The sequence below is a fragment of the Anolis sagrei genome, chromosome 8 (assembly GCF_037176765.1).
Source record: "Anolis sagrei isolate rAnoSag1 chromosome 8, rAnoSag1.mat, whole genome shotgun sequence".
Taxonomy (NCBI): Eukaryota; Metazoa; Chordata; class Lepidosauria; order Squamata; family Dactyloidae; genus Anolis; species Anolis sagrei.
In genome coordinates, this window is record NC_090028.1 from 5977449 (window position 1) to 6119598 (window position 142150).

Genomic DNA, 142150 nt, shown 5'->3' on the forward strand with positions numbered 1-142150 from the left:
TGTTTTGACTGATCTCTTCTCGTCTATTTCTGGCTTTGTTATTATTTTCTGTCGAAGCCTGGCAGAGTGCCTAAGCCATTGCTCAGCTCTCCTGCTTTGACTGACCTCTTCTTGTCTATCTCTTGACTCGTTATCTACTTGCTCATTAAGTTTTGCAGCTAGGCCAGGTGCCGAGCTATTTTCATGTTCTCTCTCATGAGTACTCTCTGGTAACAATTCAGAAAGTACACCACCAACCCCACACCCCTTATGGGAAACTACAGGGATCTCCTGGCCATTCTCTGCAGCGATATCATTGACCATCTTTGAAACTCATCTTGAACCTCATTAACATCATTCCCCACATCCAAAGCACCCTGATCCTGAAACACAATCACAGGCTGAACTTCAACAGCAGTATAACAACTATTTTGAAAGTAAGCATCGCACAAGCAAACAGGAAATAACACTTTCAAACCAGGAATGGAATAGTTTTGTCACATAGTGTAACAACAACAACAAATAAATTCTTGTTTTGATGCAACTGTGGTTATCTTTCATTTTGATAGACCTCAAACCTGAGATGCTAGGTTTGCAATGGCTGAAGGGCACTGGTTGGGTGTACTCAGTGTCCTTAAGAACAGAGAAGCATCCCGAGCTCTGAGGATGACCTAGGAAGGGATCCCACTGGAGCATTGCAGCGCACCCAAATACCTGGGAGTCACTCTGGACCGTGTTCTGACCTACAAGAAGCACTGCCTGAACATCAAGCAAAAAGTGGGTGCCAGAAACAATATCATACAAAAGCTGACTGGCACAACCTGGCGATCACAACCAGATACAGTGAAGACATCTGCCCTTGAGCTGTGCTACTCTGCTGCTGAGTATGCATTCCCAGTGTGGAACACATCTCACCACACTAAAACAGTGGATGTGGCTCTTAATGAGACATGCCGCATTATCACGGGGTGTCTGCGCCCCACACCACTGGAGAAATTACACTGTCTAGCTGGTATTGCACCACCTGACATCTGCCGGGAAGTAGCAGCCAATAGTGAAAGGACCAAGGCAGAGACATCTCCAGCCCATCCCCTGTTTGGGTATCAGCCAGTGCGTCAACGACTTAAATCAAGACATAGTTTTCTAAGATCTACAGGGACACTCGCTGGAACACCTCAGCAAGCGAGAGTCCAAAAGTGGCAGGCTCAAACCCAGAACCTCAACCAATGGCTGATACCAAATGAGAGACTCCCTCCTGGGCACACAGAAGACTGGGCGACTTGGAAGGCGCTGAACAGACTCCGCTCTGGCATCACGAGATGCAGAGCCAACCTTCAGAAATGGGTCTACAAAGTGGAATCCTCGACATGCGAGTGTGGAGAAGAGCAAACCACTGACCACCTCCTGCAATGCAACCTGAGCTCTGCTACATGCACAATGGAGGATCTTCTTGCGACAACACCGGAAGCACTCCAAGTGGCCAGATACTAGTCAAAGGACATTTAACCAACTACCAAACTCACAAGTTTTGTATTTGTCTGTTTGTTTGCTTTGTTCTGTTAGAAATGTACTATAATGGACTGGTTGCTCTGACACGACAAATAAATAAATAGTGTCCCATCATCCCCAAAGGTCATCAGGCTCACATAAAATAAAACTGAGCATACCATTGCCTACTAAATGATAGCTAGCAGGTATCTTTCCATAGGAGACTCACCGTATGGACTGGATCCCTCGACAGTGAATGAGTTCTTCTGCCAGCTTCTCAGCTCCATTAGCCGTGATACAATTATTTTCCAGACTTTTTTTGTGCAGGGTGAAAAAACAGAAGGAATTAACAGCATGGAGAAAAACCCACACTTTTTATCAGGTTGGTTCTAAATGCCATGACCAAAGCACTGCCGTCTGGACAAATAACAATTCATTATACATACTGCTTTGATAGTATTAGCAACTTGCAAAACTCCATACTACAGAAGATTTATAGTTCAGTGAGGTCCTTAAAGTGTTCTTCTTTCATGCCCATTCCTTGAAAATCTGCACTAGAACTTCCTAGGGGAAAAAATCCCCACGAAAACAGAAGAACGGCCTGCCTCTGGGGAGGGTGCTTGCTCCATCCATGTTTAACTTTTACACAAATGATCAACTACTGCTAGAAGGGACAGAGAGTTTCATCTATGCCGATGATCGTGCCATCACCGCTGAAGCAGTGAGCTTTGAAATGGTTGAACAGAAGCTCTCTGAAGCTTAGGAGCTCTTACTGCCTATTACAGGGAAAACCAGCTGATTCCTAATCCATCTAAAACACAGACATGTGCCTTTCACCTTAAGAACAGACAAGCATCCCGAACTCTGAGGATGACCTGGGAAGGAATCCCACTGGAGCATTGCAGCACACCCAAATACCTGGGAGTCACTCTGGACCGTGCTCTGACTTACAAGATACTCTGCCTGAATATCAAGCAAAAAGTGGGTGCTAGAAATAATATCATCAAGAGCTGACTGGCACAACCTGGGGATCACAACCAGACACAGTGAAGTCACCTGCCCTTGCACTTTGCTACTTTGCTGCTGAGTCAGGTGGTGCAATACAGTATAATTTCCCCAGTGCTGTAGGGCGTAGACATCATTAAGAGCCACATCCACTGTTCCAACATTATTGTTCTTTGCAACACATTAGACAACTGTAAAGGGTTAACCAACTATTAGTAATTCTATTATTCCAATATTATCCATTTTCCCTCCATACCTATTCCCCCAGGGTGAAATTATTTTATTTTGTATTTAGAAATCTATATATATAAATTTGTTAGGGGCATCCAACGAGGAAACAAAACTCAAAAACCCCCCAACGAAACTTAACCAAAATTCCCATGCCCATAACACAACCCACAAGGTACAAACATATCTACTCAAAATGAAAAACAACACAGCAACACACTCATAAAACGGCAAAACAACAAAACTCAAAAATCCCCCAACGAAACTTAACCAAAATCCCCGTACCCATAACACAACCAACAAGGTATAAACATATCTACTCAAAATGAAAAACAACACAACAACACACTCACAAAACGGAAAAACAACAAAACTCAAAAATCCCCCAACGAAACTTAACCAAAATTCCCGTGCCCATAACACAACCCACAAGGTACAAACATACCTACTCAAAATGAAAAACAACACAACAACACACTCACAAAATGGCAAAACAACAAAACTCAAAAATCCCCCAACGAAACTTAACTAAAATCCCCGTGCCCATAACACAACCCACAAGGTACAAACATATCTACTCAAAATGAAAAACAACACAACAACACACTCACAAAACGGCAAAACAACAAAACTCAAAAATCCCCCAACAAAACTTAACTAAAATCCCCGTGCCCATAACACAACCCACAAGGTACAAACATATCTACTCAAAATGAAAAACAACACAACAACACACTCACAAAACGGCAAAACAACAAAACTCAAAAATCCCCCAACGAAACTTAACTAAAATCCCCGTGCCCATAACACAACCCACAAGGTACAAACATATCTACTCAAAATGAAAAACAACACAACAACACACTCACAAAACGGCAAAACAACAAAACTCAAAAATCCCCCAACGAAACTTAACTAAAATCCCCATGCCCATAACACAACCCACAAGGTACAAACATATCTACTCAAAATGAAAAACAACACAACACACTCACAAAACGGCAAAACAACTGAGCATGCACATTGGCGCCCAGCCGCAAGTTCCATCGCGCGCGCACATGGCCTTCCGGCCAACGTTCCCTCTGCGGAAACCATGCCCACTCCAAGCCCCGCTGCGCCGCTTCCTGCACACACACACACCCTGCCGCACACACACACGCAACCCCATGCTCCATCACTCCCCCGCCGCCGCACACACACACGCAACCCCACTCCTCCCGCCGCCGCACACACACACGCAACCCCAGGCTCCATCACTCCCCCCGCCGCCGCACACACACACGCAACCCCACGCTCCATCACTCCCCTGCCCCAATCTTACCTCCTTTTACTTCAGGCCACCTCCAAACCCCACCCCGCCCCTTCCCGCCCTGTCAAAATCTAGGAAAGACAGGAAGGAAGGAAAGAAGGAAGAAAGAGAAAGGGAGGTAAAGAAAAAGGGGGAAGGAAGGAAAGTTAGAGGAAGAAGAAAAGGAAAGAAAAGGAAAGATGGAAGGAAAGAAAAGAGAGACAGCAGAAGAGAAAGAAAAAGGGGGAAGGAAGGAAAGAGATAGAGAAGGAAGAGGAGAAGGAAAGATGGGAGGGAAGGAAGGAAGGAAGGAAGGAAGGAAGGAAGGAAGGAAGGAAGGAAGGAGGGAAAGAAGGAGAGAAAGAGGGAAGGTTGGCCACAGCAACACGTGGCGGGTAAAGGTTGTTATTTCTATTATTATTATGATGCTATTGTTCCTCTGAGACCCTTTTAGGGGGAATGGGAGAGGTGTCAGGTCCCAGAGGCAATGCATTGCATTATTATTGTTATTGTTATGATGGTGGTGAAATAAAAGGAAATAAAAAGAGAAAGAAGGAAGCAAACAGGGAGGGAAGAAAGGCAAAGGAAGGAAGGGGGAGGGAATGAAGGAAAGAGAGAAGGATGAAACCAAGTAGTGAAAGAAGGAAAGAAAGAAAGAGGTAGAGAAGAAAGAAAATAGAGAAAGGGGGAGGAAAAGGGGGAAGGAATAGGTAGGGACCTCTCTTTCATAATAGTCCAGATATCTACCTCAACTTTGATAAGTTTTACTATAGGCCACAGCAACGCGTGGCAGGGCACAGCTAGTGCTTAATAAAAATATTAATCAGGAAGAAACATGGATTTTATGGTCCCAATGCCTCTTGTTTCTCCAAAAATATCTCCAAAAAAGAACATGGCTCAGCTCTCTTTGTTATAGGGTATAATGCAGTACTCACTCCAAAATTCGCAGCCGTGCCATCTTTGGCAGGACCTTTGCCAGATCTGCTGCACTTTCATCTCCAAGTTTGTTCCAAGACAAGCTAAAGGGAACAAGAATAGCTGGGCATGAGTTAAAACACACATTTCCCCATGTCAGAAGAACCAGTTTATTGCGGGATGGGTTTGTGAAATAATTTATAGTTTCCAAATCATGACTACCCTGAACCATTGCAAGCTGGATAGCAAGTGTCTTGGAAGCAATCTTAACCATTGCAATGTATACAAATGTACAATCAGAATATGCAAACCCACTTCCAGGATTGTTGTTACAAACAATCAGATCCTCAGAGAGTCACATACAGAATAGACAGTATGGGGGACGATGCCTGGCTCGAGAGCAGTACGTGTGAAAAAGATCTTGGAGTCCTCGTGGACAACAAGTTAAACATGAGCCAGGAATGTGATGCGGCGGCAAAAAAAGCCAATGGGATTTTGGCCTGCATCAATAAGAGCATAGTGTCTAGATCTAGAGAAGTCATGCTCCCCATGCTCTATTCCACTTTGGTTAGACCACACCTGGAATATTGTGTCCAATTCTGGGCACCACAATTCAAGAGAGATATTGACAAGCTGGAATATGTCCAGAGGAGGGCGACTAAAATGATCAAGGGTCTGGAGAACAAGCCCTATGAGGAGCGGCTTAAGGAGCTGGGCATATTTAGCCTGAAGAAGAGAAGGCTGAGAGGAGATATGATAGCCATGTATAAATACGTGAGAGGAAGCCACAGGGAGGAGGGAGCAAGCTTGTTTACTGCTTCCATGGAGACTACGACAAGGAACAATGGCTTCAAACTACAAGGAAGGAGATTCTACCTGAACATGAGGAAGAACTTCCTGACTGTGAGAGCCGTTCAGCAGTGGAACTCTCTGCCCCGGAGTGTGGTGGAGGCTCCTTCTTTGGAAGCTTTGAAACAGAGGCTGGATGGCCATCTGTCAGGGGTGATTTGAATGCAATATTCCTGCTTCTTGGCAGAATGGGGTTGGACTGGATGGCCCAGGAGGTCTCTTCCAACTCTAGGATTCTATGATTCTATGATTCTTACACTGAGTCACGCAGGAGAGAGGAAGATGGATTATTTCCTCCTTCTTATATAGTCACCCATTGATAGGTCATCAGTAAGGGACACTGGATGGCGCAATCCCTTTGCTTTAGCCCTCACATGGGTATGACTCAGCCATTACCGTGCTCCGTTAGGTGTTGCATCATAACATTCAGTCATTTCCCAGGTACTATCAATATTCCATATGTTCTTCAAATAGTATGTCTCTTTGGCTAGAAATGCGGTACCATTTCTACCTAACACACTGAAGCCATGGAGTTGACAGCCAGTGTGGCATATTGGTTTGTAGGGCTGGGCGGTTTCGTTCGTTAATTTCGTAATTCGTTATTAATTCGTATTTAAATTAGCTTACTATCCGATATTGAGCCATTTTGGAATAGTGTGAGGAATAATTAAGAATCGAAACAATTTTTCCAATTTTCGTAATTATTTCGTAATTATTTTTGTAAAATAATATAATAATATATAATATATAATACAATATATTATAATAATATAATATACAATAATATAATATAATAATATAATATAATAATATATAATATAATATATATTATAATATTATAATATTATAATAATATAATATTATATTATAATATTATAATAATATAATATAATAATATATAATATAATATATATAATATAATATATAATAATATATAATATTATAATATTATAGTATTATAATAATATAATATAATATAATATAATATAATATAATATAATATAATATAATATAATATAATATAGTTGTTGTTTGTTTTATCACACCAGCAGTCAACAACAGAGGGAGAGGGAAGCTTCAGAAGTTCCCCCTCTCCCATTTGGAGTTTTTTTTTAGCATATTGCGCAATCGCGTCCGCCATTAATGAATCAATTAGAAATTTACGAAATTTCATAAATTTCGAAATTTTTTAAAGAAAAAAATCGGAATTCTTTAAAAAAAACAAAACGCAATGGACCCCTAAAAACGAAACAAGTTTAGAAACAAGTTTTGAAGTTTAGTGTTTTGAGCATTGGACAATGACTCTGGAGGCCAGAGTTGGAGTTCCCTTCTTGGTTATAGAAACCCATTGGGCAACCTAAGCAAATCACACTCTCTCAGCCCCAGAAAACCTGCGATAGGATCACCTGAAAGTTGCCATTAATCCGAAATGACTTGAAGACCCACAACAACAATCAGAAGACTTGAGCGATATGTGCAAAACAGTCCCAGTGCTTTGCACATAACCTTCAAAGTTCAGACTAAAACCCAGAGTGGATTCAGCCTTCACAGTTATGAGAAGTTATGGGCATAGATTTCAGCCCCTTTAACCATGTCATCCCTGATTGTTCCAATAACTCTATGTAACATGATTTTTGTTCTTGGATTATCAATGTCATTTCCTAATTGGTTCTATCATAAAAGCATGGGAAAAGTTTATTAAAGTGCCAAAACTTTTAGGACATTTTTCTTTTAATTATTACACGTAGCCCGTAATTTTAATTATTACACGTAGTGTTGGTTTCTAATATATGTAATGTCTTTCTGCTTGTGAGTAAACAGTACTTCTTGCTGTTTCTTTGCCAGTGTTGATGTGGAGATTATCTGGTTTGTCTACTCTGGAATATGCAACATATAACTGTCCTTCTTTAGGGGTCCCTTTCAAATCTTTGATACTGCATCTGTCATATACATATATGTGTGTTTGTGAATGGCTGGTTGGCCCTTTGTCAGGAGGGCTTTGATTATGTTTTCTTGCCCTGGTGAAAGGAGTTGGACTGGATGGCCTTAAGGCAGCATTTCACAACCTGGGAAGTCAAGACCCGAGGGGGGGGGGGTCTCCAGGGTCACCAAAGACCACCAGAAACACAGTATTTTCTGTTGGTCATGACGGTTCTGTGTGGGAAGTTTGCCCTGATTCTGTCGTTGGTGGGGTTCCGAATGCTCTTTGATTGTAGGTGAACTGTGAATCCCATTGACTACAAATGTCAAGGTCTATTTCCCCCAAACCCCATCTGTGTTTATATTTGGGCACATTGAGTGCTTGTGCCAATTTTGATCCAGTTCCTCATTGTTTGAGTCCATAGTGCTCTCTGGATGTACCTGAACTACAACTCCCAAACTCAAGGTCATTGCCCACCAAACCCTTCCAGTATTTTCTGTTGGTCATGGGAGTTCTTTTTGCCAAGTGTTGTTCAATTCCATCGTTGATAGATTTCAAAATGCTCTGATTGTAGGTTAACTATAAATCCCAGCAGCTACAACTCCCAAATGACAAAATCATAATTTTTTGAGTGATGGTCACTTCTTGTGTTATGAGATGTTTTGTTGCCCAAATATGATGTGATTTCGTTCATTGGTTCTTTTGTTTTTAAGGTACTCATTATGCACAGAGCATTTATATATATTGTCGAAGGCTTTCATAGCTGGAATCACTAGGTTCTTGTGGGTTTTTTCGGGCTATAGAGCCATGTTCTAGAGGCATTTCTCCTGACGTTTCGCCTGCATCTATGGCAAGCATCCTCAGGTTGTGAGGTCTGTTGGAAGTAGGAAAAATGGGTTTATATATCTGTGGAATGGCTGGGGTGGGGCAAGGAGCTCTTCCCTGCTGCAGTTAGGTGTGAATGTTTAGCTGATCACCTTCATTAGCATTTGAAGGCCTGCCTGAGCCAGGGAAAATCTGTTGCTGGGAGGTGTTAATCTGTGCCTGGTTTTTTCCTCTCTGTTGTTTACCTGTTATAATTTTAGAGTTTTTTTAATACTGGTAGCCAGATTTTGTTCATTTTCATGGTCTCTTCCTTTCTGTTGAAATGTCCACATGCTTGTGGATTTCAATGGCTTCTCTGTGTAGTCTGACATGGTGGTTGTTGGTGTGGTCTCAAATAATATGCTGTGTCCAGGCTGGTTCATCAGGTGCTCTGCTATGGCTGACTTCTCTGGTTGGAGTAGTCTGCAGTGCCTTTCATGTTCCTTGATGCGTGTCTGGGCAATGCTGCGTTTGGTGGTCCCTCTGTAGACTTGTCCACAGCTGCATGGTATACGGTAGACTCCTGCAGAAGTGAGAGGATCCCTCTTGTCCTTTGCTGAACGTAGCATTGGTTGGATTTTCTTGGTGGGTTTGTAGATTGTTTGTATGTTGTGTTTCCTCATCAGCTTCCCTCTGCGGTCAGTGGTTCCCTTGATGTACAGCACAAACACTTTTCCTCTGGGTGGATCTTCATCTTGACACATTTATATATATATATATATATATATATATATATATATATATATGTATGTATTCACATGTTTTATGTAATTATGATTTTATTGTTTATTGTTTGCATTTTCGTTTTTACTCTGTTGTAATTTGTTGTTTGGGCTTGGCCTCATGTAAGCCACTCCGAGTCCCCATCAGGGAGATGGTGGCGGGGTATAAATAAAGATTATTATTATTATTATTATTATTATTATTATTACGATTATTATCCTGCTATAGCATATGTTGCTGTAATTTTTCATTGTATATCTCCCATGACCAACAGAAAATACTGTGTTTCTGGTGGTCTTTGGTGACCCTGGTGACACCCCCCCCCCCCCCGGGTCTTGACTTCCCAGGTTGAGAAATGCTGCCTTAAGGCCATCCAGTTCAACTCCCTTTACCAGGGCAAGAAAACATAATCAAAGCCCTCCTGACATAGGGCCATCCAGCCATTCACAAACACACATATATGCATATGACAGATGCAGTATCAAAGATTTGAAAGGGACCCCTAAAGAAGGACAATGATATGTTGCACATTCCAGAGTAGGAATTCAACTAATTCAACCAAGTTTGTGGCAGCCACAAAAACGAAGTTTCTGGAGTATAACAACTACATTCCAAATATGTACCACACAATTAAATACGAATTGCCCTTTCAAATCAGGAACAGGAAAGAAATTCAAATGTGGTTATGCAGTGTTTTAATTCTCTGTAAAGTGATGTATATGCCACTTTCCCTTCTCCAAACACAGGGTGCAAAGGCAGCTGATCCACCAACCGAACTTGGCAGATCTAGAGATAACTTGTATGCAGAACACATCATGCGAGGATGTGCGGGGCTTGAGGAATGCAAAGCTGGGGTGAAAATGGCTGGAAGAAACATTAACAACCTCAGATATGCAGACGACACCACTCTGATGGCCGAAAGCGAGGAGGAGCTGAGGAGCCTTCTAATCAAGGTGAAAGAAGAAAGCGCAAAAGCCGGGTTGCAGCTAAATGTCAAAACAACCGAGATTATGGCAACAAGAATGATTGACAACTGGGAAATAAAGGGAGAAAATGTGGAGGCCTTGACAGGGTTTGTATTTCTAGGTGCAAAGATGACTGCAGATGTAGACTGTGGCCATGAAATCAGAAGACGCTTCCTTCTTGGGAGGAGAGCAATGTCCAATCTCGATAAAATCGTAAAGAGTAGAGACATCAGACTGGCAACAAAGATCCATTGCCTAGTCCAAGCCATGGTCTTCCCTGTAGTCACCTACAGATGTGAGAGATGGACCTTAGGGAAGGCTGAGCGAAGGAAGATCGATGCTTTTGAGCTGTGGTGTTGGAGGAAAGTTCTGAGAGTGCCTTGGACTGCGAGAAGATCCAACCAGTCCATCCTCCAGGAAATAAAGCCCAACTGCTCACTGGAGGGAAGGAGACTAGAGACAAAGTTGAAGTCCTTTGGCCACATCATGAGGAGACAGCAAAGCCTAGAGAAGACAATGATGCTGGGGAAGGTGGAAGGCAAAAGGAAGAGGGGCCGACCAAGGGCAAGATGGATGGATGGCATCCTTGAAGTGACTGGACTGACCTTGAAGGAGCTGGGGGTGGTGACGGCCGACAGGGAGCTCTGGCGTAGGCTGGTCCATGAGGTCACAAAGAGTCGGAGACGACTGAACGAATGAACAACAAGAGATCAAGAAGTCTTCTCCAACCTGGACCTTCCAGATATGCCTGACCACAATTCCCATCATCCCCAACCTGCATGACTTATGATCATTAGGCAAAGCTGGAGGTCTCCTGCTTTCCGTTCAAACTCACATTATCTCTTCAATCAAAGGACAACGGATGACGCAAAAGGCTAGCATCTTGAAGGCACCGTCGCTGATGTTGCAGACCTTTAATCTAAAACAAAGACATTGCAAAACCTAAATTTCTTCCATTCCATCTTAACCATTGCAATAATCCACCCACATTTTGGGAAGAGGAAATTGGGGGCTACCAGGACCATGCAAACCCAAGCATAATCCCAAAAATGTCCAACACTTCATTAGATTTGGGATCAACCAAAAAAGCAGTAAGTAAGTAAGTAAAACTTTATTTCTATCTCCCCATGGGGACTCACTCGATCTTCTTGAGTTGTGAACATTGCGGCAACCGCTCTATAAGGATCATCGCACCTTTGCATCCAATGCTGTTTTCAGATAAGCTGGAAAGAGAAACAACAACCCAATTAAAGTACTGCAATTTTAAAAAATAATCAATAAAAATACATATCAGAGAGTACAATGTACACAAAGGACTCCATGTATTAAAGGATCCATCCAACTATAGAAGTGATGCAAGGGATGAATGGATGCCTTATATCAGGTATGGGGAAACCCAGGCCCCTTGGGCTCTTTTCTCAGGCCCTCCTCTCCTTCACCATCCCATCCTTTCCTCCTTCTCTCTTTCCTTCCTTCAATCCCTCTTTCTACCTGAACTCCTTCTTTCCTTCCCACTTACCTACCTCCTTCCCTCTCTCCTTCCTTCCTTCCTTCCTTCCTTCCTTCCTTCCTTCCTTCCTTCCCACTTACCTACCTCCTTCCTTCTCTCCCTCTTTCTCCTTCCTTCCTTCCTTCCTTCCCACTTACCTACCTCCTTCCTTCTCTCCCTCTTTCTCCTTCCTTCCTTCCTTCCTTCCTTCCTTCCTTCCTTCCTTCATTCCTTCATTCCCTCCCTCCCTCCCTCCCTCCCTCCCTCCCTCCCTTTTGTATTTCCTTCTTTCTCTCTATATTCCCTTCTTTCCCTCCATTCCCTTCTACCCTTTTCATCCTTCCTTTCCTCTTACCCACCTCCTTCCCTCTCTCCCTCTTTCTCCTTCCTTCCTTCCTTCCTACCTTCCTTCCTTTCCTTTTGTTTTTCCTTCCTTCTCTTTTTCCTCCCTCCCTTCCCTCTCTCTTTCTCCCCCATTCCTTTCCACCCTTTCATCCTTCCTTGCCTCTCTCCCTTTCTCCTCTCTTCCCTTTTGTCTTTCCTTCCTTCTCTCTTTCCTCCCTTCTCTCTCTCTTTTTCTTCATTCCCTTCCACCCTTTCATCCTTCCTTCCCTCTCACCTACCTCCCGTTTCTCTTTTTCTCCCTCCTTCCTTCCTTCCTTCCTTCCTTCCTTCCTTCCTTCCCTTTTGTCTTTCCTTCCTTCTCTCTCTACTCCCTTCTTTCACTCCATTCCCTTCCACCCTTTCATCCTTCCTTCATTCACTTTCCTTCCTTCTCTTTTTTCTTTCTCCTTCCCTCCCTCCTTCCCTTCCTCCCTTCCTTCCATCACTTCCACCCTTTTGTGCTTCATTGCTTCTTTCTTTTTTCTTTTTCCTTAGTTCTCTCTTTCCTTCCCCCTTCCCTCTCACCCTCCCTTACTCACCTTTCTCTTTCTTTTTCTATCCTTCCCTTCCTCCCTTTGTCCTTTCTTCCTTCTCTCTTTCCTTCCCCTCCTTATCTCCCTCTTTCTCTTTCCATCCTTTCCTTCCTGCCTTTTGTCATTCTTTACTTCTCCCTTTTCTTCCTTCCTTCTTCCTTCTCTCTTTCCCTTTCTCACCTCCCTCTTTCATCCTCAACTCCTTCCCTCCCACTCTTTCATCCTTCCTTACTTCCCTCTTACCTCCCTCCTTCCCCCTATCTCCTTCCTTTCGTCCTTCCTTCCCTTTCGCCCTTCCTTCCTTCCCTCCCTCCCTTTTGTCTTTTCTTCCTTCTCTCTGTACTCCCTTCTTTCCCTCCATTCCCTTCCGCACTTTCATCCTTCCTTCTTTCTCTCTTTCCTCCTTTCTCTTTTTTCCTTCCCCCCTTCCCTCCCTTCCTTCCATCCTTCACTTTCACCCTTTTGTTCTTTCCTTCCTTCCCTTTTTCCTTTCCTTCCTCCTCTCTTCCATCTCTCCCTCTTTCTCCTTCCATCCCTCGCTTCCTCCCTTTCGTCCTTCCTTCTCTCTTTCCTTCCTCCTTCCCTTCCTTCCTTCCATCACTGGGCAGCCAGTCCTCCTAGCAGGGAGTGCTAGCATGCAGACCCCAAGTTAGAAAGTTTGCCTATGCTTGCCTTATCTGATGTTCCAAAATCTCAATTACTCCAAAATCTAAAATGTTGAGTTGTGATAGTGAGGCTTTTGCTTTCTGGTGGTTCACAAACTTGGTTTCATCTACAAACGTATTAAGGATATTGCATATCTGTAAAGAAGACCACCAATTTGTAACAATGCCACCAATTTGTAAAAGTTTGTAAAGGAGCCACCACTTTGTAAGGACTTATTAAATTGATAACACAACTAATAGCTTGTAATATTGATTTGTTCTTTCTTCAATATGTAGCGTGGCTTAACTTGAAAGTATTTGTAACAGGGACTTGGCTTTAGAAGAAACTGTAACAAGTTTATTGAAGTACAGAAGAAGCTTGATGGTTTCAATGTTTCTTAACTCTTAGAGGCACATATCGTCAGAGGTTACATTTATAACATTTCATAAAACAACTCTTGAGATTACTGTTCCTTCCATTAAACAGGCTTTAAACTTATTTTCCTTTAAAATGTGTTTCTTTCCTTAACATATTGCCTCAGGTACAAGCTTGTTCTTTCCTTATGTTATTTCTGCTGCAGTAAAGATTCATATTAGGGTTTCTCTCACCCGTTTTACTTATACACTAACCACTAATCTAAATAAGTCAACTTGACCTATCTAAACCTCACAGGCTAAAAGCCTAAACCCTCCTGATTCTCAACACAGTAATATCAGCCTTTTCCTGTAGTTCGCTGACTACAGACTACCTTTCTGGTCCTCAACACACAACAGAACCAGCCTTCCCTGTAGTTCGCTGACTACAGACGAACTGTTTTAAAATGGCTGCCCTGCCAAATGGTAGTGGGCTCCACCCCTTTTTCCATGGCAACCCAGCTCAAAGTGAGTTGAGCTGGCTACCGCCCCCCCCCCCCCCCCCAGTTATGCTACTTCAAATACCTACCCTTTTAAACACCTATCTATAATCATACATGACTGTAGATTAAAATTCACACTTCACCACAATATCAAATGACCCTTAGACTGCCTTTAGGAAGTTTATATGAAACGTCAATGGGTGTTGGGTTTAGGCTTGGGTCCCATCTCCAAGATTAGGAATGCAAATACAAATAAAGGTATTTCAAAACCTGAAAAAAAGTCCAAAATCCCAAACACTTCTGATCCCAAGCATTTGTGGATAAGGGAGACTCCACCAAAATAATATTTTGGGAGAAATTCCTTGTTTTAAATTGCCTTTCTTTTACTGCTAACTGGACTTACCTGATCTCCTCTATTTGGGGACAAGAGAAGAGGTATTTGGATAAATGGGTGACTCCCTCGTAGTCGATGCCACAAGAAGACAGGCTGATGGGAATGAAGCAGAGAGGCGGATATTGAAAAGGAAGTTCATAAAGGACTGGGGGAGATAAGCATGACTTTGAATAATCATGTGTTCTTAGTTGAATCTATCCTTTTCTGATCCTGAAAGCTAAGCAGGGTCGGCCCTGGTTTGTATTTGGAAGGGAGGCCATCCATGAATACTAATTCCTGCATTTCTGAAGAAAAGATTGGCAAAACCACCACTGGGTATTCCTTGCTTAAGAAAACACTATGAAATTCATGAGGTTGCCATAAGACAATTTAATAAACATATATATGGAATGTGGGCACGCAACACATAGAAAAGTAGAGGTAGGAGAAGTTACCTGTTGGACTACGACTCCCACAATCCCCCAGTGCCACATGGCTGGAAGATTCAAAACATTGCAGTTCAACAACAAAAACAAATTTCCCAAATGCTATACCAGTTTCTATTTTATTGCATAAGAGTTGCACTCTTCCCTTTTTCTTCAGCAAAAAAAGGAAAGTGCGACTATTACGCAAGGAAAAATATGTTTTTTTTATTTTTAAAAAAACAAACCAAAATTCCATGCCTCCAAAAGGGGAGGAGAATTATGGATGATCCAGCCTCAAACAAACAGCTCTGTTTCTGTTTATTAATTTATTCAAACTGTAGAACTGTTTGGAACTGATTTTCTTTTCCTTCCTTCCTTCCTTCCTCCCTTCCTTCCTTTCTTCCTTCCTTCCTTCCTTCTTTGAAAGCACAACAGTTTAAAAACTACAAGATAGGGCTCTCTGGAGCTCCATTTTTTCTCCTTTCTCCTTCTTCTGAGGCAAGACGGTTTGCAGAATCTGGGAGTTCTTTGGGAAAAGAAGTAAAGAACAAAGATCTAAGTTCCAAAGATCTCCATTCTAGGTTTTGTAAACTTCCTTGCCTTTGGCAGAAGAAGGGAGGAGGGAAGGAGTGAGGGAAGGAGTAAGGAAGGAAACATGGAAGGATGGATGGAAGGAAGGAAAGAGGGATCAGCCTCAAATGGGGGTGCGACTATTATGTGAAGAAAACAAAAAACATGCCTTTTACATCCCAAAATGTGGGTGCGACTATTATGTGATGAAATACAGTATACAGGCAGTCCTAAAGTTATGAACAAGATCAGTATATTTTTAATATAACTTGAGACAAACACACACACACACACACACACACAAGCTTTGGATAGCATAGGGAAGGCTAAACAACCCTACGGAGTGTCCTTTCCTTTTGGTGCCCCTGTTCAGAAGAGTTCACCTCAAATTCTATCCCTGTGATAATTAGATCTTGAAAAATTTGGCTTGTTCACCTCACAAGATCTGAGTTCCAAAGATCTCCATTCTAGGTTTAGTAAACTTGCCTTTGGCAGAAGATGGGAGGAGGGAAGGAGGGAGGGAAGGAGTAAGGAAGAAAACATGGAAGGATGGATGGAAGGAAGGAAGGAAAGAGGAATCAGCCTCAAATGGGGGTGCGACTATTATGTGAAGAAAACAAAAACATGCCTTTTACACCCCAAAATGTGGGTGCGACTATTATGTGATGAAATACAGTATACAGGCAGTCCTAAATTTATGAACAAGATCAGTATATTTTTAATGCAACTTGAGCCAAACACACACACACAAAGCTTTGGATAGCATAGGGAAGGCTAAACAACCCTACGGAGTGTCCTTTCCTTTTGGTGCCCCTGTTCAGAGGGGTTCACCTCAAATTCTATCCCTGTGATAATTAGATTTTGAAAAATTTGGCTTGTTCCCCTGACAAGATCTGAGATCCAAAGATCTCCATTCTAGGTTTTGTAAACTTGCCTTTGGCAGAAGAAGGGAGGAGGGAAGGAGGGAGGGAAGGAGTAAGGAAGGAAACACGGAAGGGTGGATTTAAGGAAAGAGGAATCAGCCTCAAACGGGGGTGCGACTATTATGTGAAGAAAACAAAAACATGCCTTTTACACCCCAAAATGTGGGTGCGACTATTATGTGATGAAATACAATATACAGGCAGTCCTAAAGTTATGAACAAGTTCAGTATATTTTTTTATGTAACTTGACCCAAACATACACACACACAAAAGCTTTGGATAGCATAGGGAATGCTAAACAACCCTACGGAGTGTCCTTTCCTTTTGGTGCCCCTGTTCAGAAGAGTTCACCTCAAATTCTATCCCTGTGATAATTAGATTTTGAAAAATTTGGCTTGTTGTGGAAACAAGGATTGGAGATAAAGCTTCAACGGGGACTCTTCCAAGAGCGATTTTTCCTTCTGAGGAGGAGATTCCTCTCACTTCCTGTTGTCACAGCCCTGTTCTTAACTGTGAGTCACTTGTAAGTCGGATGTTTGTAACTCGGGGACTGCCTGTACAGATGCAAAAACATTCCGATTTAGCCACCCCTGTCCTTAGCCATTGTACTTACTGAAGGACTTTCAAGTGATGCAAAGACGGCAAAACCGGAGCAAGTTTCCCCAAAGTCTCATTTCCGAGACTGTTCCCAGATAAACTGAAAAGAAAGAGGATGTCAATGGCTACTGTTGTGACTCAGCTGGAATCACAGAGTGTCTCTGATGAAGATGATGGGACTCAGGTTCACAGTCTGGCTCAAAATGTCCCTGTGTTATAGACAGTGAAGAAGTGCAGTTTCCCACAGCAAAGAATGAGAGTGTTGATACTGAAAATAGCCAGGTGCAGATTGACTCACAGGAGGAGGACAGTTCTCAGCCTGATAATGAGCAAGAAGGGAAACAGGCTGACTCTAACGAACAGGCTGACCTTGACGAAACGGGAACCTTAGAGCGTGCTGACCGTTTGGAATTCAGAGTTCAAAAGAGTGTGAGAATAGCTAACAAGAAGGAGGCCAGAGGCCAAAGAAATGCCTTCATGCTTTGCAAAGGGTATTAAGCAGTGTGTTTGAGACCAAACCTTTGTCAAAGAAACTTTTCGTTTACCTAAGAAGCTTGCCCTTGCTTGTCTGGATCATCTTGCAGTTCTTGTGTTCATGGTTTCAGGACTTTGTCATGTTCTCTTGGGGTTTTTGCTTTGTTGGTGCCATTTTGGATTAAGCTTCAAAGTGCTATATTATATTGATCTTTTGGAACATTAACGTTTGCCTTTAAGAACCTTTTTACCTTTTTATTTTAATAAACTCTAATGACTTCTGGCTGTGTCTCATATGTTCCATAGTTGATGGAACACCACCATACCAAAGCTGTAGATTTTGGAGTTTATTGAAGGAAAGGCAAAGTCAAAACATAGTATAAGAAATGCAAAGTTCCAAAGAGGCTTAAATGCAAAGACACAGTTCCCAAGATCCAAAGGCAAAAACCTGAAGCATGATCCTTTAAGCAATGGTCAAACAATAATCCATGAAAAACACATGAACCCAAAATCCCAGACTCAGAAAGCCAGAAGAGTGCTGCTTAAAGCCAAGGTTAATCCACAGAAGTTTGTATGCAAAGAGCCATGTTGAACTGACAATGCCTATTTGTCAGCCAGAAGGTTAAATACCCTTAGCAACCATGAATGCGTTACGATGATCTTTGGCCGACTTGGCCTCTCGCTTACTGTTGCAACCCAGAGCAGGAAACGAGGCCCTAAGATAACCATCCACCACACTTGACTAGGAAAAAACAATCCTTTTTTATTGATGAAAAATGGTTACAAATTAAAGGAAAAATGCAAAGTCAAAAGCCACAGCAAAATCAGCAAACATGAATGTCCATGAACAAGATCAAAAACCCAAAGCCACACTGTAAAATACTGGAACCTGTTAGCAATCCAATAACCGTACTTGGTGTCCTAGAAATCTCTCAAGACGATGGCCAGAGGAACCGGGAGAACTGCCAAGGTCTTCATCAATCTAAAACAATGCCTGAACTGAGAAAGTCAGCCCGGCGGAAGGCACTTAAAGCCGAGGAATTGGTTTCGTGATACGGCTCCCTGCTTTGAAGCCCTTGTTTGTTTTTCTTTTAATCTGGAAGACCTTCGCAAGCTGAGTGATTCACTCCTGTCTTGCCAGATCTGGTCCCTTCTATTCTCATTAAGGTTCCCAGAAGGGAGTGAAAGGTCATGGCTTCCCTCTGAAACATTCTCATGAACACTGGTACTTTCATTTTCCAAATCTACAAAAGTTTCTTCCTCATTAATTTCAGGAGCATTGTCACTAATTTCAGGATCATTGACATCAAGAAGTACATTTTCATTAGCATCAGTAAATATATTTTCATTAGCATCAGGAGGTACAAACAGAAAATCAGGTTCAAACTCAGGCTGAACCCCAACACTTACTAGCTAAGTGAGAACTTCTCCAGACCCTTAACTGCAGGCGATCCTGCCTACTCATTAATTCATTATCTTCAAAGCTCTTTAACTCCTTATCTTAGTTTACCAGCTGTGCTGGATCACCATGGGAAGGTAAAGGAGGCGAAGACATCTCCACCTTCTTCAGGGGAGCGTGCTTGCTCCATCCATGTTCAACATTTACACAAATGACCAGCCCCTGCCAGAAGGGATAGAGAACTTCATCTATGCTGATGATCGTGCCATTACTGCTCAAGCAGGGAGCTTTGAGATGGTCGAACAGAAGCTCTCCGAAGCTCTAGGTGCTCTAACTGCCTATTACAGGGAAAACCAGCTGATCCCTAACCCATCTAAAACATAGACATGTGCCTTTCATCTCAAGAACAGACAAGCATCCTGAGCTCTGAGGATGACTTGGGAAGGAATCCCACTGGAGCATTGCAGCGCACCCAAATACCTGGGAGTCACTCTGGACCGTGCTCTGACCTACAAGAAGCACTGCCTGAACATCAAGCAAAAAGTGGGTGCTAGAAACAATATCATACGAAAGCTGACTGGCACAACCTGGGGATCACAACCAGACACAGTGAAGACATCTGCCCTTGCGCTTGGCTACTCTGCTGCTGAGTATGCATGCCCAGTGTGGAACACATCTCACCATACTAAAACAGTGGATGTGGCTCTTAATGAGACATGCCGCATTATCACGGGATGTCTGCGCCCTACACCACTGGAGAAATTACACTGCTTAGCCGGTATTGCACCACCTGACATCCGCCGGGAAGTAACCGCCAATAGTGAAAGGACCAAGGCAGAGACATCTCCAGCTCATCCCCTGTTTGGGTATCAGCCAGCACGCCAACGACTTAAATCTAGACATAGTTTTCTAAGATCTACAGACACTCGCTGGAACACCTCAGCAAGCGAGAGTCCAAAAGTGGCAGGCTCAAACCCAGAAACTCAACCAATGGCTGATACCAAATGAGAGACTCCCTCCTGGGCACACAGAAGACTGGGCGACTTGGAAGGCATTGAACAGACTGTGCTCTGGCACCATGAGATGCAGAGCCAACCTCGAGAAATGGGGCTACAAAGTAGAATCCTCGACATGCGAGTGTGGAGAAGAGCAAACCACTGACCACCTGCTGCAATGCAACCTGAGCCCTGCCACATGCACAATGGAGGACCTTCTTGCAGCAACACCAGAGGCACTCCAAGTGGCCAGATACTGGTCAAAGGACATTTAACCAACTACCAAACTCACAAGTTGTGTATTTTTCTGTTTGTTTGCTTTGTTCTGTTAGAAATGCAATATAATGGACTGGCTGCTCTGACACGACAAATAAATAAATCTCCACCTGGCCGTGTGGGATCCCGTTATCACTGACATTCTTTTCCCCTGAGAACTGGCTTGCTGTTTCCCTTTCTGCAGCCTCACCGTCAACCCCGTCTGAGACATGAACAGAAATCTGGAACCCATCATCCTCCTCATCAGGGAACTCTGCTTCATAAGACCCACAGAGCTCAGCTTCAGATTCAGAGTCAAGCTGCTGAATCACAACAGCTGGAGTGTCCCATAAAAGGAAGAAATGCACATAGTCTTGCCTTACCGGAGCCCCTCCAGATTCTTGCTCGCAGCTAGAGCTTCTGCAAAAGCCTTTCCTCCGGCAGAGCCAATGTTGTTGGACGAGAGGCTAAAACGATTCACAGAATGGAAAGGCAATCAGAACAGTCACAGAGGCGGATTTTTTCCCAATCTGACCAGCAGCCTGCAATGTGCATTCAACCCTTGGCTGCAGTTTTACTTAGTAAGGGAAATCCCAGTAGAAAACTCACATATATGGCCTAAATCCATGTTAGAAAGGGATTATAATCCATTTGGAGTTGGGTGCCATCTCTACACAGATGACACACAACTCTACTACTCTTTTCCACCTGACTCCAAGGAAGCCCTTTGGGTGCTGGACGAGTGGCTGGCCGCTGTGGCTGTCTGGATGAGAACGAACAGGCTGAAAATCAATCCTGACAAGACAGAGGTCCTCCTGGTAGATCGTAAACTGGATCAAGGTATAGGGTGGCAACCTGTGCTGGAAGGGGTTACAATCCCCCTGAAGTCACAGGTCCACAGTTGTGTGTCCTCCTGGACTCATCACTGACGCTTGAAGCTCAGATGTCGGCGATTGCCGGGAGGGCCTTTGCACAATTAAGACTCGTGCACCAACTGCGCTCGTACCTCGTGAAGGAGGCTCTGGCCAAAGTGGTCCATGCCTTAGTCACCTCTAGACAGGATTACTGTAATGCACTCTACGTGGGGCTGCCCTTGAAAATGGCCTGGAAATTTCAATTAGTCCAACGGGTGGTGGCCAAGTTGTTAACTAGTGCTTCTTACAGGGAGCGGTCAACCCCCCTGTTTAAGGAGCTCTACTGGCTGCCGTTCATCTTCCGGTCCCAATTCAAGGTGCAGGTTCTTACCTACAAAGCCCTGAACAGTTTGGGACCCTCCTACCTGCGTGTAAGAACCCACACGATCTCTTCGATCATCTGGAGAGGCCCTACTTGCGCTCCCACCTCCATCGCAGGTACGATTGGTGGGGACGAGGGAGAGGGCCTTCTCGGTGGTGGCCCCCGACTCTGGAACTCACTCCCCAAGGATATCAGGCATGCCCCAACTTTGGCAATTTTTAGGAGGAACTTGAAAACGTGGTTGTTCCAGTTTGCCTTCCCAGAATAAGGAAACTCCCAACAATATGTCCCTAATTGCACCTTATTAGTGATCTAGAACTGTCTGTATGCCCCATTCTTTTCCAAAATTGTTTTATTGTCGATGTTTACTGCCTATTTTTTGTTTATGAGCTTTATTTTATTGTTTTGTATTACTGTTGTTATTGCTTTTATTACTGATGTATTGTGGGCTTGGCCTCATGTAAGCCTCACCGAGTCCCTTGGGGAGATGGTAGCGGGGTACAAATAAAGTTTATTATTATTATTATTATTATTATTATTATTATTATTATTATATTGTGATTTTTAGTGTGAATTTCAAAATCTCTATCCAAGTGTTGGACTTATTTGAGTGAAAGGCTTCAAGAATAGTCTCTCCCTCTACATGTGTGTGTGTGCGTGTACACACACATATTCACGCATATCTTTTTCTGGATTCATCCAACCTCCCTTAACCAAAATCTACGGAAACTGCCCAAACTAGAAACTCACTTGATTTGCTTCAGATTCTTCATTTCTGGAAGAGCTTCGGCAATTTCTTTCACTCCGGCATCATCTATTTTGTTGTAGCTCAAGCTTTAACAGAAAGAGCATAGCTCAGAATATTGAAAAAAAGCATTCCGTCTGCTCAGAGGAAAGGAGGAAAGAAAAGAAGATGGAAAAAAGAGAGAAGGAGAAAATGAAGAAAGAAAGTTAGGTAGGAAGAAGAGAGGAGAAAGGGAAGAAAGAAAGTTAGGAAGGAAGGAAGAAGAGAGGGAAGGAGAAAAGGAAGAAAAAAGGTAGGAAAAAGAAAGGGACGGAGAAAAGGAAGGAAGGTAGGAAGAAGAGTGGGAAGGAGAAAAGGAAGGAAGGTAGGAAGAAGAGAGGGAAGGAGGAAATGAGGAAAGAAGGTAGGAAAAAGAGAGAGATGGAGAAAAGGAAGAAAGAAAATTAGGAAGGAAGGAAGAAGAGAGGGAAGGAGAAAAGGAAGGAAGGTAGGAAAAAGAGAGAGAAGGAGGAAAGGAAGAAAAAAGTTAGGAAAAAGAAAGGGACGGAGAAAAGGAAGGAAGGAAGGTAGGAAGAAATGAGGGAAGGAGGAAATAAGGAAAGAGAAGAAGGTAGGAAAAAGAATGAGAAGGAGAAAAGGAAGGAAGATAGTTAGGTAAGAAGAACAGAGGAGAAAAGAAAGGAAGGAAGGTAGGAAGGAAGGAAGAAGAGAGGAAGGAGAAAAAGAAAAAAACAAAAGAAGGTAGGAAAAAGAGAAGAAAGAAAGAGAGAGAGAGAAGGAGAAAAGGAAGAAAGTTAGGTAGGAAGAAGAGAGGAGAAAAGGAAGAAAGAAAGATAGGAAGAAAGAAGAGAAGGAGAAAAAGAGGAAAGAAAAAAGGTAGGAAAAAGAAAGGGAAGGAGGAAATGAGGAAAGAGAAGAAGGTAGGAAAAAGTGTGAGAAGGAGAAAGGGAAGATAGGTAAGAAGAAGAGAGGAGAAAAGGAAGGAAGGAAGGAAGGAAGGAAGGAAGGTAGGTAGGAAGGAAGGAAGAAAGAAGAGAGAGAAGGAGAAAAGGAAGGAAGAAAAAAGTAGGAAAAAGAAAGGGAAGGAGAAAAGGAAGAAAGGTAGGAAGAAGAGAGGGAAGAAGGAAATGAGGAAAGAGGAGAAGGTAGAAAAAAGAGTGAGAAGGAGAAAGGGAAGATAGTTAGGTAAGAAGAAGAGAGGAGAAAAGGAAGGAAGGAAGGAAGGAAGGAAGAAAGGAAGGAAGGAAGGAAGGAAGGAAGGAAGGAAGAAGAGAGAGAAGGAGAAAAGGAAGAAAGAAAATTAGATAGGAAGAAGAGAGGAGAAAAGGAAGAAAGAAAGGTAGGAAGGAAGAGAGAAGGAGAAAAGGAAGGAAGAAAAAAGGTAGGAAAAATAAAGGGAAGGAGAAAAGGAAGAAAGGTAGGAAGAAGAGGGGGAAGGAGGAAATGAGGAAAGAGAAGAAGGTAGGAAAAAGAGTGAGAAGGAGAAAAGGAAGGAAAATAGTTAGGCAAGAAGAAAAGAGGAGAAAAGGAAGGAAGGAAGTTAGGTAGGAAGAAGAGAAGAGAAAAGGAAGAAAGAAAGGTAGAAAGAAGAGAGGGAAGGAAGAAATGAGGAAAGAGAAAAAGGTAGGAAAAAGAGTGAGAAGGAGAAAAGGAAGAAAGAACGTTAGAAAGAAAGAAAGAAAGAAAGAAAGAAAGGTAGAAAGAAGAAAGGGAAGGAAGAAATGAGGAAAGAGAAAAAGGTAGGAAAAAGAGTGAGAAGGAGAAAAGGAAGAAAGAGCGTTAGAAAGAAAGAAAGAAAGTAAGAAAGAAAGAAAGAAAGAAAGAAAGGTAGAAAGAAGAAAGGGAAGGAAGAAATGAGGAAAGAGAAAAAGGTAGGAAAAAGAGTGAGAAGGAGAAAAGGAAGAAAGAACGTTAGAAAGAAAGAAAGAAAGTAAGAAAGAAAGAAAGAAAGAAAGAAAGAAAGGTAGAAAGAAGAAAGGGAAGGAAGAAATGAGGAAAGAGAAGAAGGTAGGAAAAAGAGTGAGAAGGAGAACAGGAAGGAAGGAAGGAAGGAAGAAAGAAAGAAAGAAAGAAAGAAAGGAAGGAAGGAAGGAAGGAAGAAGAGAGAGAAGGAGAAAGAAAAGTAGGTAAGAAAAAGAGAGGGAAGGAGACAAGAAAGAGAGGTAGGAAGGACAAAGAGAAGGAGAAAAGGAGGAAAGAAAGGTAGAAAGAAGAGAGGGAAGGAGAAAAGGAAGAAAGAAAAGAAGGAAGGAAGGAAAAAGAGAGAGATTGTGAAAAGGAAGGAAGGAAGATAGGTAGGAAGGAAAAAGACTACAAATGAACCTACTCAATTTCTTCCATGTTAATGGCTTTCTTCAAAGCTTCAGCAAGGGAAGGACAGGCGTCGCTGCTGAGCCGGTTATTGTTCAAACTGGAAAACAGCCAAAAGATCCCAAACATTACATGAGTTTTGCCATCCAAAGCAGTGAATTTGCATTGACTCACTATGTGACCAAAGTGCAATGGCCTCAGATGAGCTATTTTTGGACTCGAGAGAGAGTTCTAGTATTGGAAATGAACTCTTTCCTTGATCAACAGAGAAACAGACCTCAATTTTCTCAGCAGAGGCATTGCAGAAAGTCCAGAAATCAGCTTCGGAAGATGTGTGTTGTCCAGATTCAGAAAACTGAGGCTAAGAAAGAGACAGAAGAACGATATGGGGATAATAATACATGATATAAGTTTTCATATCAGTTTCCAGGCATGTTGGACTGCCACTCCCATCAGCCCCAGCTGGATAGGATGGGTGGGGATAATGGGAACTGTAGTCCAATACACCCAGAAGATGCCAAATGTAGAGCCGTGAAAAGGCAACTTACTCGATGCTTCTCAACTGCGATTTGCCTTCCAGTGAACTCAGAAGCGTAGCAATGCCTTCCGTCCCCAGTTCGCTTTTGGAAAAGCTAAAGAGAGAAAAGCATTCCACTGTTGCAAGGAACAAGAGAAGGAATGGAAGGAATTTCCATTCCTTCCATTCCCTATTCCATCCACTGCCCTGGAGACTGGGACTCAATGGATTCATGCATTCAAATGACAGGGAAAGAGATTCCATTAAACACTAGGAAGGGCTTCCTGACTATGAGAGCCGTTCAACAGTGGAACTCTCTGCTTCAGAGTCCTTCCAGTGAACTCAGAAGCGTAGCAATGCCTTCCGTCCCCAGTTCGCTTTTGGAAAAGCTAAAGAGAGAAAAGCATTCCACTGTTGCAAGGAAAAAGAGAAGGAATGGAAGGAATTTCCATTCCTTCCATTCCCTATTCCATCCACTGCCCTGGAGACTGGGACTCAATGGAGCCATGGATTCAAATGACAGGAAAGGAGATTCCATTAAACATTAGGAAGGACTTCCTGACCATGAGAGCCGTTCAACAGTGGAACTCTCTGCCTTGGAGTCCGGTGGAGGCTCCTTCTTTGGAGGCTTTTAAACAGAAGCTGGGTGGCCATCTATGGGATGTGTGTGTGTGCTTTTCCTGTCTGGCAGCAGGGGGTTAGATTAGATGGCCTCTGGGGTTTCTTCCAGCTCTAGGTTTCTATGACTCTGTTGTTGTTGTTGTTGTTGTTAAGCAGGGGCTGAAGGGCCATCTGTCAGGAGGGCTTTGATTGTGCTTTTATTTGCATGGCAGAAGGGAATTGGACTGGATGTCCTCTGAGGTCCTTTCCAGGTCTAGATTTCTATGTTGTTGTTGTTATTGTTGTTGTTGTTGTTGTTAAGCAGGGGCTGAATGGCCATCTGTTGGGAAGGCTTTGGTTGTGCTTTTACCTGCATGGCAGAAGGAGGGCTGGACTGGATGGCCCCTGGGGTCCCTTCCAGCTCCAGATTCCTATGATATTATTATTATTATTATTATTATTATTATTATTATTATTATTATGATGCAGGGGCTGAATGGCCATCTGTCAGGAGGGCTTTGATAGTGCTTTTCCTGCATGACAGAGGTTGGACTAAATGCCCCTTGGGGTCCCTTCCTATGTGACAGAAGTTGGACTGGATGACCCTTAGGGTCCCTTCCAGTTCTAGATTCCTATGATTCTATTATAACTATAACTATATTATTATTATTATTATTATTATTATTATTATTATTATTATTAAGCAGGGGCTGAATGACCATCTGTCAGGAGACCTTTGATTCTGCTTTTAGCTGCATGGCAGAAGGGGGTTGGACTAGATGGTCCCTGGGGTCCCTTCCAGCTCTAGATTCCTATGATTCTATTATTATTATTATTATTATTATTATTATTATTATTATTATTATTATTAAGCAGGGACTGAAGGGCCATCTGTTGGGAGGGCTTTGATTGTGCTTTTCCTGCATATCAGAAAGAGGTTGGACTGAATGGCCCCTGGGGTCCCTTCCAGCTCTAGGTGTCTATTATTCTATTGTTGTTGTTAAGAAGGAGTTGAAGGGCTGTCTATTGGGAGGGCTTTGATTGTGCTTTTACTTGCATGGCAGAGTTTGGACTGGATGGCCCTTGGGGTCCCTTCCAGCTCTAGATTCCTATGATTCTATTATTATTATTATTATTATTATTATTATTATTAAGCATGAGTGGAATGGCTATCTGTTGGGAGAGCTTTGATTGTGCTTTCCCTGAATATCAGAAAGAGGTTGGACTGAATGGCCGTTGGGATCCCTCAGCTCTAGGTGTCTATTATTCTGTTGTTGTTGTTGTTGTTGTTGTTGTTGCTAAACAAGAGTTGAAGGGCCGTCTATCAGGAGGGCTTTGATTGTGCTTTTTCTGCATGGCAGAAGGGGATTGGACTGGATGGCCCATGGGGTCCCTTCCAGCTCTAGATTTCTATCATTCTATTATTATGACTATTATTATTATTATTATTTGAAACAAGATGAGTCCACAGAAGACACTCTGCTGGCTGTTGTATTGGATCACACATCAGATCCTTCCCAAGTGTCTAGGACTGTGTGATGTATCAGTGAATAATGCCTGCAGATCCCAGTAAGGTGGCCTTCTGCAGCTGGCTGATGGTAATTTTGTCAGTGCCAATTGTGTTTAAGTGCAGGCAGGGGCGGCTCATCCATTACACGAAGTAAGCGGTTGCAGAACACTTTTTTTGCCAGGGGCGCAGAGGCGCCTCTGTAAATGCCCCTCAACCGTCACTTGAGGAGCGGCCCCTCAGCTCACAACAGCCCTAGCAGTCCGGGGGGAGCCTCAGCTTTCTTGCCTCGCTGCCGGGCGATCCTCTTCCCAAAGTGGCCGGGCCCTTGAGCCTCACCTAGCCCCTCTCGTTCCTGCTCCACCCGGCCACCGGGTGCGCGAGCAGAGCCGGCGCTCAATCGTTCTCCGCGTTCGATCCCTTCCCCATGACCGGCTCCCTTTCCTGATCCCCCAGCACTCCACCTGCTTCCTTTCCTCTCCCCAATCTGTGGGTGGGCCAAGGGGCGGAGCCGCCGTGCCTGGCCCACTTCGGGTCCAGAGGCATGTCTGAAGACCCCAGCGTGCGCACCAAAAGTCGCCTCTTCTCCTGACTTTCTCTTCAGCCATTGGGACCAAGAGAGAGAGAGAGAGAGAGCCCCTCCGGCTGGAGGTATCTCCCACCTCCGCTCCCTCCTTTGTTTTTGCGCCTACCTTCAGGAAAGGTGGGCATCTCCACCTCTCTCTCTCTCTCTCTTGGTCCCAGTGGCTGAGGAGAAAGTCAGGAGAAGAGGTGACTTTTGGTGCACACGCCGGGGTCATCAGGCACGCCTCCGGACCCAAAGCAGGCCAGGCAAGGGAGCAAATGCGGCAAGTGTAGTTACTGGGATGTATAGTTCACCTACAATCAAAGAGCATTGTGAACTCCAACAATGATGGAATTGAACCAAATATGGCACACAGAACTCCCACGACGAACAGAAAATATATATCAATGATTGTTTGGGGGAGGGGGCGCCAAAATACTGTTTGCTTACCATTGAAAATTACCTAGGGCCGCCTCTGAGTGCAGGCCAAGGTCTTTAGGCACTACACCCAGTGTGCCAATCACTACTGGGACCACCTTTACTGGCTTATGCCAATATTATGCTTATTATTATTATTATTATTATTATTATTATTATTATTAATCAAATGGGTGAGAAGACAGGGTTTCACATCCTGCAGAGTGACTTCAAGCTTTGGACTTTAAAGCCAAGGAAGCAAAACGTCTCGATTGCCTTCCATTCAAAACAACAACAAGCTATCCTGGATTAAGAATCCAATCGCCAGCGTGACCACCTTGTTCATAACACTCACCTGATTTCTCCCAAAGCCAGACATTGACGCAACGCTGAAGCCAGAGAATCCAATCCAGAGGGAGAAAATCGGCAGCTGGTCAACCTGCATGTTTAGGGAAAAAAACAACATTGCTTTCTCAGAAACATAAGCTTGGCACAACTCTTTGCATAGGCATAAGTGAAAAGCCTGGCACTGGGTGGAATTGGGAACGTCTCCTCCTCTTCCAATGATATGATCGAAAGAGCTGATTAATGATAGATGATCAATGATTGAGACACACTCAATGTGAATGGGGTGGAACTCATTTGCTTTGCAGTGTTGAGTCAGTATAAATATCTAACTATCTCAAAGGCATCAAATCCTCTCTAATATTGTAAGCTAAGCAGGGTCAGGCATGGTTAGCACTTGGATGGGAGACCGCCAATGAATCCCAAAGGCTGTTTCAGAGGATAGAGCTGGCAAAGATACTGCCTAAGAAAGTCCTGTTGGCAGGACTAAATACCTTGTAGGCACCAGATCCCATCTGAGATTGATAGCTAAGCAGGGTTTGCCCTGGATAGTGCTTGAATGGGAGACCACCGGTGAATACCAAGTCTTGTAGGTGATATTTCAGAGGAGGGAATGTGTGACGGTGTGAGTGGCGCCACCTATGTGTAGAACTTTAAAGTGCAAAGGTTTAAACTGCATAACATGCCCAAACTTGCTTAGTTTGTAAATGTATAATTGGATTGATTGGTTATTTATAGCTGTCAATCAATGTTGTTTGCACCAGTTATATCGCTTCCTCAGCTCAATTGCTTGGCCCTGCCTCTTCCTGGAGGAGGGCAGAGCTTTTTCTTTTCCATTCTACCATCAAACTTTCTATCAGATGTGAGAAAGAGACTTGGCTCTAAAGCCCTTAATTAAGTTACCTCTCATCACCAATTCTAAGGTTTTTACCCTTGGGACTCATGCTTCATGCCCAGATCGCCCTGGACAATGCTGAGGAGACCCAAGCGCCTTTGGCATCAAAAGGAAGACTCTGTGCCTTCAACATAGGCCATTGGACTAGCGGTTGTGTTTGTTCCGACCTTCACAGCCATTGAGAAAAGAGGGAACAGGAAAAGCTTCTCAGCTGCGAAATCTCCTTGGACCCAAGACAACCAGAGACTGTAATGTATATTTCCTTTACCCCCTTTGAAACTTCCAGCTTATTGCCTTAAAGGGATAACTCTTTGTGAACAATAAAACCTATTTTGAGTTATCTACAGTGTTTTGGTCCTTGGAAGTTCCAGTTCTCTAAAGGAAGGCAAGAAGCAATTCCCTGGGGGAAAGATGTCACGTCTATGTCTCTTTCACTAAGAGTTATAGCCCACAGGCTCGACGGAATAGAATGGGCAAAACCACCACTGAGGACTCGTCGCCTGAGAAAATCCTATTTAGAACAGGGCTGGATACCTTAAAAGGGACCGGATTCAATTTGATATTGTTGGCTAAGCAGGGTTAGGCTCCGGTTAGTACTTGGATGGGAGACAACCAATGCATTTGAGGGTCTGTAAGCTATATTTGGAGAGAAGAAGCTGGAAAAGCTACTTCTGAGGATTCCTTACCTTAAAAAAAGACAGGAAAGCTATCAATCTCAGATGGAGACAACAAAGCAGGGTATATAATAAATAATAACACTGCACAACACGATTTTTGTTCCTGGGTTAAACTACACAAACTTTTTTTTTGCAGGATATCCTGCTATAGCACATTTTGCTCTAGTTTTTCAATGAATAGCTCATCGAGTCTCGGCCAATTCAACATAGTTCATGTCACAAAAACAAAGATTCTGGAGGATAACAACTACTTTCAAAGTTAGGGCCACACAATTAAACAGGAAATAACTCTTTCAAACCAGGAACAGAATTTTGTGTAATAGGGATGGAAGGGCAAAGCACAGAGCAATTCAAGCAGGGCATACTCAAGTCTCTCCAGTGCAGGGAAATGCAACAGAAAGTCCAACATGGCCTCTGCTTCCTCATCCGCAAACTCCACCTGAGAGCAGCTGCAAAGAGAAAAGAACACTGAGGCTGAGAGAGTGTGGCACTGCCACCCTCACCCTCAATAAAAAAGGATTTAGCTGTGTTAAAGGGCCGGGCTTTGGTACAACTGGTAAATCACCAGCGTTGATAAGATCTACCAACCGAAAGGTTGCCAGTTTGAAGCCTCAGGTTGGCGTAAGCTCCCAACTGTCAGCCCAGCTTACTGTTTACCTAAGCAGTTCGAAAACAGCTTGAGCTGTAAGTAGAAAAATTAGGTACCACAAAACCAAGCAAGGGGGTATTTTGAGACACCATAAAGAAAAAGATGAGAAAATGCCTGGTGACCAAAAGGAAGGGGGAAGTCCTGGTGACTCTCTGTCACAGAGCAGTGTTTCTCAACCTGGGGGTTGGGACCCTTAGGGGGGTTGCAAGGGGGTTTCAGAGGGGTCACGAAAGTTCGTCAGAAAAAATATTTCTTATGGTCTTAGGAAACAGTTTGGCATAGTCGTTGGGGTTCATAGTGCTCTCCGGATGTAGGTGAACTACATCTCTCCTAAATCACTGTCAATTCATCCCATATCCTTCCAGTTGGTCATGGTGATTCTGCGTGGAAAGTTTGGCCCAATTCCATCGTTGGTGGGGTTTCAGATGCACTTTGATTGCAGGTGAACTATAAATCCCAGTCACTACAACCCCCAAATGTCAAGGTCTATTTTTCCCAAACACCACCAGTGTTCACATTTGGGCATATTGAGTATTCGTGCCAAGTTTGGTCCAGATCCATCATTGTTTGACTCCACAGTACTCTCTGGATGTAGGTGAACTACAAGTCCCAAACTCAAGGTCAATGCCCACCAAACCCTTCCAGTATTTTCTGTTGGTCATGGGAGTTCTGTGTGCCAAGTTTGGTTCAATTCCAGCATTGGTGGAGTTCAAAATGCTCTTTGATTGTAGATGAACTATAAATCGCAGCAACTACAATTTCCAAATGTCAAGGTCTATTTTCTCCAAACACCACGAGTGTTCACATTTGGGCATATTGAGTATTCGTGCCAAGTTTGATCCAGATCCATCATTGTTTGAGTCCACAGTGCTCTCTGGATGTAGGTGAACTACAACTCCCAAACTAAAGGCCAATGCCCACCAAAACCTTCCAGTGTTTTCTGTTGGTCATGGCAGTTCTGTATGCCAAGTTTGGTTCAATTCCAGCATTGGCGGAGTTCAAAATGCTCTTTGATTGTAGATGAACTATAAATCCCAGCAACTACAACTTCCAAATGTCGAGATCTATTTTCCCCAAACGCCACCAGTGTTCACATTTGGGCATATTGTGTATTCGTGCCAAGTTTGTTCCAGATCCAAACCTTTCGATTGGCAAGATTTATTACTGCAGCTGGTGCTTAACCTGCTGTGCTATAGCCCGGCTCAAACAGTTTAATGGAGTTCAAACCACATCATATGGTCAGTGTAGAACCGGACCGAGTGAAAATACATAGAATCCCGAACTTACTTTAATACCCTAAGTTGCTTGCACTTCTCTGTGAGTTTTAGCAGGAAATGGCTTTCTTTGACTTCGACTTCGCACTGGTGAAAGCTAGAGAAGCACAAACACACAATAATGAGAAGATACAGAAATATTTAAACCAACTGATCCCAAATCCATCTAAAACACAGACATGCGCCTTTCACCTTAAGAAGAGAGAAGCATCCTGAGCTCTGAGGATTACCTGGGAAGGAATCCCACTGGAGCATTGCAGCGCACCCAAATACCTGGGAGTCACTTTGGACCGTGCTCTGACCTACAAGAAGCACTGCCTGAACATCAAGCAAAAATTGGGCGCTAGAAACAACATCATACGAAAGCTGACTGGCACAACCTGGGGATCACAACCAGACACAGTGAAGACATCTGCCCTTGCGCTATGCTACTCTGCTGCTGAGTACGCATGCCCAGTGTGGAATACATCTCACCACACTAAAACAGTAGATGTGGCTCTTAATGAGACATGCCACATTATCACAGGGTGTCTGCGCCCCACACCACTAGAGAAATTACACTGCTTAGCCGGTATTGCACCACCTGACATCCGCCGGGAAGCAGCAGCCAATAGTGAAAGGACCAAGGCAGAGACATCTCCAGCTCATCCCCTGTTTGGGTATCACCCAGCACGTCAACGACTTAAATCAAGACATAGTTTTCTTAGATCTACAGAGACACTCGCTGGAACACCCCAGCAAGCGAGAGTCCAAAAGTGGCAGGCCCAAACCCAGCACCTCAATCCATGGGTGATACCAGATGAGAGACTCCCCCCTGGGCACTCAGAAGACTGGGCGACTTGGAAGGCGCTGAACAGACTGCGCTCTGGCACCACGAGATGCAGAGCCAGTCTTAAGAAATGGGGCTACAGGGTGGAATCCTCGGCATGCGAGTGTGGAGAAGAGCAAACCACTGACCCCCTGCTGCAATGTAACCTGAGCCCTGCCACATGCACAAGGGAGGACCTTCTTGCGGCAACACCAGAGGCACTCCAAGTAGCCAGATACTGGTCAAAGGACATTTAACCAAATACCAAATTTGCAAAATCTGTGTGCTTTTTTTCCTCTTTCTTTTTAATCTGTGTGTTTGTTTTGCTCTGTTAGAATTGTATACAATGGTTGCTGATGACACGATAAATAAAATAAATTTTATTTATTTATTTCGGACATTTGTATCCTGCCCTATCTCGACCTCCGCAGAGGGCGGCTAACAACCGGCACACCATGGTGTCCACAACCAAAAGCATAAATATACAATTGAAATAAAAACAATATGAAAACAGTATAAAAACATTCAAAGAAAAAAATTAAATTAAACGTAAAAGATGTGCAAATTGGAGAATATCAGTAAAGCTTGAATAAAAAGGCACTTTTATACTGGATACTAGAAGGATACTAACATTGATGTCAATGAGTCCTCAAAGGGGAGAAAGCCATAGGAGAGAAACAATGTTGTTGTTGATGATAATGATGATGATGATAATAATAATAATAATAATAATAATAATAATAATGGCATTCTCACCTGCTGACCACACCCTCCACTTTTTCTTCCCGAGCAGGAAATTCTTGTTCTAACACAAAAAGAGGGCCATCTTTCCTATCACAAGCAAAACAAACAAACAAGGAAAATGTAAACAGATGCATATGTGGTAGGTTTGGCTCTGATTTCGATACTCTGTGCAAATCTGACAACAGAGACCCATTCCTTTCAATTCAGCTTTCACTTTGATGCACCATACATATTTTTCTCTATTTCTTGCACGAATTTTGCATACATTTGTTTCTAATTCCTGTATTATTATTCTTTGCAAGCAATTGGAAAGAATGCATTGCACAGTGTGTGCATTTTCCTCCCTGTTCCATGCATTTTCATTGGATTGCTGAACTGCAAAGGCCAAACTTAGAGAAAGGAAAATATGTTAAAGCCCCAGTATTTATTTATCGTGTCATCCGCAACCAAACAAACAGACAAAACACAAAGTTTGCAAGCTTGGTAGTTGATTAAATGTCCTTTGACCAGTATCTGGCCACTTGGAGTGCCTCTGGTGTTGCCGCAAGAAGGTCCTCCGTCGTGCATGTGGCAGGGCTCAGGTTCCATTGCAGCAGGTGGTCTGTGGTTTGCTCTTCTCCACACTCGCATGTCGTGGATTCAACTTTGTAGCCCCATTTCTTAATATTGGCTCTGCATCTCATGGTGCCAGAGCGCAGTCTGTTCAGCGCCTTCCAAGTCGCCCAGTCTTCTGTGTGCCCGGGGGGGGGGGGGGGAGTCTCTCATTCCGTATCAGCCATTGGTTGAGGTTCTGGGTTTGAGCCTGCCACTTTTGAACTCTTGCTTGCTGAGGTGTTCCAGCGAGTGTCTCTGTAGACCTAAGAAAACTATTTCTTGATTTAAGTCGTTGGTGTGCTGGCTGATGCCCAAACAAGGGATGGGCTGGAGATGTCTCTGCCTTGGTCCTTTCACTATTGGCTGCTACTTCCCGGCGGATGTCAGGCGGTGCAATACCGGCTAGACAGTGTAATTTCTCCAGTGGTGTGGGGCGCAGACACCCTGTGATAATGCGGCATATCTCATTAAGAGCCACATCCACTGTTTTAGCGTGGTGAGATGTGTTCCACACTGGGCATGCATACTCAGCAGCAGAGTAGCACAGCGCAAGGGCAGACGTCTTCACTGTATCTGGTTGTGATCCCCAAGTTGTGCCAGTCAGCTTACGTATGATATTGTTTCTAGCACCCACTTTTTGCTTGATGTCCTGGCCATACAAATCCATTCCAATCACTATTCTCCTACATAAAATTACATTTAAACATACATCATACATCATACATGAAATACACACTAACAAGATGGGATCTGGTGCCTATAAGGTATTTAGATCTGCTTTGGAGGTCTAAATACCTTATAGGAACCAGAAATGCCTCTGAGAAATTTGTTGTATTCCAGAGCAGGAACACCTCTGACTTTAAACACCACCCCAGCTTGGTAAAAACAGCAAGCAGTTTATTGAAGAATAAAGGTAGGCAAAGCAGTAAAAATGGTAAAAAACAGTATAGTCCCAAGCTAAAGAATAGTCCAAGAGCTTCAGGGCACAAGGTAAAACACAAGATTCAAAGGTACATGAACTCTGATGGACTAATTTCCTGGGCTATTTGTTTCTATCTATCTTTCTACCTAATTGGATTTACCTATTTTTGTGGATTGCTTTTTTACTGCTACTGCTTTTCCCTGTTGCGGCTAATGGAATGAATCTTAATGAAGCAATTACAAAGCCTGGAGATTCAGATTACGAATTGGAACAGGACCCCTCTGAATCTTTACGAATCAAAGCTGGGGCCATCTGAATCTCCAAAATGAATTACTAATTGAATGCCAACCATTTCGCAGACCTCTAGAAAACACTCTATCAACTTTTTCTACCACTTGTGTATTTCTCTTCCTAGAAATCAACTTGAGAAACCATTAGATAAAGAGAATCTTCTTACTTGATGGTTGAGATGTTTCCTTGAGCTTCGGAAGCCAACTTCAGCAGAGCGGAGATGCTTTTGCCTTCTACCCATGGCTCTTCTATGCTGAAATGCAAAACATTTTCTTTTCTTTTCTTGCAAGTTTTTAAATTTTCATTTTTACAATTTTATGATACAAAGGAAAGGGAAACAAAGAAAGGGGAAGAAGAAGGGAAAAAGAAAGGGTTGGAAGAGAGTAGAAAAATATAATAAGTAACTCATGAAGTTTTGTTAGTAAATTAATTCTATACATGAGTCTATTGTATCACTGGGGCTGTGAAGGGGGATTATTATACATATTCTTTAACATACAAAGGAGTTCCATCTACAATATCGTCAGTTCCAAAAGCAAATGGATTCTTGTATTGTCGAAAGCTTTCATGGCCGGAATCATTGGGAAGCTGATGAGGAAACACAACCTGCAAACTATCTACAGACCCACCAAGAAAATCCAACCAATGCTACGTTCAGCAAAGGACAAGAGGGATCCTCTCACCTCTGCAGGAGTCTACCGTATACCATGCAGCTGTGGACAAGTCTACAGAGGGACCACCAAATGCAGTGTCGCCCAAACAAGAATCCAGGAACATGAAAGGCACTGCAGACTACTCCAACCAGAGAAGTCAGCCATAGCAGAGCACCTGATGAACCAACCTGGACACAACATCTTATCTGAGAACACAGAAATGCTGGACCACTCTCACAACCACCATGTCAGACTACATAGAGAAGCCATTGAAATCCACAAGAAGTATGTGGACAATTTCAACAGAAAGGAGGAAACTATGGAAATGAACAAAATCTGGCTACCAGTATTAAAAAAAACAACTCTAAAATTACAACAGCACAACAACAGAGAGGAAACAATCAGGGACAGCTAATCACCTCTCAACAAAAGATTGCCCCAGACACTGCCAGGCCATCAAATGCTAATCAAGGTGGTCAGTTGAAACATTCACACCTAGCTCCAACAGACAAGAATTCTTTGTCCCATCCTGGCTATTCCACAGATATATAAACCCAATTTTCCTAGTTCCAACAGACCTCACTCCCTCTGAGGATGCTTGCCATAGATGCAGGTGAAACGTCAGGAGAGAATGCCATATAGCATGGCCATATAGCCTGAACATGGCAATATAGCCTGAAAAAACCTACAACAACCCAAATGGATTCTTGTCATCTGGCGTTCACGTTGATCTTTCTATCTCCCTATATTGTCCCTTATTTCCTTTAAGCTTGTATGATAAGTGTTCTTACTCACTGTTTTATCTGTTTACTTAGACATACTCTATTTCCTCCTCCAATTTTAATAATAACCATTGGTTTCCATATCTCAAGAGTCAGTTCTCTTGTTAATGTGTTAGTAATACATAGAATAATAATACTAGTAATACTACTACTACTACTAATAATAATAATAATAATATATTTATATTCCACACTATCTCCCCGAGAGGACTCAGAGTGGATTACGGAATACATATATGGCAAACATTCAGTGCTGTTATATAATTAACAAAGACAGACAATACATAGACAGAGGCAAGAGGCTTCCCTTCCATCTCCGGCATCTGGAGGTTCTGCTTGACTTGGCCTTGGGGAGGTGCTATTGTTCCATTTTTCCACACCAATGAGCCTGTTGTCCATGGATGCCTTTCTGATATAATTGCCAGCATGTCTTCAGGGGCATCTTTTACCTCCCCACCACAATGGTACCTATTTATCTACTCATATTATTGTTACTGAACTGCTAGGTAAGCAGAAGCTAGGGCTGACGGTGGGAGCTCACCCAAACCTCAGCTTGAACTGCCACCCTTCTGGTCAGCAAGATTTTCTATAGCTGGAAGTTTATGGTATTAGTTTTTCTTCTATGCAGAATCTCTCTCTCTCTATATATATATATATTTATCCAGATCATTGAAATTATATACATTACTATTATGTAATTCAAGATATTAACCCAGCAATTATCTTCAATCTTTTGTGTTTTAGAATACGGGGACGAGGAGCAGGGCCTTCTCAGTGGCGGCCCCCCGCCTGTGGAACTCACTCCCCGGGGAGATTAGATCGGCGACTTCCCTCCTAGCATTTAGGAAAAAACTAAAGACCTGGATGTGGGACCAAGCTTTTGGTCACTCTGATAACTAACTCAAGGACCTGGCGATAGACAAGGACAAACGGAGTAGAACGGATGTATGGACTCAGATATATGGACTCTGACATGAGATTGTTTTAGGTTTTATGATTTTACTATGTACTGATGTTTTAATCTAATTGTTAAATTGTTATATTTTTTGGATTACTTGTTTGTATGATTGGGCATCTAATTGTGCCCTCCCTGTAAGCCGCCCTGGGTCCCCTTCGGGGTGAGAAGGGCGGGGTATAAGTGAATGAAATAAATAAATAAATAAATAAATATTATTTTGAGTTCACAAACCCTAAAATTAAAGCTAATTTGTATATTTCAGCCATTTCAAAAAAACTTTTGCAATCCAGTTATCTGTTGTGTTGTTATTGTGTGTCGCTTCCATCATTTTGCATATTCAATTCTTGCTGCTGTTGTCATATAAAGGAAAATCATTTCTTAGTTTTTTGGGATTGATTGTCAAATAGTCCTAATAAAAAACTTTCTGGTTTCATTTTTTTATGGATTTGTATCTAAAAATCTTTAGCTCTTGCGCAGGTCCACCACATGTGGTAGAATGTTTGTTGTAGTAGAGCCTGTTGGCAACGCTTCAACTGGTAGTAGGAGTGGTAGAGGAGGGAAACGAGGCGCCCAGGTGTTAGATGAGGAGCAGCAAAGGAAGAGAATCCGGGAGATACTTATGTCACCCACTGATGAAGAATCCTTTGAAGGTTTCTCCGAGAGTGAAATGAGTGAGGAGGAGGAAGGAGCTACAGATAGGAATAGAGGCATTAAGAGGATTACTCGAGAGCAGGAATCAGACGAGGAGTGTCAGAGAAAGAAGATCCGGGACATACTTACTGCTCCCACAGAGGAAGAGGATTTCATGGGCTTTTCTTGAAATGATGGGTCTGGGAGTGATGTGGATGAAGAGGAGTCACTGGATTGGACCAAGGTACAGGAGGTTCAGAATATGTGTACTCAACCAACATCCAGTGACACTTTTGAGGGGTTTTCTGGTGGTGGGGATTGGCAATCTGGTGATACAAAGGAATCGTGGGGAGACCTAAGTCTTGACAAGAAGTGGAAGAGTTGGAGGGATGGGCGTTGGCATTCAGCTGTAGAGGCTAAGCCAGCTGAGAGTGATGAGGATGGGGTGGAGGGCAGCTCATCATCGGATGATGAGTTGTAGGATAAATGACGTCACTGGACTGATAGAACTTTGCAGTAGGCAAAGTGTTGGTTTCGTGCCTTGGGTTTTGTCAATGGCACTTTTCTTGTTCGGCTTGGGTTCTGGATCTGCAGGTTGCTGCTTTCTTCGTATACCGACCAGCTTGGATTCTCGTAAGTGCGGATTTCCCCTCTCCTTGACTTCGGACTGTTTCTGACGACGATGCTGCCTTTTGGACTTTGGAACCTTCAGCTGGGATTTCTTCGACTTTGGACTGCTTCTGGATGACGGCTTCTCTTCACGGCTCTTTGTTTGCTTATTATCTTTGAACTGTGTGATTTTGGTGTGTTTTGGAAGAACTCTTATTTAATCCGGATGTTTTGCCAGTTTAATCCGGTTTATTTTCCAGGTTTGTTTTTCAAGCTACAAATTGCTGCAAACTTTGAGTTTTGACCAGAGGCACTGAAGCAAGTGTCTCTGAGTCCTGTTTACTTTGCTTTAATAAACTATTGTTTCGGGTACACTCCTGTGTCTGGCTCTTTAAGGCATATGAGTTCCGACAATTTTCCTGTTTTTCGTTTACATTTCCAACAAAAGTCTGATCCTTTGTATATTGTCGAAAGTTTTTCTGGAGTTATGTATCATCTGTACATCACTTTTAAAAAGTTTTCTTTAACGGTATATTTTCTTGTGAATTGATTAAGGACGAAACCATTTGGAAACCATCACCATGAACTCTATACATTATGATATTAATTTGCTATAATATCCTTACCTTATTCTCAAAGTACCGGCTGGTTTCCGTAAGACTCTAAGCAGAATTTCTGAGTTGCTGATCATCAAGCCATTGTTGGTTGAGCTAATAACCAAGAAAATAAACTTGAAACACAATGGCATAGAGACTGTTCTTAAGTAAGTAGAATATAATATTTTTCCCACTAGGATAGGGGTGTGTTTACACCGTAGAATTAGTGCAGTTTGGCACCACTTCAGCTGGTCATGGGATCATGGGATTTGTAGTTACAACTTACATTAGGCCGTGGCAGTTCAAAGTGGCATCAAACCACATTAATTCTACTTTATAGACACCAAACTCACGTGAAATCGTTCAAGGAGTTGCACTTTCCCAACTCAATGGACAATTGGTCCAGATGTTCCTTTTGGAAGTTGCACTGCGTTATCCTGAAAGAAAGAAGGAAAGAAAGAAAGCAAATTATGGAAAGTCAATGAGCTGGCGTTATTCGCACAGATGACCTAAAGATGCCTCCATTTATTATTTATTTAGTTACCGTATTTATATTCTGCCCTTCTCACCTCAAAGGGGACTCAAGATGGATCACAGAACACATATCTGGCGGTCATTCAACGCCATTAAACAGACAGGGCAGACAACAGATAGAGGTATATGTCAGCATTTTCTCCAACTTCAGCATCCTGGAGGTCATGCTCGATTCCGGCCACAGGGGGGTGCTGTCGCTCCATCCTCTCTGATGAAGAGCCTTGATCACAGACCTTCTCCTTTCTTTGATCGCCGGTATTTTCTGGGGAGTGTATGTGTGTGTGTGTATATACATACATATTAGTAATATATGTTTGTGAGTATATATACTGAATATATGTATTGTGTGTGTGTGTGTGTGTATATATATATATATATATATATACACACACACACACACACGCACACACACACACAAGTGTGTATGGTTGTGTGAATATTTGTGTCTATATAATGGTGTATGTGTATTTGTGTATACACACACATATAATGATGGTATGGGTATTTTGTGTGTGTGTGTACACGCATGCACGGTATTAATAATGCTTTATAATGGTGGGGAGTGTATGTGTGTGTGTATATACATACATATTAGTAATATATGTTTGTGAGTATATATACTGAATATATGTATTGTGTGTGTACCCACACACATACACAAGTGTGTATGGTTGTGTGAATATGTGTGTGTGTGTATATATAATGGTGTATGTGTATTTGTGTATAGAAACACACACACATATAATGATGGTATGGATATTTTGTGTGTGTGTGTATACATACACACACGCTCGGTATTTATAATGCTTTATAATGGTGGGGAGTGTATTGTGTGTGTGTATATATATACATACATATTAGTAATATATGTTTGTTTGTATATACTGAATATATGTATGGTGTGTGTGTGTGTGTATACATGCACACACACGTGTGTGTATGGTTGAGTGAATGTGTATGTGTATAATGGTGTATGTGTATTTGTGTATATATACACACACATATAATGATGGTATGGGTATTTTGTGTGTGTGTGTGTGCGCACACATGCACGGTATTAATAATGCTTTATAATGGTGGGGATTGTATGGGTTTGTGTATATACATACATATTAGTAATATATGTTTGTGAGCATATATACTGAATATATGTATTGTGTATGGTTGTGTGAATATTTGTGTGTATATAATGGTGTATGTGTATTTGTGTACATACACACATGCACGGTATTAGTAATGCTTTATAATGGTGAGGAGTGTATGTGTGTGTGTGTGTGTATACATACATATTAGTAATATATGTTTGTGAGTATATATACTGAATATATGTATTGTGTGTGTGTGTGTGTATATATATATATATACACACACACATACATACATACACACATACATACACACATACATACACACATACAAGTACACACATACATATTAGTCTGCCTGTCTGTCTGTCTATCTATCTATCTATCTATCTATCTATCTATCTATCTATCTATATATATATCTTCCCCGTCATTTTGAATTTCTCGAAGATGTTCTGGCCAGAACAAGATGACAACCAATTTCTACTCAGAGCTTCCCATAAATGAATTTCTCCCATCCCCAAATACTAATGAATCCAAACAGCTTAGACCAGAGTAAATGGTCCTTGTAATTTCACAATGTCCCTTAGTAATGCCATAATTATAGTAAGGTAAAGGTAAAGGTAGTCCCCTGACATTAAGTCCAGTCATGTCTGACTCTGGGGATTGGTGCTCATCTCCATTTCTAAGCCGAAGACCCAGCGTTGTCCGTAGACACCTCCAAGGTCATGTGGCCGGCATGACTGCATGGAACGCCGTTACCTAATTATAAAAATTAATAATTATAGTATTACGCATTAATTTATGTCTCATGGCAGACTAACAGTTTTTGCAGTGTGGGAATTATTGGGTTTCAGGAAACCCGAAGAACTCAATGGGGGTCGAATAATACTTAACTAATAATTACCTGAGGCTCTTTTGAGGTTGTTCTTCCTTCACAAATGTGATAAGCAGCATTTCCATGGAGCAGAAACTGAGGGGAAAATGGTAGAAATATTGCTTTAGAGAAAATGTTGTTAAGCATTACAGTCATATATCACAAATGACACAAAAGTGGATTTCTCGTAGCGTTCACATCTGTGCATTTTGTCTTGACGAGAGAATATCTTCTCTTTGTGACTCATGCCAACAGAGCAGGGCTGCATCTACACTGTGGAATTAGTACAGTTCGATACCATTTTGGCTGCCATGGTTCAAAACTTAATCATAGTATAGTTTTCCAAGACTTTTTGCATTATTTACCAAGGAAACACTGCCTTTAAATCTCTGATAGGCAACACACAAATGCTCAGTCCCTTCCCATGCGCAAAATTCATCTGAAGGAATTAGGATTGGATCATAAAATTTTGTCCGAGTTCCATTTCTTCCAGATTTGTATTTGCTTACTGATTTGTTTCCATAATTGGTTATAATTAATTTGAGTTATATTATTTAGATTTTGGTGGTATATATACCGCCAAATATTTTAGCTTCTTTTCCCCCAATTTTATCCCCAGGATGGTTTGTATTTCTTTTAGCTCTTTCCAGGATATGTTTTTATGTAGAATTTCTGATTTTTCAATATTTATTGCTAACCCTGATATATTTTCAAAATTTTTAATCATTTTTCTTTTTTCTCTCTCTTTACTTTTTAGTTTTTCCAACTTTCCTATAATCACATTGTTCTACCACTTTTTATGTAAATAAATCTGAGGATATTTGGTTTTTTCTTATTCCAGATCTTTTTTCTTACTTTCCTATTATTGTTGCACCACTTTTTACGTAAAAAAAAAAATCTCTCTTTTATGTTCAAGAAAAATGTTATTCAAAATTTCTAAAAATCATATTTAATACTTTTTATTTTATTTGCAGTATTTATATTCCGCCCTTCTCATCCTGAAGTGGACTCGGGGTGGATTACAGTGCACATATACATGGCAAACATTCAATGCCATAGACACGCAACATATAGAGACAAACAAAGAGGCAATTTAAGCTTCATGAGGGTATGCTCGAACTCCGGCCACCGGGGGAGCTGTTGCTTCACCATCCACTTGATGGAGTACTTCCTCATTCTTTTGCACGCTGCTGGAGAGTTTTATGGCATCGTAAATTAGTTAAATTAGCCTCCCCACATAAGCGGTACCTAAATTTCCTACTTGACAGATGCAACTGTCTTTCGGGCTGCAAAAGTCGACAGCAAGCTAGACAAATGGCCAAGAGCTTAGATATACAAGACAGACAGACAGATAGTGGCATTTTGGCTGGAGGTTATGCTTGATTCCAGCCACAGGAGGGTACTGTCGCTCCTTTGCTGTGACAACAAGCTCTTTTTGATCATAGAATTTCGCTTCTTGTTTTTTTATTTTTTTTTAATGGTGTTATAAAATACCTCCCCGCTAAAGTGGTGCTTAATTTCTCTGCTCACAGTTCAGCCGTTTTCAAACTGCTTAGGTGGACAGTGAGTTTAGGCTAACAGTCGGGTGCTCAATCCAACTTGGGCTTTGAACATACCACCTTCCTGTTGGCAGTGATCTATTGCTGCTGAAGATTAACCACAGACCGGTCCTTTTACATTCCTTTGGAGATCCTAATATTACCAAAGCATCGTCTACATATAGATTTCTTTTTCTTTATTCCTTACCAATTTTAAAACTTTAACTTTTGTATTGTTTCTGATTAGATTGGCTAAAGGTTCTATCACCATAGCAAATAGAATTGGAGAGAGAGGACATCCTTGTTTTGTGCTACTTTTAATCTTAATGATTCTTGATTTAGACCAGTGTTTCTCAACTCAAGGGATCACGAGGCGGTCACCAAAGACGACCAGAAAACTCAGTATTTTCTGTTGGTCATGGGAGTTCTGTGTGCCAAGTTTGGTTCAATTTAATCGTTGGTGGAGTTCAAAATGCTCTTTGATTGTAGGTGAACTATAAATCCCAGTGACTACAACTCCCAAATGTCAAGTGTCTTAGCCCCAAACTCCACCAGTTTTCACATTTGGGCATATTGGGTATTCGTGCCAAGTTTGGTCCAGATCCATCATTGTTTGACTCCACAGTACTCTCTGGATGTAGGTGAACTACAACTCCCAAACTCAAGATCAATGCCCAGTAAACCCTTTGAGTATTTTCTGTTGGTCATGGGAGTTCTGTGTGCCAAGTTTGGTTCAATTCCATCATTGGTGGAGTTCAGAATGCTCTTTGATTGTAGGTGAACTATAAAATCCCAGTGACTACAACTCCCAAATATCAAGGTCTATTTTCCCCAAACTCCACCTGTATTCACATTTGGGCATATTGAGTATTCATGCCAAGTTGTTCCAGATCCATCATTGTTTGACTCCACAGTACTCTCTGGATGTAGGTGAACTACAACTCCCAAACTCAAGATCAATGCCCAGCAAACACTTCGAGTATTTATTGTTGGTCATGGGAGTTCTGTGTGCCAAGTTTGGTTCAATTCCATCATTGGTGGAGTTCAGAATGCTCTTTGACTTTTGGTGAACTATAAATCCCAGCGACTACAACTCCCAGATGACAACTCCCAAATCAATTCCCCCAATCCCATCAGCATACAAATGTGGGTGTATTGGGTATTTGTGCCAAATGTGAATGATAATACATTTGGCATATGAGATATTGACGTTACAATTGATAACAGTAGCAAAATTACAGTTAGGAAGTAGCAATGAAAATAATGTTATGGTTGGGGGTCACCACAACATGACCAACTGGATTAAGGGGTCACAGCACAGGGAAGGCTGAGAACCACTGATTTAGACCCATTAACTATTATTTCTGCTTGATTCTCTTTGTAGAATTCTTTAATAATCTCACAGTTTTGTTCCAAATTAAAGTAATTGAGAAATGGATAATAAATAGCTGTAAATATCTGTACCTTACATGAACTTTGGCAATCTTTTGGGATGTGGCGAAGATATGAATGAGATGGAGAACGCCCTCTTGGGAGATCTGGTTGTGGCTGACTCTAAGAAAAGAAGAAAAACGTTGTTAGCAGCTCACTGTTCTATCATGGTGAATTTTCTCCTTCTGTTTTGGCCTTTTCTCCTCCCTTGAAAGTTGTTCAACAGTGGAATCCTGTGCTGGTACAGCTGTACCAGGAGCTCCAACTTCATTTTCTTTCTCTTAAATGTCTGCATGCATTCCAAGGTTTCAGGCATTCTGAAAAGATGACTTCCCTTGGTTTGCATTTATAGGGCCAATGACCCATCAATCATTGTTAAGTTTTGGTTCCGCCCCTTTCCCCAGGGCCCTGGGAGTAGAGGGAGCCATTTTTAGTTCAGTCTTACAGAAGGAAATTAAGCTACAGGACGTGGACCAGCTCCACCTGCAGAAAAGCTTCATTTCCTACAGCTTCGGGGGAAACAGCTTCTGGGGAGAAATAGTCCCAAAGCTCTGGCTGGGAACTTACAGCTTTTCAGCCTTACAGTTTCAGGGGAAAGAGTTTTACAGACCCAAAGAACTCCAGCTGGAGAATTTACAAAGCCTTGACTGGTAGGTCTACTCAGGACCCAAGACGTAGTTTGGAACCGATAGTAGGACCCACATCAGCAAAGCCTAGATAGTAGATTGCCTGGGAGAGTTTAAAAAAAGGGTTTCCTTTCAAAAGAAAAGAAACAGTTCTCAAAGCCAGTTGCCTGTCCCTTGTGGACAAGATAAAGAAAGCCACCAGTCATTTGTATGATTGTCAAAAGCTTTCATGGCCAGAATCACTGGGTTGTTGTAGGTTTTTTTCAGGCTATATGGCCATGGCCTAGAGGCATTCTCTCCTGATGTTTCGCCTGCATCTATGGCAAGCATCCTCAGAGGAAGACCTCACTATCTCTGAGGATGCTTGCCATAGATGCAGGCGAAACGTCAGGAGAGAATGCCTCTAGACCATGGCCATATAGCCCAAAAAAACCTACAAGAACCCATTTGTATGATTGTCGTTGAAGATTGAAGAAGTATTTGTTTAATTTATTCAATAATAAAGGACTTTGTTAAACCTTTCAAGCCTCTAAAGACTCTTCCAGAGGAAAATCCTTAGGGCCTCTCTATCAAGGCACCCTGGCTTCCCGCTGGGCACAAAGTGCACGTCCTGTTCAAAAGACAATTATTACAGGTCCAGCTCGTGACAGCACAAATCCTCTGCTTTGGAGTCTGGTGGAAGCTCCTTCCTTGGAGGTTTTTAAACAAAGAAGGACCACAAATGTCAGTGTGAATCAAGTCAAGCACTTTTCTAGTTCTCTTCTCAGTGCTTGCATGAAATGGGAGGCAAACAGATTTTTGTTAAACACAGGTTCTACATTTGTTGGTGTGCGTGTTGCTATTTTGCATGCTTGTAGACAAATTCAGTTTGTGTAACTGTAAAATGGCTTTTGGACTTCTGCGACCAAAATGTTTATGTTGCATGTCATGCTATTCTCATCCACGTGTGCCTTAGCCATAGTAAGTTGTTCAGTTGAAACGTCATCTTTTTCACAAGCCTGTGCATATAAAATAGTCTAGTCTTTAAAAGTATTTCAAATCCTTTCTTGTCTAGAGCAGAAACACTAAGTAAGTTGCAATGCAAATCAGAAATGAATAGTACACATGGCCATCTGCCGGGGGTGCTTTGATTGTGCCTTTCATGCATAATGACAGAAAGGGATTGGACTGGGTGGTCCATGGAATCGCACACAATTATAATTTTATATTGTTATGTATTCACATGTTTTATTAATTTTAACCTTGAATTATTACATTTGGCCCGGCCATAGGTTTTGTAAATGCTGTATGTTTTGATATTATTATTGCTTATTGTCTATTTTCTGTTTTGAGTTTATTTTAACTGTTTTGTATTGATTATTGATATTGCTTTTGTTTATTGATGTGCTGTGGGTTTGGCCTCATGTAAGCCGCACCGAGTCCCTTGCGAAGATAGCAGCGGGGTACAAATAAAGTATTATTATTATTGTTGTTGTTATTATTATTAATGTAATCATGATGTTGTTGTTTTTTCGCGTTTTCGGTTTGCGTTTTCGGTTTTACTTTATCGTAATTTGTTGTTTGGGCTTGGCCTCACGTAAGCCACTCTGAGTCCCCATCGGGGAGATGGTGGCGGGGTATAAATAAAGATTATTATCATTATCATTATTATTGTTGTTGTTGTTGTTGTTGTTTCAGAAGATTCCATTGCTTCAGTGTTATGTGCACTCCATGTCCCAGTTATATTTTTAGAATTGTGATGGAGAACCTATGATGTACTTAAGAACTCTGGCCAACCTTAAGAACTCTGGCATAGACACTGAGAACTGGGAAGCCCTGGCCTTTGAGCACTCCAGCTGGAGGTCAGCTGTGACCAGCAGTGTTGTAGAATTTGAAGAAGTACGAATGGAGGGCAAAAGAGAGAAACGTGCCAAGAGGAAGGCGTGTCAAGCCAACCCTGACCGGGACCGCCTTCCACCTGAAAACCGTTGCCCTCACTGCAGGAGAACATGCAGGTCAAGAACAGGGCTCCACCGTCACCTACGAACCCATCGCCAGGATACTACACTTGGAGGACCATCTACCTCGGACTATGAGGGATTGCTAAGTACTGTCAGATTCTGGGGAAAGGACAACACTGTAGAATGAATGCTGTTTGACACCACTTGAACTAGTGTTACATAGCACATGTGCCCCTCAAATCCTAGGGGTGGCCCTTGGCCTCTAGAACCAGGGTAGAGGCCTCTAGAACCCACTTACCTCACAAGGCATGAAGTCTGAGCTTTGGGCAAATGTTCTAAGAGGAGCTGTAATCCTTCATTGCCAAGATGATTCCTGGAAAGACTACAGAGGAGAAAGACATTTGTAGCCAATGACATTCCAACGAATTTGTAAATGTGTCCATAGATAGCCAAAGTGACCAGTCTGGTATTAGAAGGTAGGTTAGATCAGGGGCTGAGAGCCAGTAAGATATAGTAGTTACAGTGCTTCAGAAATCCGGTTTCATGTGCGCAATGACTGCATTTGAGACCCTTGTTATGTGACTTCCAATTACCGTATATTCCGGGGTAAAACACGACTGGGGCTATAAAGCGCCCCCCCCCCCACACTTTAATAACAAAAATACAGAGTTGGGGATATATTCGACGTTTAAGACGGCTCCCCAATCCAGCCCTTCTCACCAGCCCAGTGTGGAACACATCTCACCACACTAAAACAGTGGATGTGGCTCTTAATGAGACATGCCACATTATCACGGGGTGTCTGCGCCCCACACCACTGGAGAAATTACACTGCTTAGCCGGTATTGCACCACCTGGCATCCGCCGGGAAGTAGCAGCCAATAGTGAAAGGACCAAGGCAGAGACATCTCCAGCTCATCCCCTGTTTGGGTATCAGCCAGCACGCCAACGACTTAAATCTAGACATAGTTTTCTAAGATCTACAGAGACACTCGCTGGAACACCCCAGCAAGCGAGAGTCCAAAAATGGCAGGCTCAAACCCAGCACCTCAACCAATGGCTGATACCAAATGAGAGACTCCCTCCTGGGCACACAGAAGACTGGGCGACTTGGAAGGCATTGAACAGACTGCGCTCTGGCACCACGAGATGCAGAGCCAACCTTCAGAAATGGGGCTACAAAGTAGAATCCTCGACATGTGAGTGTGGAGAAGAACAAACCACTGACCACCTGCTGCAATGCAACCTGAGCCCTGCCACATGCACCATGGAGGACCTTCTTGCAGCAACACCGGAAGCACTCCAAGTGGCCAGATACTGGTCAAAGGACATTTAACCAGCTACCAAACTCACAAGTTGTGTATTTTTCTGTTTGTTTGCTTTGTTCTGTTAGACTGGTTGTTCTGACACGACAAATAAATACCAGCCTGGACTGAAAGAAGAGCCTCTGGTGCTCCTCCTCCTCCACTGCCTTGGCACATGGAAGCCTCCTGGTTAGGCTCCCTGTCGCTCATCTCTTCCTCGTTTCCAAGGGCAGGTCTCGCGAGAAGCGCCTCTTTTCCGTTGTCTCGTGGCAGAAGAGGTGCTTCTCGCGAGACCTGCCCGAGAAGAACGAGAATGGCCTGCGCAGAAGGGCTTTCTGCGCTGATCAGGCCGCTCGCCTTCTTCCTGTCCAGGTCTCGCAAGAAGGACAGGAAGAAGGCGAGCAGCCTGACCAGGGCGGAAAGCCCTTCTGCGGAGGCCGTTCTTGTTCTTCCCGGGCAGGTCTCGCAAGAAGTGCCTCTTCTCCTGCGAGACAACGGTGTCTCGTGGGAGAAGAGGCGCTTCTTGCGAGATCTGCCCGTGGAAACCAGGAAGAGATGAGCGACAGGGAGCCTGACCAGGAGGCTGCCATGTGCCAAGGCTGCGGAGGAGGAGGAGGAGGAGGGAGGGGAGCCCGTGGCCAAGGCATCCACCCCAAGAGGCTCTACCGGTAATTATTTTATTATTTTATTTTTATACCCAGGGTACTAGACGACCCCCAAAATTTTATAAGGATTTACATGCCTAAAAAGTCGTCTAGTACCCCGGTTTTTACGGTATTTTTACTCGAGACTAGGACCGAAGCATTCTAAAGGCACCAAATCTGGTCTGATCTTAGATGCTAAGTAGGGTTAGCCCAGGTAAGTACTTCGAGGGGAGGCCACCCATGTATACCATGTTTTGTAGGGTTTATCTCATAGGAAGGAAATAACAAAAACCATCTCTGAGTCTCCATCGCCTAAGAAAACCCTAAGAAATGCTGCCATAAATCGAGGGGCAACTTGAATAAAGCTATGTAACACTATTTTTGTTCCTGGGTTATAAATATCATTTCCTAATTGGTTCTATCATTTAAAAAAAAACATGGAAACTGGTTTAACATCTACATGAAACCGCTGGGAGAGGTCATCCGGAGTTTTGGAGTTGGGTGCCATCTCTATGCAGATGATGCCCAACTTTACTACTCTTTTCCAACTAATTCCAAGGAAGCCCCCTCGGGTACTGGATGAGTGCCTGGCCGCTGTGGCTGTCTGGATGAGGATGAATATGCTGAGGATCAATCCTGACAAGACAGAGGTCCTCCTGGTCGATCGTAAACCGGATCGGGGTATAGGGTGGCAACCTGTGCTTGACGGGGTTGCACTCCCCCTGAAGTCACAGGTCCGCAGCTTGGGAGTCCTCCTGGACTCATCGCTAATGCTCAGGTGTCAGCGGTGGCTGCGAGGGCCTTCACATAATTAAGACTCGTGCGCCAACTGTGACAGTACCTCGTGAAGTCGGATCTGGCCAGGGTGGTCCATGCCTGAGTCACCTCCAGATTGGATTACTGTAATGCACTCTACGTGGGGCTGCCCTTGAAGATGGCTCGGAAATTTCAATTGATACAACAGGCGGCAGCCAGGTTACGAACTGGAGCAACTTACAGGGAGCGGTCAACCCCCTGTTTAAGGAGCCCCATTGGCTGCCGTTCATTTTCCAGTCCCAATTCAAGGTGCAGGTTCTTACTTACAAAGCCCTGAACGGTTTGGGACCCGCCTACCTGCGTGACCGCATTTCTGTGTATGAACCCACGCGATCTCTTTGATCATCTGGAGAGGCCCTGCTCTCGCTCCCATCCCCTTTGCATGCGCAATTGGTGGGGACGAGGGAGAGGGCCTTCTCTGTGGTGGCTCCCCATCTCTGGAACTCACTCCCCAAGGATATCAGACAAGCCCCCACATTGGCAGTCTTTAGGAGGAACCTGAAAACATAGCTATTCCAGTGTGCCTTCCCTGAATAAGGAAACAATCCCCTGCAAAATGTCCTCAGAAGCACTTTAACTACCCATTGGGCTGCTCTCCCTACATTTCTTTTAAACCCTCCTACTAGATACATCCTACCTCTGTTCATACTCAGCGTTTATTTTTAAAATTTTAACGATTACATCTGGCCCGGCCATAGGTTTTAAATCGCTGTGTGTTGTTGTATATATGTATTGTATATATGTAATTGTATTGTTTTACTTGCTTACTGCTTTGTTGTTTTTACTGATGTGTTGTTGGGCTTGGCCTCATGTAAGCCACTCCGAGTCACTTGGGGAGATGGTGGCGGGGTATAAATAAAGTATTATTAGTATTAGTATTAACTATTTATTAAACTAAAAAAAAAGTTGCTTTTTCCAAGAGGGACATCCTCGAGTACATTTTGCTATAGTTTTTCAATGAACATCTCATCAAGTGTCAACCCTTTCAATGCAGTTTGTGGAAGCCACAATTCTCCCTGATGAATCCTATTTTTTTTTTTGACCAGGAATATTATTTCCATTCTTACACCGCCTTATGTTTGCATGGAGATCTCACTTACTCCAGTTCCACAAGATGGTCACATTTCTTGAGGACCTCACACAGCTCCTTCACATCGGCTTGACCAAGGTCACATCCTGTCAACCTGGGAGAGATCACAAAAACATATTTTCTGCAGTTGATGGTTGGTGATGGAATGGTTAATATGAGTATAAGTTCTAGAGGGTTTGGTAATCTGTAAGTCGGAGTTCATGGGTGAAAGAAATTAGGGGTGGAGGTGTGCAGGAGATGGGTTACAGCTGGGTGTTACTGGATTTAAGGAGCTAACCTTGGGATTGATCTTTGGGAGAAAAATATCTGTTGCATTTTGGTGGTGGATGCTGCTGGTTTTCCCCCCAGGTCTGTTGGATTTTTGGTATCCTGACCTGTCTCCTGTAATCTTGGAACCCTGGAACCTTGAACTTTTAGACAGGCTTTTGACTACAGTTAGAGGCGGCCCTAGGTAATTTTCAATGGTAAACAAACAGTATTTTGCCCCCCCCCCCCCAACCAATCATTGATATATATTTTCTGTTTGTCATGGGAGTTCTGTGTGCCATATTTGGTTCAATTCCATCATTGGTGGAGTTCAGAATGCTCTTTGATTGTAGGTGAACTGTACATCCCAGTAGCTACACTTGCCGCACTTGCTCCCTTGCCTGGCCCGCTTTGAGTCTGGAGGCGTGCCTGAAGACCCCGGCATGTGCACCAAAAGTCACCTCTTCTCCTGACTTTCTCCTCAGCCATTGGGACCAAGAGAGAGAGAGAGAGAGAGAGAGAGAGGTGGAGATGCCCACCTTTCCTGAAGTAGGCACAAAAACAAAGGAGGGAGCGGAGGTGGGAGATACCTCCAGCCGGAGGGGCTCGCGCTCTCTCTCTCCCTCTCTCTCTTGGTCCCAATGGCTGAAGAGAAAGTCAGGAGAAGAGGCGACTTTTGGTGCCACGCTGAGGTCTTCAGGCACGCCTCAGGACCTGAAGCGGACCAGGCGTGACAGCTCTGCCCCTTGGCCCACCCGCGGATTGGGGAGAGGAGAGGAGGCGGGTGGAGCGCTGGGGGATCGGGAAAGGGAGCTGATCAGGGGGAAGGGATCGAACGTGGAGAACGATTGTGTGCCGGCTCTGCTCGCGCACCCGGTGGCCGGGTGGAGCAGGAACGAGAAGGGCTAGGCGAGGCTCAAGGGCCCGGTCCCTTTGGGAAGAGGATCACCCAGCAGCGAGTCAAGAAAGCCAAGGCTCCCCCCGGACTGCTAGGGCTGTTGTGAGCTGAGGGGGCGCTCCTCAAGTGGCGGTCGAGGGGCATTTACAGAGGCGCCTCAGTGCCCCTGGCAAAAAAAAGTGTTCTGCGACCGCTTACTTCGCGTAATGGACGAGCCGCCCCTGACTACAGTATAGACTTTTGATCCCTGGACTCTGTTATTGAACTCTCGGCGTTTGACCATTGGACTGGACCTTTTTGACTACGAAGTTATTTTTGCTATCCGTTTTTGTTTATTCTGTAGCTGAGTGCTCTCTTTGTGTTTTATATTTTGGTCTATTAAAACAGCCAGCAAGTAAGTGCTGTTTTAATTAAACTGATAAAACTAGAAGTTTGATTCATCTCTACCTAAATAAGGCAGAGCCCTGGCAACGTGACAACATGAAAACTAACAAGGATTGCTGGATAGATTCCTTTTGGTGCCCTATACTAGCTGAAATATGATGTAGGGTGCAACAGTAAAAGCATGGAAAAGGGTGGAGGATGCAAGAGCAAAGATGGAAGCAAAGACATTGGCTGAAATGTTCTCTATAGCCTTAACTTCATTAGATCCAATGGGATTTACATACTCATTGACTTGCCCTATTGCCTGAATGGAATTAAACCTCTGTGGCTCGTCTTCAACCTGGTGAGTTGTTTCTCAGTCCTGACCCATTCGGTTTAGCATATGCTTGCCGGGCACGGATCCTCTTAACCGTGGTCCTAGCTCAATCGCTTTCCTTCACTTCTACTGTCGGATTCTACTGTACATGGCATTCATTGACCTTGCAAAGGCATTCGACACAGTGAATTGCAGCGCTCTCTGGACCATCCTCCAAAAAATCGGGTGCCCAAACAAATTTGTGAACATCCTGAGGCTCCTCCATGAGGACATGATGGCAACAGTCTTGGACAGCAGTGGCTCCCAAAGTGACCCATTTAAGGTGGAAACAAGTATCAAACAGGGATGTGTTATTGCCCCAACTCTATTCTCCATCTTCATCCCTATGATACTTCATCTTGTTGATGGGAAGCTTCCCACCGAAGTGGAAATCATCTATCGGACAGATGGCAAGCTATTTAACCTCCGCAGACTGAAAGCCAAAACCAAGGTTACAACAACATCTATTATAGAACTCCAGTATGCTGATGACAACGTAATCTGTGCACATTCAGAAGACCTACAAGCTACTGTACACACCTTCGCAGAAGCATACGAAAAGCTCGGCCTGTCATTAAACATCGAGAAAACCAGCAGTCACTGGCCAATCCCTCTCCAATGCCGGAAATACAACTTAATGACATAACATTAGAAAACGTTGACCATTTCCGCTCACTTGGCAGCCACCTCTCCACAAAAGTCAACATCAACACTGAAATTCAATACCGCCTGAGCTCTGCAAGTGCAGCATTTTTCCAAATGAAGCAGAGAGTGTTTGAGTACCGGGACATCCGTAGGGAGACCAAGGGGCTTGTTTGTAAAGTTATTGTCCTCCCAACCCTGCTATTCACCTGTGAGACATGGACAGTCTACAGACATCACATGCAACTCCTGGAACGACTCCATCAGCACTGCCTCCAGAAAATCCTGCAAATCTCTTGGGAAGACAAGTGGACAAATGTCAGCATGCTGGAAGAAGCAAAGACCACCAGCATTGAAGCGATAGTCCTCCGCCATCAACTCCACTAGACCAGCCACGTTGTCGAGATGCCCGACCACCGTCTCCCAAAGCAGTTACTCTACTCCGAATTCAAGAATGGAAAACAGAATGTTGGTGGGCAGGAAAAGAGATTTAAATGGGCTCAAACCCAACCTTAAAAACTCTGGTATAGACACTGAGAAATGGGAAGCCCTGGTCCTTGAGCACTCCAGTTGGAGGTCAGCTGTGTCTAGCAGTGCTGCAGAATTTGAAGCAGCACGAATGGAAGGCGAAAGAGAGAAACGTGCCAAGAGGAAGACACATCAAGCCAACCCTGACCGGGACTGCCTTTCACCTGGAAACCGATGCCCTCACTGTGGGAGAACAAACAGATCAAGAATAGGGATCCACAGTCACCTACGGACCCACTGCCAGGATACTACACTTGGAGGACCATCATCCTCGGACTACGAGGGATCGCTAAGTACTGTCGGATTTTGGGGAAAGGACAACACTGTAGAATGAATGCTGTTTGACACCACTTGAACTGCTGTGGAATACTGGGAGTTGTAGTTTGGTGAGGTACCAGCCCTTTTTGGTAGAGGAAGCTAAAGGCCTTGCAAAACAACACCTCCCAGGATTCCATAGAAGCTAAAGTAGCATCAAAGGGCATCAATTCAGTTTAGATGCACTCTGGGATTGTAGACTAATCAAAGCACGCCTCCTTTTCCAAAGAAGGAAAAAAGGAAAGAAGGAAAGAAGGAAAGAAGGAAGGAAGGAAGGAAGGAAGAAAAGAAGGAAGGAAGGAAGGAAGAAAGGAAGGAAGGAAGGAAGGAAGGAAGAAAGGAAGGAAGGAAGGAAGGAAGAAAAGAAGGAAGGAAGAAAGGGAGAAAGGAAGGAAGAAAGGGAGAAAGGAAGGAAGGAAGGAAGGAAGGAAGGAAGGAAGGAAGAAAAGAAGGAAGGAAGGAAGGAAGGAAGGAAGGAAGGACAGAAGGAAGGAAGGAAGGAAGGAAGGAAGGAAGGAAGGAAGGAAGGAAGTTGGAGTTCAGCCTGTGGTTATGTCTAATGATCAGGGTATTCTGGATGTTGGGAATGACAATGAGGTTCACGTATCTAATGATGTTTCTAATGATGAGGTGGTGATTGATGCAGAGAATGACAATGGGATTCCTGTGCAAAGTGTCTGTTCTGATGAGAATGTTCCTGAAGGGTTTGGGGATGATGATGTGGTCCCTGAATTGCTACCAGAGAATTCCCATGATTTGGAGCCTGAGAATAGCTCAGCACCTGGACCAGCTGCAGAAATTAATGAGCCAGTAGATAAAAAAGCATGTTTTTAGTCAGCACAGGCAAACAAACCAATCTCTCCGGTTGAGAGAGACTGATAACAGAGTCAAGGCTGAAACGAAATCTGTTTCTGGCTGCTTGGGACATAGAGATCCTGCAAATCTCTTGGGAAGACAAGCGGACAAATGTCAGCATGCCGGAAGAAGCAAAGACCACCAGCATTGAAGCGATAGTCCTCCGCCATCAACTCCACTGGACCGGCCACGTTGTCTGGATGCCTGACCACCGTCTCCCAAAGCAGTTACTCTACTCCGAACTCAAGAATGGAAAACGGAATTGTCCACAAGCATGTGGACAATTTCAACAGAAAGGAAGAGACCATGAAAATGAACAAAATCTGGCTACCAGTATTAAACAACTCTAAAATTACAACAGCTCAGGCTCAGCCAGGCCTTCAAATGCTAATGAAGGTGGTCAGCTGAAACATTCACACCCAGCTCCAGCAAGAAAGAGCTCTTTGCCCCACCCCAGTCATTCCACAGATATATAAACCCATTTTCCTATTTCCAACAGACCTCACTACCTCTGAGGATGCTTGCCATAGATGCAGGCGAAACGTCAGGAGAAATGCCTCTAGAACATGACCATATAGCCCGAAAAAACCCACAAGAACCTAGTGATTCCAGCCATGAAAGCCTTCGACAATACACGGAAAACGGAATGTTGGAGGACAGAAAAGAGATTTAAAGATGGTCTCAAAGCCAACCTTAAAAACTCTGGCATAGACACTGAGAACTGGGAAGCCCTGGCCCTTGAGCGCTCCAGTTGGAGGTCAGCTGTGTCTATCAGTGCTACAGAATTTGAAGCAGCACGAATGGAGGGAGAAAGAGAGAAATGTTCCATGTGTTAAGTGTCTTTTGATTTATGATTCAAGCTTTGGAGTTTAACCTTAGAAGTTTCTGTATATTTTTTTCATTAACTCTGATGGACTAATTTCCTGGACTATGTGTTCTTGCTTATATTTCTACCTAATTGGATTTACTTATTTTTATGGAGTGTTTTTTTTTACTGCTTCTGCTTTCAAAATATCTTCAATAAACTGCTTGATTTCTACTCCGCTATGTGGTGTTTAAAGTCAGAGGGCTTTCCTGGCCTGGAGTGCAACAGGAAGGAAAAAAATGTGGTGAAATTGGTATGCGCCTACCTGCACGATGTTTCTTGGCTTTCTGGATTGTCCATAAAATGCAAGAAGGCATTTCTATTGGATCTAAAATCATGTAAGAGAGAAAAATAAAACTATAAGGTTTGAATTTAAGAATTATTCCAAATTTATTTAGCATCTGTGCCGTTGCGCCTGGGGGCTATTATTCTCAATAAAGGAGGGGTGGACGTGGCAACTTTCCCCCAGGGGATTGCTTCTTGCCCTCCTATAGGAAACTGGAACTCCCAAAAACCCAAAACGCTGTAAATAGCTCAAAATAAGTTTTATTGATAACAAAGTCATTTCTTCAAAGCAATGTGCTGGAAAACTTCAGAGGGGTGAAGGAAAACATACATTACAGTCTCAATCAGTCCTGGGTCCAAGGGGTTTGAAGCTGAGAAGCCTCACCAAGTTTCCTCTTTCCTCAATGGCTGTGAATGCAAACCACAACCCCAGTTCAGATGGCCTATGTTTTGAAGATTCAGGATCTTCCTTTGGTGCCAAAAAGAACCGGCTTGAAGGCGCCTGGGTCTCCTCAATAATTGTCCAGGACGATCTGGACATAAAGAATGAGTCCCAGGGGTTAAAAAAAACCCCTCAGAACTGGTGCTAAGAGGTAACTTAAATCAGGGTCTTTTAGAATCAAGTCTCTTACTCACGTCCATGTGGTATGAACTCTGATGGCAGAATGAAGAAGAAAAAGGAAGTTCTCCCCTCTTGCAGGAAGAGGTGGAGCCAAACAGTACTGATTGACAGCTACAAGCAATCAATCCATACAACTATACATAAGCAGTGTAAAAAGGGGCAGGATTAAGCATTATACAACAGTTTAAGTCTTACAACTAACAGTTCTATACATAGGTGGCGCAACTCGCGCCGTCACAGCATCCGACTCAGTTTCCATTCTCTGTCAGGTACGTTGGGAGAGATGTGTCGACCATTGCACATCCATAAACTATTATTATTATTATTATTATTATTATTATTATTATTATTATTCCCTCAGCCATAACTGTATTTGCTCATTTTTAAACACATCAAGAAAACGGGCAACTGTTATAATTTATATCTTTCACATTTGGGATTTTAGCCTCTTACCTGACTTCCACTTCACAGATCCTCTCGCACAAGTGAAGTGAGCTGATGAGAAAGAGAAGACATTTGGGCGAGAAACTCTTCTCCGTAATGCTGTAAAATCAAAATATTGCGTCTGGAATCAAGGCTTGGCAACAGATCAGAACTGGAAATGGATAAAGGAATGCTCTATCTCATCCTTCAGTTTATTTCCTTTTTTAAAGGATTTTGTTTGCCTCTCTCTAGCCTTGATTAGCACTGAATGGCCTTGAAGCTTCAAAGACTGGCTGCTTCCTGGATAAGCATGTGGACAATTTCAACAGAAAGGAGGAAACTATGAAAATGAACAAAATCTGGCTACCAGCATTTTAAAAAACTCTAAAATACGGGAGGTAATTAAAGAACAACAGAGGAATTCCAGTCAGGAAACAGTCAGGGCTAGCTAACACCTCCCAACAAAGGATTCCCAGAAACTGTTTATTACTCAGGCCATTGGTTGTTTGCTTGATGGTTGCTTCTATACTATGTTGCGTTTCTGTTTGTTTTATGTTGTTTTATGATTATGTTTTATGTACTTTTAGTGTGTTAGAGATTAATTATGATGATCAGGCTTGTCCTCACAAAAGCTGCTCTGCGTCCTTTCGGAGAGATGGAAGCGGGATATAAAAATAAAGTTATTAATTTTATTATTATTTGAAACACAGAAAGACTAGTACACAGCACACAGCAAACAAAGTCACTCTACTGGCTGTTGTATTGGATCACATGTTGGATCACAAGTTTCTAGAACTGTGCGATGTATCGGTGAATAATGCATGCAGATCCCACTACGGTGGCCTTTTGCAGCTGACAGATGGTAATTTTGTCAGAGCCAATTGTTTTTAAGTGCAGGCCAAGGTCTTTAGGCACTGCACCCCGTGTACCAATCACCACTGAGACCACCTTGACTGGCTTATGCCAGAGTCTTTGGGTTAACTCACAGCAACCCACTAGAAAGAAAAGAAATTCCTAAAAATCAGGAGATGACCCAAACGTTGTGAAACTTGGCGGGCTAACAGTGGTAGATGTGCCCTACAAGTGTGGTGATTTTCATCCCGATAGCCCTAAAAATGACAGGAAGGGGAGGCTGGGAAGGAATGCTTCTAGAACGTGGCCATATACCCAGGATAACTCACAGCAACCCACTAGAAAGAAAAGAAATTCCTAAAAATCAGGAGATGACCTAAACGTTGTGAAACTTGGCGGGCTAACAGTGGTAGATGTGCCCTCCAAGTGTGGTGATTTTCATCCTGATAGCCATAAAAATGACAGGAAGGGGAGGCTGGGAAGGAATGCTTCTGGAACGTGGCCAGACAGCCAGGATAACTCACAGCAACCCACTAGAAAGAAAAGAAATTTCTAAAAATCAGGAGATGACCCAAACGTTGTGAAACTTGGTGGGCTAACAGTAGTAGATGTGCCTTCCAAGTGTGGTGATTTTCATAGCTCTAAAAATTAGAAAAGAAAATAAATTCCTAAAAATCAGGAGATTACCTAAATGTTGTTAGTCTTTGGGTTAGTATTATTATTCCGTCAGGCAGGAAGCTGCCAGGCTTTGAAGCTGCAAGGCTATTCAGTGCTAACCAAGGTGGCCAACTACAACATTCACACAACATTCTGGGCTGTATGGCCATGTTCCAGAAGCAGAGGAGAAACGTCAGGAAAGTATGCCTTTGGAACGTGGCCAGACAGCTCGGAAAACTCACAGCAACCTACTAGAAAGAAAAGAAATTCCTAAAAATCAGGGGATGACCCAAACGTTGTGAAACTTGGTGGGCTAACAGTGGTAGATGTGCCCTATAAGTGTGGTGATTTTCATTCTGATAGCCCTAAAAATGACAGGAAGGGGAGACTGGGAAGGAATGCTTCTGGAACGTGGCCAGACAGCCCGGAAAACTCACAGCAACCCACTAGAAAGAAAAGAAATTCCCAAATATCAGGAGATGACCTAAACGTTATGAAATTTGGCAGGCTAACAGTGGTAGGTGTGCCCTCCAAGTGTGGTGATTTTCATCCTGACAGCCCTAAAAATGACAGGAAGGGGAGGCTGGAAAGGAATGCTTCTGGAACGTGGCCAGACAGCCAGGATAACTCACAGCAACCCACTAGAAAGAAAAGAAATTCCTAAAAATTAGGAGATGACCCAGACGTTGTGAAACTTGGCGGGCTAAGAGTGGTAGATGTGCCCTCCAAGTGTGGTGATTTTCATCCTGATAGCCCTAAAAATGACAGGAAGGGGAGGCTGGAAAGGAATGCTTCTGGAACGTGGCCAGACAGCCAGGATAACTCACAGCAACCCACTAGAAAGAAAAGAAATTCCTAAAAATTAGGAGATGACCCAAACGTTGTGAAACTTGGTGGGCTAACAGTGGTAGATGTGCCTTCCAAGTGTGGTGATTTTCATAGCTCTAAAAATTATTGGAAGGGGAGGCTAGGAAGCCTGTTAATTGATGCCAATGGGACAAAAACAAGCAGGTTTTTCGGCCGCGGAACAAAAACACCCATTCGGCAGTGCACCTATTTTTGGGAGGTGCACAAAAAGAGATATGGGGGCTTCTGGTATCCGGTAAGCAGAAACGGGAGTTTTAGTTGCTGGGATTGATAGTTCATCTACCATCAAAGAGCAATCTGAATTCCACCAACAATGGAATTGAACCAAATGTGGCACAAAGGACTCCCATGATCAACAGAAAATACTGAAAGGGTTTGGTGGGCATTGACCTTGAGTATGGGAGTTGTAGTTCACCTACCTCCAGAGAGCACTGTGGACTCAAACAATGATGGATCTGGACTGAACTTGGCACGAATACTCAATCTGCCCAAATGTGAATACTGGTGGAGTTTGGAGAAACTAGAGCTTGACATTTGGGAGATGTAGTTGCTGGGATTTATAGTTTACCTCCAATCAAAGAGCATTCTGAACCCCACCTACAATAGAACTGGGTAAAACATCCCACACAGAACCCCCATGACCAACAGAAAATACTTAAGGCCACCCAGTCCAATTCCCTTCACCAGGGCAAGAAAACATAATCAAAGCCCTCCTGACAGAGAGCCATCCAGCCATAGATGTAGATAGATATATATGATTCACACACACACAAACACACACACAGATACAGTATCATAGATTGGAAAGGGACCCCTAAAGAAGGGGACCCCTAAAGAATATTGTGTTTTCTGATGGTCTTTGGTGACCCCTCTTACGCCCCCTGGCGACCCCCCCATGGGTCCCGACACCCAGATTGAGAAATGCTGATATACACACATATATAAAACACACAAAACACATATAGACAGACTGGGCCACAGCAACACGTGGCAGGGGACGGCTAATAAATAATAATAATAATAATAATAATAATAATAATAATAATAATTGAACTGCAAAGACTCTGGCACAAGGTAGTCCCAGTGGTGATTGGCACACTGGGTGCAGTGCCTCAAGACCTTGGCCTGCACTTAAACACAATCAGCGCTGACAACATTACCATTTGCCAGCTGCAGAAGGCCACCCTACTGGGATCTACATGCATTATTCGCCGATACATTACACAATCATAGACACTTGGGAAGTGTCCGATGTGTGATCCAATACAACAACCAGCAGAGTGATCTTGTTTGCTGTGGAATCATCTTGTTGTGTTTCAAATATAATAATAAAGAACTCCGGTCGAGATCTTCTTTCCAAATTGTCTTAAGACAGACACTGGAGACTCACCATAAGAGCTTCAGACTCTTCAAATGGGGAAGGAACGCCAGCAGTTGTTCCATCTCCTGATCTTTCAGCATGTTTCCACACAAACTGCATTGGAACACAAAGCAAGGAAAAACACTTAGAATCATAGAACTTGATGAAAATATTTGATTTGTGAGATCTAGGTTCAAAGTGATCACTGATCCACTAGTAATTATTCTCATTGAAAACTAGGGTACCATCTACACTGCAATATAATTTTTGCAATATAAATTGCATTGAGCGTAGTGTCCGGATCAAGAGAAGTCATACTGCCGTTCTATTATTCCTTAGCCATATCCAGGTGTTGGAGGGATAATGGGTGAACTGGAACAAGGAAGGACTCCCAGTTTGATGCTCTCCCTCTGTGTCTCACTTACTTGATCTCTCCCAACTCCGAGCATGTGATCAAGATGCGGAAAAGCCGGTCGATATCATCGAGACCCATGTTGCAATCTGTGAGACTGAAACACAGAGACCTGTTTGGCAACCAAAAAAGGACACACTTATGCTGATGTCAAGCACACACACCCACCCCCCCACTCCCAAATAAGGGATAGTGACTTATAGTTCTCTAAGGACAAGGGCAGCATTGGGCCAGCAGGAGCGCAGGGCTCCTGGGATCCTTCCTGAAAGTCTCTTATGAACCTAGGGACAATACTTTTGTGGATTTATCATTTAATTCTTATGGATTTGCCATTTACTATGAACTCCTTTCTGTCCCCTGCATGGATTATCTTTATAAAATTCTATCCTTTTGGGTTTATATATGTATAAAAATTATATTTCTGGTTCTTTCATGGCCAGAACCCCTTTCCCTCCTCCTGGCCTTTGTTTCCCCTCAAACCCATGAAGAAATCCCACCAGAAAAGAGTTATTGAGCTGCAAATCATTCAGAATGTTTATCAATCATTCCCCTTTGCATGGATAATAGATCCGGCCAGCTGTTTTGCCCCTCGGAGGACAGCCCAGGCATTTCAGCTTGCCCTTTAGCAGAAATATCCTTTTCCTACCAGGAGGACAAAGAGTTCCCTTTTGCCCTCCCCTTGATTTACTCAATTGCACCTTCACGACAACACAATTGTATCAGTCTCATCTCCACAAACGCCCTGTTTGCCAGCCTGGAAAACAACCGGACTTCCTCATATATGGTGATTTGCACCACTCAAAGGACAATAAGCTGCATCGGCTGGAGACATTTTTCCTTTGTTTCGCTGAGCACATTATTATTATTATTATTATTATTATTATTATTATTATTACTGTGCTTATATACCGCCGTTTCTCAGCCTAAATCGGCGACTCAACGCGGTTTACAACACAAGAGACAAGCAGCAATATTCCATTAAAAAGCATAAAAACACATACACAATACACAATATTATTGGGCCACCAATAATAATCCAATGCATCTCTTAATTGTAGTCGCAATCCAATTTCGTCGTCTGTGATTAACCAATCCTTGTTCATCAGTTTCGTTGCACCAGATTAATCGAATGCTTGTTTAAACATCCATGTCTTCAACCTTTTTTGAAATACCATCAGCGAAGGGGCTGATCTCACCTCTATGGGGAGGGCATTCCAAAGCCGAGGGGCCACCACAGAAAAGGCCCTGTCTCTCGTTCCCGCCAGCCGCACCTGTGAAGCAGGCAGGATAGAGAGCAGGGCCTCCCCAGAAGATCTTAGGGTCCTGGTGGGCTGATAGGCCAAGATACGTTCGGATAGATAAGTTGGGCCAGAACCGTTTAGGGCTTTAAAGGCCAGCGCCAACACTTTGAATTGGGCCAGGTAGCAAATCGGCAGCCAGTGGAGCTGGTACAGCAGAGGAGTTGTATGCTCCCTGCGCCCCGCTCCGGTTAGTATCATGGCTGCCGCCCGTTGGACTAATTGGAGCTTCCGAGCCGTCTTCAAAGGCAACCCCACGTAGAGAGCGTTGCAGTAGTCAAGACGGGATGTAACCAGAGCGTTACATGGCCAGCTTCCATTGACCCATTCATGAACTCTCTTTGTGTTCTGTCGTCCCGCCACCCCTCTTGTGATTCGCTGACCGGTGGGCGACAGGAGCCCTCCCCCTTGGATCCAGCACGCCCCTGAAGCTCCCTGATTGGTCCAGGAGCCCAGGGGATGGGAGGCTCTTCCCCAGCTGCTCGCCCCGTTGCCCAATCACAGCGGGGAACGTCAGAGGAGCCGGGGCGGGAAGTTTGAACTCTGGGTTTTCAAAAATTGTATAAATATGCCTGCATCACTGTGCTCCTGCATACTTGTGGTGGAACTATTCCCACTTGCATCCGATCTCAGCTGAATTGCTAATAAACACCTCGATGCCGCTTCTTCGCTTTGGCAAGGGTCTCATTTCAATTATTAATATTAAATAAAATTGCTGGAATCAGGCTTCTCTGAAGGCTTGCCAAGGTAGCGTTCCCTCTTTGGTGGGAACTAAGGGTCATCTCTCCTTGGAGTTGACCCCCCTAAAGTCTAGTTTGGCTTCAATGCCAGTTCAATTTTTTTCAATGAACATATCCTCAAGTCTTAGCCAATTCAAGCTAGTTTGTGGCCACCATAAAAATGAAGTATTTATTTACGACACGACACTTCTACACCGCCTTTCTCACCACAGAGGGGACTCAAGGCAGCTTTACAACATGGGCAACAATTCGATGCCCTAAAATACAATGGACACTTAAAATAAATATAAAAATAGAATGTAAAAGTACATTAAAACAATTGTAACATTTAAAAGCAATACATTAAGAGTTAAACACGTAATCCGCACATGTAATCCAAGTGGTTCCAATGGTCATTTCACATAAATCCCAAGTCCATCTATTACACCAGTTCTTTAAAGGCTAGGTCACAAAGCCACGTTTTCACTCTTGCAGAAGGTCAGATGGGAGGAGGGTGATCTAACATCACTGGGAAGGGAGTTCCACAGTTGAGGGGCCACCACCGAGAAGGCCCCGTCTCTCATCCCCACCAGTCGAGTCTGCAAGGAGGCGGGACTGAGAGCAGGACCTCCTCGGATCTTAAACTCCATGGTGGTTCATAGAAGGAGATACGTTTGGATGGATAAGCTGGGCCAGGACTGTTTAAAGCAGTAGTTCTCAACTTGGGGGTCACGAAGGGGTGTCAGAGGGGTCACCAAAGACCATCAGAAAACACAGCATTTTCTGATGGTCATGGGGATTCCATGTGGGAAGTTTGAGTCAATTCTATTGTTGGTGGAGTTCAGAATGTTCTTTGATTGTAATGAACTATAAATCCCAGCAACTACAACTCCCAAAAGTCAAGGTCTATTTTCCATAGGCTCCACCAATGTTCACATTTGTGTATATTGAGTATTTGTTCCAAGTTTGGTCCAGATCCACCATTGCGTGAGTCCACGGTGATATACCAAAAGCCATGGACCATGAACATAGCCACTGCTAATCCACTTGAAAAGCCAGCAAACCTTGGAGACGAGGCCACATGAAACAAGAATATCCAGGAAACCAAACAATGCCTGGTCTAAAGGAAATTCCCTAAAGGCTCTATTTAAGTCCCAGAAACTGATTTCTACTCCCCCCAGTCTTTGACCTTAAGTGCCGAATTCTTTCTGACCTGCGTAAACATTGGGCCTCTCTACGGTTCTGGCTAATTTCCAGACGGCGACTGGTCTTATCTATCTCTTCATTAGCTGCAGCAGGTGTGAAACTATATTGCAAACTTGTGCCTGGAGAAGGGAGTAAACTTTGCTGCCTTCTCGTGACAAGAACTTTCTCATGAGAACTTAGCCTTTCCCCTGACCCTTCTCGATCAGTAAACCAAATGGAGACACTTGTCCAAAGTGTCTCCATTTTGCACCTCATCCTCATTGACATCATGTTCACCATCCAATTTAGACTCAGAAACATTAGAAGGGGGAAACACTATAACAGATTCAGGCTCAAACACAGGCTGAGTCCCAACATGAAGTTTCCTGAGTAGAATGGTTGTAGATCATCCTGAGGCTGATGGGTTCACTGATGATTTAGAGGGGATTGTGGGATTGCCTGTGAGATTCCCTTGGGCTCAAAGTAATGAAGATTCAAGTCAGGGGAATGATGCTTCTCTCTGTGAGAAATCTGACTTGGAAAGGGCTTCAAGATCAGTCAGAGGAGCCAGAAACTGCAACATTAGATAAGGAGTCAGGCAAAGAGCTAAGTGGTACAGAAGGCTCCCAGGAAAAACACCTAGAGCTACGGAGATCAACAAAGGTCTTACAGATCAGAGCAGAAAATAGGTTTTACTAAGTATACCTTTTTCTTGTGGACTTAAGATATTTGTGTGACTTTGGGCTATTCTTGGACTCTGTTACCTTTGAATCTGCAGGAGACATTTGTATTCCTCTTGCATTATCACCGATTGCTAAACCTTTTTGGATTATACGAGGGTGGAATGAAAAGTAATGCCTCCACCTTTGTGACTTGGGTTTGGATGGGAATATTTTAATAAATGCCTACCTATCCGAACGCATCTCTTCCTACGAACCCTCCAGGAAGTTAAGATCATCTGAGGAGGCCCTGCTCTCGATCCCGTCTGCTTCACAAGCACGCTTGGCAGGGACGAGGGGCAGGGCCTTCTTTGTGGTGGCCCCTCGGCTGTGGAACTCCCTGCCTAGGGATATTAGATCAGCCCCCTCCCTCCTTACTTTTCGGAAGAGAGTAAAAACCTGGCTCTTCGAGCAAGCATTCGGAACCCCGGAATAGATAGTCAAGCTTTAGATGGAGAATCATAGAATCCTAGAATCATAGAATCAAAGAGTTGGAAGAGACCTCATGGGCCATCCAGTCTAACTCCATTCTGCCAAGAAGCAGGAATATTGCATTCAAATCACCCCTGACAGATGGCCATCCAGCCTCTGTTTAAAAGCTTCCAAAGAAGGAGCCTCCACCACACTCCGGGGCAGAGAGTTCCACTGCTGAATGGCTCTCACAGTCAGGAAGTTCTTCCTCATGTTCAGATGGAATCTCCTTTCTTGTAGTTTGAAGCCATTGTTCCATTGCGTCCTAGTCTCCAGGGAAGCAGAGAACAAGCTTGCTCCCTCCTCCCTGTGGCTTCCTCTCACATATTTATACATGGCTATCATATCCCCTCTCAGCCTTCTCTTCTTCAGGCTAAACATGCCCAGCTCCTTAAGCCGCTCCTCGCAGGGCCTGTTCTCCAGACCCTTTATCATTTTAGTCGCTCTCCTCTGGACACATTCCAGCTTGTCAGTATCTCTCTTGAATTGTGGTGCCCAGAATTGGACACAATATTCCAGGTGTGGTCTAACCAAAGCGGAATAGTGGGGTAGCATGACTTCCCTGGATCTAGACACTATGCTCCTATTGATGCAGGCCAAAATCCCATTGGCTTTTTTTGCCGCCACATCACATTGTTGGCTCATGTTTAACTTGTTGTCCACGAGGACTCCAAGATCTTTTTCACACGTCCTGCTCTCAAGCCAGGGATTGTCCCCCATTCTGTCTCTTTGCATTTCGTTTTTCCTGCCAAAGTGGAGTATCCTGCATTTGTCACTGTTGAACTTCATTTTGTTAGTTTTGGCCCATCATCTCTCTAATCTGTCAAGATCGTTTTGAGTCCTGCTCCTGTCCTCTGGAGTATTGGCTCTCCCTCCCAATTTGGTGTCGTCTGCAAACTTGATGATCCTGCCTTCTAACCCTTCATCTAAGTCAGTAATAAAGATGTTGAACTCTATTATCCTATTATCCTATTATAATAGAAAAAATGGGAAATAAAAACTGGATAAAAGTACTAGGCCTATATAACAAATTTAAACAGGGGAAATAAGGAGAATGTTTAGACAAGGAAAGTGCGGTTGAAAATATATTTAAGAAAGGGCAGAAGACAATGAAAGGTTTAGTAGGAGAATTATACAAAACAATGATAAAGGACGATGAATACGTAGTCAGAACATTACAAAATAAGTGGCAGAAGGAGGGGACTCTCACAAAACAAACTATTGAGGAATTAAAGAAAGGGATAAATAAAATCAAAATGGAAAAATATAAAGAATTAGAAAGGAAATTTATCTGGAAATGGTACAGGACACCAGCTCAATTAGCAAATATGGGAACAGGATTAAGTCCAATGTGTTGGCACTGTAAAGCAGAGAAAGGTTGGTATGCACATATGTGGTGGGACTGTTTAAAAGCAAAAACGTTTTGGAATAAGGTAACTAGAAAAATTGGGAAACTTTTCAAAATAACAATACAAGCCAATATGGAATTTATGTTAATGGCAATTACAGGGAATAAAAATATTGATGCGAAGAACCAAAACTTATTTAAAGCAATGATTTTAGCAGGTAAGGCGGTAATAGCCTGGGGGTGGAGAGATGAAAAAAAATGGAATTTGGAAAATTGGAATAATTATTTATTTGAACAAGTTCAATCAAATATTATTGAATGTATAACCCAAGAAGACTCACAGGAGGATAAAACAGAAGAAATTAAAGAGAAATGGGCAACATATATGAAATGGGTAGAAGAAGGTGAAGCCAGCACAGAAATTGTACAAAGATTGCAAAAGTTGTGTGCGTGGTTAAAAATAAAGATATAGAGAGAAATGTGGTGGGAGGGGTAGGAAAGGGTGATGGGAGGAGGAGGGGGGGGAAAGAAAGAAGAAAATAATAATAATAAAAATGTAATATGAATAAACTTGTAAGAATGCGAATAGATAATATTGAAATATGTCACTATAATGTATGCCTACAATAGACAAGTATTATCTGTTCAAATATGTTATTATTTTTCTTTCTCAATTAAAAAAAAAAAGATCCTGAACAGGACCGGGCCCAGGACGGAACCCTGCGGCACTCCGCTCGTCACTTCTTTCCAGGATGAAGAGGAAGCCTTGGGGAGAATCACCCTCTGGGTTCGTCCATTTAACCAATTACAGATCCACCTCACCGTAGTTTTGCCTAGCCCACATTGGACTAGTTTCCTGACATTGATAACCCAGGAAACAAAAATCATGTTATGGAGTACAATGCTTTGACAACTCCAAAGAAAGGGGGAAACTGCACCTTACCTAAAGCAACGGCCACCCACTGCAGGCTCACACGTCTCTCCTTGATGCTCCAGACTATGTTGTCAAAGAATAAAAAAGAAAACCCACCAGTTAGCTGACAGACACAAACACTTTGATTATAGGCATGTGCAATCCATGCTTCTAAATGGTTCTAAAGTACTTACAAAACTAAAATTCTGGTGGTGAAAACTAGGGGGCGCTGGTGCTTTACTTCTACAGTGTTGATAAAGTTCTGGTGGTGAAAATTTCAGAACTCTAACCAAACTTTCAAAATTTCATTATTATTTCATTATTGATTATTTTTATGACAGAACCAATTAGGAACTGCCATTTATAATGAAATTTTGAAAGTTTTGTTAGAGTTCTGAAATTTTCATCAGCTCCATTCCCAGGCACCAACAAATACAATGTAAATGCCTGGCAAAGGAACCGAAGGATCTGAAGAATGCCGTTGACAACAACATATTCTCCAATTTTGGGATCATTATAGATTATTTCCAGTGATTGGCTGGTGTCAATACAATGGCGAGCTTTGAGCAGAACTTTACTAGAAGAACTATTTAGCGTATTGGGTTGATAAGGCTTATTTATTTATTTACAGTATTTATATTCCACCCTTCTCACTACTCAGGGAAGATCACAATGCACATATACGTGGCAAACATTCAATGCCATAGACACACCACATATATAGACAGACACACAGAGGCTATTTAACTTTCCAGCTTCATGAGGGTATGCTTTTTGAATTCCGGCCACCGGGGGAGCTGTTGCTTCACCGTCCACTTGTGACACTGATCGAGTACTTCCTCATTCTTTTGTATGCTGTTGGAGAGTTTTATGGCATTTTAAGTTACTTAAATTATCCTCCTCGCATGTTGTTCATTTGTTCAGTCGTCTCCGACTGTTTGTGACCTCATGGACCAGCCCATGCCAGAGCTCCCTGTCGGCCGTCACCACCCCCAGCTCCTTCAAGGTCAGTCCAGTCACTTCAAGGATGCCATCCATCCATCTTGCCCTTGGTCGGCCCCTCTTCCTTTTACCTTTCACTTTCCCTCCTTGCATAAGCGGTACCTAAATTTTCTACTTGACAGATGCAACTGTGTTCCGGGCTGCAAAGGTCAACAGCAAGATAGACAAATGGTCGGGAGCTTACTCCAACCCGGGCTGGCTTCGAACTCATGACCTTTCAGTCAGTAGTGATTTAATGCAGTGGACTCCCAACCAGCTGCGCCACAACCCGGTCCTTTAGCACCTTGGATAGCTCAGGAGCAAAATCACAATCCACTTGTGACACTGATTGAGTACTTCCTCATTCTTTTGCACTGCTGCTGGAGAGTTTTATGGCATTGCAAATTACTTAAATTATCCTCCTCGAATAAGCGGTACCTAAATTTACTACTTGAGAGATGCAACTGTGTTTCGGGCTGTAAAGGTCGACAGCAAGCTAGGCAAATGGCCGGGAGATTATTCCAACCCGGGCTGGCTTCGAACTCATGACCTTTCAGTCAGTAGTGATTTAATGCGGTGGACTCCCAACCTGCTGCGCCACAACCCAGTCCTTTATCACCTTGGATAGCTCAGGAGCAAAATCCAGAGCAAAAGCCATTAACCATCATTATAATACATCCTGGTTACATTGATTCTCCCTTGGAGATGCCAAGATATGAATGTGGGGACATTGGCATGCAAAACATATGATGTTTGCATTGTAAATTAGTTAAATTAGTCTCCCCGCATAAAGCGGTACCTAAATTTCCTACTTGACAGATGCAACTGTCTTTTGGGATGCATAGGTCAACAGCAAGCTAGACTATTAATGGTCGGGAGCTCACTCCAACCCGGGCTGGCTTCGAACTCATGACCTCTTGGTCAGCAGTGGTTTAATGCAGCTGTGCATTTTTACCTGATTTCCCCTCCAAAAGTTAAATGGACTCTCTGGTTTCTTCCCAAACTGCAATGAGAAATGAGATGAGAGAAATTAATAAATGAATTTCATTATTATAACAAAACAAATATTGGAACATTTTTCTGGCCATGCAAATGTTTTCAGTGAAAAAGAATGCACAGCAGTTTGCTTTTGCCTGAGTCGACTGGGAAGGACAAAACTCCACCAATGTAATAGTTTTAGTACTATTTTTCACTGTAGAAAACAAGAGGAGTTAAAATTGTTCCTAAACATTACCTCAATTGCATCGAGGTCATATGTTTCAAGGAAGAGAAGTATTCCACCAAACGAAAAACTCCGTCCAAGGATAGATGGTTCCCATCCAGTCTAGAGCAAGGAAAACAACAAAGCATCATTCATTTCTGAATGAGAATAAAAAACTAGAGAATTACCCGGACTTGCCTCCCAGTTGCCATAATGAAATATAGAAGATAGACAGATAGATATAGGATGGATAGAGGATAGGTGGATGGACAGATGAGAGAGAGGATAAATGGTTGAATAGATTAGATAGAAAGATAGAAAGATAGAAAGATGGAAGGATAGATAGAAGATAGATAGATAGATAGATAGATAGATAGATAGATAGATAGATGAACAGATGGATGGACAGACAGACAGAATAAATGGATGTATGGATGGATGGATGGATGGATGGATGGATGGATGGATGGATGGATGGAAAGATGGATGGATAGATGGATGGATGGATGGATGGATGGATGGATGGATGGGTGGATGGGTGGATGGATAGATTGATAGTTAGATAGATGAACAGACGGATGGACAGACAGACAGTCAGAATAAATAGATGGATGGATGGATGGATGGATGGATGGATGGATGGATAGATAGATAGATATGTAGAAAGAAAAAAAGAAAGAAAGAAAGAAAGAAAGATGGATGGAAAGATGGATAGATAGATGGGTAGATAGATAGATAGATAGATAGATAGATGGATGGATGGATGGATGGATGGATGGATGGAATAGGCGGACAGATTGACAGACAGAATAAATGGATGGATTGATTGATGGGTAGATGGGTGGATGGATGGATGGACAGGCAGACAGATAGACAAAATAAATGGATGGATGGATAGATGGGTAGATAGATAGATAGATAGATAGATAGGAAGAAAGAAAGAAAGAAAGAAAGAAAGATGGAAAGATGGATGGATGGATGGATGGATGGGTGGATGGGTGGATGGATGGTTGGATAGATAGATAGATAGATAGATAGATAGATAGATAGATAGATGATAGATAGATGGAAAAATGGATGGATGGATTAGACGGACGGACATACAGACAGATAGAATAAATGGATGGATGGATGGATGGATGGATGGATGGATGGATGGGTGGATGAGTGGATGGGTGGGTGGATGGGTGGATGGACAGGCAGACAGATAGACAGAATAAATGGATGGATAGATAGATGGGTAGAAAGATAAAAATATAGAAAGAGAGAGAGAGAGAAAGAAAGAAAGGTAGACAAAAAAGAAAGAAAGAAAGAAAGAAAGATGTGTGAGGAAGTATTAATCTTCTTTAATGCCACCAATATTCTGTGAGGAACCTTCTTTTAAATATCAATTAACAAGGCTTGATGTTACAAAATGGCTGGTTTGAGATACATTCAGGCTTCTGATGTTACAATTCTACAAACTCCTTCTTTAGTGAAGTGCTTATACTACTTCAGAGTTCCCTATTGTGAATGTCCACACTGTTTGCCCTATACTCGGAACAAACCACTGATCACCAGTCTTTCCTTACTGGCGATCCTTAAAACCCCCTCTGTTAGATTCTTTAACCTAAGCAATCTAACAAGGTAACACCTTCAGCTCTCTTGCTGAAGAAATATTCACAAATTCTAAGAACTGCTGAATTCTCACAGCTTCACAACCCAGAGCCCTAACTGACTCTGAACCTCTTCCCCGGGTCTCATCCACCGGACTAAACTACTTTCCCCAGAGTCCTTTCTTGACTCTGCTATTTCCCAGAGCCCTTAACTGGCTCTGCTCTTCTCCTCAGGGTCTCTTCCTCCTGACTGAATATTAACTGACGCTTTCAAACCTTTTATTCCTTAAACTCCGCCCACCTCCTCTGAGGCTTTGTTACCATGGCAACCTATCTCTCTCAGCTAGGCCCTGGCAACAAATGTAATACATAAATACAGATTCAAACACATTATAGATAACACTTTATAATAAACATTATAAATACAGTTTAAACACATTATAAATAACACTTTATAATAAACACATCTCTACACCTTCCCCCCCCAGAAATATTATTTTTGTACCATTCTCGATCCCAGAATGGCAAAAATAATTCCACATATTATTCAACAATATATACATATACATCAATTCTGAAAGGGAAACATATTAGGGTCAAATACATTTCAATTACACATATATACAAACCTTTAACCTATGGAATCCTAGATAAGGCGTCCGCAACTACATTTCGTTTACCTGAAACATGTTTTATGTCAAATATGAAATCTTGTAAACCCAAACTCCATCTTAACAATTTGTTATTCGTACCCTATAGATTTTCTAACCATTTTAATTTGTTGACATATTACATTTATCAGAATGCCAATTTTTACTTAAAACTTCCACAACCTCTCTTCTCTGTGGTTGGGACAATTCTCTGTTCATATTTACCCGATCTAAATTCCTGTACTGTTCACGATCACCCTCCCAAAAAGAAAAGGGACCGGATTCCTCTTCTGAAACAACAAAAATACATTTGCAGATCTTACAACATAAGGCTTCAACATATTTACATGGACTCTTCTTTCTACATTGGATTGTTCATCAAAAATATCATAGTTTATGTGGTTGTGTCTTCTGATGACCTTCCATGGTCCAGACCAATCCAATTGAAGCTTGTTGGCCTTGTTGGGAGATAAAAATAAAACTTCATCTCCAATGTCGAAGACCTTTGGTTTAGCAGTAGAGTCATAATAGTCTTTCTGTTTCTGCTGAGCCGCAAGCAAATGTTCTTGAGCAATGTCTCTAGCCAGCTGCATTGTTGCTTGAAGATCTCTTAAATACTCTGTCACTGGAACAGGATCCTTCGCCGGACTTTCTTCCCAATATTCTCTTAACAGATCTAACGGACCACGAGCTTTCCTTCCATACAGCAATTCAAATGGACTGTAGCCGGTGCTGTCATGAGGGACGGTCCTGTAGGCGAACAGCAGTTGTTGTAATTTGACGTCCCAGTCATATGGCCTTTCCTGACTGTAAGACTTTATCATTTTGACTAAAGTCTTGTTCATATTCTCAACCAGTCCATTTGTCTGCGGATGATATGCTGTGGAAGTCAGGTGTCTAATTCCACATAACTCCAGCAATTTCGACATAAGCTTGGAAGTAAACTGGGTTCCCAAGTCCGAGACCAGTTCTCTAGGATATCCAGTTCTTCCCCAAATGGACAGCAGGGCATTTGCAATTGTAGTTGTTTCGATGTTAGTCAGAGCTACAGCCTCTGGATATCTTGTGGCGTAGTCAATCATGGTTAAAATGTAACGGTAACCACGTCTGCTTGGTTTACAGAGAGGACCTACAATGTCAATGCCTACTCTGTAAAATGGTTCTCCAATTATTGGCATAGGGATCATAGGAGCTTTAACTTTATCCCTTCCAGTGCTCAATCTCTGGCAGATGTCACAAGACTGGCAAAACTCTTTGATCCTCTGGAACATGCCAGGCCAATAAAAGTTTTTAGTGATCCTCTTCGTGGTTTTTCTTATGCCCAAATGTCCACCTTGAGGGTTTTCGTGTGCCACCCTCATCAGCTGTTCTCTAAAACCTTGAGGCACTACAATTTGACTACATGTCACTGATCTTTCTGTCGAGTTTACACTTTTGGATTCTCTATATAAGACACCATTCTTCAGTATAAACTCGGAGGGCTGTTCTTCTGCCAATACTGTGGGGTTTTGAGCTAAAGCAAATAGAGGCTTCAGAGATCCATCGGCTCTCTGTTCCTGCCGAATCTCCTCAACTCCTCCCGTCTTCTTAACAAGCTCAGCCACTGTAGCGCTGGTTTCTGGACTCTCGTCCCCATCTTGTTGTATGGCAAAACACATGGCTTTTTGTTCAGGGCTTTCATTGTTACATTCTTTCTCCCCACACGCCATCTTACAGTATTTAATCTCCTCAGCCAAATCATTTCCAATTAAGCATTGATATGGTATGTCAGGACTGACTGCAAAATCCCACATACCCTTCCATCCTTCATATTCTATTGGCAAAGTCACCACGGCTGATGGAATCGCCGGTCCTAAACCTTTTAGTTTTATTTCAGAGGTTGGCTGCTGAAACTTCTGAGGTATTATTTCGGGATGCACTATGCACACTTCGGAACCTGTATCTCTGAGTCCTTTCCTGTCTTTGTTATCAATAGAAATGGTTTCTAAGTAGTCCTTAGATGGGCTGCCTGACAGGATGAACAAACATTGTTTCTCTTGAGGCTCTGAGCTTGAACTCTCCTTTGCAACAGTAACCGGTTCTGCCTTTGGTGTTTCTTTCATTTTATTTATAAAGAGGGTTGTTTTCTCATTCCTTAACAGGGGACATTGATATTTTATATGATCCAATTTTCCACATTGATAGCACCGTCGTTTTACCTCAGGAGCAGTTGGTCTTATTACACTCTGCCTCCTACAGATGGTGTCTTCTATGTCAGAGCCCTTTCCTTGCTGTGGGCGCGTTTGTTGTGGATAAAATGGCTGCCTGTTTGTTCTTTTGTCCCCTGGCAGATCTTCCCTTTTAAATCCTTCTTTCAAGGTTGTTATTTGATCTGCCATACCCGCTGCCTCTACAATCGTGGATGGCTTGCGATCTTGAATCACCCAACGAATTTCATAAGGAACTAATTGGAAAAATTGTTCCAATTTCAAAAGTTCCCTCAGCTGTTGATAATCTTCTACCTCAGACGTCTTTATCCAACTATCGAACAGTTGAGACAATCTAGAGGCCACCTGAGCAAAACTTTGTGTTTTATCTTTCTTCAACGTCCTGAACTTAAATCTATAATATTCAGGAGTCAATCTATATTCCTGTTGAATCTGTTTCTTAAACAGATCATAGTCTCTACAAGACTCCTCCGGCATCTGTCCATAAATCTGTAAAAGCTTCTCACTTATCTGAGGCCTTAGGTATATCATCCATTTGTCTTTAGCCAACCCAAAATCTCGACAACATCTCTCAAAAGATATAAGGAATTTCTCTGGGTCATCACCTTTGGTAAATTTTGGGAATTTCTTTGTCAAATCTGGGGTATCCACTCCAGATCTCCCTTCCTGAACATCACTGGATGTTTGAGACAAAGTCAATCTTTGTTTCTCTAGCTCAAACTCCATTCTCTTCAATTCTAACTCCCGTTCCAATTCTCTCTCTCTTTGTCTTTCTTCAAACTCTCTTTCCCTTTGTTTTTCTTCAAATTCTCTTTGTTTCGCCTCTCTCTCCACCTCCAATCGTTTCATCTCTAATCGTTTTTCCTCCATCTCCAGTTTGTATTTATAAGCCATTTCTGACATATGCACCGGCTCTGTCTCTGCCTCAGAGCTCGAACTTTCCCCTTGGTCTCCCTCTCTTTCTTCAGCCAGCTTTCTCTGTCGCCTGGTAGCCATTTTTCAGCAACTTTTACCTCACAACTTATTGTAAAATTAAACTTAAGGCACTCGATCAGTTGTTACTCGAATCCCGTCGTCTGCCACCAAAAATTATGTGAGGAAGTATTAATCTTCTTTAATGCCACCAATATTCTGTGAGGAACCTTCTTTTAAATATCAATTAAGCTGCCACCAATATGTTTAGAGACGCTGGTTTATGTCTCTGTTTATCTTTAGTTGTGTTGTGAGGTGACTTTGGTAGTGTGGAATGCACCAAGCATAAAAGCAATGGAGGAGGCAGGTTTGAAATACAAAGAGAACAAGTTTTATTGTTAACAGAACGTAATTGTTGCAGTTTTGAGAATTTGAACTTGGCACAAGGCTTGATGTTACAAAATGGCTGGTTTGAGATACATTCAGGCTTCTGATGTTACAATTCTACAAACTCCTTCTTTAGTGAAGTGCTTATACTACTTCAGAGTTCCCTATTGTGAATGTCCACACTGTTTGCCCTATACTCGGAACAAACCACTGATCACCAGTCTTTCCTTACTGGCGATCCTTAAAACCCCCTCTGTTAGATTCTTTAACCTAAGCAATCTAACAAGGTAACACCTTCAGCTCTCTTGCTGAAGAAATATTCACAAATTCTAAGAACTGCTGAATTCTCACAGCTTCACAACCCAGAGCCCTAACTGACTCTGAACCTCTTCCCCGGGTCTCATCCACCGGACTAAACTACTTTCCCCAGAGTCCTTTCTTGACTCTGCTATTTCCCAGAGCCCTTAACTGGCTCTGATCTTCTCCTCAGGGTCTCTTCCTCCTGACTGAATATTAACTGACGCTTTCAAACCTTTTATTCCTTAAACTCCGCCCACCTCCTCTGAAGCTTTGTTACCATGGCAACCTATCTCTCTCAGCTAGGCCCTGGCAACAAATGTAATACATAAATACAGATTCAAACACATTATAGATAACACTTTATAATAAACATTATAAATACAGTTTAAACACATTATAAATAACACTTTATAATAAACACATCTCTACAGATGGATGGATGGAAAGATGGAAAGATGGATGGTGGATGGATGGATGGATAGATAGATAGATAGATAGATAGATAGATAGACGGAAAGATGGATGGATTAGACGGATGGACAGACAGACAGATAGAATAAATTGATGGATGGATGAATACATAGATAGAGGAAGAGAGAGAGAGAAACATTTGCTTACGTTATAGAACGTAATGCCTTCAGGTCTGGGAGTAACTGTGCAACCTTCAAAACACCCAGATCACCCAAAGAATTATTGGATAAACTGCATTTAAAAGGAGAGAGAGAGAGATTATTTTCCAAACATAAATATCCCATTACAGATATATTTTATACTATTAGCTCCTTTGACAGTACGAATTATTTTCAGCTGCCTTGGAGAGATGCCACATCGCTTCCAAATGTCATTTTGGTATTCTATTTTTTTCAATTGCTTTGCCTCCCCGAATGCCAAAAAGGAAAGGAAACTTACTCAATCTCAGAGACACCGTTGCATTGCTTCAAGGCCAAACACAATTTCTTCACATTTCCTGCATCACGAAGTTCGTTGTCTGTGAAGCTAGAAGGCAAATTAACTAGTTGTTTAAATCAGATGTGTTTCGAGGGATACATAAAGATAGTAAGTAAACATTGCTGGAACAGAGAGGGTTAATATACTCATTAGTATTTTCTTTCTGGAGACATTACAAGAGTTTACTATTTCCAATGGTGTCAGATTTGGAGAGGAAGGGGTTTTAAGCATTCAGTCCTACAGTTTTCCCTCTTCTGTGCCTTTCCTCAAAACATTGTAGGATTGAAATCCCAGATCATGGAAAAATTATACTATTGTGTTTTCGAAGGCTTTCGTGACCGGAATCACTGGGTTGCGGTGAGTTTTCTGGGTTGTCTGGCCATGTTCCAGAAGCATTCTCTCCTGACATTTCACTTGCATCTATGATCCCCAACCCATCCAAAACACAGACATGTGCCTTTCATCTCAAGAACAGGGAAGCATCCCGAGCTCTGAAGATCACCTGGGAAGGAATCCCACTGGAGCATTGCAGCGCACCCAAATACCTGGGAGTCACTCTGGACCATGCTCTGACCTACAAGAAGCACGGCCTGAACATCAAGCAAAAAGTGGGTGCTAGAAACAATATCATACGAAAGCTGACTGGCACAACCTGGGGATCACAACCAGATACAGTGAAGACATCTGCCCTTGTGCTGTGCTACTCTGCTGCTGAGTACGCATGCCCAGTGTGGAAAACATCTCACCACACTACAACAGTGGATGTGGCTCTTAATGAGACATGCCGCATTATCACAGGGTGTCTGCGCCCCACACCACTGGAAAAAATACACTGTTTAACCGGTATTGCACCACCTGACATCCGCCGGGAAGTAGCAGCCAATAGTGAAAGGACCAAGGTAGAGACATCTCCAGCTCATCCCTTGTTTGGGTATCAATGACTTAAATCTAGAAATAGTTTTCTAAGATCTACAGAGACACTCGCTGGAACACCTCAGCAAGCAAGATTCCAAAAGTGGCAGGCTCAAACCCAGAACCTCAACCAATGGCTGATACCAAATGAGAGACATCCCCCTGGGCACACAGAGGACTGGGCGACTTGGAAGGCACTGAACAGACTGTGCTCTGGCACCACAAGATGCAGAGCCAACCTTCAGAAATGGGGCCACAAAGTGGAATCCTTGACATGCGAGTGTGGAGAGGAGCAAACCACTGACCACCTGCTGCAATGCAACCTGAGCCCTGCTACACGCACAATGGAGGACCTTCTTGCGGCAACACCAGAGGCACTCCAAGTGGCCAGATACTGGTCAAAGGACATTTAATCAACTACCAAACATGCAAATTTTGTAATTTGTTTGTTTGCTTTGTTCTGTTAGAAATGTAATATAATTTGACTGGTTGATCTGACACGACAAATAAAAAAAACCTGCATCTATAGCAGGCCTCCTCAGAGGTTGAGGGGCCTGTTGGAAACTAGGAAAATGGGGATTTTATATCTGGGGAATAATGTCCAGGGTGGGAGAAAGAACTCTTATCTGCTTGAGGCAAGTGGGAATGTTGTAATTGGCCAGCTTGATTAAATGGCTTCAAAGCCTGGTTGCTTCCTGCCTGGGGGAATGTTGGAGCTGTTTGCAATTTATAAAGTAGATTTCAAAGTATGTATGTATGTTTGAAATGCAGTAGCTTTGTGCCGAGTGTATTCCTGTGTGGAAAGAGTTAACTGAACCATGGAGGAAACGGCATTCCTAGAGAGGTCATAAGAACAAATGGACGCAGGAGGTGTGGACTAGTACTGATAACAAACGGAGTGTTGTGGTTCAACTGCATGATGCAGATGTTGGATTTCAGTTTTCTCAGTCACAGCCTGTATCTGTAGAGAGGCCGCAGTTCTCACAGGAAAGGAATGCAGATGATAAGACAGATGCTGAGAACCAGGGTCAAGGTGGTCAGGTGTTGAGACGGAGCCCACGGATTGCGGCCAAGTGTTGAGATCATCGGTTTGGTGGGAACGCTGATTGTTTTGATGTTCAGTGAATATATGCTCTGCTCTGGGGATTTCTAGGTGTCAGTTTCAACGTTGCTTTATGGCTGGCTCAGGCTCCTGGCTTTGGGGAAGGCTGCTTCATGCTGTTTCTTGGACTTTGCACTGAACCTGTGCTTCAAGTCTCCTGCCTTGGCTATATGGATTATATTGATTGTAACCTGTTCTATTGATCTTTTCACTGCTTATGAACTGCCTTTTGTCTGGAAACCTCACAATAAACTATATACCTCACAACTGTGGCTGGTTTGTTGTGGAGAGCAAGGTGAATCTTATTCTGAGACACAACACGGAGTTCGTGTGTTCGGGATGTTACGATCAGACGATCAGACGGTAAAGAAGCAAGTTTACGATTGTTGCAACTCAGGGTAGTTTTCACCTTGCTCCCAAACAACACCACACCAAAGCTGTATATTTTGTAGTTTATTGAAGAAAAGGCAAAGTCAAAACATAGTATAAGAAAAGCAAAGTTCCAAAAAGGCTTAAATGCAAAGACACAGTTCCCAAGATTCAAAGGCAAAAACATGAAGCATAATCCTTTAAGCAATGGTCAAACAATAGTCCATGAAAACAGTTGAACACAGAACCCAAAATCCCAGACTCAGGAAGCCAGAAGTGTGCTGCTTAAAACCAAGGTTAATCCATAGAAGTTTGCATGGAACGAGCCACATTGAACTGACAACGCCTGTGTGTCAGTGAGAAGGCTAAATACCCTTTGCAATCATGAACGCATTGCGATGACCCTTGGCCGACTTGGCCTCTCGTTTACTAGCTAAGCGAGAACTTCTCTGGACCCTTAATTGCAGGCGATCTTGCCTGCTCATTAATTCATTATCTTCAAGGCTCTCTAATCCCTTATCTTGGGTTACCAGCTGGGCTAGATCATCGTGGGAAGGTAAAGGAGGTGAAGACATCTCCACCTGACCGTGTGGGAATTCACTCCCATTATCAGTCTCACCACTGACATTCTTTTCCCCTGAGAACTGACTTGTTGTTTCCCCTTCTGCAGCCTCACCATCAACCCTGTCTGAGTGAACAGAAATCTGTAACCCATCCTCCTCCTTATCAGGGAACTCTGGCTCACAAGACCCACAGGGCTCAGCTTTAGACTCAGAGTCAAACTGAGTCACAACAACGATGTGCTGAGTGTTAAGTAGCTTCTAATGTATATAACTGTAAAATAAATTAATTTATAGCCTAAGGTGGCTGTGATCGATCTGTTTCCTGTATTGTCGAAGGCTTTCATGGCTGGAATCACTAGGGTCTTGTGGGTTTTTTCGGGCTATAGGGCCATGTTCTAGAGGCATTTCTCCTGACACAGCATATTATTTGAGAACACAGAAATGCTGGACCACACCAATAAACACCATGTCAGACTACACAGAGAAGCCATTGAAATCCACAAGCATGTGGACAATTTCAACAGAAAGGAGGAAACCATGAAAATGAAAAAAGTCTGGCTACCAGTATTAAAAAACTCTAAAATTACAACAGTAAAACAGCAGAGAGGAAACAACCAGGCACATCTTAACACCTCTCAACAAAAGATTTTCCCAGGCTCAGCCAGGCCTTCAAATGCTAATGAAGGTGGTCAGTTGAAACATTCACACCCAGCTCCAGCAGAGAAGAGCTCTTTGCCCCACCCCAGCCATTCCACAGATATATAAACCCATTGTCCTATTTCCAACAGACCTCAAAACCTCTGAGGATGCTTGCCATAGATGCAGGCGAAACGTCAGGAGAAATGCCTCTAGAACATGGCCCTATAGCCCGAAAAAACCTACAAGAACCTAGATCTGTTTCCTGCCTTGCTGTGCGGCTGATGCCACTGACAGGGAATCCTTGGTTCGGAGGTGTTAGCTGGCCCTGATTGTTTCCTGTCTGTAATTGTTTTTTGAATGTTGCTCCTTAGAGGGTTTTTTTTTCATACTGGTAGTGGGCAAAATATCAGATGTTGGTGAAACGTCAGGAGAGAGTGCTGTAATAAAAGTAGTAATAGAGTAAAATAATGTAAATGTAATAATAATAATAATAATAATAATAATAATATTCCGGCCATGAAAGCCTTCGACAATACAATAATAATAATAATAATAATAATAATAATAATAATAATAATAATAGAGTAAAATAATAAATGTAATAAAAATAATGCTAATAGCAGAGTAAAATAATAAATAACCTTGACTCGAGTACAAGCCGAGGGGATTTTTTTCAGCCTAAAAAGGGGGCTGAAAAACTAGGCTTATACTCAAGTATATACAGTAATTCATAAGAGTTCAGAAATACTTCTGAAATGACCCCCCTCCCAATTTTGTAATGAGTAGTGAAACATTTTTGTCATTGATCATGCAGGCCTATCAGACATACAAAACCTGAGATTAAATTGACATCACTGTACCATATTTTCCTTGGCGTGTCCATCACCTGTTCTCCATCATGGCTCGATGGCTTCTCGTGCCAAGAAAAATTCCTGCAGAAAGGAAAAAGTTTTAAAAAGTGGTCAGAGTCTCCTCAAATGCTATGGACTGAAGTACAGGCAAGGCATACATTTATTGATCTGCCTGTCCTACCTGGAATGCGTGGCACCCAGGGCATCTTTGCTGATGAACGTCAAAGTTGCAGTTCGATGGTAGATGCTAAAAAAAATTAAGCAGAGATCATGTCATATTTGCTGGTTAAACCCTTGTGCTACTGAACTGCTGACCTGAAAGTTGGCTGAACTGCTGACCTGAAGGTTGGGAGTTCAAACCCATGAGATGGGTGAGCTCCTGTCTGTCAGCCCTAGCTCCTGCCAACCTAGCAGTTCACAAACATGCAAATGTAAGTAGATAAATTGCTTTTAATGTATATGTTGTGTGAACAGTTTATGTTTTTGTTTTATAGTGTATGTTTTTGTATTACTTTGCATATGTGGACACGAACACAACACATTTAACTCTCTCTCTCCTATTAACATCCAGACCGGAAGGTAGCTGCCTCTGCCACATTCCACTCCACTCCTTCTCTCCCTCCCTTCCCTTCTTTCCTCCCTCCCTTTCTTTCCTTTTCTTCCTTACTTCCCCTTCCTTTCCTTCCCCCCCTTCCTTCCTGTCCCTCCCTCCTTCCTTCCCTTCTCCTTCCTTTCCTTCTTTGCCTCTTTCCCTTCCTTCTTTTCCTCCTTCTTTCCCTTTCTTCATTTCCTTCCCCTTCATTTCCTTCCCTCCCTCCTTTCTTCACCCCCCTCCTTCCTTTCCCTCCCTCCTTCCTTCCCTTCTCCTTCCTTTCCTTCTTTGCCTCCTTCCCTTCCTTCCTGTCCTTTCTTCCTTTCCTCCTTCCCTCCCTTCCTTTCCTCCTTCTTTCCCTTTCTTCATTTCCTTCCCATTTCCTTCCCTCCCTCCTTTCTTCATCCCCCTCCTTCCTTTCCCTCCCTTCTTCCTTCTTGCTTCTTCCTTTCCTTCTTTCCCTCCTTCCCTTCCTTCCTGTCCCTTCTTCCTTTCCTCCTTCCCTCCCTTCCTTTCCTCCTTCTTTCCCTTTCTTCATTTCTTTTCCCTTCATTTCCTTCCCTCCCTCCTTTCTTCATCCCCCTTCTTCCTTTCCCTCCCTTCTTCCTTCTTGCTTCTTCCTTTCCTTCTTTCCCTCCTTCCCTTCCTTCCTGTCCCTCCTTCCCTCCCTTCCTTTCCTCCTTCTTTCCCTTTCTTCATTTCTTTTCCCTTCATTTCCTTCCCTCCCTCCTTTCTTCACCCCCTCCTTCCTTTCCCTCCCTTCTTCCTTCCTTCTCCTTCCTTTCCTTCTTTCCCTCCTTCCCTTCCTTCCTGTCCCTTCTTCCTTTCCTCCCTCCCTTCCTTTCCTCCTTCTTTCCCTTTCTTCATTTCCTTCCCTTTTCCTTCCCTCCCTCCTTTCTTCATCCACCACCTTCCTTTCCTTCCCTTCTTCCTCCCTTCTCCTTCCTTTCCTTCCTTCCTGTCCCTCCTTCTTTCCTTTTCTTCCTTTTCTTCCTTCCCTTCTTTCCCCCTTCCCCTCCTCCCTTACTTTTTCCTTCCTTCCATCTTCCTTTCCTTCTTTCTATGTAAGATATAAATACAATATTTTATATATTGTTATATAGATTACTATATAATATGTTACTATTATATATATTACTACATAATACAGATTAAATAGACTTACAGAATAGAGTTGGAAGGGACAGTCAAGAAGTAACGAGAGAAGGAGGGAAAGAGGGAAGGAATGAAGGTGGGAAAGGGGGAAGGAGAGAAGGAGGGAGGGAAAGAAGAAAGGAAAGAAAGAAAGGTAGAGAAGCAAGAAAGGAGAGAATGAAATAAAAAGTGAAATGAAAATGCAGGGAAGAAAGGAAGGAAGGAAGGAAGGAACCAAAGAGCAAACAAAGGGAGGAAAGAAACAGGTAGAGATGGAAGAAAGAAGAAGATAAATAGGAAGGGAAAGAAAAAGAGGAAGGAGAGAAAGAGAGAGGGAAGGTTGGCCACAGCAATGCGTGGTGGGTACAGCAAGTACAGCTGGGAAAAGACAAAGAGATGCTCCAAGCAATCTTGCCAGCCACACGACTAGGAGATGACAACACAGGCTCCTCGGCTTGAAAATGGAGAAAAGCACCTCCCCGGAGCCAGAGATTTCCGCCTCCAGAAGCCGGAAATGAAAGGAGAAGCCTCTGCCTTTGTTTGTGTTTGTGTGTCTCATTGTATGTGGTTGTAAAGCAGTGTTTCTCAACCTGGGGGTCGGGACCCCTGGGTGGGTCATGAGGGGGTGTCAGAGGGGTCACCAAAGACCACCAGGAAAATACAGTATTTTCTGTTGGTCATGGGGGTTCTGTGTGGGAAGTTTGACCCAATTCTGTAGTTGGTGGGGTTCAAAATGCTCTTTGATTGTAGGTGAACTATACATCCCAGCAACTACAGCTCCCAAATGTCAAGGTCTATTTTCCCCAAAAGTTCAGGTAAAAATAGGAGACACAATCCTATTGGCAAAGTTCAAACCAGAGTCACAGGTACAAGCAATGAAACAATTGCCCCATGAATCACAATGCAAGAAATCCCAAGCGTGTACTGCTTTCCAGGCTAAGGTTATTCCATGAAGCTTTCAGGCTAATAAGCTACGTTGAACTGACACTTTCCCTTGGTTTGCAAGAGGCCTAAATACCTTTCTAACATGAAAACATTACATGAAATCATTGCGATGACCTTTCACCGAGCTGGTATCTTGTCTGCCGGCCAGGTGAGAACTCCGCCTGACTCAGAGATCAAGACGAGCTTACTGGGTCAGGTCTTTCAGTACTTTCAGTATCAGCGTGGGAAGGAGGCAAATGCCTCCCCACCTGTTCGCTATCTCCTTCGTTAAAATTCTTTTCTCTTGGGAACCGCTGCGTTGATGTTGACTCTGCAGTGTCTGTGCTGTCTGTAGGAGCCGCAGACCCAGAGATCTGAGGCACAGAAAAAGAGCCAGGAATCTGAAACCCATCATCCTCATCATCACAGAACATCTCAGCCACAACAGTGTTGCACTCCAGGACAGGAAAACCCCTCTAACTTTAAACACCACACTGTTGAATGGAAAACAATCCTTTTATTGAAGATAACTAGCCGTCCCCTGCCACGCATTGCTGTGGCCCACATGGGGGTTCTGTGTGGGAGGTTTGGCCCAATTCTGTCGTTGGTGGGGTTCAAAATGCTCTTTGATTGTAGGTGAACTATAAATCCCAGCAACGACAATTCCCAAATGTCAAGGTCTATTTTCCCCAAACTCCACCAGGGTTCACATTTGGGCATATTGAGTATTTGTGCCAAGTTTGGTCCAGATCCTTCATTGTTTGAGTCTACAGTGCTCTCTGGATGTAGGTGAACTACAACTCCAAAACTCAAGGTCAGCGCCCACCAAACCCTTCCAGTATTTCCTGTTGATCATGGGAGTTCTGTGTGCCAAGTTTGGTTCAACGCCATTGTTGGTGGAATGCTCCTTGATTCTAGGTAAACTATAAATCCCAGCAACTACAACTCCCAAATGACAAAATCAGCCCCCCACCCCACCAGTATTCAATTTTCAGTGTTTCTGGTATTTGTGCCAAATTTGGTCCAGTGAATAAAATATAACCTGCATATGTGATATTTACATTATGATTCATAACAGTAGCAAAATTACAGTTAGGAAGTAGTAACAAAATAATGTTATGGTTGGGGGTCACTACAACATGAGGACCTGTACTAAGGGATCACGGCATTAGGAAGGTTGAGAAACACTGTTGTAAAGGCATTGAATGTTTGCCTACATATGTAAATGTAATCCGCTCAGAGCCCCCTGGGGGAGAAGGGCAGAATATAAATAAAGTGTATTATTATTATTATTATTATTATTATTATTATTATTATTATTTTGAACATCATTCAATGTCAACATGTCTACCAGGTGCATAGGGCTGAGATGCATGCAAGGAAAGCTGGTGGGGATCCTTCACATCCAATCTCCATGCGTTCGAGGTGCATAGCTATGCCATAACACCCCAATGGGTCATTTTATGCTCTATATGTCCAGTCTGTGCAAAAATACACTGGACTCCAAGACGGCAACATATTCCATTGTTGAATAAACCTAACCCATACTTGCCTGGCTTTCAGCGTCACTATATTTGGACAAAGCGCCATGGTGTTCAAGAGGCGGAAAAGGCTCTTGTGAGTCAACTGGTTGTTGTTTAACCTGCGGAGAAATAGGGTCAAAGTTACTTTCAAGGAAAAGACAGACAATCCAGGGGGGAAAATATCATAGTAGTAGTAGTAGTAGTAGTAGTAGTAGTAATAATAATAATAATATACTTTATTTATATTAATGAGCAAATAGATAGACGGGAAGAGATTAGTCGAAACAGGAGAGCCGAACAGTGGCTTCGGCGATCTGCCAGGCTTCGTGAGAAAAAGATAAGAAGTTCTCAGTTAAAACTAAACCAATTTCTGAATGTTAGAGACTTAGCTAATGAGGAGATAAAAGTCCCAAGTACAGGATATGTAGTCAGATGAAGCATTGTTTGGAATCAAGTCAAGATCTCGTTCTTGTTCATGGAAGTTTTGCTTGGGAAATTCATGTTTTAAGTGCATTTGTTTCATGGTTTTGATTCTTGGATTTTATGCTCTATATTCATACCTTGAGTTCATGTTTCCTCATTCTTTTCATTTCACTTGGAAAGTATTGCCTTGGTTTTTATGGACTTTGCTGGACTATTACCCTGGACTACTTTGTTTCTGCTTACCTTCCTACCTAATTGGATTTACCTATTTCTTTAAAGTGCTTAATTACCTTATTGCTTTTTAATCTTATATAAATAAAAATGTAATGTCCGTTTGTGCTACCATCAGAACTCAAAAACCACTGGGGGAATTGACACCAAATTTGGACACAAGACATCTAACAGTCCAATTTATGTCCTTCACTGGAAAAAAATTGATTTTGTCATTTGGGAATTGTTGTTGCTGGGATTTATAGTTTACCTACAATCAAAGAGCATTCTGAACTCCACCAATGATGGACTTGAACCAAACTTGGCACACCGTTCTCCCATGACCAACGGAAAATACTGGAAGGGTTTGGTGGGCAGTGTCCATTGGTTTTGGAGTTGTAGTTCACCTACATCCAAAGATCACTGTGGACTCAAACAATGATGGATCTGGACCAAACTCTACACAAATATTAAATATGCCCAAATGTGAACACTGGTGGAGTTTGGGGAAAATAGAATCTTGACATTTGGGAATTGTCGTTGCTGGGATTTATAGTTCACCTACAATCACAGAGCATTCTGAATCCCACCAATGACAGAATTGGGCCAAACCTCCCACACAGAACCCCCATGTGGGCCACAGCAATGCGTGGCTGGGGACGGCTAGTTATCTTCAATAAAAGGATTGTTTTCCATCCAACGGTGTGGTGTTTAAAATTAGAGGGCTTTTCCTGTCCTGGAGTGCAACACTGTTGTGGCTGAGATGTTCTGTGATGATGAGGATGATGGGATTCAGATTCCTGGCTCTTTTTCTGTGCCTCAGATCTCTGGGCCTGCGGCTCCCACATGCAGCACAGACAGTGCAGAGTCAACATCAACACAGCGGTTCCAAAGAGAAAGTAATTTCAACGAAGGAGATAGCGAACAGGAAGCATTTGCTTCCTTCCCACACTGATACTGAAAGTACTGAAAGCCTTGACAGTGACCTGACCTGGCAAGCTCATCTTGATCTCCGGGTCAGGAGGAGTTCTCGCCTGGCCGGCAGACGAGAAGCCAGCTCAGTGAAAGGTCAATGATTTCATGTAATGTTTTCATGTTAGAAAGGTATTTAGGCTTCTTACAAACCAAGGGAAAGTGTCAGTTCAATGTAGCTTATTAGCCTGAAAGCTTCATGGAATAATCTTAGCCTGGAAAGCAGTACGCTTGGGATTTCTTGCATTGTGATTCATGGGGCAATTGTTTCATTGCTTGTACCTGGGACTCTGGTTTGAACTTTGCCAATAGGATCGTGTCTCCTGTTTTTACCTGAAGATCTTTGGAACTATATTCTGCATTTAACCTTATTCTTTGGAACTTTTCAATGGTTATTATTTATTTTGACTTGGATTTTTTCCTCAATAAACTATAAAACTACAGCTCTTGTGTGGTGGTGTTTGGAAGCAAGGTGAAGCTTACTCTGAGTTGCAACAAACACCGGCATTTGGAGGCTGTGCTCGATTCCGGCCACAGAGGTGCTGTTACTCCATCTCCCATGCCGAGGAGCTTTCTTGTCCTTAGACATCCTCCCAATCGAATTGCTGTGTAGGGGTTCAGCCTGCTCTGTGTGAACCTGAGCCCCAATCTCTGTGTGAACCTGATTCTCTGATTGTATTTCCAACTGAGCAAGCCACTGAACATATATCTCTCCCTGATAGTGTTGAAACTGTTGTTGATGCTGAGCTCAGTGGCGAGGAAAGTGAAACTGAACAGCCTGATGAAAATGTTTTGGAATCCAGCCGTGATAGCTCTCCAGAGGAAATCACACCTGGGTTGTTTAATGAGGACCGAAGGGAACAGATAGCTAGAGACAAGAGTGATTCACAGTTTCTACGAAGGTCAAATAGATTACAGGAGAGACAGGCCCAGGCTTCAAAGTCAAGGGGCATTTCAAAGAATAGTTTCTTTGGTTTAAGGGGCCTCCTTCCGGGTGTCTCGTTAGATCAAGCAACGTTTTGGACTGCGGCTGTGCCTTGGCAGAATTTCTGTGTTCCATGGCCGGTAATCCCAGAGGCTTCTAGTTTTCAAGTACACGGTTAGCAAGAGGCTAACAGGTTCCTGGTTCTTGTATTGTGGTTTTTGGAATTTTGCTCAAGTTCAGGGATTTTCCTGACTGCTGTGTTTCTATTGTGGCTTTTTGACTTTACATTTACCTTTCTTTTGTAACCAATTTTTCATCAATAAAAAAGGATTGTTTTTCCTACAGTCCAGTGTGGTGGATTTAATCTTATGGTCTCGTTTCCTGATCTGGGATGCAACATGCTGCCATGTCCTTATGGGAACCTTTTATTACCTCCCTGCTTAAAGCAGTACCTATTTATCTACTCACGTTGCTGTTTTCGATCTGCTAGGTGGGCAGGGAGCTGGGCTGATGGCGAGAGCTCACCCCGATCCAGACTTGAACTGCCATATTTTTGAATAGAAGGATTTTCTGCAGTTTAGCAGTTTAACCCGCTGTGCTAAGCCCGACCCGCTGTACTAAACACGCTGTGCTAAGGCCTGGTAGTATAATAGAAAGGAGGCCATAACTTCAGGGTCAAAACAGAACTTAAAACCTAACTTTCCTCCCGAATACAAATCAGATTAGAAAGTAATAATAATAATAATAATAATAATAATAATAATAATATAAATAAGACAAACCTTAGAGTGCCAGAAATGGATAATTTGGGCACCGTCTTCATCAGCTGATTGCAGCCGGCGTCGCCAAGTGTGTTATCTGACAAACTAAGAAATGGTTCCCAGTTAGTAATGACAAAGTTGGGTTGCTGGGAGTTTTTCGGGCTGTATGGCCATGTTCCAGCAGCATTCTCTCCTTATATTTCGCCTGCATCTGTAGCTAATAGCATCTTCAGAAGTTCTGTTGACAATGAGGCTAGTGGAGTGGATATATATCTGTGATTGATTGATTGACTGTTTATTCGATGCTTAGATCATAAACATACAAGGCAAATAGATAAATATACAAACATCAGATTACTAAATACAATATAAAATACACAATAAAATCCTATAAATCATTAAAATGCTACATATATCTGTAGAGTAATGTCCAGGATGAGAGAAAGAACTCTTTTGTGTTTGGAAGAAAGTGTGGATGTTGCAATTACTGAGGTATAAATATATATACACTCCACTTGCCTCTCTTCCAACAGAACCTCTGAAGATGCCATTAGCCACAGATGCAGGCGAAACGTCAGGAGAGAATGCTGCAGGAACATGGCCATACTGCTGGAGAAATCCACAGCAAACCAATGATTCCAGCCTTGAAAGCCTTCAACAATACAATGACAACATTGTCCCCAAATATTTTCTTCGGTTAAGAGACGGTTGGGAAGAAAGAGGGACTTACTCAATTTCGGAAAAGTGCGGACAGCTCCGGAGGACATCTGCGAGAGGCTTTGCCCATCGAGGATCCAAGTGGCAATCCTGCAAGCTGTGTATGCACAAAAGGAATGGAGGCTATATATATATATATATATATATATATATATATATATATAGTTTTCTGGCATTATACCGTATATACTCGAGTATAAGCCAACCCAAATATAAACCAAGGCACCAAATTTTGCCACAAAAAACTGGAGGTTAACTGAAAGGTTACAAGTTCGAATCCGGGGAGCAGGGTGAGCTCCTGCTGTTAGCCCCAGCTCCTGCCAACCTAGCAGTTCGAAAACATGCAAATGTGAGTAGATTAATAGGTACCGCTTCAGCGGGAAGGTAACAGCACTTCATGCAGTCATGCTGGCCACATGACTTTGGAGGCGTCTATGGACAACGCTGGCTCTTCTGCTTAGAAATTGAGATGAGCACCACACCCCAGAGTCAGACATGACTAGACTTAATGTCAGGGGATAACCTTTACCTTTTATACACACACACACACACACACACACACACACATATATATACATATACACACTTTTGTAAAAATAATTATTTTATACATTATATTATTATATATAATATAATATATTTTATATATTATATTATATATAATAATATACAATTATTTAATATATTATTATTATATATTAATATATATATTTATATATTACATTTTATATATTTATATATTATAGAGCCCCCAGTGGTGCAGTGGGCTAAACTGTTGAGCTGCTGAACTTGCTGACTGAAAGGTCACAGATTCAGATCCGGGGAGCAGGGTGAGCTCCCTCTGTCAGCTCCATCTTCTGCCAACTTAGCAGTTCAAAACCATGCAAATGTGAGTAGATCAATAGGTACCGCTTCCGCGGGAAGGCAACAGCACTCCATGCAGTCATGCTGGCCACACAACCTTGGAGGCGTCTGTGAACAACACCGACTCTTCGGCTTAGAAATAGAGATGAGCACCAACCCCCAGAGTCTGACATGACTGTTGGAGCTGTTTGCAATGTGTAATGTAGATTTCAAAGTATTTATGTATGTTTAAAATGAAGTAGCTTTATGCCAAGTGTGTATTCCTGTGTGGAAAGTGTTAACTGAACCATGGAGGGAACGGCATTCCTAGAGAGGTCGTAAATCAAGTGGACGTCGTATGTCATGTGTCACTTTGGAATGCAGGAGGTGTGGACTAGTACTGATAACAGCAGTTCGAGTGTTCGCAAATCTACTATCGGATGGGAAGGAAGCAGTTTTATAATGTGCTGAGTGTTAAGTAGCTTCTAATTTATATAGCTATAAAATAAAATCGTTTATAGTCTAAGGTGGCTGTGATTGATCTGTTTCTTGCCTTGCTGTGCTGCCGATGCAACCGACAAGGACTTAATGTCAAGGGAAAACCTTTACCTTTACTATATATATATATATATATATATATATATATATATATATATATATCTGCAAGGGGCATCCAACGGGACAGCAAAACTCAAAAACCCCCCAACAAAAATTAACCAAAATTCCTATGCACATACCTCAACCCACAAGGTACAAACAAATCGAATCAAAATAAAAAACAACACAACAACACACTCACAAAACGACAAAACAACTGAGCATGCACAATGGCGCAAAGTCCCCGGTGCGCGCACATGGCCAAACGGCCAACGCACCCCACCTCCCTCCTCCCTCCTCTGAAGCCCACACCCACCGATGCCCCGCCCCTGCTCCTCCTTCTCCTCCCCCCACCCCCCTCCGCTGAAGCCCCGCCCACACCCACCGACGCCCCGCCCCTGCACTCCTCCTCCTCCCACCCCCCTCTGCCAAAGCCCCGCCCACACCCACTGAGGCCCTGCCCCTGCACTCCTCCTCCTCTTCCCAACCCCCTCCGCCGAAGCCCCGCCCACACCCACCGAGGCCCCGCCCCTACACTCCTCCTCCTTCTCCTCCTCCCACCCCCCTCCGTTGTAGCTGCTGGGATTTATAGTTTACCTATAATCAAAGCATTCTGAACTCCACCAACGACGGAATTAAACCAAACGTGGCACACAGGACTCCCATGAGAAGGGTTTGGTAAGCATTGGGAAGGAAGAAAGGAAGGAGGGAAGGCAGGAAAGAAAGAGGTACCAAAGGAAGGAAGAAGAGAAAGTAGAAAGGAAAGAAAAATAAAAGGAAGGAAAGGCAGGAAAGAGGTAAAGAAGGAAGGAGAAAAGGAAATAAAAAATGAAAGAAGGAAGGAAACATGGAGGGAAGAAAGGAGGCAAAGGAAGAAAGGGGGAGGGAATGGAGGAAAGAGAGAAGGATGAAACCAAGGAGCGAAAGAAGTAAAGAAAGAAAGAAAGAAAGAAAGAGGAAGAGAAGGAAGAAAGGAGAGAAAGGGGGAGAAAAAGGGGGAAGGAATAGGTAGGTACCTCTCTTTCATAATAGACCAGATATCTACCTCTACTTTGAAAAGATTTACTATAGGACACAGCAACGCGTGGCAGGGTACAGCTAGTATATATATATAATTATTTCATGTATTACATACATTATGGAGCCCCCAGTGGTGCAGTGTGTTAAACTGCTGAGCTGCTGAACTTACTGACCGAAAGGTCACAGATTTAAATTGGGGGAGTGGGGTGAGCTCCCTCTGCCAGCTCCAGCTTCTGCCAACCTAGGAGTTCGAAAACATGCAAATGTAAGTAGATCAATAGGTACCGCTTCAGCGGGAAGGTAACAGCACTCCATGCAGTCATGCTGGCCACACGACCTGGAGGTGTCTATGGACAACGCCAGCACTTCGGCTTAGAAATGGAGATGAGCACCGACCCTCAGAATAGGACATGAATGGACTTAATATCAGCGGAAAACCTTTACCTTTACCTATGTCAACAACAGTTCGCAAACTTACTGTAATATTAAACTTCTGGCATGAGGGATGGTCTCTTCTTCTTTGATTTTAACTCCTTTTGACCTAAAACAAACAAACAAATCAATAAATAACAACATAATAGCAACAACAAATTCAACAGGACAATAATGGGTTTGGTCTTATCATCAGGCAACCAAGATTCTCAGTTCTTGTGGGTTTTTTCGGGCTATATGGCCATGTTCTAGAGGCATTTCTCCTGAGGTTTCGCCTGCATCCAAGATTCTGCTTTCTTTTTCCTTGTGTCGAAAGGACATTTCTCTTCTCTTCTTTTCAGAATGAAAGGGCAATAAACCAAAGGATCATTTCTCACCTTGGATCCCTTCTGGAGTGATTGGTGAAGTAGATTAGTATCGTATTCTTCCTGCAGAGAAACAGTGGAAAATTATTAGAAAAAGTCAGTCTCTGCTTCTTTTCTTTTTTATGAACGAGAAGAGGCGACTTTTGGTGCGCACGCTGGGGTCTTCAGACACGCCTCCGGACCCGAAGCGGGCGGCTCCACCCCTTGGCCCACCCGCGGATTGGGGAAAGGAGAGGAGGCGGGTGGAGCACCAGGGGATCGGGAAAGGAAGCCAGTCATGGGGAAGGGATCGAACACGGAGAACGATTGAGCGCCGGCTCTGCTCGCACACCCAGTGGCCAGGTGGAGCATGAACGAGAGGGGCGAGGCGAGGCTCAAGGGCCCGGCCCCTTTGGGAAGAGGATCGGCCAGCAGCGAGGCAAGAAAGCCAAGGCTCCCCCCGGACTGCTAGGGCTGTTGTGAGCTGAGGGGGCGTTCCTCAAGTGGCGGTCGAGGGGCATTTACAGAGGCGCTTCTGCACCCCTGGCAAAAAAAGTGTTCTGCGACAGCTTACTTCGCGTAATGGATGAGCCGCCCCTGTATCTAATCTATCTATATGGAGGGTCTGTAGTGGGGAGTCTACTGAACAAACCAGTTGTTGTTGTTCATTCGTTCAGTCGTCTCCGACTCTTCGTGACCTCATGGACCAGCCTACGCCAGAGCTCCCTGTCGGCCGTTACCACCCCCAGCTCCCTCAAGGTCAGTCCAGTCACTTCAAGGATGCCATCCATCCATCTTGCCCTTGGTCGGCCCCTCTTCCTTTTGCCTTCCACTTTCCCCAGCATAATTGTCTTCTCTAGGCTTTGCTGTCTCCTCATGATGTGGCCAAAGTACTTCAACTTTGTCTCTAGTATCTTTCCCTCCAGTGAGCAGTCGGGCTTTATTTCCTGGAGGATGGACTGGTTGGATCTTCTCGCAGTCCAAGGCACTCTCAGCACTTTCCTCCAACACCACAGCTCAAAAGCATCTCTCTTCCTTCACTCCGCCTTCCCTAAGGTCCAGCTCTCACATCCGTAGGTGACTACAGGGAAGACCATGGCTTTGACTAGGCAATGGATCTTTGTTGCCAGTCTGATGTCTCTACTCTTCACTATTTTATCGAGACTGGACATTGCTCTCCTCCCAAGAAGTAAGCGTCTTCTGATTTCCTGGCTACAGTCTGCATCTGCAGTAATCTTTGCACCTAGAAATACAAAGTAAACCAGTACCTGCCACATATCTGTTGATGAGTTACAAAGGTGGAGGCATTACTTTTCATTCAACCCTTGTAATATAGAAGACAGACAGATAGATAGACAGACAGATAGACAGACAGATAGACAGACATATACATGTGTGCATTTAAAAAAGAAATTAAATGCAATTAAATGCAACGCCACTTGGTACCTTATATGCAGCTTGGTAACATTTGGGGAAATCGCCACAGCTTTGACCAAAGCAAGGATTGCATCCACCGAACTCTCATTGAAGCTTAAACTGTTCAGGGTAGAACAAACATGAGATTGCATTTCCATTAAGAGGTCACCTCTTGGCTTCCTTAGAGTGCGTCCACACTGTAGAATGAATGCAGTTTGGAAGAGACCACATTTGACTAGTTTGCTTGCAAGAAGGTCATGGGGGACTTTGCTGAAGGCCATAATATTGAGCCACCATCACTCAATATTATGGAATACGGGAATGTATAGTTTTGGTGAAGCAGAAGACTGGCAGAGAAGACTCAAGGCCTTATAAAGCTCCAGCTTCCATTGCGTTAAGCCACTGCAAAGTGGTCTCAAACTGCATTAATTCTACAATGTAGATGCACCCCCTGATACAGCATCAGCCTTGCACCCCAATGGCAAATGGCCCAAAGCTAAAATGAAGAGTCAGGAAAATCATTTAATATTAATTATTATGAGTTATCCCTAGTTATCAACTACTGTTACTTATTATTAATAATAATAATTACAAAAACAATAAATAAATACCATTATTAATTATTAATAAAGATATTTAATCATCATTATTAATTATATTACTATTATTCAAACTACAGAAAATGTCAGGAAAACCATTTATTATTAATTATTTATTATTATTATTATTATTATTCAAACTACAAGAAATGGCAGGAAAACCATTTATTATTAATTATGATGAGTTATCCCCAGTTTATCAACTACTATTACTTATTATTAATAATAATTATAAAATAACAATAAATAAATACCATTATTAATAAAGATAATTAATCATCATTATTAATGATATTAATATTGTTATTCAAACTATAGGAAATGTCAGGAAAATAATTTATTATTAATCATTATTTATTATTATTATTATTCAAACTACAGGAAATGGCAGGAAAACCATTTATTATTAATTATTATGAGTTATCATCAGTTATCAACTACTGTTACTTATTATTAAAAATAATAATTATAAAATAACAATAAATAAATACCATTATTAATAAAGATAATTAATCATCATTATTTATTATATTAATATTATTATTCGAACTATAGGAAATGGCAGGAAAATAATTTATTATTAATTATTATGAGTTATCCCTAGTTATCAGCAACTATTACTTATTATTAATAATAATAACTATAAATAAATACCATTGTTAATTATTAATAAAGATATTTAATCATCATTATTAATTATATTACTATTCCTATTCAAACTACAGGAAATGTCAGGAAAATCATTCATTATTTTTCATTACTTATTATTATTGTTATTCAAACTACAGGAAATATTAGGAAAATCATTTATTATCATTATCATGAGTTATCCCCAGTTATCAACTACTATTACTTATTAATAATTATTATAAATTAACAATAAATAAATACCACTATTAATTATTAATAAAGATAATTAATAATCATTATTAATTATATTATTATTATTATTATTATTATTCCAGCTACAGGAAATGTCAGGAAAATCCTTTATTATTAATTATTATGAGTTATCCCCAGTTATCAGCAAATATTACTTACTGTTAATAATTATTATAAATTAACAATAAATACCATTATTAATTATTAATAAAGATCATTAATCATCATCATTTATTATTATTATTCAAACTACAGGAAATGTCAGGAAAATCATTTATTATTTATTATGAGTTATCCCCAAATATCAATGACTATTTCTTATAATAATTAAAAATTAACAATAAATAAATACCATTATTAATTATTAATAAAGATCATTAATCATTTATTATTATTATTATTATTCAAACTACAGGAAATATCAGGAAAATCATTTATTATCATTATCATGAGTTATCCCCAGTTATCAACTACTATTACTTATTAATAATGCTTATAAATTAACAATAAATAAATACCATTATTATTAATAATGATAATTAATCATTATTATTAATTTTTATTATTATTATTATTATTATTATTATTATTATTCAAACTACAGGAAAGATAACCAACCACACAATCTAATAATCATTTAAAACAAAACAAATGCAAAAAAAACCCACAATTAAATACTGCTGTGCAAATATTTATTATTTGTTGTTATTAGTTATCATCAGTTATCACCAATTAGTATTAATTAGCATTATTAAGTATGGAGCCCCCAGTGGCGCAGTGGGTTAAACCCCTGTGCCGGCAGGACTGAAGTCCGACAGGTCGTAGTTTCGAATCCGGGGAGAGGCGGATGAGCTCCCTCTATCAGCTCCAGCTCCTCATGCGGAGACATGAGAGAAGCCTCCCACAAGGATGATAAAACATCAAAAATCATCCAGGAGTCCCCTGGGTAACATCCTTGCAGACGGCCAATTCTCTCACAACAGAAGCGACTTGCAGTTTTCCAAGTCGCTCCTGACACGACCAAAAAAAAGTATTAATAATAATTAATCCAATTAGTAAATATTAATTATTACTAATTAATGAATAATAACTGTTGGTTGTTATTGGTAATTAGTTATTAATTAATATTATTAGGTAAAGGTTTTCCCCTGACATTAAGTCCAGTCGTGTCCGACTCTGGGGTGTGGCACTCATCTCCATTTCTAAGCCGAAGAGCCGGCATTGTCCGTAGACCCCTCCAAGGTCATGTGGCTGGCATGACTGCATGGAGCGCCATTTAACCATTGGATGTTATTATTCATTGCTATTAATTATCCCAGCCTAGGTTTTGTGAAACCGCCTTCTTGCTTCGAAATCTTTGTACTTACTCTATCTTCTTTAGTTTATTCATAGTAGGAAATATTTCTGTGAGCTTGACCATGTCTTGTCCCTTCAGCTTGTTGTCCTGCAAGCTTCAAAGGGAGTAACAGCTTGTGAATATGATCCCCGTAATGGGAAATAACTCAGGCCAATCCTCCCACGACCTCCCTCCTGAATCAAGGAACTCCAATTTACTTGATGTCTTCCAACTGCTGGCAGTTTGGAAAAGCGCCCATGAGATGTTCAAGGCCAGAGATGGTGATGTTCCCACCCGTCAACCTGGAAAACGAAAGACACACAGCTATCATGAAGGCTGGATGATGACAGCGAGGAGAGCAAGGATAGTGGTGGGTACCCCACTTTGGTTCGAGAAAGGGGGAAAAATATATTTATCCTAATTCAGATACACTATGGAATGAATGCAGTTTGGCACCACTTTGACTGCCCTGGCTCAAGGCAATTATTATTATTATTATTATTATTATTATGACGCAAAAACACAATATGTCACAGCAAACGAGATTATATCTGCTAGACTTCGTATTATTATTATTATTGTCGAAGGCTTTCATGGCCGGAATCACTGGGTTGTTATAGGTTTTTTCGGGCTATATGGCCATGGTCTAGAGGCATTCTCTCCTGACGTTTCGCCTGCATCTATGGCAAGCATCCTCAGAGGTAGCGAGGATGCTTGCCATAAAGGCAGGCGAAACGTCAGGAGAGAATGCCTCTAGACCATGGCCATATAGCCCGAAAAAACCTACAACAACCCTATTATTATTATTATTATTATTATTATTATTATTATTATTATCCGTACTATTATTATATTATAATAATGATGTTGTTGATGATGATGATGAATGCAGTTTGGCACCACTTTGACTGCCCTGGCTCAAGGCAATTATTATTATTATTATTATTATTATTATTATTATTATTATTCTGACACAATATGTCACAGCAAACGAGATTATATCTGCTGGATTTCGTATTATTATTATTATTATTATTATTATTACTATTACTATTATTATTATTATTATTATTATCTGTATTGATATAATCTCGTTTGCTGTGACATATTGTGTTTTTGTGTCAGAATAATAATAATAATAATAATAATAATAATAATAATAGTAATAGCCTTGAGCCAGGGCAGTCAAAGTGGTGCCAAACTGCATTCATCATCATCATCATCATCATCATCAACAACTTTATAATATAATAATGATAATACGGATAATAATAATAATAATAATAATAATAATAATAATATGAAATGCAGCAGATATATATCATTTGTTGTGACATATTGTATTTTGTGTCACAATAATAATAATTTTTTTGGTCGTGTCAGGAGCGACTTGAGAAACTGCAAGTCGCTTCTGGTGTGAGAGAATTGGCCGTCTGCAAGGATGTTAATAATAATAATAATAATAATAATAATAATAATAATAATAATAATGGCCTTGAGCCAGGGCAGTCAAAGTGCTGCCAAACTTCAATCATCATCATCATCATCATCATCATCATCATCATTTTCAACATTATTATAATATAATAATAAAATGGAATTTTGTATTATTATTATCCGTATTATTATAATATTATAATAATATTGACAATGATGATGATGATGATGAATGCAGTTTGGCACCACTTTGACTGCCCTGGCTCAAGGCTATTATTATTATTATTATTATTATTATTCTGACGCAAAAACACAATATGTCACAGCAAACGAGATTATATCTGCTGGATTTTGTATTATTATTATTATTATCCGTATTATTATTATATTATAATGTTGATGATGATGATGATGATTGCAGTTTGGCACCACTTTGACTGCCCTGGCTGAAGGCTATTATTATTATTCTGACACAAAAACACAATATATCACAGCAAACGAGATTATATCCGCTGGATTTCATATTATTATTATTATTATTATTATTATTATTATTATTATTATCATCCCTATTATTATTATATTATTATAATGTTGTTGTTGTTGTTGTTGTTGATGATGATGATGAAGAATGCAGTTTGGCACCACTTAGACTGCCCTGGCTCAAGTCCATTGTTGTTGTTGTTGTTGTTGTTGTGACACGAAATACAATATGTCACAGCAAATGATATATATCTGCTGGATTTTGTATTATAATAGTAATTATTATTATTATCCGTTTTATTATTATAATAACGATAATGATGATAATGATGATGATGAATGCAGTTTGGCACCACTTTGACTGCCCTGGCTCAAGGCTGTTGTTGTTGTTGTTGTTGTGTAGTGTCAAACTGCATTAATTCCACAATGCAGTTGTGCCCTAGGCTTGCTTTGCCCATTCTTTCAGGGCTTGTTTTGTTGCAATGCAAAACTGTTGCATTGCAAAACATAATCGGAGCACTGCTTACCGAAACGTTGTCAAGCATTTCATCTTCGGCAGGCTTTTGGAAAGGGTGGCAGCGAACTCGTCACCACACTTTCGGCTCCTAAAGCTAAGAGGAAAGACAACATGAATAAACAGGTTTACTTTGTCATTTGGGAGTTGTAGTTGCTGGGATTTATAGTTTACCTACAATCAAAGAGCATTCTGAACTCCACCAAAGATGGAATTGAACCAAACTTGGCACACAGAATTCCCATGACCATGTTGTGATGTAATTTTAGAGTTTTTTTAATACTGGTAGCCAGATTGTGTTCATGTTCATGGTTTCCTCCTTTCTGTTGAAATTGTCCCACATGCTTGTGGATTTCAATGGCTTCTCTGTGTAGTCTGACATGGTGGTTGTGAGAGTGGTCCAGCACTTCTGTGTTCTCAAATAAATACCAGTATTAAAAAAACTCTAAAATTACAACAGCACAACAACAGAGATGAAACAAACAAGGACATCTAATCACCTCTCAACAAAAGTTTGCTCCAGGCACTGTCAGGTCATTATATGCTAATCAAGGTGATTATTATTATTATTATTATTATTATTATTATTATCCGTATTATTATTATATTGTAATAATGTTGGTGATGATGATGATGATGATGATGATGATGGATGATGATGATGATGGAATTGGAAGACCAATTGAAACATTCACACCTAGCTCCAGCAGACAAGAGTCCTTTGTCCCACTCTGGTCATTCCACAGATATATAAACCCTTTTTCCTAGTTCCAACAGACCTCACTACCTCTGAGGATGCTTACCATAGATGCAGGAGAAACGTCAGGAGAGAATGCCTCTAGACCTTGGCCATATAGCCCGAAAAAACCTACAACAACCCAATGCTTCAAACTACAGGAAAGGAGATTCCACATGAACATTAGGAAGAACTTCCTGACTGTGAGAGCTGTTCAGCAGTGGAACTCTCTGCCCCAGAGTATGGTGGAGGCTCCTTGTTAGGACGCTTTTAAACAGAGGCTGGATGGCCATCTGTTGGGGGTGCTTTGAATGCTATTTTCCTGCTTCTTGGCACAATGGGGTTGGACTGGATGGCCCACGAGGTCTCTTCCAACTCTGGTATTCTATTACATGCATGTGATGAAGTCCTAAGTTGAACCCCTGTTCATGAGGAACCTCATAGAATCATGGACTCATAGAGTTGGAAGTCAAATAAGAATAACAGTAATAGGTCATACCTCAAATTCTGTATATTTTCACAGCTCCCCAAGACATCCAAGTAGTCAAGCTCCATGGAGCACCCAACGAAGTCCAAGCGCACCAAATGAGTGCTGCTGTTGATCACAAAGGCCAACGCCATGATGTCCAGCGGCATCAGTCTGAAATTTCTGAACTGAAAAGTGAAGTTCAACCGCTTCCCGACGTGTTGGGCTAACTCAAGGTCTTGTGTCTCGTACACGCAGTGGCAGAGCTCAACTATCTTGGGCCCGGTTAAATGGGCCACCGCCAGCTTCTTCAACACCTCCAACACGATGGTTTGCCGTTCCCGTATCCAAGTCTCGCTTTGTCCGGATAAGGAGACGAGGAATCCCCGACACTCTTTGGACGAAAGGCCGGAGAGGAAGACATGGCAGTTGGCGGTGAATGGCTCCTTTGGCCCTTTCTTTAAAGTCCACTTTGACCTCAAGAAGAACTTCTCTTTCAGACAGTTGCCGTCTACGCTTTGGCTCGTCAATAGGAAGAGAGCGGCGAGGAATTCTTGCAAGATGAAATGAACGAAGGTGTAACCTGCTTGTGTTTGGCCACTACTCGTCTTCACCTCAAAGGTCAACAAGAGACTGTGTTGGCAAGCAAAATCCTTTACCTGTTTGGAATGGGGGGGGGGGGGGTCCAAAAAGGAAAAAAAACATGCAAAAGAGGTAAAACAAGAACAACATTAGCTGCAAATCAGAATCTTTTCATGCCAGCAGTAGAACGAGTGACTTTCAGCAATTCAGGAGCAGAGTCCAGCTTGAAAAGCTTACCTGTCTGAACGCATCTCAGAGATTAAGATCAACAGGGGAGCTTTTGCACAATTAAAACTTGTGCGGCAGGTGCGCCCATACCTTGGGAAGTCTGACTTGGCCACGGTGGTCCACGCTTTGGTTACATCCCGTTTAGATTACTGCAACGCTCTCTACGTGGGGTTGCCTCTGAAGACTGCCCGGAAGCTGCAGCTAGTCCAGCGCTCGGCAGCCAGACTACTAACGGGTGCTGGGTACAGGGAGCACACCACTCCGCTGTTACGCCAGCTCCACTGGCTGCCAATTAGCTTCCGAGCACAATTCAAAGTGCTGGTGTTAACCTATAAAGCCCTAAACGACTGGCCCTGTTTACCTCTCTGAATGTATTTTCCCCTATGAACCATCAAGATTATTAAGATCGTCTGGAGAGGCCCTGCTCTCGGTCCCACCGGCCTCGCAAGCGCATCTGGTGGGGACGAGGGACAGGGCCTTCTCGGTGGTGGCCCCTCGACTCTGGAACTCTCTCCCACCAGAGATCAGAACTGCCCCGTCTACCTTGACATTTAGGAAAGACCTCGTTATGGAGACAGGCATTCGACGAGTGAGCCAGCACCCTGTGATATGGATGGAGGATGACGACTTTATTACGACACAATTTTAGTGTGACGACTGACCATTATAGTTATTGATTGTAATTGCTGTTTTAATGTTTTACTGTAATATGAATTATGATGTTTTATTGGTTGTATGTGATATTATGGTTGGAAACCGGTCTGAGTCCCTCAAGAGAGGTGAGAAGGCCGGTATACAAAACCTTTAAATCAGTGTTTCTCAACCTGGGGGTCGGGACCCCTGGGGGGGCCGCGAGGGGGTGTCAGAGGGGTCGCCAAAGACAATTAGAAAATACAATATTTTCTGTTGGTCCTGGGGGTGCCGTGTGGGAAGTTTGGCCAATTCTATCATTGGTGGAGTTCAGGATGCTCTTTGATTATAGGTGAACTTTAAATCCCAGCCACTACAACTCCCAAATGTCAAGGTCTATCCTCTCCAACTGCACCAGTGTCCACATTTAAGCATACTGAGTATTCATGCCAAGTTTGGTCCAGATACATCCAGTGCTCTCTGGATGTAGGTAAACTACAACTCCAAAACCCAAGGTCAATGCCCACCAAACTTTTCTAGTATTTTCTGTTGGTCATGGGAGCTCTGTGACCCAAGTTCGGTTCAATTCCATCATTGGTGGAGTTCAGAATGCTCTTTGATATTGTAGGTGAACTATAAATCCCAGCAACTACAACTCCCAAATGACAAAATCAATCCCACCAGTATTCAAATTTGGGCGTGTTGAGTATTTGTGCCAAATGGATGAAAATACATCCTGCATATCGGATATTTAGAAGATAATTCATAACAGAAGCAAAATTATAGTTGTGAAGTAGCAATGAAAATAATGTTATGGTTGGGGGTCACCACAACATAAGGAACTGTATTAAGGGGTCGCGGCATTAGGAAGGTTGAGAAACACTGCTTTAAATAAATAAATAATAAATAAATTCTGGGGAGGCCCTGCTGGGGAGGCGCGACTGGCGAGGACAAGAGACAGGGCCTTCTCAGTGGTAGCCCCTCAGCTGTGGAACTCCCTCCCCAGTGAGATTAGATCAGCTTCCTCCCTCTTGGCCTTCAGAAACAACATACAGACTATGGGACCAAGCCTTCAGGCAGTAAAGTAATGCAGTATTAGAAAGAAAAAGGAAATGAGTGCAATTGACAACAGGAATGGCCTGGGATTACAATTCTGGATTCTGTGATTTTAATGCTATATTAACATGTTTTAATTCTATACTTTAATTTTAAATGTCTGTTTATGTTCTATTTTTAATATGATTTTAAGGTTTATCATAGAATCATAGAATCAAAGAGTTGGAAGAGGCCTCATGGGCCATCCAGCCCAACCCCATTCTGCCAAGAAGCAGGAATATTGCATTCAAATCACCCCTGACAGATGGCCATCCACCCTCTGTTTAAAAGCTTCCAAAGAAGGAGCCTCCACCACACCCCGGGGCAGAGAGTTCCACTGATGAACGGCTCTCACAGGAAGTTCTTCCTAATGTTCAGATGGAATCTCCTCTCTTGTAGTTTGAAGCCATTGTGTCACGTCCTAGTCTCCAGGCAAGCAGAAAAGAAGCTTGCTCGCTCCTCCCTGTGACTTCCTCTCACATATTTATACATCGCTATCATATCTCCTCTCAGCCTTCTCTTCTTCAGGCTAAACATGCCCAGCACCTTAAGCCGCTCCTCAAATGGCTTGTTCTCTTTAGTCACCCTCCTTTGGACACATTCCAGCTTGTGGTCTAACCAAAGTGGAATAGAGGGGTAGCATTACTTCCCTGGATCTAGACACGTGCTCCTCTTGATGCAGGCCAAAATCCCATTGGCTTTTTTTGCCGGCACATCACATTGTTGGCTCATGTTTAACTTGTTTTCCACGAGGACTCCAAGATCTTTTTCACATGTACTGCTCTCGAGCCAGGCATCATTGTCCCCCATTCTGTATCTTTGCATTTCGTTTTTCCTGCCAAAGTGGAGTATCTTGCATTTGTCACTGTTGAACTTCATTTTGTTAGTTTTGGCCCATCATCTCTCTAATCTGTCAAGATCGTTTTGAATTCTGCTCCTGTCCTCTGGAGTATTGGATCTCCCTCCCAATTTGGTGTCGTCTGCAAACTTTATGATCATGACTTCTAGCCCTTCATCTAAGTCATTAATAAAGATGTTGAACAGGACCCAGCCCAGGACGGAAACCTGCTTGTGGCACTCCACTCATCACTTCTTTCCAGGATGAAGAGGAAGCCTTGGGGAGAATCACCCGCTGGGTTCGTCCATTTAACGAATTACTGATCCACCTCACCGTAGTTTTGCCTAGCCCACATTGCCTAGCCTGAATTGTATTGCCTAACATTGATGTTAATGTTGATGCAAATGTTGATGGGCCTAATTTGGATAGTGAGGCTGAAGTGATCAATGAGTACAAGGCTCAAGATGGAGACACTTTGGGCAGTAAAAATCCTACAGGTTTTGATTTAGAGGCTTCAAGGGAAAAGTCAAGTTCTCATGAGAAAGTTTCTGACAGACCGAGAGAAGAAAATTCACTCCCTTTTTCTCCTGGCCTGAGCTTGCAAGATAACTTAACACCTGGTCGGGTCAACTATAATAGCCACAATTTGGAGATAAGCCAGAACTGCAGGAAGGCCCAATGTTTACGTAGTTCCGAGAGAATCCGGCAACTGAAACCAAAGATTAGAGTTAACCGGAATCAGTTTCTGGGATTTAAGAGTGCCCGTGAGGGAGATTTCCTCAGACCAAGCATAGTCTAGAATCAAGTACAAACCTCCTGGGTTTTCCAGTGGTCTGGTCTCTAAGGGAATAATCTGTTCATGGATTTCTATTGAGAGTTGTCTGGACATTACTGCTTTGGATTTCCTGCAAGCTTTCTGGACAATGCTGTTTGCTGTTTCATTTTGGATTTTTACTTTTGGACTTCATTCTATTTTATATTCATCATTCAATAAAAAGGATTGCATTTTTCCTAAACCAAGGTGTGGTATATCAATGACAAGAGGGCCCTGTCTCCTGATCTGGAGTGCAACACCATATTCCTAGGAAAAGAACAAAAGGGGCTTGCCATATGGTCAGAAAAGGCATGTCTCTGAGAAGTATCATGTTTTTCAGTGACGAGACGCTAGTGAATGGCTATTGTTGTTAATTGTATATTATTGTATAATGTGTTATGATGTTAACTGTTTTTCTACCGTGTTATTGTAGCATTGAATTTTTGCTGTTCTTCTTGTTAACCGCTGTGAGTCGCCTAAGGGCTGAGAACAGCGGTATACAAATAAAGTAATAAATAAATAAATATCAGTCTAACAAGAAAAGAGATAGAAGGAGAGAAAGAAAGACAGGCAAACAGGCAAAGGAGTGCCGATACCTTTGCCAACTAACGCATCTGCCTATGTGCAAGCTTTTGCATGATGTGGTTGACTGCGAACATTACCTGCTCTGGGACCTCGCCGGCATAAAACAACATCTTCTTCTGTTCTAGACCTTTGAAGGCCCACTCACATAGACCTAGAAGGGCTTCTTGGTGTTGGCCCAAATGCGCTTCTTTATCCTGATGCGTACATATGGTGGTGCTGAGCATTTGGATGTAAAACTCGGTCACAGTTTGAGGTAGCTGGTTGCTCCCTGCGTTTTGGAGCAAGTATTCCAAGCAGATGCAGACAATGTTGCACAAGGCGGGGATGTAACACATGCTCAAGAGTTTCCCGTTGTTTTTCAGGTAGGTAAGTGCTTGTTCTTTCTCTGAATGGTGGCGGAAATAATAGCCAGCGTACTCCTCGACCTTTTCGCGGTCAAACCCCCAGATCTCCGCCAGCAAAGTGCTGGCTTTCAACAGCGATTCAGGGATGATTTTGGGTCGCGTCGTGACCAATACGGTGCAGCCGGACAAGAGTTTCCCATTGCAAAGACCGGCAAATAGCTCAGCCGTCGAGAGAGGATTGACGCGATCTGGAGATGGCACACAAGGAGGATATGAGAGCTCGATGTTCTCCACAAATTCATCCAGCCCATCGAAGATCACCAATATGTGCCGGGCATCCTCTTGAAGCTGCTCAAATACTGCATCCGGGCAAGAGTCAGGTTGGAGGACGAAACCAAAGAAAAGTTCTTGCAGGGTAAGCTTTCTCTTGATCAGGTTGAGCTGCCTGAACTCAAAGAGGAAGATCAGTCTGAACTGAGGCAAGGCGCCTTCAGCCCATTGCTGGCAGATTTTGTGCATGAGTCTGGTCTTGCCCATCCCTGGTCTACCCAAGAGGAGGATGACCTTTGTCGTCTCCATTTGGACGGAGTCAAAGAGATCGGACAACCTCATGGTTGCATTGCCGTGTTCCTCCATGTCGTGCAGACACGTGTGTTCCTCCTTTACGCCTTTTTCCATCCTCCTCTTTAACTTCAAGGTTTTGCGATGATGGATCACAAGGTTGATGAAAGTTTGGCTGAAAGATGACAGCTGGTCCTGGAACGGCCCACTTGTTCTGTATCTTTGGAGCATGCGTTGGATGACGAGTTGCCGGTACCTTTCTGCAGAATCTGATGAAAAGAAGGGGAGAAATGAGAACCATTGGAAAAATCTATTAATTGTTATTATTATATTTATTACTGCATTTATTTATACCCCACTATTTATACCCCCTCAGGGATTGGCGCGACCGATGTGATCATGTCATCTAACATGTCTGAGAATTTGGTCCATTCTGCCTTTCTGAAGTTGAATCTTTGTTTAAATCGAACTTCCTGAAACCTTATTGTTGGGAACAGTTGGCATACTATTGGTCGGTGCTGTGTGTTTGGGATTGGTGGTCTCACTGATTTATCATACGAAATATCGTACGAAAGCTGACTGGCACAACCTGGGGATCACAGCCAGACACAGTGAAGACATCTGCCCTTGCGCTGTGCTACTCTGCTGCTGAGTATGCATGCCCAGTGTGGAACACATCTCAGCATGCTAAAACAGTGGATGTGGCTCTTAATGAGACATGCCGCATTATCACGGGGTGTCTGCGCCCTACACCACTGGAGGAATTACACTGTTTAGCCAGTATTGCACCACCTGACATCCGCCGGGAAGTAGCAGCCAATAGTGAAAGGACCAAGGCAGAGACATCTCCAGCTCATCCCCTGTTTGGGTATCAGCCAGCACGTCAACGACTTAAATCTAGAAATAGTTTTCTAAGATCTACAGAGACACTCGCTGGAACACCTCAGCAAGTGAGAGTCCAAAAGTAGCAGGCTCAAACCAAAAACCTCAACCAATGGCTGATACCAAATGGGAGACTCCCCCCTGGGCACACAGAAAACTGGGCTACTTGGAAGGCGCTGAACAGACTGCACTCTGGCACCACGAGATGCAGAGCCAACCTCAAGAAATGGGGCTACAAAGTGGAATCCACAACATGCGAGTGCGGAGAAGAGCAAACCACTGACCACCTGCTGCAATGCACCCTGAGCCCTGCCACATGCACAATGGAGGACCTCCTTGCAGCAACACCAGAAGCACTCCAAGTGGCCAGATACTGGTCAAAGAACATTTAATCAACTACCAAACTCACAAATTTTGTATTTTCTCTGTTTGTTTGCTTTGTTCTGTTCTGTTACTGACACGACAAATAAAATATACCCCGCTTTATCTCTTCCAAAGGCGACTTAGTGGCGTAACATAAAAATATTAGCATGCAATTTAAAAATACACAAATATGCAAACAGGATTGAATATATTGTCGAAGGCTTTCATGGCTGGAATCATTGGGTTGTTGTAGGTTTTTTCGGGCTATATAGCCATGGTCTAGAGGCATTCTCTCCTGACGTTTCGCCTGCATCTATGGCAAGCATCCTCAGAGGCAGTGAGGTCTGTTGGAACTAGGCAAAAGGGTTTATATATCTGTGGAATGACCAGGGTGGGACAAAGAACTCTTGTCTGTTGGAGCCTGGTTTTTTTTTGGGGGGGGGGGTTGTCATATCAGGAGCGACCTAAGAAACTGGAAGTCGCTTCTGGTGCGAAAGAATTGGCCGTCTGCAAGGACGTTGGCCAGGGGACGCCCAGATGATTTGATGTTTTATCATCCTTGTGGGAGGCTTCTCTCATGTCCCCGCATGGGGAGCTGGAGCTGATAGAGGAAGCTCATCCACCTCTCCCCAGATTCGAACCTGCGACCTGTTGGTCTTCAGTCCTGCCTGGAATTACCAGGGTGGGACAAAGGACTCTTGTCTGTTGGAGCTAGGTGTGAATGTTTCAACTGACCACCTTGATTAGCATATAATGGCCTTACAGTGCCTGGGGACAATTTCAACAGAAAGGAGGAAACCATGAAAATGAACAAAATCTGGCTACCACTATTAAAAAACTCTAAAATTACAACAACACAACAACAGAGGGGAAACAAACAAGGACATTTAATCACCTCTCAACAAACGTTTGCTCCAGGCACTGTCAGGCCGTTATATGCTAATCAAGGTGGTCAACATTTAATAATATTAAATTGCTCTTGTGAGCGTTTAGTTAAAAGCGAAGAGCCCATTAACTTTTTTTTTCCGAACAACAACTCTTCAGTCCCAACAAATGCTCACGAAATAAAGCAATAGCAGAGAAGGGTTGCATGCCTAGTCGCTGCTGTTTTGATGCTTTGCAGTTGTGCTTGGCTGAAGGGCTGCTCCAAGGACGGCGTCTTTCGAACCCTAGAAATCGGAGAAAACAAGGACTCAGCAAGAAAGAGAACAGTTTTTCTTAACACACATTGGGAACACTAGATAGTGTCCCAGACCATTCCCTTAATGATGCAGAAGTGTTACATCCAACTGTTGAGACTTAGGTAACAGAGATTGTCTTTCACAGCAATTGAAGTGATAATAGCAGTTTTAATGAGGTACAAACTGAGAGAGGCGCTTAACAGCAGTGTAATTAGCAAATCAAAAGAACCTTCAGGCAGGTAAACAAACAGTAGTTAATCCGGATCTTCCAGGACTTGAGCTCAGCCAAAAGGAAAGCAAAGGTAAACAAGAGCGTGTGGCAAAGCACAAAATCAAAACAGTCTCTTAATAAACGATTCCAAGGTCAGGAGCAGGATGAAGTCACTCACGTAAGACGATTCCAAGGTCAGGATATACAAGGCAGGAAAACTGGATACCAGGAACCCAAGCAAGAGTTAGGCAGCACAAAGCATGTAAACAACACTTTGTCTTCTGCAAAGTAACATCTCTCAGCGTGCTCAATTTATACACGGTCACTATCACTTGATTGAGCCTCACTACTCGCATCTGACTCATTTTCCGCAGCTGCTGCATCTTGGCCACGCCAATGCTGCCATCTTTGATCCAGTGCCTGATCCTGCCAAGATGAACCCTCCTCCCAAGTATCCTGGAATCCCTCGAACTCATCACTGGACGTAGCTTGGGTGCATATGTCCCTAATGTTCTTAACAAGAGTCCAATCTAGTTCCTCCTCCATTTCATCCTCGCTAGAACTGGAATTGTCTGCTGTATCTTTAAGTCTTTTAGACAGAGTATCACTATCACTGTCAGACTCACTGGCCACCCGCTTTACTCCCCGGTAATCTGACTCTACTACGTCCCCAGAGCCGAACCCTGCAAAGTCCCCTGAATCGCTCGGGGCCAAAAAGATATCACGAATGCGCTTCAGCTGACGCTGATCCAGGTCTGATTCAGCATCACTCCTCCTTCTCCTGCAACCAGTAGTAGATACGGTGCCAGGACGCTGAGCCTCAACAGCAACACTGAATCTGACCCTCTGTGTCATTTTATGTTGCCCCTACAGATGCTGGATGGCTTATAGGGCCCACAACGTGCATCAGCATGCTGAATTATTGTCAGGTTTTACAATATATTGTAATGTAATATAGCTGAGTCATGCACTGCTAATAGGCTTCTGTTGGAAATGCCGAGTCATGCATTAACTGTATGTAGGGAATCATTTGGGGAATGTGTTCTGGCCTAGTCCAGGTGATTGTGAATGATGTAAACCTGGGTCTGAGTTAAGTTAATGAGTTGGGAACCAATCAGAGATTGCTATGTGTAGTTGTATAGAATTGTATATAAGGAAGTCATGTACAGTGTATACCTCTCTTTGTTGGGAACCAATCAGAGATTGCTATGTGTAATTGTATAGAATTGTATATAAGGAAGTCGTGTACAGTGTATATCTCTCTTTGTGCTGTGATGCTGTTCATCGAAGGCTCTGTGTAATTGATTAAAAGAACCTGTCTGCTAAGACAAGATATAACTGTGTGCTGTGGTAAGTTTGTAGTGTCATTTAGATCGAAGGGGGAAACAATAGTAAAACTGGCAATGGCTGGGCATGTGCTCAAGTGTCTGTAAAAGAGTTCCAGAGTGACTGGAGTTTGTGGGAGCAGTTGACTGAAAATACTGTGCAGGAAGAAGCTACTGGAAAGCGCTGAAGTGCAACTGATCTGCTGCTGAATTGTGAAATTAATCTCAACAATTATAAACTACGTTGTATGGTTTACAGGGCCTACGATGCTCGTCAGCATGCAGAATTATAAACCACGTTGTATTGTTTATAGGGCCCACAATGCGCATCAGCACGCAGTTATAAACCATGTTGTATTGTTTAAAGGGCCCACAATGCGCATCCGCATGCAGAATTATAAACCACATTGTATTGTTTAAAGGGCCCACAATGCGCATCAGCATGCAGAAATGTAATTCACGTGTGGTTTATAGGGCCCACCATGCACATACGCATGCAGAATTACAAACCACATTGTATTGTTTAAAGGGTCCACAATGCGCATCAGCATGCAGAATTATAAACCACGTTGTATTGTTTAAAGGGTCCACAATGCGCATCAGCATGCAGAATTACAAACCACATTGTATTGTTTAAAGGGTCCACAATGCGCATCAGCATGCAGAATTATAAACCACGTTGTATTGTTTAAAGGGTCCACAATGCGCATCAGCATGCAGAATTATAAACTACGTTGTATTGTTTATAGGGCCCATAATACGCATCAGCATGCAGAATTATAAACTAAGTTGTATTGTTTATAGGACCCACCATGTGCATCCGCATACAGAATTATAAACCACGTTGTATTGTTTATAGGGCCCACAATGCGCATCAGCATGCAGAATTATACACCACATTGTATTGTTTATAGGGCCCACAATGCACATCAGAATGCAGAATTATAAACTACATTGTATTGTTTAAAGGGCCCACAATGCGCATCAGCATGCAGAATTATACACCACGTTGTATTGTTTATAGGGCCCATGATGCGCATCAGAATGCAGAATTATAAACCACATTGTATTGTTTAAAGGTCTCACAATGCGCATCAGCATGCAGAATTATAAACCATGTTGTATTGTTTAAAGGGCCCACAATGCGCATCAGCATGCAGAATTATACACCACGTTGTATTGTTTAAAGGGCCCACAATGCGCATCAGCATGCAGAATTATACACCACGTTGTATTGTTTAAAGGGCCCACAATGCGCATCAGTATGCAGAATTATACACCACGTTGTATTGTTTATAGGGCCCATGATGCGCATCAGAATGCAGAATTATAAACCACATTGTATTGTTTAAAGGTCTCACAATGTGCATCAGCATGCAGAATTATACACCACGTTGTATTGTTTAAAGGGCCCACAATGCGCATCAGCATGCAGAATTATACACCACGTTGTATTGTTTAAAGGGCCCACAATGCGCATCAGTATGCAGAATTATACACCACGTTGTATTGTTTATAGGGCCCATGATGCGCATCAGAATGCAGAATTATAAACCACATTGTATTGTTTAAAGGTCTCACAATGCGCATCAGCATGCAGAATTATAAACCATGTTGTATTGTTTATAGGGCCCACAATGCGCATCATGTTGTATGGTTTATAGGGCCCACCATGCACATCAGCATGCAGAATTATAAACTACGTTGTATTGTTTATAGGGCCCACCATGCGCATCAGCATGCAGAATTATAAACTACGTTGTATTGTTTAAAGGGCCCACCATGCGCATCAGCATGCAGAATTATAAACTATGTTGTATTGTTTAAAGGGTCCACAATGCGCATCAGCATGCAGAATTATAAACTACATTGTATTGTTTAAAGGGCCCACCATGCGCATCAGCATGCAGAATTATAAACTACATTGTATTGTTGAAAGGGCCCACCATGCGCATCAGCATGCAGGATTATAAACTATGTTGTATTGTTTAAAGGGCCCACCATGCGCATCAGCATGCAGAATTATAAACCATGTTGTATAATCCTTTTTAAAACTTTTTAAAATTGCCAATCTCCGGATGCTGGAAAATGGAGAAAGGCAGGGAGTTTCAGAAAAACATCTACTTCTGCTTCATTGACTACTCTAAAACCTTTGACTGTGTGGATCATAATAGACTGTGGCAAGTCCTTGGTGGGATGGGCATCCCAAGCCCCCTTCCCTCTGTCCTGAGGAATCTGTACAAGGACCAAGTAGCAACAGTCAGAACTGACCACAGAACAATAGACTGGTTCAAGATTGGGAAAGGCGTCCGGCAAGGCTGCATCCTCTCACCCAACCTTTTTAACTTGTATGCAGAACACATCATGCGAGGATGTGCGGGGCTCGATGAAGGCAAAGCTGGGGTGAAAATTGCTGGAAGAAACATTAACAACCTCAGATATGCAGATGACACCACTCTGATGGCCGAAAGCGAGGAGGAGCTGAGGAGCCTTCTAATCAAGGTGAAAGAAGAAAGCGCAAAAGCCGGGTTGCAGCTAAACATCCAAAAAACCAAGATCATGGCAACAAGAATGATTGACAACTGGAAAATAGAGGGAGAAAACATAGAGGCCGTGACAGGGTTTGTATTTCTAGGTGCAAAGATGAGTGCAGATGCACACTGTGGCCAGGAAATCAAAAGACGCTTCTGTGACGATGTGTAAATTTTATTCCTTTGGTTATGTGTAATTTAAACAGTAGTTTATGGATGGTAAGTATGGAGGATTATGTTTTGTTGGAGATGGTGGCTTGGCATTAGCTGAGTTGCCATAGCAACAGGGGCGGAGCCAACTGCCTCTTCACGACGCAGCTTTTTAAAAAGAGTCAGTCAGTAAGCCGGTGAGCTACTGGGAAGACTCAGTCTCTGGGTGGAGATTCAGGGAATTAATTGGTGACCAATGGGGTTACAGAAAAGGACCTGATAGTGATAAACTACAGGGGTTTATTGATTCTGAGTTAAGAATCAAGGTTTGGCTGGGAGCCAATTCTGTTAATAAGCCTTTTAGCTTATTTGTTTTATTAGGACAGTTGTCCAGAAGAGTTACATCTGCTTATAGAAACCTCTTGAAGTCTGTGCCTGAGATTACTCATGAAACCTTACTAATGTAACCAGTCAAGATTTGTGCCTCTTGTGAAGAAACAGTTAAACATGTTATACTCCTGTTTAAAATAAACTTGTTACTGTTTTCCTCAAGCCTTGCCTGATACAGTTTCTCTCAAGGCAAACAGCCTACATAAGAAGTAAGGTCAAGCCAGGGACAGTGGGCGCTACGCTATCAAATGAATATAGCCTTCTGTAATTAATAGTCCCTTTATAAAATAGCTCCTAAGCCGATATTGATTGTTGCCCGGCTTTCCTCACAGATTAGGTGGCAGTAAGCTTTAACCACACTTCTTCACAAATTGGTGGTATTCGGTGGCATTAAAACGGTCTTCTTTACAGCTTCCTTCTTGGGAGGAGAGCAATGTCCAGTCTCGATAAAATAGTAAAGAGTAGAGACATCAGACTGGCAACCAAGATCCATTGCCTAGTCAAAGCCATGGTCTTCCCTGTAGTCACCTACGGATGTGAGAGCTGGACCTTCGGGAAGGCTGAGCGAAGGAAGAGAGAGGCTTTTGAACTCTGGTGTTGGAGGAAAGTTCTGAGAGTGCCTTGGACTGCGAGGAGATCCAACCAGTCCATCCTCCAGGAAAGAAAGCCCGGCTGCTCACTGGAGGGAAAGATACTAGAGACAAAGCTGAAGTCCTTTGGCCACATCATGAGGAGACAGGAAAGCCTAGAGAAGGGAATGATGCTGGGGAAAGTGGAAGGCAAAAGGAAGAGGGGCCGACCAAGGGCAAGATGGATGGGTGGCATCCTTGAAGTGACTGGACTGACCTTGAAGGAGCTGGGGGTGGTGACGGCCGACAGGGAGCTTTGGCGTGGGCTGGTCCATGAGGTCACGAAGAGTCGGAGACGACTGAACGAATGAACAACAACATAGTTGTTTTATAAGAATAATAATAATAATAATAATAATAATAATAATAATAATATAATAATAATAATAATAATAATAATAATAATAATAATAATAATAAAAAGAAGGGACTTTTGCACAGGCCAGCGAGTGAGCAATACATGGCTTCATCTCCTGCTTGGAATGACATATAGTCACAATTGTGCCAGACAGGAAATGCTGCAAAGTGTGAACCATTTTTAACAGCAATGTCTCTTAATGATAAGTCTTGAATATTTCCTTATTAAAAGTCAAGGACCGGGCTAGCAAGCATTCCTTCCTTCTGCTTCATTTAGGGATGGGAATTCTCCATTTTCCCACTTACATGTCAAGGAGAAAGCTTTCCAGATTTTCAGATCGTAATACGTTCCTACTAAAGTTAAAGGTTCAAAAATTAGAAAGAGAGAAGTAACTGTATTACTTGCTGACGTTGACGCGGAGGGAACGGCAGCTTCTTCAAACTCCTGCTCTTGAGCCGTGCTACCTGGAATAATTTAAACAAATATAAAAGTCATTAACTCAGAGTAATTTAATAATTGATCAATATTTTTGTGGACTTAGTGTTCTTTGTTCCCACTTTCTTTCAAACTACAAGAAAGGAGTTTCCATCTGAACATGAGGACGAACTTCCTGACTGTGAGAGCTGTTCAGCAGTGGAACTCTCTGCCCCGGAGGGTAGTGGAGGCAACTTCTTTGGAAGCTTTTAAACAGAGGCTGGTTGGCCATCTGTCAGGGGTGCTTTGTATGCAATATATATTCTACTTGCTTCGCTATCTCTATGCAGATACCCTCACTTATTGACTTTGCACCTTCATGGTGACTCAATGCACCTACAAGCTTGCTAATGGCAACATTCACACTTGCTTCAAACAGACAAGAGTTCTTTCTCCCACCCTGCACATTCCACAGATATATATATACACTCCATTTGCTTTACTACCTCTATGCAGACACCCTCACTGATTGACTTTGCACCTTCTTGGCAACTCAGTGCTATTCAAGTTCCTAATTGCAACTTTCACACTTGTGTTCAACAGACAAGGGTTCTTTCTCCCACTCTGGACATCATTCCTCGGCTATATATACACTCCACTTGCTTCACTAACTCTATGCAGATACCCTCACTGATTGACTTTGCACCTTCACGGTGACTCAATGCTATTCAAGCTTGCTAATTGCAACATTCATACTTGTGTTAAACATACAAAGGTTCTTTCTCCTACTCTGGACATTAATCTTTAGATATATATGCACTCCATTTGCTTCACTACCTCTATGCAGATACCCTCACTTATTGACTTTGCACCTTCATGGTGACTCAATGCACCTACAAGCTTGCTAATGGCAACATTCACACTTGCTTCAAACAGACAAGAGTTCTTTCTCCCACCCTGGACATTCCACAGATATATATATACACTCCATTTGCTTTACTACCTCTATGCAGACACCCTCACTGATTGACTTTGCACCTTCTTGGCAACTCAGTGCTATTCAAGTTCCTAATTGCAACTTTCACACTTGTGTTAAACAGACAAGGGTTCTTTCTCCCACAGACGTATATACACTCCACTTGCTTCACAGCCAACAGAACCTCTGAAGATGCCATTAGCCACAGATACAGGTGGAACGGAAGGAGAGAATGCTAGTGGAATATGGTCATACAACCTGAAAAACTCACAGCAACACAATGATGAAAGCCTTCAACAACACTCAGTTCTTGTGGGTTTTTTCGGGCTATATGGCCATGTTCTAGAGGCATTTCTCCTGACGTTTCGCCTGCATCTATGGCAGGCTTCCTCAGGTCTGCTGGAGCTGGGAAAAAAGGGGTTTATATATCTGTGGACTGACCAGGGTGAGACAAAAGGCTTTTGTAAGTTGGGCTAGGTGTGAATCTTTTCAACTGACCACCTTGATTAGCATACAATGGGCTGACTGTGCCTGGAGCAAACTCTTAATGAAAGGTGATTAGATGTCCCTGCTGAGGATATTCCACCTCAGACATCAGAAGAGCTGAAAGACCAAGAACAAGCCACAAGAGTCAAGATGAAGATCCACCCAGAGGAAAAGTGTTCCTGCCATACATCAAGGGAACCACTGATCGCATAGGAAAGCTGATGAGGAAACACAACATACAAACAATCTACAAACCCACCAAGAAAATCCAACAAATGCGACGTTCAGCAAAGGACAAGAGGGATCCTCTCACCTCTGCAGGAGTCTACCGTATTCCATGCAGCTGTGGACAAGTCTACATAGGGACCACCAAACGCAGCGTTGCCCAGACACACATCAAGGAACATGAAAGGCACTGCAGACTACTTCAACGAGAGAAGTCAGCCATAGCAGAGCACCTGAGGAACCAGCCTGGACACAGCATATTATTTGAGGACACAGAAATGCTGGACCACACCAACAACCACCATGTCAGACTCCACAGAGAAGCCATTGAAATCCACAAGCATGTGGACAATTTCAACAGAAAGGAGGAGACCATGAAAATGAACAAAATCTGGCTACCAGTATTAAAAAACTGTAAAATTACAACAGCAAAACAGCAGAGAGGAAACAACCAGGCACATCTTAACACCTCTCAACAGAACATTTTCCCAGGCTCAGCCAAGCCTTCAAATGCTAATGAAGGTGGTCAGTTGAAACATTCACACCCAGCTCCAGCAGAGAAAAGCTCCTTGCCCCACCCCAGTCATTCCACAGACATATAAACCCATTTCCCATTTCCAACAGACCTCACTACCTCTGAGGATGCTTGCCATAGATGCAGGCGAAACGTCAGGAGAAATGCCTCTAGAACATGGCCCTATAGCCCAAAAAAACCTACAAGAACCTAGTGATTCCAGCCATGAAAGCCTTCGACAAGACAAGAGTTCTTTCTCCCACCCTAGACATTATTCGTCAGATATATATACACTCCACTTGCTTCACTAACTCTATGCAGATACCCTCACTGATTGACTTTGCAACTTCACGGCAACTCAATGCTATTCAATCTTGCTAATTGCAACATTCACACTTGCATTAAACAGACAAGGGTTCTTTCTCCCATTCTGAACATTAATCCCCAGATATATTTAGACCCCACTTACTTCGCTCTCTCTATGCAGATACCCTCACTAATTGACTTTGAACCTTAACAGCAACTCAATGCACTTTCAAGCTTGCTAATGACAACATTCACACTTGTGTTAAACAGACAAGGGTTCTTTCTCCCACTCTGAACATCATTCCTCAGATATATATACACTCCATTTGCTTCACTACCTCTATGCAGATACCCTCACTGATTGACTTTGCAACTTCACGGCGACTCAATGCTATTCAAGTTCCTAATTGCAACATTCACACTTGTGTTAAACAGGCAAGGGTTCTTTCTCCCACCCTGGACATTATTCCTCAGATATACATACACTCCACTTGCTTCACTATCTCTATGCAGATACCCTCACTGATTGACTTTGCACCTTCTTGGCAACTCAATACTATTCAAGTTCCTAATTGCAACATTCACACTTGCTTTAAACAGACAAGGGTTCTTTCTCTCACTCTGGACATCATTCCTCAGCTATATATACACCCCACTTGCTTCACTAACTCTATGCAGATACCATCACTGATTGACTTTGCACCTTCACAGCGACTCAAGCTTGCTAATTGCAACATTCACACTTGCTTGAAACAGACAAGGGTTCTTTCTCCCACCTGGGACATTAATCCACAGACGTATATACACTCCACTTGCTTCACAGCCAACAGAACCTCTGAAGATGCCATTAGGCACAGATACAGGTGGAATGGAAGGAGAGAATGCTAGTGGAACATGGTCATACAACCTGAAAAACTCACAGTGATGAAAGCCTTCGATAAAAATAGGTATTTTCTTACCATTTTCTGCCGAGATGCTCATGAAGGTGATTTCCAGCTCCATGGGCAGGTTGAACTCCATGCAGGCGCTTTGGACAAAGTCCTTGAAGGCGGGAGGGTTAGCCTCGGCGGCCGTCCGGAACACATCCAGGACCAAGGAGACCTTCTCTTTGGGATTGGCAACGTCCTCAATGCGGCTCAAGTCCCTCGGAGGAAGGAGCTCCCTGGCTTTCCGTAGCACCCATTCGGGGTATTGATCGAGGAAGTCCACCAGCTGCGGCCAAGCGTAACCGATGGCCCTCCGGCGGGACGCATCGTCCATCTGGAGGGAGCAAAAGATCAAGGGAGGGATGCGGAAAGTGCTTGGAGCATTGTGTACACCAGTGTATCTCAACCTTCCTAATGCCGCGACCCCTTAATACAGTTCCTCATGTTGTGGTGACCCACAACCATAACATTATTTTAGTTGCTACTTCATAACTGTAATTCTGCTACAGGTTGCCGGTTCGAATCCAGGGAGCAGGGTGAGCACCTGCTGTTAGCTCTAGCATCTGCCAACCTAACAGTTCAAAAATACGCAAATGTGAGTAGATCAATAGGTACTGCTCCGGTAGGATGGTAATGGCGCTCCATTCAGTCATGCTGGTCACATGACCTTGGAGGTGTCTATGGACAACGCCGGCTCTTTGGCTTAGAAATGGAAATAAGCACCAACCCCGAGTCGGACACGGCTAGACTCAATGTCAAGGGGAAAACCTTAACCTACCTTTACATTATGAATCATAATGTCAACATCTGATATGCAGGATGTATTCTCATTCGCTGGACCAAATTTGGCACAATACCCGATATGCCCAAATTTGAATACTGGTGGGGTTGATTTTGTCATTTGGGAGTAGTAGTTGCTGGGATTTATAGCATTCTGAACTTCACCATTGATGGAATTGAACCAAACTTGGCACACAGAACTCTCGTCCCTCCTACCTTCATCATCCTGCCAATCTTTCTCGACCGTCTATGGCATGGCCTTTGTTTTCAGCGCGTTTCAGGTTCAAAGAGTCACACCCGGCCTCGATGGAGACACACCTGGGCAGGTACAGATGGCTGCAGAGAAGAAAGAGAGACAGGTCAGCACTTAATACATCCTACTCCTTGGTTTCACTTACTCACAGCACGATAGAAATAATAATAATAATAATTATTATTATTATTATTATTATTATTATTATTTGAAAAAGGAGACGGAGGGCCGGATTCTGGAAGCCCAAGAACAAGCCATTCGAGCCAAAGCCAGAACTGCAAAATCGGTGACAGATCCCAAGTGTAGAGTCTGCAAGGAAGCAGATGAAAATAATAGATCCCATCCTCAGCTGCTGCAAGAAGATCGCGGACAGACTACAAGCAGAAGCACAACATCGTTGCTCAGATGATTAATTGGAACTTGTGCCACAAATACCATCTGCCTGTGACAACGAACTGGTGGGATCACAAGCCGGAAAAGGTTACAGAAAATGAACACGTCAAGCTATACTGGGACTCCCGGATTCAGACAGACAGAGTTTTGGAGCACAAGACTCCTGACCTCACAATCGTGTTAAAAAATGTGAACGAGTCCACGGCAGACACTCTGCTGGCTGTTGTATTGGACCACACGTCGGACACTTCCCAAGTGTCTAGGACTGTATGATGTATTGGCGAATAATGCATGGAGATCCCAGTAAGGTGGCCTTCTGCAACTGGAAGATGGTAATTTTGTCAGCGCCGATTGTGTTTAAGTGCAGGCCAAGGTCTTTAGGCACTGCACTCAGTGTGCCGATCCCCACTGGGACTACCTTGACTGGCTTGTGCCAGAGTCTTTGCAGTTCGATCTTTATTATTATTATTATTATTATTATTATTATTATTATTAACACAACAAGATGAGTCCGCAGCAGACATTCTGCTGGCTGTTGTATTGGATCATACGTTGGACACTTCCCAAGTGTCTAGAACTGTGTGATGTATTGATGAATAATGCGTGCAGATCCAAGCACGCTGGCCTTTTGCAGCTGGCAGATGGTAATTTTGTCAGCGCCGATTGTGTTTAAGTGCAGGCCAGGGTCTTGAGGCACTGCACCCTGTGTGCCGATCACCACTGGGACTACCTTGACTGGCTTGTGCCAGTGTCTTTGCAGTTCGATCTTTATTATTATTATTAATATTATTATTATTTGAAACACCACAAGATGAGTCCACAGCAGACACTCTGCTGGTTGTTGAATTGTATCACACGTCGGACACTTCCCAAGTGTCTAGAACTGTGTGATGTATCGGTGAATAATGCGTGCAGATCCAAGCAGGCTGGCCTTTTGCAGCTGGCAGATGGTAATCTTGTCAGTGCCAATTGTGTTTAAGTGCAGGCCAGGGTCTTGAGGCACTGCACCCTGTGTGCCGATCACCACTGGGACTCCCTTGATTGGCTTGTGCCAGAGTCTTTGCAGTTCGATCTTTAAATCCTTATATCGTGTCATCTTTTCCTGTTGTTTTTCTGCAATCCTGCTGTCATCTGGGATTGCAAAATCAATGACCCATACTTCGTTTTTTAACACGATCGTGAGGTCATTATTATTTATTATTATTATTATTATTATTATTATTATTATTTAATTCTGCCATCTTTGGAATTCCCCCATTGCAAGGGTAAACCATGTTTCATTCCTGATTGTTGTCCAATATGGCAACCCTAAGGATGTAAACATTTTACAGGACAATAACAACAAAAACAACAACAACAACAACAACAACAACAATGTGCCATTTTTTCTCTCTTCATAGAGACCCAAAGCAGGCTTTTAAAGAATTTGTTAGGTCTTCAATGTAATCCTATAGTATATTTCCCTGAAAAGTTACTATAATAATAATAACAACAACAACAACAACATCAACACTTTATTTCTACCCCGCTACCATCTCCCCAAGGGACTCGGTGCAGCTTACATGAAGCCGAGCCCGAACATAACAATACAAGCAATAATCACAACAATAGTACAAGCATAAACATAAACATATAACATTATCAATAAGACAACATACAATTAAAACCATAGAATTGCATTGGACGATCTAACCCATTCTTAAACAAGATCCAGAGGTGTTGAAAGAGAATATTGCATTCTACAGTATTACGGACTGCAAAGCCCAGCATCCCCCAGCTAGCATCAGACGCTGTCTAACAAAGCCACTTTCCCAAAGTTCAAGCTCCATTATAATAGTTGTATAGTTACTACATGGTTACTACATGGTTACTACATGGTTACTACATGGTTACTACATGGTTACTAAAGACCCCTACGTTGAGGTCTAAGTCCCTACTAAAGGCCTACGGCCATGAAAAGGAGAAAACTCACCAAGAAAGCAAACAATTTAGTGCCTCCAATGCACTAAAGACGGTGCCCTCTTTGCCAACTTCTTAAAAATGAAAGTAGAAGCGCCGTCTCTGGAATTCCCCCTTCGCAAGGTTAAAACAGGCTCCATTCCTGATTGTTATCCAATATGCCAAACCCATGGGGACAAAACATTTTACGGAACTGATACAAATATGGCAAAAGTTGCCCTGCTTTCTGGGAAGTGGTCATATTGCAATTTCCAATGGCGTTACGATAGTATTTATGGCAGATTTTCAGTTAACCAGATCACAAGCAACCAATGGGAAATGGTACAAAATAGCCACAAATTTAAACTGCTACTAAATAGTTACTAAATAATTACAGATTAGCTACAAAATAGCCACAAAATATATTTTTTTCATCATGTCAGAAGCAAATAAAGAATATACTGCAAGTAGCTTCTGGTTTTAAATAGTTACAAAATAGTTACAGATTAGTTACAAAATGGCAATAAATAAAGAATATACTGCAAGTAGCTTCTGGTTTTAAATAGTTACAAAATAGTTACAGATTAGTTACAAAATGGCTACAAATAGCTATTGAATAGTTACAAAATAGTTACAGATTAGCTACAAAATAGCTATTAAATTATTACAAAATAGTTACAAAATATATACAGATGAGCTGCAAAATAGCCACAAAATAGCTATATAATAGCTACTAAATAGTTACTAAATAGTTACAGATCGTGTCAGAAGTGAATTGAGAATATACGACAAGTAGCTTCTGGTTTTAAATAGTTACAAAATAGTTACATATTAGCTACAAAATAGCAATTAAATAGTTACAAAATAGTTACAGATGAGCTGCAAAATAGCCACAAAATAGCTATAAAATAGCTACTAAATAGTTACAGATCAGCTACAAAATGGCCACAAAATAGCTATTGAATAGTTACAAAATAGTTACAAATTAGCTACAAAATAGTTTTTCCCATCATGTCAGAAGCAAATACAGAATATACCGCAAGTAGCTTCTGTTTTTAAATAGTTACAAAATAGTTACAGATTAGTTACAAAATGGCCACAATTTTTTTATATTACTTATTATACTTTATCTTTATATTATACATATATAATATCTTTATATTTCACATATTATATATTTTTATATTTCGTATATGAAATATTTCTTATTCTCTAGTTTACATTACATACTATATTTTATTTTTAAATATTATAGTATATAACATACGTATTTATATTTTACATTGCATACTATATTTTATTTTTAGATCTTATAGTATATATTTATTTATATTTTATTCTATGTTTATTTTTATATTTTATCATACATATTATACGTTATTTTTATATATAACACATATTTTCATATTTTATATATTGCATATTATATATTATATTATAAGGCAGGATCATCAAGTTTGCAGACGACACCAAATTGGGAGGGAGAGCCAATAGTCCAGAGGACAGGAGCAGAATTCAAAACGATCTTGACAGATTAGAGAGATGGGCCAAAACTAACAAAATGAAGTTCAACAGTGACAAATGCAAGATACTCCACTTAGGCAGGAAAAACGAAATGCAAAGATACAGAATGGGTGACGCCTGGCTCGAGAGCAGTACGTGTGAAAAAGATCTTGGAGTCCTCGTGGACAACAAGTTAAACATGAGCCAGGAATGTGATGTGGCGGCAAAAAAAGCCAATGGGATTTTGGCCTGCATCAATAGGAGCCTAGTGTCTAGATCTAGGGAAGTCATGCTCCCCATGCTCTATTCCGCTTTGGTGAGACCACACCTGGAATATTGTGTCCAATTCTGGGCACCACAATTCAAGAGAGATATTGACAAGCTGGAATGTGTCCAGAGGAGGGCGACTAAAATGATCAAGGATCTGGAGAACAAGCCCTATGAGGAGCGGCTTAAGGAGCTGGGCATGTTTAGCCTAAAGAAGAGAAGGCTGAGAGGAGACATGATAGCCATGTATAAATATGTGAGAGGAAGCCACAGGGAGGAGTGAGCAAGCTTGTTTTCTGCTTCCCTGGAGACTAGGACGCAGTGGAACAATGGCTTCAAACTACAAGAGAGGAGATTCCATCTGAACATGAGGAAGAACTTCCTGACTGTGAGAGCTGTTCAGCAGTGGAACTCTCTGCCCCGGAGTGTGGTGGAGGCTCCTTCTTTGGAAGCTTTTAAGCAGAGGCTGGATGGCCATCTGTCAGGGGTGATTTGAATGCAATATTCCTGCTTCTTGGCAGAATGGGGTTGGACTGGATGGCCCAGGAGGTCTCTTCCAACTCTTTGATTCTAGGATTCTATATTGTTAACAGGACAAAGGCACCCAAGAGGACAAGCAATGGAGCCCTCTAGTGGCCAGTCCAATTCATGCAGTCAGGCCAAAGCTTAGCTAGCATTTCCCTGCATTGTGCTCTACAATCAGGTTTTCTCTTTTTGGAGCAAGCCCTGCCTTAAGTCTCTCTGTGTTTTCCTTCCTTTCTTGGCTTTGATTTAGCAGCTGCAAAAGCCCTTTCCCCGCCACCTGCCCCTTCTCCTTACCTGCCATCTGCAGCAGTTGCATCCAGGCACAGGCTTTGCAACATGAAAGTGAAACTTAATTCGAGTTGCAAGAAATAGGCAATGCTTTGCCAGGAAATCATGTGTCTGCAGACAGGGACCGTTGCTTTCATGTTTACTATTAAAAGAGGCCTAATCGATAACGCTATCTCACGCACAAGCCTGTAGCCGAGGGAGTTAACGTTTCCGAAAATGTTCAAATCAATATAAATAAAAAACATAATGTCCGTGGGTTGTTGCAGGTCTTTCAGGCTGTCTGGCCAAGTTCTAGAACAGTGTTTCTCAACCTGGGGGTCGGGACCCCTGAGGGGGTCGCGAAGGGGTGTCAGAGGGGTCGCCAAAGACCATCAGAAAACACAGTATTTTCTGATGGTCATGGGGATTCCATGTGGGAAGTTTGAGCCAATTCTATCGTTGGTGGAGTTCAGAATGTTCTTTGATTGTAATGAACTATAAATCCTAGCAACTACAACTCCCAAAAGTCAAGGTGTATTTTCCCCAGGCTCCACCAGTGTTCACATTTGCACACATTGAATATTTGTGCCGAGTTTGGTCCAGATCCACCATTGCGTGAATCCACAGTGCTCTCTGGATATAGGTGAACTACAACTCCCAAACTCAAGGTCAATACCCACCAAACCTTTCCAGTGTTTTCCATTGGCCATGGGAGTTCTGTGTTGCAAATTAGGTTCAAATCCATCACTGGTGAAGTTCAAAATGCTCTTTGATTGTAGGTGAACTATAAATCCCAGCAACTACAACTCCCAAATTACAAAATCAATCCTCCCCCAACCCCACTAGCATTTACATGTGGTTGCATTGGGTATTTGTGCCCAGTTTGGTCCAGTGAATGAAAATACATCTTGCATATCTGATATGTACATTATGATTTATAACAGTAGTAAAATGACTTTTATGAAGTAGCAACAAAAACAATGTTATGGTTGGGGGTCACCACAACATGAGGGGCTGGATTAAGGGGTTACGGCATTAGGAAGGTCGAGAACCACTTTTAGAAGCATTCTCTCCTGACGTTTTGCTCACATCTGTGGCAGGCATCCTCAGAGATTGTGAAGTCTGTTGGAAACTAGCAACATTGGGTTTATATATCTGTGGAAGATCCAGAGTGGGACAAAGAACTCTTGTCTGTTGGAGGCAGGTGTGAATGTTTCAGTTGGTCATGTCAAGACACACAGTTCTGAGTCCAAAAGCAAAGTTTATTAAGTCCAACACAAATTAAGCACAGAAGCACTTAATTTCAGTGCTTCTGGCACAGAGGCAGCCCTAGGTAATTTTCAATGGTAAGCAAACAATATTTTGCCCCCCCCCCCCCCCCAACCAATCATTGATATATATATTCGGTTCGTTGTGGGAGTTCTGTGTGCCATATTTGGTTCGATTCCATCATTGGTGGAGTTCAGAATGCTCTTTGATTGTAATGAACTATAAATCCTAGCAACTACAACTCCCAAAAGTCAAGGTCTATTTTCCCCAGGGTCCACCAGTGTTCACATTTGCACACATTGAATATTTGTGCCAAGTTTGGTCCAGATCCACCATTGCGTGAATCCACAGTGCTCTCTGGATATAGGTGAACTACAACTCCCAAACTCAAGGTCAATACCCACCAAACCTTTCCAGTGTTTTCCATTGGCCATGGGAGTTCTGTGTTGCAAATTAGGTTCAAATCCATTCCTGTCGGAGTTCAGAATGGTCTTTGATAATAGGTGAACTATAAATCCCAGCAACTACAACTCCCAAATTACAAAATCAATCCTCCCCAAACCCCACTAGCATTCACATTTGGGTGTATTGGGGTTTTGTGCCCAGTTTGGTCCAGTGAATGAAAATGCATCCTGCATATCAGATATTTACATTATGAACAGTAGTAAAATGACTGTTATGAAGTAGCAACAAAAACAATGTTATGGTTGGGGGTCACCACAACATGAGGGACTGTATTCAGGGGTCACGGCATTAGGAAGGTTGAGAACCACTGTTCTAGAAGCATTCTCTCCTGACGTTTTGCTCACATCTGTGGCAGGCATCCTCAGAGATTGTGAAGTCTGTTGGAAACTAGCAACATTGGGTTTCTATATCTGCGGAAGGTCCAGAGTGGGACAAAGAACTCTTGTCTGTTGGAGGCAGGTGTGAATGTTTCAACTGGTCACGTCAAGACACACAGTTCTGAGTCCAAAAGCATAGTTTATTAAGTCCAACACAAATTAAACTCAGAAGCACTTAACTTCAGTGCTTCTGTGGAAGGCCCAGAGTGGGACAAAGAACTCTTGTCTGCTGGAGGCAGGTGTGAATGTTTCAACTGGTCACGTCAAGACACACAGTTCTGAGTCCAAAAGCATAGTTTATTAAGTCCAACACAAATTAAGCTCAGAAGCACTTAACTTCAGTGCTTCTGTGGAAGGCCCAGAGTGGGACAAAGAACTCTTGTCTGTTGGAGGCAGGTGTGAATGTTTCAACTGGTCACGTCAAGACACACAGTTCTGAGTCCAAAAGCATAGTTTATTAAGTCCAACACAAATTAAGCTCAGAAGCACTTAACTTCAGTGCTTCTGTGGAAGGTCCAGAGTGGGACAAAGAACTCTTGTCTGTTGGAGGCAGGTGTGAATGTTTCAACTGGTCACGTCAAGACACACAGTTCTGAGTCCAAAAGCATAGTTTATTAAGTCCAACACAAATTAAGCTCAGAAGCACTTAACTTCAGTGCTTCTGTGGAAGGCCCAGAGTGGGACAAAGAACTCTTGTCTGTTGGAGGCAGGTGTGAATGTTTCAACTGGTCACGTCAAGACACACAGTTCTGAGTCCAAAAGCATAGTTTATTAAGTCCAACACAAATTAAGCTCAGAAGCACTTAACTTCAGTGCTTCTGTGGAAGGTCCAGAGTGGGACAAAGAACTCTTGTCTGTTGGAGGCAGGTGTGAATGTTTCAACTGGTCACGTCAAGACACACAGTTCTGAGTCCAAAAGCATAGTTTATTAAGTCCAACACAAATTAAGCTCAGAAGCACTTAACTTCAGTGCTTCTGTGGAAGGCCCAGAGTGGGACAAAGAACTCTTGTCTGTTGGAGGCAGGTGTGAATGTTTCAACTGGTCACGTCAAGACACACAGTTCTGAGTCCAAAAGCATAGTTTATTAAGTCCAACACAAATTAAGCTCAGAAGCACTTAACTTCAGTGCTTCTGTGGAAGGTCCAGAGTGGGACAAAGAACTCTTGTCTGTTGGAGGCAGGTGTGAATGTTTCAACTGGTCACGTCAAGACACACAGTTCTGAGTCCAAAAGCATAGTTTATTAAGTCCAACACAAATTAAGCTCAGAAGCACTTAACTTCAGTGCTTCTGTGGAAGGCCCAGAGTGAGACAAAGAACTCTTGTCTGTTGGAGGCAGGTGTGAATGTTTCAACTGGTCACGTCAAGACACACAGTTCTGAGTCCAAAAGCATAGTTTATTAAGTCCAACACAAATTAAGCTCAGAAGCACTTAACTTCAGTGCTTCTGTGGAAGGTCCAGAGTGGGACAAAGAACTCTTGTCTGTTGGAGGCAGGTGTGAATGTTTCAACTGGTCACGTCAAGACACACAGTTCTGAGTCCAAAAGCATAGTTTATTAAGTCCAACACAAATTAAGCTCAGAAGCACTTAACTTCAGTGCTTCTGTGGAAGGCCCAGAGTGGGACAAAGAACTCTTGTCTGTTGGAGGCAGGTGTGAATGTTTCAACTGGTCACGTCAAGACACACAGTTCTGAGTCCAAAAGCATAGTTTATTAAGTCCAACACAAATTAAGCTCAGAAGCACTTAACTTCAGTGCTTCTGCGGAAGGTCCAGAGTGGGACAAAGAACTCTTGTCTGTTGGAGGCAGGTGTGAATGTTTCAACTGGTCACGTCAAGACACACAGTTCTGAGTCCAAAAGCATAGTTTATTAAGTCCAACACAAATTAAGCTCAGAAGCACTTAACTTCAGTGCTTCTGCGGAAGGTCCAGAGTGGGACAAAGAACTCTTGTCTGTTGGAGGCAGGTGTGAATGTTTCAACTGGTCACGTCAAGACACACAGTTCTGAGTCCAAAAGCATAGTTTATTAAGTCCAACACAAATTAAGCTCAGAAGCACTTAACTTCAGTGCTTCTGTGGAAGGCCCAGAGTGGGACAAAGAACTCTTGTCTGTTGGAGGCAGGTGTGAATGTTTCAACTGGTCACGTCAAGACACACAGTTCTGAGTCCAAAAGCATAGTTTATTAAGTCCAACACAAATTAAGCTCAGAAGCACTTAACTTCAGTGCTTCTGTGGAAGGCCCAGAGTGGGACAAAGAACTCTTGTCTGTTGGAGGCAGGTGTGAATGTTTCAACTGGTCACGTCAAGACACACAGTTCTGAGTCCAAAAGCATAGTTTATTAAGTCCAACACAAATTAAGCTCAGAAGCACTTAACTTCAGTGCTTCTGTGGAAGGTCCAGAGTGGGACAAAGAACTCTTGTCTGTTGGAGGCAGGTGTGAATGTTTCAACTGGTCACGTCAAGACACACAGTTCTGAGTCCAAAAGCATAGTTTATTAAGTCCAACACAAATTAAGCTCAGAAGCACTTAACTTCAGTGCTTCTGTGGAAGGCCCAGAGTGAGACAAAGAACTCTTGTCTGTTGGAGGCAGGTGTGAATGTTTCAACTGGTCACGTCAAGACACACAGTTCTGAGTCCAAAAGCATAGTTTATTAAGTCCAACACAAATTAAGCTCAGAAGCACTTAACTTCAGTGCTTCTGTGGAAGGTCCAGAGTGGGACAAAGAACTCTTGTCTGTTGGAGGCAGGTGTGAATGTTTCAACTGGTCACGTCAAGACACACAGTTCTGAGTCCAAAAGCATAGTTTATTAAGTCCAACACAAATTAAGCTCAGAAGCACTTAACTTCAGTGCTTCTGTGGAAGGTCCAGAGTGGGACAAAGAACTCTTGTCTGTTGGAGGCAGGTGTGAATGTTTCAACTGGTCACGTCAAGACACACAGTTCTGAGTCCAAAAGCATAGTTTATTAAGTCCAACACAAATTAAGCTCAGAAGCACTTAACTTCAGTGCTTCTGCGGAAGGCCCAGAGTGAGACAAAGAACTCTTGTCTGTTGGAGGCAGGTGTGAATGTTTCAACTGGTCACGTCAAGACACACAGTTCTGAGTCCAAAAGCATAGTTTATTAAGTCCAACACAAATTAAGCTCAGAAGCACTTAACTTCAGTGCTTCTGCGGAAGGTCCAGAGTGGGACAAAGAACTCTTGTCTGTTGGAGGCAGGTGTGAATGTTTCAACTGGTCACGTCAAGACACACAGTTCTGAGTCCAAAAGCATAGTTTATTAAGTCCAACACAAATTAAGCTCAGAAGCACTTAACTTCAGTGCTTCTGTGGAAGGTCCAGAGTGGGACAAAGAACTCTTGTCTGTTGGAGGCAGGTGTGAATGTTTCAACTGGTCACGTCAAGACACACAGTTCTGAGTCCAAAAGCATAGTTTATTAAGTCCAACACAAATTAAGCTCAGAAGCACTTAACTTCAGTGCTTCTGCGGAAGGTCCAGAGTGGGACAAAGAACTCTTGTCTGTTGGAGGCAGGTGTGAATGTATCAGTTGGCCACCTTGGTTAGCATTTGATGGCCTGACAGTTTTGACGCGTGGCTTGTTACTGCCTGGGGAATTCCTTTGTTGAGAGGTGATGAGGTGTTCCCAATTGTTACTTGTCTGGAGTTCTCCTGTGTTTGAGTTTTGGTTTTTATTTACTGTTATAATTTTGCGGTCGCCTTTGCAGCCCAAAAGACAGCTGCATCTGTCAAGTAGGAACTTTAGATACCGCGTATGCGGGGAAGCTAATTTAACTAATTTACGACGCCATAAAAACCTCCAGCAAGCATGCATCAGTGATCTAGCCAATGGTCTACAACAAAACAATGTACCAGATCTCACTAAACATTGCAATTGTATTTTGTTTTAAGAATATAGCATTTGATGGCCTGACAGTTTTGACGTGTGGCTTGTTACTGCCTGGGGAATTCCTTTGTTGAGAGGTGATGAGGTGTTCCCGATTGTTACTTGTCTGGAGTTCCCCTGTGTTTGAGTTTTGTTTTTTATTTACTGTTATAATTTTGCGGTCGCCTTTGCAGCCCAAAAGACAGTTGCATCTGCCAAGTAGGAAATTTAGATACCGCATATGCAGGGAGGCTAATTTAACCTAATTTACGATGCCATAAAAATCTCCAGCAAGCATGCAAAGCATGAGGAAGTACTTCATCAGTGGTCTAACCAATGGTCTAGCACCGAAACACTGCACCAGATCTCATTAAGCATTGCAATTGTATCTTGTTTTAAGTATATAGCATTTGATGGCCTGACAGTTTTGAGCTGTGGTTTGTTACTGCCTGGGGAATTCCTTTGTTGAGAGGTGATAAGGTGTTCCCGATTGTTACTTGTCTGGAGTTCCCCTGTGTTTGAGTTTTGTTTTTTATTTACTGTTATAATTTTGCAGTCACCTTTGCAGTCCAAAAGACAGTTGCATCTGCCAAGTAGGAAATTTAGATACCGCGTATGCGGGGAGGCTAAGTTAACTAATTTACAACGCCATAAAAATCTCCAGCAAGCATGCAAAGAATGAGGAAGTACTTCATCAGTGGTCTATCGCCGAAACAATGCACCAAATCTCACTAAACATTGCAATTGTATTTTGTTTTAAGAATATAGCACCGGGACTTGGAAAAAGGTTACGGAATACTTGAAACAAAAAAAAAGAAGAAGATGGTTTTGATCTAAAAAGTAGAGAAAGCAAAGAAAAAGATAGTAAAAAAGAAGGGAAAGAATTAGGATAGAAAGAGAAGGAGTGGAGGAGGAGAGAAGGAAGGAAGGAAAAAAGGAAAGAAGACCTCTTGAAGATACCAGGAAATAAAATAGATATGATCTCATCTATTATTATTATTATTATTATTATTATTATTATTATTATTATTATTATTATTGCTTTTCTTTTTCTTCTCTTCCACATTTGTCATTTGTACCCTACACAATTTTCTTAATTTTTTTTCCTCTTCTTTCTCTTTTCTTCTCTTTTTCTTTTTCTCTTTTTTAAATCTTCGTTGGTAATTGCTCATACTGTTTTTAATTGGAAAATATCAAATAAAGATTATAATAATTTAACTAATTTATGACACCATAAAAATCTCCAGCAAGCATGAAAAGAATGAGGAAATACTCCATCATTACATATATAAATGTAATGGTTGTTTGTGGGATTAACAGAACTCAAAAACCACTGGACGAATTGACACCAAATTTGGACACAAGACACCTAACAACCCAATGTACGTCCTTCACTCAAAAAAATTCATTTTGTCATTTGGGAGTTGTAGTTGCTGGGATTTATAGTCCACCTACAATCAAAGAGCATTCTGAACTCCACCAAGGATGGAATTGAACCAAATTTGTCACACCGTTCTCCCATGACCAACAGAAAATACTGGAAGGGTTTGGTGGGCAGTGTCCTTTGGTTTTGGAGTTGTAGTTCGCCTACATCCAAAGATCACTGTGGACTCAAACAATGATGGATCTGGACCAAACTCTACACGAATACTCAATATGTCCAAATGTGAACACTGGTGGAATTTGGGGAAAATAGAATCTTGACATTTGGGAGTTGTAGTTGCTGGGATTTATAGTTCACCTACAATCAAAGAGCATTCTGAACCCCACCAACGACTGAATTGGGCCAAACCTCCCACACAGAACCCCCATGACCACCAGAGTGGGCCACAGCAACGCGTGGCAGGGGACGGCTAGTAGTTTTACTACTTCTTTGGAAGCTTTTAAACAGAGGCTGGATGGCCATCTGTCAGGGGTGATTTGAATGCAATATTCCTGCTTCTTCGCAGGGAGTTGGACTGGATGGCCCATGAGGTTTCTTCCAACTCTTTGATTCTATGATATATATATATATATATATATATATATATATATATATATATATATATATATATAATATAGCACTGGGACTGTGGTGCAACTGGCTGGGAATCAGCTGCATTAAGATCACTACTGACCGAAAGGTCGTGAATTCAAAGCCAGCCCGGGTCGGAGTGAGCTTCTGGCCAAATTTGTGTAGCTTGCTGTCGACCTTTGCAGCCCGAAAGACAGTTGCATCTGTCAAGTAGGAAATTTAGGTACCGCTTATGGCTGGGTGTCAGCTGCATTAAGATCACTACTGACCAAAAGGTCATGAATTCGAAGCCAACCCAGGTCGGAGTGAGCTTCTGGCCAATTTGTGTAGCTTGCTGTCGACCTTTGCAGCCCAAAAGACAGATGTATCTGTCAAGTAGGAAATTTAGGTACCGCTTATGGCTGGGTGTCAGCTTCATTAAGATCACTACTGACCCAAAGGTCATGAATTCGAAGCCAACCCGGGTCGGAGTGAGCTTCTGACCAAATTTGTGTAGCTTGCTGTCGACCTTTGCAGCCCAAAAGACAGTTGCATCTGTCAAGTAGGAAATTTAGGTACAGCTTATGCGGGGAGGCAAATTTAACTAATTTACAAGGCCATACAAATATCCAGCAAGCATGCAAAGAATGAGGAAGTACTCCATCAGTGTCACAAATGAATGGTGAAGCAACAGCTCCCCTGGTGGCCAGAATACCCTCATGAAAAGCTGGAATGTTAAATAGCCTCTATATATGTTGTGTGTCTATGGCATTGAATGTTTTCCATGTATATGTACATTGTAACCTGCCCCGAGTCCCCTGCAGGGTGAGAAGGGTGGAATATACTGTAAATAAATACATATATTCCATTACTCTCTATTTAATGCATTGGTTGTTTTGTCTCTTGTGTCACGTGGATTGGGAACAACTTGCGATTCCAGTTGTTTATGATTTATTTATTTATTATGTATCGTTTTACAAACACAAACAAACAAAAAACATTTCTCGCTAAGCCTCTTTGAGTCCCGAATAGGAACGCAATGGTGCCGTCTGTCTGTTGTTTTGAGGCGGAGCAATGCTTTCCCATAGAAGAAAAGGGTCCTTCCAACAATTGCTGCGCATGTGACATGGTGAGCGTGAAGTTGAAGACCTTGATATTAGGGAGTTGTAGTTGCTGGGATTTATAGTTCGCCTACAATCAAAGAGCATTCTGAACTCCACCAACAATGGAATTGAACAAAACTTGGCACACAGAATTCTCCCGACGAACAGAAAATACTGGAAAGGTTTGGTGGCTATTGACCTTGAGTTTGGGAGTTGTAGTTCATCTACCTCCAGAGGGCACTGTGGACTCAAACAATGATGGATCTGGACCAACTTTGGCACGAATACTCAATATGCCCAAATGTGAACACAGGTGGAGTTTGGGGAAATTAGACCTTGATATTGGGAGTTGTAGTTGCTGGGATTTATAGTTCACCTGCAATCAAAGAGCATTCTGAATTCCACCAACAATGGAATTGAACCAAACTTGGCACACAGAATTCTCCTGACGAACAGAAAATACTGGAAAGGTTTGGTGGCTATTGACCTTGAGTTTGGGAGTTGTAGTTCATCTACCTCCAGAGGGCACTGTGGACTCAAACAATGATGGATCTGGACCAACTTTGGCACGAATACTCAATATGCCCAAATGTGAACACAGGTGGAGTTTGGGGAAAATAGACCTTGATATTGGGAGTTGTAGTTGCTGGGATTTATAGTTCACCTGCAATCAAAGAGCATTCTGAATTCCACCAACAATGGAATTGAACCAAACTTAGCATGCAGAACTCCCCTGATGAACAGAAAATACTGGAAGGGTTTGGTGGGCATTGACCTTGAGTTTTGGAGTTGTAGTTCACCTCCATCCAGAGAACACTGTGGACTCAAACAATGATGTATCTGCATCAAACTTGATACAAATACTCAACATGCCCAAATGTGAACACAGGTGGAGTTTGGGAAAAATAGACCTTAATATCTGGGAGTTGTAGTTGCTGGGATTTATAGTTCACCTACAATCAAAGACCACTCGGAACCACAGCCCACAACGGAGCTGCACCAAACGTGGCACAAATGCTCAATACGCCCAAATATGAACACTGGTGGACCTTGATATTTGGGAGTTGTAGTTGCTGGGGTTTATAGTTCACCTACAATCAAAGAGCCCCTTGAACCCCATCAGTGATAGAGTCAGGCCAAACTTATCACACAGAACTTCCATAACCAACAGAAAATACTGGAAGTGATTGGTGGGCATTGACCTTGAGTTTGGGAGTTGTAGTTCACCTACATCCAGAGAACACTGTGGACTCAAACAATGATGGATCCGCACCAAACTTGATACAAATACTCAATATGCCCAAATGTGAACACAGGTGGAGTTTGGGGAAAATAGACCTTGATATTTGGGAGTTGTAGTTGCTGGGATTTATAGTTCACCTACAATCAAAGAGCATTCTGAATTCCACCAACAATGGAATTGAACTAAACTTGGCATACAGAACTCCCTTGAGGAACAGAAAATACTGGAAAGGTTTGGTGGGCATTGACCTTGAGTTTGGGAGTTGTAGTTCATCTACCTCCAGAGGGCACTGTGGACTCAAACAATGATGGATATGGACCAAACTTGTTATGAATACTCAATATGCCCAAATGTGAAGTTTGAGTTTGGGAAAAATAGACCTTAATATTTGGGAGTTGTAGATGCTGGGGTTTATAGTTCACCTACAATCAAAGAGCACTCTGAACCATAGCCCACAATGGAGCTGCACCAAACGTGGCACAAATGCTCAATACGCCCAAATATGAACACTGGTGGACCTTGATATTTGGGAGTTGTAGTTGCTGGGGTTTATAGTTCACCTACAATCAAAGAGCTCCTTGAACCCCATCAATGATAGAGTCAGGTCAAACTTATCACACAGAACTTCCATAACCAACAAAAAATACTGGAAGTGATTGGTGGGCATTGACCTTGAGTTTGGGAGTTGTAGTTCACCTACATCCAGATTACACTGTGGACTCAAACAATGATGTATCTGCATCAAACTTGATACAAATACTCAACATATCCAAATGTGAACACAGGTGGAGTTTGGGAAAAATAGACCTTGATATTTGGGAGTTGTTGCTGGGATTTATAGTTCACCTACAATCAGAGAGCCCTTTGAACCCCATCAATGATAGAATCAGGCCAAACTTATCACACAGAAATCCCACGACTAACAGAAAATACTAGAGCGATTTGGGAGGAATTGACTGTAATTTAGGGGAGATGTAGTTCACCTGCCTCTGTAGAGCACTGTGAACCTAAACAACTATGGACCTGGACCAAATTTGGCACACATACATGATACACCATTATGTGAATGCTGGTGGAGTTGGGGGGACTGATTTTGTCATTTGAGAGATGTCATTGCTGCCAAAGGGATTCCTAAGACCATCAGGAATACGTATTTTCGGATGGTCTTTGGTGACCCCCCTGAGATCCGCCTCGTGACCCCCACCAGTGGTTCCTTCCCCCAGGATGAGAAACGGTGTAGTAGAGCATCAGCCACAGTCCCAGGTATGGAAAGAAGCCACCTTTATGGGGGTTTTAATGGAGTGTTTTCCTTTGGTCTTGTGCAGGTTTTCCTATATCGCCGTCTTCAGGAAATCTATCAGCAAAGAGTGTGGAAAAGCAAAGTCCAGCTGGATAATGAAGTAGCCCTGGGAGAAGGAGGCAAAAGGGACATAGACAGGAGATAGAGCCATTATTATTATTATTATTATTATTATTATTGACATTATTATTATTACTATTAACATTAGTGTCATTATTATTAGTATCATTATTATTACTGCTGTTATTAATATTGTCATTGGTATCATTATTATTATTATTATTACTGCCATTATTGTTATTATTATTGTTAGTGCCATTATTATTACTATTGTCATTGGTATCACTATTATTATTATTATTATTATTATTATTATTATTACTGTCATTATTGTTAATATTATTAGTGCCATTATTACTGCTATTATTATTACTATTGTCATTGGTATCATTATTATTACTGTCATTATTGTTATTATTATTAGTGACATTATTATTAGTGTCATTGTTATTACTGCTATTATTATTACTATTGTCATTGATATCAGTGTTATTATTATTGCCATTATTGTTGTTATTATTAGTGCCATTAGTGTCATTATTATTAGTATCATTATTATTACTGCTATTATTACTATTGTCATTGGTATTACTATTATTATTACTGTCATTATTATTAGTGCCATTATTATTAGTGTCATTATTATTAGTATGGTCATTGATATCATTATTATTATTACTGTCATTATTGTTATTATTATTAGTGCCATTAGTGTCATTATTATTAGTGCCTTTATATTTCTTATTAGTAGTAGTATCATTGTTGTTGTTATTATTATTATTAGTGTCATTATTATTACTATTGTCATTGGTATTATTGTTGTTCATTCGTTCAGTCGTCTCCGACTCTTCGTGACCTCATGGACCAGCCCAGGCCAGAGCTTCCTGTCGGCCGTCACCACCCCCAGCTCCCTCAAGGTCAGTCCAGTCACTTCAAGGATGCCATCCATCCATCTTGCCCTTGGTCGGCCCCTCTTCCTTTTACCTTCCACTTTCCCCAGCATCATTCCCTTCTCTAGGCTTTCCTGTCTCCTCATGATGTGGCCAAAGTACTTCAACTTTGTCTCTAGTATCTTTCCCTCCAGTGAGCAGCCAGGCTTTCTTTCCTGGAGGATGGACTGGTTGGATCTTCTCGCAGTCCAAGGCACTCTCAGCACTTTCCTCCAACACCACAGCTCAAAAGCATCCATCTTCCTTCGCTCAGCCTTCCCTAAGGTCCAGCTCTCACATCCGTAGGTGACTACAGGGAATACCATGGCTTTGACTAGGCAATGGATCTTTGTTGCCAGTCTGATGTCTCTACTCTTCACTATTTTATCGAGACTGGACATTGCTCTCCTCCCAAGAAGGAAGCGTCTTCTGATTTCCTGGCCACAGTCTGCGTCTGCAGTAATCTTTGCACCTAGAAATACAAAGTCTGTCATGGCCTCCACGGTTTCTCCCTCTATTTTCCAGTTGTCAATCATTCTTGTTGCCATAATCTTGGTTTTTTTGACGTTTAGCTGCAACCCGGCTTTTGCGCTTTCTTCTTTCACCTTGATTAGAAGGCTCCTCAGCTCCTCCTCGCTTTCGGCCATCAGAGTGGTGTCATCTGCATATCTGAGGTTGTTAATGTTTCTTCCAGCCATTTTCACCCCAGCTTTGCATTCCTCAAGCCCCGCACATCGCATGATGTGTTCTGCATACAAGTTAAAAAGATTGGGTGAGAGGATGCAGCCTTGCCGGACGCCTTTCCCAATCTTGAACCAGTCTCCTGTTCCGTGGTCAGTTCTGACTGTTGCTCCTTGGTCCTTGTACAGATTCCTCAGGAGAGAGGGAAGGGGGCTTGGGATGCCCATCCCACCAAGGACTTGCCACCATTTATTATGATCCACACAGTCAAAGGCTTTAGAGTAGTCAATGAAGCAGAAAGAGATGTTTTTTTGACACTCCCTGCCTTCCTCCATTCTCCAGCATCCGGATATTGGCAATCTGGTCTCTGCTTCCTCTACCTTTTCTAAACCCAGCTTGAACATCTGGCAACTCTCGCTCCATGTCTTGCTGGAGTCTTCCTTGCAGGATCTTGAGCATTACCTTACTGGCATGAGAAATAAGGGCAACTGTACGGAAGTTGGCGCAGTCTTTCGCATTTCCCTTTTTTGGTATGGGGATATAAGTGGATTTTTTCCAGTCTGATGGCCATTCTTGTGTTTTCCATATTTGCTGGCAAATGGCATGCATCACCTTGACAGCATCATCTTTTAAGATTTTAAACAGTTCAGCTGGGATCCCGTCGTCTCCTGCTGCCTTGTTGTTAGCAATGCTTCTTAAGGCCCATTCAACCTCACTCCTCAGGATATTATTATTACTTGGTATTATTATTATTATTATTATTATTGGTATTATTATTACTGTCATTATTGGTATTATTAGTGCCATTAGTGTCATTATTATTAGTGCCATTATTTTTATTATTAGTAGTAGTATCATTGTTGTTGTTGTTGTTATTATTATTATTATTAGTGTCATTATTATTACTATTGTCATTGGCATCATTATTATAACTGTCATTATTGTTATTATTAGTGCCATTAGTGTCATTATTATTAGTGCCATTATTTTTATTAGTAGTAGTAGTGCCATTGTTTTTATTATTATTAGTGCCATTATTATAAATGTCATTTTTATTACTATTCTCATTGGTATCATTATTAATACTGTCATTATTTTTATTATTATTAGTGCCATTAGTGCCATTATTAGTGCCATTATTATTAGTGTCATTATTGTTACTGCTATTATTATTACTATTGTCATTGATATCATTATTATTATTATTATTATTACTGTCATTATTGTTATTATTATTAGTGCCATTAGTGTCATTATTATTAGTGCCATCACTCTTACGGCAATTATTATTACTATTTTCATTGGTATTATTATTATTATTATTATTATTGTCATTATTGTTATTATTATTAGTGCCATTAGTGTCATTATTATAAGTGTCATTATTATTACTATTGTCATTGGTATTATTATTATTATTATTATTGTCATTATTATTAGTGCCATTATTTTTATTATTAGTGGTAGTATCATTGTTATTATTATTATTATTATTAGTGTCATTATTATTACTATTGTCATTGGTATTATTATTATTATTATTATTATTACTGTCACTATTGTAATTATTATTAGTGCCATTAGTGTCATTATTATCAGTGCCATTATTTTTATTATTATTATTAGTAGTATCATTGTTATTGTTATTATTATTAGTGTCATTATTATTTCTGTCCCAACTTGGGTTCCAGCTTTGCATGGCAGCAACAACAACAACAACAACTTTCTATGACTTACCTTTTGGGTTACGATCTCGGGATCTTTGATTTCAAACAGGTAGAGCCCCTTGCTGTCCATCAAAGAGGTGAGTGATGGCTCCAGTCCTAGGAAAGCCCAAGGAAACAATGAAAAAGTCTGATATCTTCACAATAGTCACACTCTTAGAAGGGAGAAAACATCGTACAGAAACCCTACCTGGCATCAACCTCCCCCCAAAGTTAAAATTGCAGGAGAAATAACAATATATGTGTGTATGTTTTCATATATGCTTTTAAGACAATAATATTAATATTATTATTAATAATAATATTATTATTAATAATAATAATGTTTTAATATGCACTTTTATAGATGTCTTTGACTATGTTGGGCTCCATAAATAGATAATAATAATTTCAGATATTCACCCCATCTCAGCCTAAATAATAATAATAATAATAATAATAATAATAATAATAATTAATAATAATAATAATAATGTTTTAATATGCACTTTTACAGATGTCTTTGACTATGTTGTGCTCCATAAATAGATAATAATAATTTCAGATATTCACCCCATCTCGGCCTAAATAATAATAATAATAATAATAATGTTTTAATATGTACTTTTATAGATGTCTTTGACAATGGTGTGCTCCATAAATAGATAATAATAATTTCAGATATTCACCCCATCTCAGCCTAAATAATAATAATAATAATAATAATGGTTTAATATGTACTTTTATAGATGTCTTTGACTATGTTGTGCTCCATAAATAGATAATAATCATTTCAGATATTCACCCCATCTCAGCCTAAATAATAATAATAATAATAATAATAATAATAATAATGTTTTAATATGCACTTTTACAGATGTCTTTGACTATGTTGTGCTCCATAAATAGATAATAATAATTTCAGATATTCACCCCATCTCAGCCTAAATAATAATAATAATAATAATAATAATAATAATAATGTTTAATATGCACTTTTATAGATGTCTTTGACTATGGTGTGCTCCATAAATAGATAATAATCATTTCAGATATTCACCCCATCTCAGCCTAAATAATAATAATAATAATAATAATAATAATAATAATAATAATGTTTAATATGCACTTTTATAGAGGTCTTTGACTATGTTGTGCTCCATAAATAGATAATAATAATTTCAGATATTCACTCCATCTCAACCTAAATAATAATAATAATAATAATAATAATAATAATAATAATGGTTTAATATGCACTTTTATAGATGTCTTTGACTATGGTGTGCTCCATAAATAGATAATAATAATTTCAGATATTCACTCCATCTCAACCTAAATAATAATAATAATAATAATAATAATAATAATAATGGTTTAATATGCACTTTTATAGATGTCTTTGACTATGGTGTGCTCCATAAATAGATAATAATAATTTCAGATATTCACTCCATCTCAACCTAAATAATAATAATAATAATAATAATGTTTTAATATGTACTTTTATAGATGTCTTTGACTATGTTGTGATCCATAAATAGATAATAATAATTTCAAATATTCACTCCATCTCAGCCTAAATAATAATAATAATAATAATAATAATAATAATAATGTTTTAATATGCACTTTTATAGATGTATTTGACTATGTTGTGCTCCATAAATAGATAATAATAATTTCAGATATTCACCCCATCTCAGCCTAAATGATAATAATAATAATAATAATAATAATAATGTTTCAATATGCACTTTTACAGATGTCTTTGACTATGTTGGGCTCCATAAATAGATAATAATAATTTCAGATATTCACTCCATCTCAGCCTAAATAATAATAATAATAATAATAATAATAATAATAATAATGTTTTAATATGCACTTTTACAGATGTCTTTGACTATGGTGTGCTCCATAAATAGATAATAATAATTTCAGATATTCACCCCATCTCAGCCTAAATAATAATAATAATAATAATAATAATAATAATAATGTTTTAATATGCACTTTTACAGATGTCTTTGACTATGTTGTGCTCCATAAATAGATAATAATAATTTCAGATATTCACCCCATCTCAGCCCAAATAATAATAATAATAATAATAATAATAATAATAATGTTTTAATATGCACTTTTACAGATGTCTTTGACTATATTGTGCTCCATAAATAGATAATAATAAT

The 142150-nt window shown here is 42.1% G+C and overlaps 3 protein-coding genes and 4 long non-coding RNA genes across 7 annotated transcripts in view; all 7 read right to left on the minus strand.

Annotated features, from left to right (window-relative positions):
- Window positions 1-4919: 4919 nt before the first annotated feature.
- Window positions 4920-25063, minus strand: LOC132783149 (protein NLRC5-like). The gene is made up of 10 exons (XM_067471157.1): window positions 24984-25063; window positions 24713-24796; window positions 24452-24535; window positions 22131-22214; window positions 20528-20611; window positions 17038-17121; window positions 14536-14619; window positions 11365-11448; window positions 11061-11144; window positions 4920-5007 (listed from the first exon to the last, which is right to left on the minus strand). Exons 2-10 carry the CDS (start codon window positions 24733-24735, stop codon window positions 4920-4922), a joined length of 699 nt encoding a protein of 232 aa, XP_067327258.1. The 5' UTR covers window positions 24736-24796; window positions 24984-25063.
- A 218-nt stretch (window positions 25064-25281) lies between these two features.
- LOC137097538 (uncharacterized) lies at window positions 25282-30407 on the minus strand. Its single transcript, XR_010910253.1, has 3 exons — window positions 30324-30407; window positions 28397-28480; window positions 25282-25341 (listed from the first exon to the last, which is right to left on the minus strand). It is a non-coding gene; the product is annotated as an uncharacterized lncRNA (long non-coding RNA).
- A 3038-nt stretch (window positions 30408-33445) lies between these two features.
- On the minus strand, window positions 33446-39582 carry LOC137097539 (uncharacterized). Its single transcript, XR_010910254.1, has 3 exons — window positions 39499-39582; window positions 35407-35493; window positions 33446-33520 (listed from the first exon to the last, which is right to left on the minus strand). It is a non-coding gene; the product is annotated as an uncharacterized lncRNA (long non-coding RNA).
- A 240-nt stretch (window positions 39583-39822) lies between these two features.
- Window positions 39823-45057, minus strand: LOC132783325 (uncharacterized). The gene is made up of 3 exons (XR_009632133.2): window positions 44967-45057; window positions 41995-42060; window positions 39823-39905 (listed from the first exon to the last, which is right to left on the minus strand). It is a non-coding gene; the product is annotated as an uncharacterized lncRNA (long non-coding RNA).
- Window positions 45058-47803: 2746 nt separating this feature from the next.
- Window positions 47804-56791, minus strand: LOC137097540 (uncharacterized). The gene is made up of 3 exons (XR_010910255.1): window positions 56707-56791; window positions 51364-51447; window positions 47804-47881 (listed from the first exon to the last, which is right to left on the minus strand). It is a non-coding gene; the product is annotated as an uncharacterized lncRNA (long non-coding RNA).
- A 1006-nt stretch (window positions 56792-57797) lies between these two features.
- On the minus strand, window positions 57798-120024 carry NLRC5 (NLR family CARD domain containing 5). Its single transcript, XM_067471158.1, has 25 exons — window positions 120016-120024; window positions 119053-119353; window positions 115574-115636; window positions 109459-109566; window positions 106325-107421; window positions 101509-102134; window positions 100287-100370; window positions 98058-98141; window positions 97871-97954; window positions 93640-93690; window positions 93309-93371; window positions 90384-90467; window positions 89675-89758; window positions 86392-86481; window positions 85109-85213; window positions 82371-82436; window positions 82199-82270; window positions 77715-77801; window positions 77424-77507; window positions 70788-70877; window positions 70509-70556; window positions 68603-68656; window positions 61933-62031; window positions 61538-61621; window positions 57798-57891 (listed from the first exon to the last, which is right to left on the minus strand). The coding sequence occupies exons 1-25, from the start codon at window positions 120022-120024 to the stop codon at window positions 57798-57800; spliced, it is 3711 nt and encodes a 1236-aa protein (XP_067327259.1).
- A 14495-nt stretch (window positions 120025-134519) lies between these two features.
- CETP (cholesteryl ester transfer protein) overlaps window positions 134520-142150 on the minus strand; it is a 47881-nt gene continuing 40250 nt past the window's right edge. Inside the window, exons 15-16 of the mRNA XM_067470998.1 lie at window positions 139990-140075; window positions 134520-136688 (exon numbers count right to left, since the gene is read on the minus strand). Coding sequence (XP_067327099.1) covers window positions 136614-136688; window positions 139990-140075 — 161 coding nt within the window. The 3' untranslated portion in view covers window positions 134520-136613. The remainder of the gene's footprint in view (window positions 136689-139989; window positions 140076-142150) is intronic.

Coding starts and splice junctions, on each gene's coding strand:
- NLRC5 (XM_067471158.1), bottom strand. Junction 90,468..93,308: donor GCCAGAAGTTTAATATTACA/GTAAGTTTGCGA, acceptor GTGCATACACAG/CTTGCAGGATTGCCACTTGG. Junction 82,271..82,370: donor CTGGGTGCCACGCATTCCAG/GTAGGACAGGCA, acceptor TCCTTTCTGCAG/GAATTTTTCTTGGCACGAGA.
- LOC132783149 (XM_067471157.1), bottom strand. CDS start 24,735: ATGCCTCTGCTGAGAAAATTGAG. Junction 24,536..24,712: donor CCTCTGCTGAGAAAATTGAG/GTCTGTTTCTCT, acceptor GCTGTTTTCCAG/TTTGAACAATAACCGGCTCA. Junction 11,449..14,535: donor CCCCAAATAGAGGAGATCAG/GTAAGTCCAGTT, acceptor TTCTCTTTCCAG/CTTATCTGAAAACAGCATTG.